Genomic DNA, 129,331 nt, shown 5'->3' on the forward strand with positions numbered 1-129,331 from the left:
AATATGATAAATATTGTAAATTTATGTACAATACTATACCAAAAGTCCTTGGCAACTAAAAAAATTGTTTAAAAGTAGTTATCTCAGTAGTAAATGTGGTTTTGCTGGTGAAAACACAATATAACAATAAAAAAAATCTATAATTACAGTATACTGTTAAAAAATTAAATGTATCTTATTAGGCTGTGTTAAAGTTTTGAGTTATTTAAACTTCAAATAATAACCAATTTTTTTTGTTAGCTTACTATTTAAAGTTTAATTAACTAAAATTTTAAGGCAGCCTGATAACTACCTTTCCAAAATCACCCCCCCTCCTTTTTTAAGTAAAAAACGTAATAGGACTTGTTTTACAAAGTGTTGATTAGAAGAACACAAAAGAAAACAGGTTTAGTTCCTGACTTCTTGTTGCACTTCAGCTATTAGATGCATTTGTAAATTTATATCAGCATCACACCTGATTTCATTTGATTAAGAATTAATGGCAGGAGTTGAAGGGCAACTGTAAATACTGCGCTTCCACAAAGAGCGGTTCAAAATCACAATGAGTTGTTTATTTGTTTATTTTTATTTATTTGAGTGGACGTTAATGCTCCCTGCCCAGATAAACAGCATCCCGTTTTCTCATTTACCTGAGTCTTTTGCACAGTACTATATAGTATCTTCTAAAATTACACACAAACTGGTGCTTTAACAAAAACTTGCACACACTATCCCCACTTATTTCTTTGGCCTTAGCCAAACACATATCATTCCTGTGCCCAAAAAAAAAAAAACTCCATTTTTTCGTATTTCTATATCACAACAGTGTCCTTTACATTGTGTGAAAATTTCATGATGAATGGACCAATAGAAATGCTCCAAATTAGCATTCAGTTTTGGGTACTAGGAGTATCTTCCCCAACATTACTTTCATTCACGTGGATGATTGATATACAAAAATGTTTCCCTTTCTTTTTCTCTCTCTTTCTGTCTCTTTCTCACCCATTTCCAGCTTATCATGCGAAAGACATCACACTGCAGGTCACATTAGTTCAGCTGACTTCATGCTGAGAGCAATAAGGTGGTGCCGTAGGCCCGTGTCTAGGCCCACAGAGTGCACTGACTTAACAGACACCCTCAAGCCGTAGAATTACCCTTCACAAGAGAGCAATTTCTCATACACGAGTCTAATCTGCATGTACTGTGTGTCCTCTATCACAGTTAACAAAGAAAACAAACAGAATTGTACAAGCACTCACCTTAGCTGTGTTTTATGTGGCACATCGTTCCGAGTGTGTGATGAGAATGATGGTCTTCCCTCGTTTCTTTTCTCCTCTTTTCTTCTTCTTCCTGCAGTTCAGGCTTGTATCTCCCCCTCAACTGTCTGTTAAAGCCATTTCCCCCAGTGCTGCCTTTTATTTCCTCTCTCTCACGGGCAGAACAGGCCTCAGTCCCTTTGCTGTGGCCGGGTGATGCTGTCAATGGGGGATGCCACTGTATGCTATTAAGACACTTTGTGTTTAGGGACACATGCAGAATTATTGCCATATGGTCATGTGGAATGACTCTGATGACGACATTTATTTCAAATCATAAAATAAATCAAACAAATCTAAGAAGAAAAAAATGACAAATGCAGTACTGTGCAAAAGTCAGAGATCACCCTTCATTTATGTAATTTCCAGCCTCAGTGGCTTAATGTAAGTTATTTATTTTTCAGGACATGTTTCTAAGGGGAATAGATATTAAATGATCCACTTGCACAAGTGAAAAAACAGGACTTTCCAAACCTGGAGTTCAAAAAAATGATTAAAAGATATAGAGAAAATGGGACTCTTAATAACCATGCAAGACCTGGTAGACCACCAAAACTCCCACCATCAGATAAACAGTACATTCATCTTTGAGAGTGAGGAGAAAATCAGACTCCACTTTTTTCCTTCAGATCAGAAAATATCCACAGGTGTTTCTGTCCATCCTTCCACTGTGAGAAGACAAAGACGTTTGGAAATCATTGGCCTGGCCAGACCTCAACATCAATAAATATGTTTGGGATTCCTTGGATCATAAGAAGCAGAAAATGCAACCAAAGACTGAACTTTGGAGGCATGAAAAAAACATCCCTGAGGCTTCAGTGTAATTTTCTGTTAAATATGTTTTCTGCATTTTTTCCTGATGCTGATAAATGAAGGGTGGTCTCTGACCTTTGCACAGTGCTGTGCATTAAACAGTACTAGTGCTTTAGGGATACTGATACATGAAAACATCGGTTTGTGAGATCACATTCACCTTCACACTGTCATGTATGTAATCAAACTCTACAGAATTACATTCAGTTACTACATCTTATTATACAGTAATTACTATAAATATTTAGTAATAACAACATGTAAGTGATACAGTTATGTGAGTGAGGAACTGAAGTGTGGGCTCATTTACAGGCCCTTAGTGTTTAGGGGTTAAATTCAGCAGGTTGGTAAACATCCTTGCATTTGTACAAACAGCACGGGTGCCTTGGTTCATTACAAATGGCTTCAGTTCCATTAAAAGTATATATTAATACAGCCAGCTTGGCTCACAGTCATATAACACTAGTTGGTTGTGTAGTTCAGTATCTCACACAAACACTTTACAGTTGCCAATAATTACAGAATAATCAATAATATTTTGATCAGCAATGGCTGAAAATATTCAACAAATGTGTGAAAACTACAGATTAGTGCTATCAACATAAGATCAATTATAGCAATAAACAGTAAAGATTATACACGCATGTAGCTATAAGCTGAGAGACTGTCTCTATATGCTTGTAATAGTGGTAAACGTCACAAAATGTCAGGTTGTTTAGTCATATCCTGCACTAATTTTCCAGTCTTGATAGTTTCAGTAATCATTTTGAATACAAGAAAGGGCTCAGGCCATATCCCTGCCTTCTATTCCCTAAAATGAAGAATAATTCTGAGGAATATTGACTCCTTTGTACCAGATTAAAATATGCATCCATGCCCTCCTTAGCTAATTTCATGTTTTCTTTAAGATCCAAATGACACCAAAAGAATACTATAGTTTTAGAGAAGAAGAAGAAGAAGAAGAAGAAAAAGAAGAAGAAGAAATAATTAGAACAAAAAGAAACAGGTTCCACCTGCAGTGCTTGGACCCCTAAAGGGGAAAAAATAGCAAAAAAAAAGGCAAAATAAATTAACAGTGTCTCATCTATTGGTACAGATGATGAGAATCAGATCACACAGTCTAGAATGGATCTTTGTCTGAGCTGTGGCCATTCTCATGGCCCACTCTGTAGAGTTGCTCTGAGCCGATGGTGTGTATGTGGTCAGTTAGTAGTAGCATGGGCTCCATGACCCAGCCTCCCTCTCACATTACAGCTCTATTTATAACACCCCCAACACCCCCCCCACCCGTCCATACACTCCCCTCCCAGCGTGCAGCTCTAAGCCACAGCCCATAGCCCATAGCCCCAGCCCCGGGCACTGTGAGGAAGCACCTTCCCCTCCCGTCCTGCTCCGCTCCGCACTCCGCTTCAGCTCGCCAGCCGACATTCTGTTCTCATACAATCCTCAGCTGCTGCTGCTGTTTACCCAGCGCCGCCTCACAGCTCTCACCCGCCGCACGCTCTGGATTATCACATACACACTGGGGCATGCAGACTCACAGGGGCAAACACACACACACACATATGTAGATCCAAACACTTTTTTTCCTTTTTTGTCATATTTTTTATGAAGTCAGAGGAAAACTTTTTTTTGGTTGAAAGTTTTTCTTGTCTGGGATTTGACTTTGAAAGAAGAAAGACTTTGGGTCTGTCTGTGTTTTCAGTGCATTTTTAGGAGTCTACTTTTCAATATCAGTATTTTTTAACATTGTAAATCGTACAAAGTGCACAAAATTTGTTTGATTGCTGAGCAGTCTGTAAGCTTTAGTTTTTTTTTTTGTTTTTTTTTTATTTGAAAAGGCTCTAGTGACAGATTTACCCTGTGCGCTTAATATTCGTGTTACTTTTCAGGACACCTTTTATGAAGTGAGAAGAAGGGAACTTGTTTTGTTTTGGGGAATTTATTTAACTCTTATTTAGGAGGGGCTTTTTTGTGATTTTGCATGAAGAAATAAAGTCTGGTTTTGCATGCAATGGATCACAGTCTGTTCGGCTGCCTGCGCGGCCCTCATGCCCCTCCTCAGGCCCTGCACCCGGCCTTTGCTCTGCATGGACGCTCCGAGCACCTCTCTTACTCCGACCTTTCCTCTTCCTCCTCCTCATCCTCCTGCATTGTGAGCGGTTATCCAGGTCAGGATGGCCTGTTCGGGGCTCACGGGCACCAGCGTGGACCTCCAGTCACCCAGCAGCATCACCCTCCGCCACAGCAGACCGGCTGGCACATCCCGCAAATGCCCAGTGTATCGTCGGCCAGCGCACGCCTGGGCCTGGGTATGGCGGCCCCTGATTCTGGCTCCTCAGACATGGCCCCTGGAGGCCCCAGCCTGTGTGCCAGCACACCCAGCCTGGTCGGAGCCGTGCCTTCCGGGGCCTCCTGCCTGCCCGGTGGAGATTTCGGGCGTCAGACACTTTCTCCAGCTGAGGCAGAAAAGAGAAACGGCAAGCGGAGGAGTGATAGCTCAGGTAAGGGGTGGAGAAATACCTGATTTTAACCGACTTTCTAAAAATTGTAATGAAAGGTTTTTAAAGAAAGACTTGTTTATGCATTGCATTTTTTAGGTGGATACATAATCAACATTATGGGCCAGGTTAAGGAACATGAATTAAGCCTAGTCTTGGACTAAACTGCAGGTGACAATGGTGACTCACCATTGGAAATCCTTTCATCTAGGAATAGGCTTAATCTGAATCTGTGGTTTTCATTTTTTTTATTATTTGTTTATTTAATAAGCTGTAAGAGATTTTTTTAAATTTATTTTTACTCAAATAAGCACCAATAAATGCATCTTTATATTAATATTAATATTAATCTTAATCTTATTATAATTATTATTGCTTTACTTATTTTACAAATTAAATTGCCTATCATTGAAGAAACTGCCTGAAAGACAAGCATTACGGAATGTTACTTTTCCATTCAGTGTTAAACAAATAGTAATAAATTCTCCCAGACTGCAGGGTTTTCAGTCTGGTTTGTAGTAGCGTTTTTGGAAAATTAGTCTCCCACTGCTCGGAAATGTGGAGCAGTGTTTTTGCGCGAGAGACTTTTGTAGGTGTTGGCTGACACGCACAGAAGCAATTATTTTGACTAGAGCCGGGAGCAAAGGCCAGACTATAACTCTGTGTGGGCATCTTACTGTTCGCATGTTTCACTTTACAAACCATCTGTTTCATCTCTGCACTTTTTAGAGAGCAGAAAATGAGGCTTACTGTAAAAAATAATGACAAGGACTGTAAAGGAGAACACCACACCAATGCAGCACCTATGAAGATGCTGAGAGAAAACAGTCTTAAAATAATGTAAAGTCTTAATGCAACACATTTTAATTCAGTGTATTTTTTAATGAAGTAGGTTTAACTGCAGAGAGAACGTAATCTCTATAAAAAAGAACAGAAGTACTCTAATAGGCTTCTGTACCACATGTGTTCTTTCACGTTTTTATGTTTCTCTGACTGTGGAAGCTGTTCCTAAAATGGAAAACTGATGGCAATAGTTTTGCATTTAATTCTAAATACTGAGTAATTATATTAATAGACAATCAAGAGTGTACATGATATAACAACACCTGTTATCAGAAAAAAATAATATATCTTCAAGTGTTTAATATAGGTTTGTTTATCAGCAGTTATATATGGCAGATTCTAAAAGCTTGATAAACCATAATTATCTTGTTTGATGACATACTGCAATATTGTTAATTTTATAATTTATATACTTTTATTTAAAAATCTATAATTTCAAAATTGACCTTGGTCATTTTTCTCTCTGCCGTCCTTTTGTGCTGTACATTTGTAAATCTGGTTGAGGCATACACTTGGAATGTCAGGGAAAAGGTTCAAGTCACTCAGTGAGAGCTGTAATGTTTTCTTTGTGTGGAGAGTGCATGTAGCAGCTCATTTTTGGTGTTTGTGGAACTTGGCTTCTAGGCCTCTGTCAGTTTAACTGGCCGGCATGCGCATAAACTAACAGTAGTTGTGAGGACACCACTTGAACGCTGATTGAGATTTCCCCTCCACAATCACTGCCACTGCTCTCCTGTATGTCGGTATAGAGTGCAGCACTGAAGAATTACTTCTGACGAATGAGCTGTTCAAATCATTTCTGCTGTGCTGCTGACTTTAGGAGAACTGTAGGGAATATAGGGTGGATTATACAGCCTTTAATACGCATTGTAGAGCCCATAGATGTGAACTGAAGAACACTAAACGGAGATATTTTCCAGATTTTTTAAATATACACATTTTAAGAAATGCTTTATGTTTGTGTTAAATGCTCTAACTTAAGGAATCCTACAAATGTAGAACTACCACAACTGATGTTGCATCAGTCTGTCCCATAAATAACAACCCAATGTCTTGAAAAGCATTACTCCCTTCCAGGCCCTGATTCAGTATATAAATGCATAAGTATAAGTGCATAAATTATTATGCAATGTTTCTTCCTCTATATGTGCATTAATAACAAACTGCATAGTCCAAACAGCATGAGTCCTATAATAATGATCAATAAAAATGGTGAAATTTACCTTGTACACAAATATCTGACTAATCACAATAGTAGACCGTCTGGTTCATTCAATAACAATAACAACACTGAACTAAACGCTTATTTTATGAAGTAGGCCTTTGACCTCACCCTGCGTACATTCACACACACACATTTATTCACGCTTACTAAATATGGTGCTGATGAAGGCCTCCTCACACAGCTGAGGCAACAAGCTATTTAAACAGGACTGTTGATTGATTCCACTGAGATGATGATGTTTCTCTTCTGGTCATGCAGAAGAGCGGAGACGAGTCCAGCACAGTTTAGTCCAGCACAGCAGAGAAATCATCAAACTGTAGAGGACTTCATCTCGCTAGAACCTGAATTGGTCACTGCTGGTGTTCTGGAAACTATATTCTTCAGTTTGATGCCTTTCAAATGCATAGCGATGTATGCATCAGACTTCCACGTGTTAGCCTGCGGTTTACTGCCTTTATTAGCCTTAGTAGGTGCACTTAAGAACCTGCATTTTCCTCTAAAGTGTGGATGGATGCTTTGAGTGACAGGTTAACATTTTTTTTCTGGAAACAGGCCCATATTTGTACAGTTACTTTTTCAGTCTTGTGCAACAACGCAAAACTTATACACTCTAAAAAGTAATGTATTAAATAACAACACATTTACTTGTGTTACCTGTTTTAACATTTTTTGTCATATCGTTTTCTGATTTAACGCATTCTGTGTTAAAAATAATACAAAATGTGTCATCTCCAAATGAACACAGTGATGTGTCTAGGTAGAGACAGAATGTGTTGTTTTTAACACATCTGTTTTACGAGTGTAGCCTATGTTATCACAATACAGAGATTTAAGAAATGATTTAAAGGAAAAGAAAAAAATGAGATTTTTCATTTCTTTCAGGCGATCACACTGTAAAGTAATTATAATGCACCGTGGCTGGGGAACAAATAAAATGGAACACTTATTTTACTGTTAAGGCCAGATAAAACATATTCACATTAGGACATCTGGAGATACAACACTGTGTGTCAGATGTGCATTTCTTTAATAAATCTTCTTCAAAGTAGACTTAAGGGCAAATTAAAACCTTCTGCAAAACCAACAGTGGAACAAGTGAAAAACAAATTACTATTAGACTCATCAGCTGTTTTTTAACTTAACTTCTTCTGCTGCCTAAAATCAGCAGCGTTACTTGATGATGTAATAACTTCAAAATAATCTACAGAATTTTAAAAATCATCTACAGACACACAAAGGCAAAGAGGCAAAGTGTGGCACTTTTTTCCAGTGGTGCTTTTGAAGTGAGATGAAAGTTAAGGCGCAGGCCTAATTGCTGCGGTGTAGCCGCTGCGTCGTAAAGCTGAGAAAAAGTCGTTTTAACTTGTGGCAGCGCTGTTCGCAAACAGCTGCTCGTGTTAGTCTTTCTTCTTCCACAATGGCCGTGTTTAACCCGCAGTAACTGTGTCTCTCAATGCCTGTTTCAATCAGACCAAAACGCAGCTAGACACAGCGGCCAGAAAAGGCCTGCTAAAATTACAGACTGCTCCTACCTCTGGAGGTCAGAGAGAAACGTGACTGGTGAAATGGACCATGCAGCGTACAGGCCATGGAAGAAATCAGTACATCTATAATACGCTGCACCTGACAAAATCATCAATTTAATGAAAGCATCATAGCCTAAAGTGCACATTTGGCATGATTTCTTTATTTCAGTAATCTAGGCTGTCCTACATTACTCCAACACTCCTTAGCTTTTTTTAGTTGCTGGAAGAAATGTACTTTTAAGAAATATTTTGTAAGAATTATTCTTTAGAAGAAGTGCTCATATGCAAATATGAAAAAGCTGAGGGTTTTTTTTTGCCATTCCGTATGTTTCTGACCAAGTGCACATTACATCCACATAGTTATGAAGTGCTTCTAAAACCTTAATGGTCTCTTTCTGAAATCCGTCACTTTTGGAAATGTCTCTGTGTGTTGAAATAGCAGAGTTGTTCCCATGACTTGTGGATGGGGCCTTGTTAAAGTGGGCTCTATTTACAGCTGGGTTTAGGATTGCCAGTTGGATTAGCACAGTCTCTACAGCCACATATGAATCAGAGAGCAGAGGTTTTGTTGCCTTGATGTGCAATTTGCAACTGAGGCATGGCCTTAAAAAACATACCGCAAGATCTAGTCATGTGAAGGGCATGCATTTCTTCTTTTCTTGCAATAATAAAAAAAGACAAAGAACTGATTTTCTTCCTTGCAGTTTCAAAACAGCAGAAGCCACTTTCTTAGTTTCTTAATTTGACTTTTCGGCTTTCTCTTTGGCTTTCTGAGTCCACTGTTTGACATCTGTACTAACTCATTTCACTCTTTAGAGCAGCTTATGGCTCAAACTTAAACAGTAGTATCACATATGTGTATGTGTGAGCATTATGTCATCCATAGAAAATTCAGAAAAACAGAGAAAATGCAGTGAAACAGAGAGCGAGGTGGGGGGCTGAGAAAAAGAGAAGGGAGAGAAAGGGAGTGAGAGAGAAAGAAAAGACAGAGAAAGAGAGTGACAGAGAGAGAGAGACAGAGGGAGATAGACAGGAGAGAGAGAGAAGATTGAGGAAAAAGGAAAGAGAGATAGATGAGATCAAGAAAAGGGGAGAGAGAAAGAGGGAGAAAAAGGAGGAGAGAAACACGATAGACAGTGAGATGACATTGAGAAAGATAGAATAGATTGGGTAGAGAAATAGTGAAACAGAGAGAGAAGAGATCAAGAGAAGAGACAGAGTGAGGTAGAAAGAGAGAGGGACAACAGAGAGAGAGGAAGAAAAACAGAAAGAGATAAGACGGAGGTGAGATCGAGAGAAAGGTAGGGAGAGAGAGAGATGGGGAGACAGGAGAGAAAGAAAGGGAGAGAGGAGATCAAGAGAGTGGTAGAGAGAGACAGACGATAAAGAAAAACATAATGAGAGAGAGAGAGAGAGACTATGAGTGAGTTGGCAGTTTGCGATCACACAGTGAAGACGCTTGTAAAACATTGAGGTAAATAAACTAAGGAAACATATTTTTACACTTTCTCCAGAGCTGTTTTGTTCCATATTAAAACTATGAGGGTAACAGATTCCATTAACAGTAAGGCAAATTAACTCCACACTGGAAAATGCTTTGTCGAAAGCCAGCCCATTATGAGAACTCAGTGACCAGCAGCAAGCATATGACCCCTCATTGCTGGACACGGCAACATTCAGCTGGCATTAAGAAAGCTGATATCATAGAAGAGCACAGTATTTTCCCTACTTTTATTTTCCTTTCTTTTTTTAATAATGTTTTATCAGTTAACACAGCCTCTTTCTACATCTCTATTTATATATTTATATACTTACATATGGTGGTTAATTACTGTCTTGTGAATGCAAAAGTATTAAGATGGAAATGTCATAAAAGATTGCTGAATTTTCTTTTAAAAATGTGTTTTTTATTATTTTTATTTTTACTATTTATTAATTGTATTAACCATCTTTCTGTCAAAGACATTCTGTATTTACACCCTTTTAAACAAACATTTCAGAGAAATCCTTTTGTAACTGTCCTCTTGATGTGACCATGACAGATATATTATCATGTATAATCTATGAGGAATTTTGTTCTTTGCAATTCCAAATAACTGGAAAAATTGTTTTTTTTTCTTCCCTTAATCGCTAAGATTGCGTCAAGAGAGGACTTCAGTATTTGCTGTTCTTCTTTTTTATTAATTTATAGCAGTTGTTTTATGCTGAACACAATCTTTTTGTCATATTAAAGTGACAGACAAGTCATTTTATTTGCTTTTAGATGAAAACATGGCAATCGTTTAGAATGATTCAAAAAGTCTGCTCTTTATGTGTCATAATACATGGAAATATTTTCCTCCTTTTTTCATGCCCAGAATCCCAAGATGGGAATTACAAATCAGACGCGAGTAGCAAGCCCCGGAAGGAGCGGACAGCGTTTACGAAGGAACAGATCCGCGAGCTGGAGGCGGAGTTTGCTCATCACAACTATTTGACCAGACTGAGGCGTTATGAAATAGCAGTAAACTTGGATCTCACTGAAAGGCAGGTATGACAACACCATGCAACTTCATACCTGGCCATCCATCATTATGTCTAAAGCTACTGTGACTCTTTTTTATGGTTCAGTCTGTGTGCTGTTCTATGCTGCTGTGGCGATGTAGAGGGACTATCATATTCCAGATGTTTCTGCAAGCTCCCTCAGTCAGGCTATAGAGAAGAAATGGAGACAGGCAAAGCATATGCTGTCCAGCTAGACACTTCCTCTACAATCTTACAAATTGGCCTCAGCGTAGGAAGTCCCTTTGGGTAGCCATATGTGAAATAAATAACTCAGGACACTTTATTTGGCTAGAAGGATACATGGAATGCTGTAATCTTCAAATTGCATTGTAACACATCTTTAACCATGAAATAACTGTAGATCATTGACTCCTAAAGAACTAACCAAAGTCTTACTAGATACATGTACACTGATTTATTGTTTTGGATCACTTAGGTGGCTTATCTCTACAGTTCTAGGATCCAACCTACTGTCCAAGTACCTCAATTTGGAGAACTTGTTTCTGTCTGTATAATTCATTATTCTTTATCCAAGTTATATATAATAATAATATGGTTACTTATATCAGTAACATGAGAATTACAGGGTTTTCAAGATACCAGAATTTTGATTTTGATATTGATACCAAGTTTAGTAAGACAATTCTCCATACAAAAACAATAATATAAGAAAAAAATTAAATCTGAAAAAATGAATTGCCTGAACACCCAGTATTTATAGAATTGAGCAAAAACAATATTAAGACTGTTAAAGTCTAATAATAACTCATTTTCAAATTCAATTTCTTTATCAATAAAAAAATTCTAATTTTAAAGAAATAAAATATGCAACTAAGTACTATATCCTAAGACATTTTAACATGTTGTGAAGGAATGTTAACAGTGCGATGAGGAAATAAAATATAGCCTAATATTAATCTAAAATAGCAGAAGAACAGATTTACAATAAAAAAGAGAAAGTAACAAACAGTGACAGATTATTTCAAAACTTATATTAAATAGATTATAGCTTATGTCTATTGTTTTAGGAGCAGAAAGGCCATATGTTATGAATAAATCTCCTCACCTGTATGTTTCAGATGTCCATCTGAGTCAGTTTGATGCGCTTATAGGCCGAATACAGTGTCAACATAGCGTTAGCCCAAGTGTTGAAAGTTGTGGTTACCATGTAGTCGCACTGAAAAAGCATGTAACGTTTGATAAATCATGCAACAGGGGACTTCCAGGCCTCGGTATTTCACGTAGCTCACAGCTCACACGGTGGGTTTGACATGTGAAGTCTCTGATTTGGAGACTTTTTTCTGGGGTCACATTCTGTCAGCATAACATTAACCTTGCCACACGACGGAGTAAGTGAACCCCATCTTGCTACGTGATCCCTGTGTGAACCAGTTCCCAGCGAACGAGGCCGTGCAACCTCTGGAGAATTATGGCTTTACTGGGGCCACCAACGCTGAAGCTACTAATCACATCATAATAATTACAGGAACAATAATACCTTGTAGTAGTCATAATAACATCTGTAAGCCTAATTATAATAGCCAGCCTTCTGGCTCACTCTGACCATTTTTTTTTGAGGAACCAACTGCTTAATCACCCACCAAGAGGACATAATAAGTACTCTTAACTTGTCAGGAGTGGCATGGAGAACTCTCCATGCTGTGGGCAAAACTGCAGAGCTGGCAGATATATTTTAAGGTCAGTCGTCTTACCGTGCTGACAGCAAGGGCCCCAGGTGGCACATCATATGACAATATTCAAAAGTACAAAATACTTTTAAACACAATTAACCTCAATATTGCTTTAAAACATTCTTTTAATTCCTTATTTTTTTTCGGACAAAACTTGCATTTGTGGTAGCATAACTACTTTTTAAAAATACAATTAAAACATTCTTTTAGTTCTTTAAATGTTTAATAAAAACAAGTGGTCTTGTTAACTTTGCATTTAGCCAAAACATGCAGTTGAGATGACATGGCTAAAGCAAGGCATCAACAAGTGAGAATATAGCTGTTGCTGCTTTTGAATACTGAAAAAACATTGCTCTCATTTGGCTTAGCAAGATGGATAAAGTTTGAAAAAATCCGTACTGATTGATGGCACTGCATGCACATGCCCAAGACCAAACACTAACATTTGTGCTGTTAGCTGACTTCCGCATCACATGATCCTCGTCTGCGTCCCACCAAAAATAAATTTTAGAGGAGGGAGATCCAGTCCCCTGCACGCTGACGCTCATGGCCATCGAAGCCTCGCTCACACTGCACTGACCATTTAAGAAACAGCTTCATCATCATTCTGGGAAACGTAAATACTGGACCCGACTTGACGAGTAAGGGGAAGTGTTTGATATCACAGAACAGATGTGCTCTGTCAGTTAATTACTGCTAATATGGAAATGCCTATATTAGACCACCTTCTGTTACTATGTTATGCTATGTTTATCAAACACCTTTAACACATAACACTTCAAAAATTTGTGTATGAAACTGCATACATGGACTGCACTCATTCGATCACGTCATTTAAGCATTTGTTCACCCACTAAGGGATATTAGCTTACTTGAGGTTAGTGAGTCATGCACACTGCATGTTTAGCTCAAACGCTAACTGTGCCAAAAGTAAAGCCCATCAGGGTACAGTGTGGTGAGGCATACTGTACAACCTTTACTCCTATTAGTTAGTTAATGTGTTGTGCATTTTCAGGGCAAGATAACTGCACTTTGCTACTCTTTTTCACTCTCCAGGTGAAAGTGTGGTTTCAGAACAGACGAATGAAGTGGAAGAGAGTGAAGGGTGGACAGCAGGGGGCAGTGGCAAGGGAAAAAGAACTAGTCAATGTGAAAAAGGGGACCTTGCTGCCCTCCGAGTTTTCGGGCATCGTTGGACTTCACCACACAGTGGACTCCTTGGTCAACGAAGACAGTCATGACAGCGACCAGAGCTCTGAGCATGCTCAGTTATGATACAAAGAAGCAACAGTTGCCCCTGAGATGCTGCTTTGGGGTCACGTTGTGCCCTAGTGCCACGGTGGTCAAGGCTGCTCTTTATGAAGAAGAGCCTGATAATAGATCAGCAGTTCCCCCAGGGCTGCAGAACAAACCACGCCTGCCAAAAGAAGACTATGCCCTTGTTTTCTCTCAGGAACGTCCCTGTTAGGACTGCTGGTAGCTGATAGCTGAGTGACAACATGTATGTGCACATGTACAAAGAACTGGTGTGTCATAAGTGACCTATGGTAGGACTGTGCCATATACTTTGACATTAGGACGCTAAGAGAAAATTTATGATTATCAGGGTCAAAGGTCCTTGCCATAAATTGATAACCATAGTTTACAAGCTGAGAGTGGGCATTATAAGTGTGTTTCAATACATTGCACTCTCATAAGGTTTAAAGAAATGGCTCATAGAAACTTCAAATATTCCCAATTTACTCCTTACCCCAAACATACATATCTACCTCTGTCCCAGCACAGATTCTGAGAGTTCTTTGTTTATCCTAAAGTAGAATTTAAAACTCTACAATCTTGCAAACTTGCAAAAGATGACTGCAGACTTCAGAATCATCCATCTCAGAGCTCTCACTCGTCTCCTCTTTTCTTAGTATTATTTCTCAAACAGCAGTATCTTCACATACATTAAAGCAGCTTACACATGATCGTATAGCTTTGTTCTGCATTTTAAATAATCCAAAATTAGGGACAGAAAGCTGCTTATGAACTATAAAAAATGACAACAAAAGAAGATGAAAAATGCTCAACGTTGCATGACTTTAGCAAGCAAAATGCCTTGTAATGGTACACTTTAAAAGTTAACGAGGGAGAAATGTGCATTGACAGTTATGATGTTATGAAGATGCCCTTATCCAGAGTGACTTACAGTTTTGTTTTGTTTTTTACAGAGGTAGGTGAAGTTAATAACTTAGTAACTTAATTTATTTTTTTTATTTTTTTCTCCCAATATATTAAAATCAATACAGAAGTAGTAATTGTGCATTAAAATGTGTAGAAGTGTGTTCACTGTAGAGGATGTGCAATTTTTTTTATTTAGAAATTCAACAAAACATGCCATTTGACCAGGTGTGCACAAACGTTTGCATACAAACAATTCCCTTGGTTAGGAAGAGCATAACAACCTGGTAAGATATTAAACCTAGAAGAAGAGGGATGTATGCGTAAAGGGCTTCCTATAACTTATTTCAACTGTTAAAATGAACATTTTACAAAAGTAACTGGCATTTTAACAGTAATAATATAATTTTGTAATCGCTTATTGTATGATATGTCTAATTCTAACTGTTACACATAAACTTGTCTTGGCTGATCAAATATGCTTGGGGTAAATGGAAATGTTCTGCGCTGAAACCTAAGACTAATGTAGCCTTGTAATGGGTGTAATGGAGGTCTGTGTCACACAAAATCTTTACAAAACTAAAGAAAACCAAATAGGTTTTGGCTGATCAAGTATGTTTGGAGTAAGGATAAATTGTGTAAATTAGATTTTTTCTTGTGTCATTTCTTTAAAATGAATTGTTAAAAAAAATTAAAATGTCATCTGTAATTTGGTCAAAAAGTTGAACATTCCACAAAACGTACCTTTCATTGAAACAATGAGAAGAGGCCAGGTCTGTGCTTTGGTTTGCACTGTTAAATCGTGCCTTCATTGGTTTTTACTGTACGTTCTGAAACTCTCAGTGTAAACAAAGCAAAGATGCTACCAAGCCTGTGGGAGAATCGAAACGTTTTCCAGTGTGTAAATATCAGTATCAGTATTTTCTTATCACCCATCAGCTGTCAGTTTCTTATACAGACTTATACGACTTACATCATAAATAAAAATGCCTTATGTTGCTGCCTTTATTTTTTTCCCATCTGTAGTTATTTTCTGCAAACTGGGTTTAAAGATATCCTGCTGAACATCATCTGAATACAGTTTTAACACTTGCTGCACATGCACTTCGGACTGCTTTGCCTTATCCTGTCTGTGACTCATCATGGCTAATGTATGCCAGAACTCAGAGTGCGACTAACATGAATAAACCATTGGAAGGAATAGCACGTTAGCATTGGAGAGAATGCTAAACTCGACTTCTCCTCTAGGCTGGGTCAAGACTTCTGCCAGAGACCTAGAAAAGGGCGTGCAAATAGATCATATTCTATTACAAAAGTCTGTTTGAAATTTTGTTATATGATACACCCCCTGTCACCACAGTGTGAGTACGCATCCTAATTGGTAAAGAAAATTTGAGTGTCTAAACACAGGTTTTCCCACCACCATGTGACTCAGGGTCTCAATCAAAAGAACCATATGAAAAGTTATGTTGTTATTCTTAATTAGAAAGAAGAGAAAAAAAATAAACAGAAAAAGAAAATTGTGAAGGAAGCACCGCATGAAACGTTGTATGAATAAAAACCCACCAAAATTAACGCATGGCCAGATCTGACATATGGGTGACCTTTGCTGACTACCCTGGGGCACCCATTGTCCGGGGGCAACAAAATGTTGCTAATTAATTTTTTACTTAAACATTTTGAAACTTTCAATTTGCTTTAAATCTATTCAAACACCGGACTAGTCAGTCAGGCATAAATATCCAATAATTATCATCGTTATGTGTGCCTTAAATTTGGTTTATGGTGGCTTCTACATGTAAAACTTGAACAAAATACAAACCTAAATTCCAAGTTGGGACAGTATGTGAAATGCTACTAAAAAAAAAGAAGGTAGTGATTGGTTAACTATGTTTGACCCGTGTTAAATTGAAACAGTACAAAAACAAAATGTTCTGATGTTTTACTTTCTGAACTGTATTTAATGATTAATTTATTTTAATATATGCTGATTTCAAATTTAATGGCTGCAACAAGTTCATAAAAAGTTCGAAAAGTTCTAAAAAGTTCCAAAAAAGTTATAAAAAAGTGGTAAACATGTTTACATTACCTTTTAACAATGCTTAACAATCTTTAGCAGACTGAAGACACCAATTAATTAATTATGTTACACAAGTCTTCAGTTATGCAACCACATGGGTCTTTGCTGCATTCCAGTCTATCACCTGCACTCTCTAATCGCCCAACCATGCTTTTGTTTCATGTGCAGAACGTGGTGTTGTCCTGTTGAAATAGGCATGGACTTCCATGAAAAAGACATTGTCTTGAAGGCAGCGTATGTTGCTACTAAATGCATATTTATACTTTCAGTGTTAATCGTGCCTACTTAGGTGTGCATATTACCCATTCCATTAATGCTATTACACCCTTACACCATGACAGGTCTTAGCTTTTGGTTTTTATGCTGGTAACAGTCTGGATGGCCATTATCTTCTTTGGCGTGGAGAACAAGAAGTCTATTGTTTCCATAGACAGTCTGAAAGGTTGACTTGTCCGACCACAGTACATGTTTTCACTGTGCATCAGTCTATTTTCAATGAGCTTGAGTACAAACAAGTTGGTGGCAATTCTGGACATTGTAGACATTTTATTTCAGATGTGCATAGTACAGTCTTAACTTGCATTTCTGAATGCAGTGTTTATTGACAATGGTTTCTCAAAGTGTTCTCATGCCTGTGTGGTGAAATCCATCACAGAGGCATGCTGGTCATGCTGAGAGGTCGAAGGTCACGTGCATTCAGTTGTGGTTTTTGGCCTTGCCCTTTACTCACAGAGATTTCTGTGGATTCTCTGAATGCTTTGATGATATTATGCACTGTAGAGGGTGAAATGCTTAAAATTCTCGTAATCACTCATTGAGGAACATTCTTCTTAAAACAGCTATTTTTTGGCTAAGTAGTGAGCCTCGGCCCATCTTTGCTTATAAAGGACTAGGCCTTTCCTGGATGCTCTTTAATCCTAAAGCATGAGTGCATCACCTGTTTAAGATGTTTTTGAAACATTTCACCATGTTTATAAAAGATCATTTTAGCATCTTACCCACCGTGCATTGTGTACACGTGTTATGTCTGCAGACTTTGTGGGGATGAGATACCATAACTCCTAAATCTTAATCTGACCTTGACTAAATGGCTCTATAACGCATAGGGTGTCAGCATGTTGTTCAAAACGTAATCACTAAAGTTTGTCTAATTCAGAAGCAAAGGCTTATTCAGAGTTGTGTTGGTCTGTAAATTTATATGACACAATCACAATCTTAGTCAATCCCTTCACTGTAACTCATTTGGTTTCATTCTGAGAAACTGTTTCTTCATCAGGACGTGTAAAAAACAGCACTGTCCACTGAATACTACTCCAAACTGTGCCTCTTCATAGTTGTGATAGTAGTTATTCAGTAAATGCTTTTGTATAAATGTTAACTGAACAGTACACAATATACACCATTGTTTAATTGATAGAGCCAGAGGCCAACTACAAGCCGAACCTGACCCTTAACTTGAATAACGACAAACTGATTTTTATAGCTCAAAATAATTTCAATTATGAAATTATTTTTATTCATGTCCAATTCATCTCTCATCTTATCTTAGATGCATCTTACTCATATAACTAGTTACCTACTGAAAGTAATACATTTAACTTAACCTACCTGTTTTGCTGAAAGCAGGTAACTGATCCTGCCATGTTTAAAGGATTAAGTGTAATTTGTCAAATATGCTACAGGTCACAGTTTCTAAGAACAGATGAACAAACAGGTGTGTTTTATCAGCATGCTGTGTGCACTATGAGCTAATATATGGATAGGAATATTTGTATTAAGAGAAGTAAATATGATACCACATGCACTAATAGATAATAATGATGATTAATCTGTTACACGTAAGTATTTGATCAAATTATTATTCCCTGTTTTCCAAAACGTGAACACTACACTACAAAAAATGGTATCCTGGCAAATGAAAACATCTTAAATCTAGTCAAGAGAAGCTGACTTATTCTGCTGGCAGATTGTTTTTCCTTTTTCAAAACATAATGGAGAAACTTTAGCTGAAATGCTTGAAACACACAAAATTATGCCTATTTTTTTTCCCCAAAATATTTGCAAGCAAACAGTAATTGTGTATTAAAAAGTAATCGTAAATTGGCTGGATTGCAGATGATTTCACTTGCAAGATATAATATTTACAAAATAATAATTTAACTTAAAAAGTAAGTAACATGGGGACCTTACAATTTTACAATTCAATTTATGTGTTCAATACATTTTCTTAATATTATTAATTAACAAAATAAGATGTTAGCAAAATGTACGGCATAGATTATTCCTCTGTTAGCGTACTACTTGAGGTTCAAATCAAAATGTTAAGGCAACAAGTTTACTTAATTTTTAAGAGCAATTTTTATTGCAGTATGTAAATTTGCATCATACTAAGCAGAAAGTTTATAGCAAGTGTGTCATATTATGGGCCAGTTTACTATTGCAGTATGTATATCTGCTTTTTTCCCTTATTCTCTGTTACCAGCAGAGGAGCTCACACTCACTTGTTTACTTGTTTATGTGGCCAGTGTGAAAGCCCATTCCTGCCAGATAGAGATTATTTCAAGAGACTAAGTCATTATTTCGACATTATAAAAAAATATAATTGATGCAGTAAGTCAGCATTTTGAGAAAGTCATTATTTTGACATAAGAAGTCAACCTTTTTTGAAAAAATAAGTTTCAAGATAATTAGTCAAACTTACTGCTTCCAGAAACAGAGACGGGAAAAACGTCGTAGCTGATTTTTTTCCCTCCTCTGCCTGGCTGGACTGCAGGCCACACAGTCTGTGTGTAGTTATCACTGCAGAAATCTGATGCAGTAGGAGAACTTCTGGTTGAGCTGCTCTGCAGCGCGTCTGTGGCCTGTGTGGTGTCTGGGCCAGACTCGCTCTGCTGCGTCATGCAGGCCATCCCACAGAGCCCGAGCACCACGGTAAACATTCACCATACAAAAGTACAAAAGTCAGGGCGGCTGTGTTGAGAATATAGCTCAGTGCACAACAGCAGGTTGAGAACGCGTTGTGGGAGCCGGTGATCAACAGCACTTCACAGCTCAGCATGGCCCGAGTGGAGAGCAGCGACGTTACCTTCTCACAAGGTACACGCATGCTGTTTTATCTGATGACGCCGAATGAAACTTCATTCTCAGACGTGGACGACGTGCCGCGGTACGTTCAGAAGGTACGTTCGGGTTTTAAGTGACAACGTTAATCTGCGGGACAATCCCTGTTTAATACACACTGCGCTGCGTGCGCCTGTTTACGCAACTTCAGCGCCACAAAGCAGTCATGGCAGCGTAGCGTGGAGGCTCCTGGCTCGCCGTGTCTCAGCAGGCGCGGTCTGCTCTGCACACTGCGAGAAGCGCCTGCAGCCTGTTCTGTGAACATGAAGGCACTTCTCTGTTTACATGTCATCTGAGAGTAGGAAGTAGTTTTCGACAAGCCAGCAGATCGTCTGTGGTACGACTCAAGACGTGGGGTGTGTCTTAAATCGACCCCTAGTTCCATACGTAGTGCACTACGGTCTAGGGGACTAGATTTACTGAAACACTGGCACCCGCCACACCTCCTGAAACCCTTAACGTCGCGTAAACAAACTACATGCTGGACTTCAGCTTTTACAATGTTTGGTCAGATACTTGTCAGTTGTCAGGAAGGGCCTACAATAACGTTCATTAATATGCAAATGTATCTGGCCACCATTGAAGGCAATGCACTGATAAACATGTGAGAAGTAACCTAACGACTGGTTTGCTGCATTATATATAGATGCATACAGTTATATGCAAAAGAGCACCTCACTCAATTTACGTTTTGTTCAATTTCTAACTGAAAATAAGTTAACACATCCTCACAGAGAACACACATCTGCACATTTTATTACACAATGTGGGGGGATAAAACATAAAATATAGCCTGTGCAAAAGTTATAGTGAATTTTATATTTTGTTTAATTTTTTTGTTCATAGTATGTTGAAGAAATCGTGCAGTGAAATTTTCAGAAAAATGTCATATTCAGATTCGTTTTTTAACTTTCCAAATCAACAAAACGTGTAATTTGACCAGGGTATAACTTTTAAATGCAAACGTGTCTGAATACTTGAATCCATAGTACCTATAGAAGTTCTATGGCAGTTTTATGGTTTTCATTTGTGAAAGAACCTGTGCATAAACAGCCTCAGCATGATGAGCAGGCTGAAATGTAGTGTGGAAGAGCTGTAGGTACCTCACGTAGCTTTACTGCTTTACATTTAGTCATTTGTTGCATTAGGCTGGTTGCAGGAAATGTATTTTCTGGATCTTAAGACATATCAATGTGCTTGTACTTGGATGTAATTGAAATAGAATATTGTGCACTGTAAACTACATACTAGTCATACAGTCTAGAGCCAGAGGTCTAACAACACTGCAGAGTTTTATGGTCTTCTTGAATCACATCATTAGCTTATGATAAAGCCTTGAATCATGAATCATGTGCAATTAAAGGATAGAAATCTTGAAGCTATGGGTGGCTGGGACTCCAGCACTGGAGTTGGGAAACACTGCTTTAGGCCAGAGTTTCTCAGTCTTGCTTTTGGGTGGGTTCCGCTGCACTGATTCAGCGATTTTCCACACCTGATCTAGTTCAAAAAGCTTTGATAATCAATTGATGAGCTGGATTGGGTGTGTTGGTACAGGGAAGATTTTGGCAGTGGGTCCAAAAGGGTCTAGCCAAAAAAGTATTTTCATGTTCCTGCTGCGGAAAATGTAGAATCCAAATCATCTAATAGTGTACTGAGGGACTGTCTTGCACTGTTTAGCTTTGTCCAAGGCCCAGAATTAATTGCTCTCAGTGGGAGCACTTTTCTCCAGAGAGGAGTAAACTGAAGAGTGCTGATAAGACTATGAGACTGCTGTTGCATGGTCTCTGAATAATTCTGTGCAGCATGTTTACATGTTGGAGTAATGTGGCAGGAAATCTGACTGTGGAAATATATATATATATATATATATATATATGTGTGTGTGTGTGTGTGTGTAGTTCTCCCCTACATTTTGTCCATTCAAACTAGTTTGCAAACCTCAGAAAAAAAACAAATATTGTGTATAGTGAAAGTATCAAGATGTCATGTTGATACATTCTCATCCACTTTTTCATTTTGTTGGTCACTCTAAGACTGCATTTGCTAAAAGAAGGCCAGTATCTTGCTGAGCTGAAGAATACGTGCTAACAAATTAGTATTTCATCCATATAGTGTTGTTGACATGCTTTTAACATATACTTTCAATCTTCACTTTCACTGTATTTTCTCTTACAACGCAGTTCTACATGACTGTATCACTGTGAGAAAGTTATGAGAGCAGTTTGCAAGGCATTTACTGAAGGATTTCTATTTTATCTTTCAGTTTCAACACACCATAGAAATCATATAAAAGAAATATAACAGAGCAGTCAACAGAGTCACCTGGGGCACCTACATTAGAAAATATTTGAAATGAATTCCTTCCCCTCAGAAATAATTGCTGGCTGTCTTGACCAGTCATAAATCATGACACCGCATTTGGCCAATGTGAATATGGGTTTTGAATTTAAACAGTTGTAGACTGTCAGGACATGAGCAGGGGATTCCAGAGGTCCAAAGGTTGGGCTATATTTGTAGACATATATCCGGTAGGATAGATGCGGTTGCTTTGCCTAGTATGAGCATCTATGTTCAATAGTTATAGTTCAATCTTAATCTGCTTGTTTAACAGTTTAACAGACATTGAGACTTTTGTGTGGAACTGTAGCTGTTGAATGAGAAACCAGTCTTCGTGCCCAGACTGTAAACTCCTGTACCTGTTTACGTTTTAAATGGCTGTGTGTTTTTGGTTTGGTTATAACCGAATCAACACATGTTTGTTATTTGAGGTAAAAGGCTGATTTTTAAATAGACACATATAAACACATAAATAAAGAAGAGACAGTTAACCGCACAGCAGGACTCCTAATTGTTGTAATTTTGTCACAAACATGCAGTCATTAACTTATGTAGTTCACTATTGTTGCACAACTTTATTTGGTGGCTGCATATATACACACACAGCCACTGATAGAAATGCTTATGTTTTGCATTCTAATACTAATTCTTATTTAATACAAAGATTTTGTATTATGAGTGTAACACTATAACTGAAAAGTAGAAGCTTTGGATGTTTACACGAACTTCAGAGTTTCTTAGTATTTGGTATGTTCCCTCTTTTTCTTTAAAGACAGCATGTGCTGAAATGGGCAGGGGCTCCATAAGTTTGTGCAAAAGCCTCTGATGAGTTGATCAGATTCACTTGAGAATCTTCTTAACATGAGCTTCAATAGAAGAGATAGGACAAAAACAAAAATTATGACCATTTGTACAAAGTCCTTAACATGGTCAGTTTCACAGATTTGCTCCAATTTGAATAGTGATCTAAAAATTACTATTCAAATAGCATATTTTTTTTGTTTTATTGTGTGATCTGATTCAATTTACCACCAGATTTACTTGAAATCAGCTTGTTGTGACTCAGCTGTGTTTGTATTTTCACTGCAAAAACCAGTTATATGAAGCTCTCCACAATCTAACCAAAAAAACAGAGAGCAAGAGAGAGAGAGAGAGAAAGAGAGCGAGACTAAAACACTAACATCTGTTTCACAAATGTAATTTTGCTGATGAGATCTGAGTTCACAGACACAGCTTTCTATAAAACCATTAAGAATCCCTCAACAATTTTCACAAGCCCAGAATATGTTACTGCTCGAATAATAGCTGTTTTCATTTATCCTTTTTTGTTTTCAAAAAAATATACCACTAAAACTGCATGATCTATGGGATCAAATAAGTCTTTATGAGAAAGAAATGAAAAACATTATGAAGATGCCAAAAGGGTTGTTTGGAGTGATGCTATAGGCAAATCCATAGCCTCTTTCTGCAGGAAACACACACACACACACACACACACACTTCCCCTTCCACCTGTGTGTATCTGCCGTGCCTTGTCCCACGCTCCTCTTAGCTCCAGCCAAACACTGTGTGTGCATGTGTCTCACATTCCACAGTGCGAAGGGGGACCTGACGCTTATTGTTGAGTTTAACCAGTTTGGTTTTACAGTGGGTTACATTACAGCATTATAGACAGGTTATAGAGAGTGATCAAGGACACTTCCTTATCATTTTTCCCAGGTTTTGGCTTTTGCTCATGGAAATACTGATTTACTGATTTTAGTCTTTTGCAGTATTTATAAATAACAAAAACCTAGTTAAAGGCCCAGAAAACCTAAATCTGTATTTTCTTTCTGAGAAGGTTAATCTTAGAAAAAAATACAGATTTAGGTAAACAGATATACAAAGAATGTCCAGTGAATAATTTTCCAATGACTAGCAAATGTGTGATGTATTTTGCGAACATGTCCTCACCAATCACAAGGCTGGTGTGGCTTGTCCTGACCACACATCTTGAGAACACTGTGTTCCCCCACAGTCGGAGAACTTAGCCCAACTCTGAGAAACTTACCACAAGAAAGTTAATGATACACAAAAGCTAAACTAGCAAGCATAAGCTAGCAAGAACACCCATTGTCCATTTGTTCAGGTGGCCTCACCAGTATTCCCTGAATGCACAAACAGCTGTAAAGTGAATAATAACCTTTTATAAGATGCCACCATATAAAAGCTGATGAAGTTTTTAGTGAGGTGTGGACACTGTGGAGACAGTCTACTACACCTTCATATGTTTCACTCTTTTCTCCTCACCCTTGCTGTGGTGTTCAGTTGTGATTTAGTGCTGTAGCAGGCTGGGACATTGAGGGATGTCAATCACGTGCATTCATCAAAATATTAGGACCACACCCAGACAGGTCTGATCAAGGTTTTTAAACTTTGTTTTCTTAAATTTTATTACATTTTAAAATTTTCATTTGAACATTGCTGGATATCAAAAATATATCTTATTACTTATGAAATATGTACATTTTAGAATCCTACAAACATTTTTAATAATTACACTGTGTTTCCTGGGACCGTAACTGTAGAGATGCACCGATACAGGAACTGGGGGCCAATATCATAACATTTTTTACATACATATCTGTTGTTGCTGATTTTGAAGCAGATAAATATAAATAAATATAGACCACTTTTGATTATTTTTCATGATATACAGGTTGTGGAGGGCTTTAAACATACAAGAAATATAAATTTTAGAATTAATGTTATATTAGGATTAATCACATTACATATCATTACATATCAACTGCAAAGAACACACTTCTGCACGTGTTTATATACAGTTGCTGTTTATTTGCTGGATTTAACATATTGGTTAAAAAAATTAAAAATAAAATATGGCCTATTATGGCACCTTTTGTACTGTATGTTTTATTTTTTTTACTAATATGTTAAATAGGAATTGTGTACTAAAATTAGCCGAACATTCTTTGTAAAAGATGCAGTAACTTATTTACACGAAACATGTAATTTGACTGAGGATGTTCAAACTACAATTAAAAGGAGACTTATTTTTACTCCCCGTCATTATCTAAGACAAACAGTACATACTGTTACATACACTGACCAGCCACTTCAATAAGGATACCTCCTTGTTATTGCACTCTTTGTCCTTTTCATCGGCTCCGCTTACCATATAGGAACACTTAGTTCCTACAATTACAGACTGTATTCCAAATATAGAATCAATTCTAGGCTTGAGTTTTTTTTATTTAACTTCATCTTACTGACTTGTTCTTATGTTTGAGGGTAGTTTTCTAATCCAAAACATGCAATGATGTATACATGTGGCTGTATTTTAGGATACTACACTCTCCAAAAAATATTTCTATTGTTCAGCTTTAAAACATTGCAAAAAGTACAAATACATATTTTTCACCTGAGAAAACGTAAGATCCACAATTGGACCTTAAAATTACCATTGTACCTGTAAGGTTACATTTACATTGTTTGTACCTTGATGAATGAAAAATGTACCTGCACAGGACCATCATTTCTAACAGTGTACAGTTAAACAGTGAAATTACAGAAACACACTTGATTCACTTGTGTGTTGTGTAGGCTACTCCTTTCTTCATTGGTCTGGTCTTGTTAGAGGTGTTTGTGGGTTGGCTGAAGACTGGAGAGCTGCTCGTCAAAATCAACGATGGAACCACATCTCTCTCAGCAGGAATGACCTCCAGACTGCCCCAGTGAGTTAGCCAAAGCTTTGGTTTGACATGATGTTTATTTTTAACATAGCTTTGTGCCAGAGTGCTTACTCACCTTGCACAAGCAGAATACCAAATGCATTTTGACCTCTACTAATATCAGTTCTAACCTGAAATATCACTTTTTATAACTTGTATGTAAATGTAAACAGCTATTACACTCTAAATTGCTGTGATTTTGTTTTTCCCATTGCTGGTTAATCTTTGCATTTGAATTGCACATTCTGCTTCTCTCAGTGTCTTTGTGAGGAGTCTGGAGGTGTCCAGCTACATCTATGTTTGGAATAACTATCACATGCTGGAGCTACCCTGGGACTCTGCTTGGACGTGGTGGCTGGCATTTCTTGGTGTAGACTTTGGATATTATTGGGTTCATCGATGCTGCCATGGTATGTCATTACTCACCAAAAGTTGCCTTTAAAAGGCCATACAACTAAAATACTGTGATGGCTGTTGCATTTATATATATCAGTGGTTTTTCCAGAGTACTGCGTTTAACACATACCCAATTAAGCCAACAAGCACAGTACAAACGGGATGAGTTGTTGTGAAGTTATAGGTTAAGTTACTTCAGGACTAATATCTGTTGTAATCTCTTACATTTTTGTGCTTATCATTAAAACTAAAATATCCAGGAACTGCTGACAGGTCCACTATTTTATTACATGTATAATGTAAGAATAACTCAGCCAGTTTGCATTGTAGCCCATGTACACATTAAATAACAAGCCTTATAATGTAATAAGCCCAAGACATCTTCTGTTTCTAAATATGAAGCAAGCTAGCAGTGCTTTGGCACAGATTGCACAGTTGTTATTCTGAAAAGCTGAGTAAATTTGCTGATCAATTTGCCAAATTTCCCAAAACTCATAGTGTTTTAGGCTCATGGTGTCATAAGGTACAGTCCAAAAGTCAGGAAGCACCCTTTGTTTATTTAATTTATAGAGTCAAAACTGCCAATTCAGGATATATTTCTGAGGAGATTGGATATAAGATAATCCACTGCATAAGGAAGGGGGAAGTCAAAGGAAAATCAGTGAAAGAAGGAGTTTTCACACTTGGAAAACATTTTTTTAAAAAGATTTTTAATAAAGAAAGGGTACTTTCTAACAACTGTGCAAGACGTGGTAGACCACCAAAGCTGTCACCATCAGATACACAGTATTTAAAGCTTTCATCCTTGAGAGAGAGGTGAAAATTAAGCTCCACTCTTGCTAAAGATAAAAAGAAAAATGCTGTGGGTCTGAAAGTATGTGTAACTGTCAAGAAGCTGTTGCTGAGAAAAGGAAATACACAAAAACAGACAAACATTTACACCACATAGAACACCAGTCTAGGCATCTGAAATGTGGAAGCAGCTTCCAAGACTGGACGTTGGAGGTTTAGAAGAATATCTCTACAAGTTTCCTTGAGTCTTTTATACAGGACAAAGGCAAAGATGGGACACACACACACACACACACACACACACACACACACACACACACACAAATATTATATTTAGTTGTTGAGGCTTCTGTGTAATTTTATGTTAAATGCATGTTTTTTTGCCTTTTCCCCTGACACTTTTCCCCTGAATGAGTAGCTTGTAGTAAATGGCTGTTTTGACTGGAAATTAAATAACCGAAGGGTGACTTTTGGATACTACTGCACTTTACTGTATGTTAAAAAACATTTAACGTATCTGATGAATTTCAGGCATTACATTCACTGAATTTCATAATTCCAAGCATCAATTTTAAAACCATACAAAGAAAATACAATTGGCTGGCTTTTTCACCCATGTCGGTATGACACAAGTACTGACATTTTTGCTGTCCTGGATGCCATGCTTGAAAACAATAGGAGGAATTAGGTCCATACAATGACTTCAGTAATGTCGAGGAATGCTGAGGATGTTAGGTGTTGGCATTTACAAATTCAACACATGCATTTTTTAGAGCATCACCGCCTGACCCACCCATAAAGCTATTTTAAGTTAACATTTCCTGTACACGTGTGATCTACGTTGAGCGCTGTGTTTGGCTGGACAAAGCTCTTTAGGCCACCTTTCAAAGTAGACAACGAACTGTATTCTTATACCCATTCTGGACCCAATAATTTTGATTGGCCATTGGTCCCATAGAGCTTTCTGTTAAGAAGAAATATAGCCTGTGTGTCAAAGGCTAGTTTACTGACCTCATTTCTTACCGCAGTAGTTTATAGGGGTCATTGCCCTTTTCCTTCTAAGGTTAAGTACATGTTTACCATATGTTACATCTATTCCAGCCATTTAGGATTTCATTTTGATAGGGCAACAGGACGTTTTTCAAATTGTGCCTCTGCAGACTTCAGTGGGATGGAGTGGAGTGATGAGGTGCTTGTGGTTGTCATGTTATGTTTTCCATTGTCCAGAGCCTGTTCAAGTAGTAGGAAATGTCATTTATGCCGGCGGTCTGCTGCGTCCAATTTGTAGGTTTTTTTTTGAAGTTGGCGGAAATTATTTGTCGAACTTTCCTGTTCCATCATTGCTCAGGATGGCTTCTCCTACACATCATAGGGGTAGACATAGCTTCCAGTAAAGACATAAAGCCATGGCCTCTGCCTTTTTCCCCTTTAATATCTGTGTAATATCTGTGCAGAGGGTTATAGTGGAATGCGACCATATTAAAGCCATATGTTTGTGATTGCAGAATGCAGATGGGGAGGTTTGTCTGCTATAAAGTGTACAGTGACCTCCTCACCCCTAATGTTCTGTCTTTTGAATAAAGATAGAAAATTATAATTTAAAAAATGCCGGTTTAGAAAAAAATCCTGTAGTAAATGAATTGACCCTTTTACAAAGATTAGCAGTCACAGAAAAAATATCTTTTTTTTCCAGCACAAAACTATGAGACTGACATTGTCACAACCATTTTTGATTAATCCATGAAATATTTAGGAATAAATTATTCAATAACACTTAACTATAGGGCAGTGTTCATAAGGCTACACAACACCAATGTAAGCCCTTTATGGCAACTGACAGAAACCCACATAGACATATGTAGACCTACGCAATCACTTATTCCAGCAAGTGTCATTTGTCATTAAGTTCACACAACATCTAAGTCAGGTGACATTCATATTTCCAGACATTAGGCTATTATGAAACCTACTGGAGTGAATTAATAGACTTTATAGCACAATGTAGGTCACAGTGACACTTCTTCAGTATTATGTCACTGTAATGTACACTACGCTACAAAGCCAGTTGTTATATTGTACTATGAAACATTGGCATGATGAGTTTATGCAGGTATCATAATCATGTAGGCTTATTAATACTGCCCTGCAGTAAAGTGTTACCAAATATTCCTATCATAAAATAACATGGCAAGTCAAAATTCCATAACAAATGCTTAGGGGCTTTTAGGGCATTACAGTAAGACATCAAGTAAAGCTCTTTATTGCATGTTGAGATCATGAAACTGCAGTGATCTTACACAAGTGTATGTCAGGTTGCCAGTTTCTTTTCTAAATTTGTTACTGACCTTCAACCTTCCTAAAAGGAATGCTAACAATTTAGCCGTCTTTGTAGTTTCCGAGTTTCACAGTAATGGCTTCAAACTGGTTTTCATACTCAATTTAGCCTCCATTGGTGCATGGGAATATTTATCTATAATCCTACTTTTTTGGGACCTGTAAGCAGTAAATCTTTATTTTGAGCAATATAAGCTGAAAAAGGGCAGAAATATGACCATCATAAAAGCACACAGACCCTAATTAGTGCCATTGTAAAATATGAACACTTATTTTATTTATTTTTTATGGGCATTTCATATTTCTCCCCTTTATGTAAAACACTTAAAAGAGGTTGTTATTTGTTTCAAGCTGGAAAAGAATGAATGGAAGCACTTGCATGTTACAACTTCTCTTTTCCAATGCCATCCTTATTGAGAAGACATTACTGTAATTTGGGCAGTAGTCTAGGTTTACAGTCATATAACTTAAGCCTTTCAACCTTTTTGCTAGTCAGGTATTAATAATAATACTAATCTAATGTAGAATATGTAAACAAACTGCAGATTTAGTTTGCAGGTTTAGGAATCTGTAATGTAAATGTCAAATATCTGTATAATTGTTATGCAATACCGTTAAAACTCTATGATCATTCAAACATTGGTATTTTATTGTCTTCCTTTGAGTTTTTTAATCCACTTTCTTTGAAGTGTCTGTAAAAGCTGTTTGCATGCATTCTGGCCTCTTGCGTTTTTTCCTATTAGTTGCATTATTTTCCAGCTGCAGCTCCTGACTGGTCTTTCCCTACTGTCATCCACCAGAGCAGAGCAGTGCTGTCTTTCCGACCGTGCACTGCCTCTCGCTCCTCGTTAGCCTCTGGCTGCACTTAGAAGAGACGACGTTTATGGCTGTTTATGTCTGTTTCTGGACTCAGGGGAAACTAGCGTATCTTTCCTCAGTGTAGGAAGGAGTTATAGTGGTAGCAGTTTTCCATTATTGGTTAATTCCTTTAACCCTAGACTCGTTCTTCAGTTATTAATCTTAAGATTTATTATTTAGTACCTGCTATGTAGGTAATATGTAATTTATGTAGGTGTTGGAGTGAGCAACTGAAATTTAGGCCTGCACACTGTGCAAGACCTTGGGTTCATTGGTTTAAATTAAACAACCATTTCACTTTTTTAGCCTTAAAAACGTTTAGCCCAATAAACATTGCTGTTGGTACACTGCTGGGTTGCTGCAGTTTGTTCACCAGTTGCTTATGACTGGGCTATAAGTTTTGCTTTGTTGCGCTTCAGTTTTGTTGATTTCATGATGAACCTGTTTTAGCATTAGAATTTAGTCAAATTTAATGCATTTTCAAAAGATCTGAGGGCTCTGAACTATTTACTGTTTACTCTGAAGCAGGTCAGGGACAATATATAGACGTAGTCGAGTCAGTGACAGTCATCGTGGTTCTGTTTGCTTTCTCTCTTATGTGGGCCGACAAACAGCCGCTCTGCTCTCCATGTGACGCTATTTCCAGAAGGTTCTCTGTAAACCTCAACACAACAGCCTGTTCACAGGCTTTGCACCAGTGTTGTTGATCAGTGAGGAGGATGCCTCATGGACACTTTTAAGATTTTAAGAGGTTAAAAAATGACCAAGAAAGGAAGATAAAGTGAAAATGTGGGGAAGACGTTCAAACAGCTATCTAGACAATGTTCTCCTTCAAAGCTGGTGCCATCAGTGGACGGTTTGCATTATTCATTGATCATCTTCTATAATTTTATGCTCATTTTTCAGTCTTATGAGTTTTCAGGTCTGTGGATCAGAGTTAAGGGCCTGTTATAACGTGTACCTCAATATCACTTCAAGTGGAAGTGCCATTCTGTTTGTCTTTATAGTTTCCTCTCTGGCTTAGGCATTTAAGTGAGATGTGCTGTGTTTTCATGCTGGGTAGATCAGGGATTGTAAAGCTGAAGAGCGAAGAAAAACTAGTCACAGGAGATAGTACATCCTTCACCACCTCACCTTTGAAAATGGTTTACAGTTGGAGAGGTGTTTACGGTGCCTTGGCCACTGGGCTCTCCAAATAAAGACTTTGATCACATCAACACAGGCTTTTCTGCCTGTCATCATTCAGGATATTGAGGGTGGGTGGACTTCTGTGTCCCAGAGCCATTTTTTCTTTTTTTGCATGCTCTGCATTTGAGGACATGCTCATGCTCCAGTGTTTCCTAGTAAATATTAGTAGTTAAATAATTTGTTGTCAATAATAGTTAGTTAAGGCTGCACAATCTGACTGAAAAGGATCCTAGCAGCGTTTTTAATCTGATAACAGCACTTTTTTTCCACCATACACTCTAAAAGGTCCCTAAACTCTTCTTGGATATATGGTTCTTGGAAAGCCTTTAATTGATTCTTCTTCTTCTTCTTAAAAGGCTTCTTTACATTCACACATCTTATTTAGAAACATGGTTCTTTAAAGAACTGTCCATTAAAATGTTCTTCAAAAGTGGTTCCTCTGTGGCATCACTTTAAACCCTTTTTGTCACCTTTATTTTTAAAAATGTATTATTATCATTCCACTGACCACTAGTTGCTAAATAACAATGCTGGTCGTTATTCTCAGATGCTTGAAGTAGTTTACCGGGCAGAAGAAATCTCCAATATTAAAAACACACATGTGAAACAATGTCCGGGGCATTTGCATTTTTCTCTATGCTTTTCAAAACTGTTGCGCAAAACCAGTAAAACTTGAAATCATGTGTTATCATGAATAACATCACAGCTGTGATGATCTATTACGTCGTAATGCTTTTCACGACAAACTCCCTGTTGTGTTCAGAATCTTGTTGAAGTAGGTAATGATGGCTTATACGTTTTATGGTTGTCGGCTTTTCTATTTCTGTATGCTTTTCTGAAGGAATCATTCCTGAAAAGCTTGATTAAAACCTTGCCACCATGTGACAACAGCGAGTGCTTTTGTCAGTGTAGAACGTTCTCCTGCCTGATGCTGTGGAAGCAGCGAGGTGTTAGCAACTGCAGACAGCCGCAGTCGCTAAGACAAACAGATCGCGTCAGTGCCACTGCGGGACGTCCCAGAGGCAGCTGGGTCTGGATGTTATTGTTTTCAGAAGGAATCCTCACGGTGGAAGGTGGCGGGGGTTAACCCCGGGCCACGGGGGCTTCATAAATCTTCTCCCGCCACTGGAAGTCCCCGGCCGCTCAGGTTGGAGGGCGTACAAAAGAATCAAACCGGTCAGGATGTGGAGCCAGGGCTCTGGACGAGTGAGGTGTGCCCCCGGGATGCTGAAATAATATCAACAATAGCCAACGAATCAGCCTCTCTTCTGCAGAAGTGTGTGTGTGTGTCAGGGCCAGGCCAGTGCAGTATATGGTGTGTATCTTGCTGTGTTGAAGGTTTAATGTCTCTGTAGACGTAGTCAGCCTTTCCACAGTTACTTATATATCCATAGTTCCTGTTGATGCTATACAAATCACCCAGTTCTCCTCTTCTTCATAGCCTAACCAAGAACCCCCCCCCACCCCTTTTTTTTTGCTAAAATGATCTTTTCAAAGCTAAAAAACGTCAGATGACCTTTAAAACATGAGCACACAGGAGGTGTCAGGTGGAAATTGCCACTGGGGGGGATAACTGTGGTGATGGGCACATCCATTCTGGAAAAAGATGAACATGCTGGAAACGTTGGGCAAAGTTTAGCTTGTAAAGTGGTGCTGGTCAGATAAACTCTTTAAAATGAAAGATGTCTTAGATGTACAAGTTGAAAAAAATGGTATGGAACCTTTAAATTATGTGTAACATTGTGTGTTATTCAAACACACGTCTCATTCATAAAAACTCTTCTTTACAGGTTGTTTAGGGAACGAGTAGTTTACTGCTTATTGAGAACAAAAGGAATACAGTGACATTTGGAGAATATGAGTCCTGGTCTCTCACTGTCATCACTATTGATTCTGTTTGTAACTGAATGATTTATGATTAATCGGGTAATCAGAGTTTCAACAAAGGCGAAACAATAAAAAGGGGTGTAACTAAACCGTAACTAACCATGCAGTTTTTTACACATACCAGAATACTTTATGACACAAAATGCGTAATAAGGTCTTATAAAAGACTTCATTAAAAATATGAACCATTGTGTGACAAAGGGGGATATAAATGGGTGTGTCCTTCAGCCTCTGTTTATTACTGTAAAAAGAAGCAGTAGCTAAATTTAAAATATGTACTATCGTCATGCAACTGATCAGTGCTTATTACTTTATATTTATAAGCATTACTTATTTTATTTCATTTATTCATTTTAATTTACAGAGTAATTGAGTTTAATTGTCACAGCCCTTGTAGTGCCATAGTACTCAAACTCGATCTTGTGATGTCTTTTCTGTTGTCTTGAATTAGTCTCGGACTTGAAGGTATTTGTTGTCAGGCATGTCTTGGTCTCAGGCGCTGGTGTCGCCAAGGTGAATCTCTGTATTACTGTTGTTACGTATATCTGTGGTCAGACCAAGTCTAATTATTAACTGTCACAAAAGTGCACTAACTTGTACTCAAGCAACTCAAAATCAAATCACGGCATCTGCTTGAGTTTAATTTGCTAATTGACATCTGCATTGGTTGGATTCATTGACAGCAGACACTGAACACCAAGAAACTCAGAGCACTGATGCACTGTTGTCTTCTGACAAACTGAACAAAGCTTCCCCACATCTGACTGCATTTAGAAATGGACCCTTACAGCCGTTTTCTAGACTTTCCATCCGTACCACATTTGTGAGGGATTTTATTATGATTTCAACTTAATAAAGAGTTATTTTTATATGTACAGTTATGGTTTGTGTGGGGGGGGGGCACACTGCATTTTTGCCAATGAGCGTGACTCAAAGTGCAGACTTTGAACCTGTCAATACGAAATACAAATTGCATGTCAGTGTATTTCATTATGTAAAGTGTGCAATTCTACAATGAAAATTTGTCACAGGAGATGGTTACATAGCTCTGATTACATAGCTTTTCTTCAGTAAACTCAACTTTTGGACACTTGACTTCAACTCAACCCAACTCAAAATTCTTAGTTAAGCCAAAAGTTTTCACAACCCTCTTTTCAAGTTCTGCTTCTCAGACATGTAAACAATATTGAATTAGTTTTTTTCACTTAATGTCCCGATCAGCTGTCACTCCTTCCATCACACAATCCCATCAGGCATTTTCTCCTCATGGGCTTCCAGATATTGACAGCTGTGGCATTGCTGGACCTTGAACTCACAACCTCCTAATGTTGGGATTATTTATTAGACAGTTACACCTCACGTGACCATACTACTTTTCAAAGTTAAAACATCAAACATTTTCTACAGTGTATTAAATATTTAAGAACACAGAAATCTGAATAAGTTCAGGTGTTTCCAAGTAGTGCAACAGACTAAACCGTTGCTCCAACAGTGAGTTTGAACCCGAGCGATGCCATAGCCATCCATAAGTAATCACCCAAGAGCAGAAATGTTTGATGGTATTATGTGATATAAAGAGTCTCATGTGAAAAAAACTGAGTAAAAACTAATTTTATATTATTTAGGTAACTGAGATGCAGAACTAAAATGTGAGTTAGGAGAACTTTTGACTAAACTAAGAAGTTTGAGTTGGGTCTACTCTGTTGTCCTCATGTTAACTCGAGAAAAGCTGAGTAATCAGTTACTATATGATTTTAAGTTGAGCTGACTTTCATTTTTAATAGTATATTTAAACATATAGCAAAATGAAAGTAAGTTTAAAAAGGCCAAAAAATCTAGACTGGAAGTAGATAAACACTAATTAAGGCTTAGTCTTGATCCTGACTCAATCTTGCTCTTATTTATTCTCATTTTAGACTCGATCTCAACTAGTTACCGTCAGTGGTTTTGGCTACAGCCCTAAACCCTAAATTCATGCCTAGTAGTATTAGAAATCATAACTAAAGGAAGACCTAAGTAAGCAAGTTTAAAATTTCTTCATGACCCACCATAAATATTTTGTTAAGCTGTAAAATAATGGGATGGCAGTATTAGTTTTAAATGCTTTGAGTTGGCCTAGCTGCCTGGAAAAAATCACAGAGAATCTCATCATCTTTCTTCTGGAAAATATTAGAAAATGGGGAGGAGACTTGGATATCCTCTTTATTTAGAGGGTGCAGGAAGCGTGATAACTAACTCCCATGTCCTCGGAACTTTATTTTTAGTTAAAAGCAAACTTTCAGTGATTCCTTTGGCAGCTCTGGCGTTGGAGACAGGAATTCACTATAGTGTATGTGAGGGATGCTTGCTATCACTTAATGTAATCCCACAAATCTCTCCTGGTAGGTCCTTCACCTTAAAGTGTGTAATGGTGGCAGTTTGACATTTATCACACCTTTTAAAGGCGTCTTTAATATTTAACAGTTTTGCTCAGCAAGTGAAGACAGTGTAAAGTATTGCGGTGACACAGGAGGGATTGGTTGGCGCTGCTGTGTGTTTGTGTTGGCATTTCTTATTAGCAGTCGGCCTGTCCGCTCAGGCTGGGCCTTCACAGCCCATTGCTAGCGTGAGTGACGTGGCATGCAGCCTCCTGCCACTCTGTAGCACACTACCTCATTTACAGCACTGCTGCTGTACAGGAGAAGCACTGAGGGTGGTACTGGGGCGGACATGCTGGTGGGTTCTCACTGAACGTTCACAGTGGGCTTCCTCATGTAAAGTGGAATGGTGACCCATAATAAACTGAGTATGAAAAATATTTGTGAAACTTTGGCTTTATTTGGGACATAAACCCTGGGGGGTGGGTTTAAATAGCGTTATTAAGCGTCCTATAGGGGTGCGCAGTATATTGTTTGTAAATCATAATCACCATATTTACCTTATTAGTGATTTTGAGGAGGCTGTATATGCAAACGAGACCTCTAACGAATCACTTTTTTTGTGTGTATGCTGTGAGCATCTTGACCATTTCTAGTTCCAGATGAGTTTCTGTGGGTTTCTTAAATATATTGCATTGCAGGTGCATTGCATTTGCAATAGGTAGGAAGACAATAAACACAATACTACTGTTTTATCCATATTGTGCAGCTGTAGTATAGTGTTAGGCTAGAAATGATGTTCAGAGATGAATCTGAGTACAGTGATGTAGTCAGTAGTGGACAGTAACTAAGTACACTGGTGTGTGTTAGTACATTTTCAAGTAGCTGTACTTTATTAAAGTATTTCCATTTTTACAGACATTTTTTATACTTTTTAATCCATTACTTTCTGCACAAATGTATCATTAATTGTTGCTCTAAAGTGGATGAAAACTGAATAATTATCAGAAAAAATAACCAGTCAAATCACACTTTTCATTTAATCACTTCCCTAAATATCAGTTGCCCAATCATAGCTAAGCAACTACAACCAATGACCGGCTTTCATAATTAAATACTATACCATACCGTGTGTGTAGAGTATTTTTAAATTGGTATCCCAAGAGTTGATATTTAAAAACAAGCATTTTAGTATTTTATCACAAGTATAAATATAAATAGATGACTGCTGCTTTTACTTGAGTAGTGTTTCATTCAACTACATGATTTGTACTTTCTTCAAAACTGGATTTATTTTCATATAACAAAGAAATACACATAGTAATGCTTGCTTATTATTCAGTATTGGTTAACACCACCCGTCAAAAGTTTGGACGTGTGGACATGAAAGATTTGTCTTTGTTATCATTAAGAGTAGTTAAGATAACCAAACTATGAAATATTAAATGAAATCATGCAGTGATCAGCCCTCTTTGCTTTCATGCAGGTTTAGACTCCACTGACACTAAAGTGGACACAGGATCAAACACAGTGATAGCATGTGAATTGAGGCTTAATCTTTGTGAAATAAAGGAAAAATAAATATGCAGTTTAGTAAAAGTTGTGGTTATAGTATAGAATCATCTTTAAGTTGGCCATAACACTGTAGTTAATCTAGTAATAAAGAACAGAACTGTGAATGTAATATAAAGGCTGATGCTGCTTTGCTTAGCTTGGTGCTGCTTTGCTTAGCTTGAGGCCCTTTCACCTGATGTATGTGAAAGGAGACATGGTTTTACTCATGTTTTTCCTAAAAGCTCAAGCTGTTTTATCTAAAACCTGTCACTGTAATCTAAGAATGACCTAAAACTGTACCATACAGGTGGCTTCTTGTACAGACATGATATCCACCTGCAGCACTGAGTGTGTTCAACCAGTGCTGCTCAACAGCCACATTTCTAGAACAATCACACCTGTGTTAGGTACAGTAAATGTAGAATTAACATACCAACCCACCCAACATATTTAAAACTTCAGTTATGTCCATGTGTGGGAATACTAGTGTCTTCCAATGGTTTGCATGTAATGAATCAATAGATGAAATAAATGTTAAATGAGTTTTGCCCATTCATTTTGAAGAGCACTGAAAAATAATCTTAGTTTCCTCTTCAGCTTACAAGTTGTATCTGAGTTTACTGTACTGTTCTCAGAAAGACTCTTCAATTTTTTGATTATTCTGATTATTTCTTAGAAAAATCTCTGATGCAATAATTACATCAGTACTGCATGGTACAAACACAGCTGTGCCAGTTATATGGTTCAAGGTATCAGTATATAGATAATTTCCCTGATCTGCTCCATTTCTGTTATCTAATCGTTACATATGTTACAAAAACAAGTCATTGAGACTGTGGCCTTTACCATCGTGTGTTTACCTTTGATCCTTACCAGAGTTTATGTCCAAGGCTATATGTTATATAAGCCTTACATTAAGCACAGTGAGGGACAGGGACTCAGCAGTGATTATACATTTACAGTCTTGAAAACTACATTCAGTAGAATCATGTACAGATTAAATGAATGAAAATGCAGATTAAAGTAATCATTAGCAGTCACAGTTATTGGAAGCAAAACTTTAAAAATTTGCTGTTAATTATTTCTTACGTGTAGCTTATTGAACAAGTGGAGGGATTCTGGCAGATTTAAAACTTTCAATTCGTACCACACTTGAGTTTGTAATTAGAAGAGGAGATCAATTATTATGATTTGAACCTGATGACAAGTTTTTGTACTACGTTGGGCCTTTTTTGCCGAAAGGAAAATAACCTCTACGTTTTTTGACACATTTCTGTTTTTGGCATCAAAATAATTGGAATAAAATCAGAACTGCAGACTTGAACTTGCTGATACAGAATGTAAATTAAATGTAAATGTAATACAGTTAGGATTGTCAAACAACTTAAATATAAACTTAAATATTTTTTTACACTTACTGCTATATAAGGGGACAAAATGAGCTTCATCAGAAAGAAGCTATTACTTTCAGTAATTCAGTAACATTATTTTCGTCGAGTTCACATGCACTGAGCATGGAAATCACATGATTGCTTTTGTTAGTTACTTGTTGATTTATTCATAGTTCTCCTATGGGCACTGTCCAGTGTAGTCTCCTAAAAGTGTTGAAGGTGTTGCTTTAAAAGCGCTTATAAAGCTATATTTGGCTAAAGATCTACAATCACAGATCCTATCATGGGAACATGTAGTGCATCAGCAGCTGGGCGTCAGTCTGCATTACTATGATTGCTTTGAAAGGGTCAAACTAGGAAAATACATCAACAGTAGGGATGCACTGATATTTCAGCCACCAAAGCATTTCAGCTGAAAATGGACAAAATTGGCAAAAGTGGAAAAGTAGTTTTCAACTGAAAAAAAAGACAAAAATTATGACTGAAAAAAAAGATTAAATAGGACTATAACAAATTTAACACTTAACACCTCATTTGAATGATAATGAAATCCTTTGCTCTCCTGCACCGGCCAGGCCAATAACAACAGTGTTATTGATATATAACAGAGAGAGAGAGACAGAGAGAGAGAGAGAGAGAGAGAGTGAGAGTGCAAGGCTTGAAATGAACTTTTAATTTTCACTTTTAGTTTCTAAAATCTGCTACATTGGTAGAAACTGAAAAAGAAAAAGATTAGAAAACTCACTGACTCAAAATTCATTTGTAATACAAGCCAATGTTCAGATGCTAACTTCCATTAACTGGCCACTTTACTAGAAACACCTACCTTGTACTTCCACTAACTGGCCACTTTATTAGAAACACCCACCTTGTGCTTCCACCAACCGGCCACTTTATTGAAAACACCAACCTTGTACTTCCACTAATTGGTCACTTTATTAGAAACAGTCACAAATATATATATATATATATATATATATATATATATATAATGGTCAGTTTATTAGAAAATCAGTCACATGGAATTATTTTGCACTTTCTATGACAAGCCATTTGTAATTTCTGTTCAGGCCAAGTATCAGAAAAAGGTACAATGCTTAAGAACTTCACTACTTAAAAATGCCAACAGAATACAGCAAAACAACGGAAGTGGATATGAAAGTCCCCACTAGCACAACAATGGCATCTGAAAAAATTCACAAACAACAGACAGTGCAAAGTGCAAAAATATTAATGGAATTCATTGCCTTGAATGACCAACTGTACTCTATTGTTGAGGATGTTGGATTTTGTGGTACATACTGTAGCCAACATACTGTAATCGTTTCAATAAATATATTTTATGTATTTATTTTTTATTTTTATTAATAATAATAAAAGTGCATTTTCTTTATTACCTCAGAGGTTTTATGTTTAGTACGTATTTTCAAAAAACATAAATAAAGCACCAACCTTTCTTTCAGTTTTCAGTTTTTGGCTTGAATTTTAGTTTTGACTTCAGCCAGGAATTTTTATTTCAGTGCATTACTGATGTAATGGTGTTAATTTATCATGTGAAAGTGTTATTAACATGATAACTTTTACAGCCCTATATACTGCTCATAATTACTCATATTATTATGTAATATAGTGCATATAATGCATTTAGTATAGAAAAATGACAGTGATAACTTCTAGTGATTACTAATGCAAATGCAGCACTTATGCTTTACTAAAGCCTATTGTTATCTTTATAACATGTGTGAATGTGTTTATTCCTCTGAAGAGATTCTTAATAAGAGTATATTCAGCAGAAAAGGCTCAGCATTTTCTGACCACACCAGAACTCTTTTTTGTCCATTGAGTAGTCCACATGAGTTGCCGTGCTGCCTAAGTGCAGCTTGCCCTCATCTGTACAGAAAAGCTCTGGGTCTGTGTGCAGGCCTGACTGCTCAGGCTTGGTGGGAAAGGCTTTCTATGGCATCGGTTCTCATCATTAAAGCGCTTCCCCTCTGAATACAGGCTGCCAAACTATGCAGCGTCCAGCCGAGCCCAGCGCGCAAGGACATGGATTGCAATGAGGCCTAGCTGTACATACTTCCTACCAGTGACACCCCGCATCAATCTTCCTCTCTTCCACTCTGAGTAGGGAAAGCACCGGCTCATGCGCACTATCAAACAATGGCCAGTGTGTGCTTCTCTGATAGAACTTTCATCCGATAGCCTCTTACTGTGATAGACTCAGTGGTTGGAAAGTGTAATGGAATGGTTTTTGCCTATGCAGACACTTTGTTAATGACTTGCATGGTAGACGACTGTGGAATGTATCCATCAACCTGACCGGGGCCAGGTGTAATGATCGCTCTGCTGACAAAACTTTGTTGGAAAGTTTTAGGAGGAAATCAACTCAATCGATCAAAACCTTTCGGACAGCTTAGCTATAACTCAACACTTTCAACGGTGCCAAAATTTTAGCAATAACCAACAGTAAAAAAAAGTTCTTTTTTGTTTTTTTTTTTTGCATCAACTGACCTAGCTCTGCTCCATTCTTTCATAGCAGCTGTTCTGAGGATGGACAAGCTTTATTGAACGTTTCTCAAAATATGGAAAGGTCTTGTTTTTTTTGCTGTGTAATCAAGCTAACATTAGCACTGTGGCAAATTCTTTGTGGTTTTGATCAGCTACAACAACATAGTCCAGGTTGGTAGCTTAATGCTTTAAATTGGAGACTCAGTATAGTGTGTTGAATATAATGAAGCCTGAACTCATTAGATTGAATGGGATTGAATGGGGCTTTTAGCAGTGTTCTGTAAATCCTGTTCAGCCTCGCAGTCATAGCTATAAAAACACTAGTGCAAAATTGGGTGGGGTGGGGTGGGAGCAATGTCCTCTCCACTGTCTGACTTTAAGCAAGTTCATTTTGGCTGGTATAGTTGTGGAAAAATAGTACAAAGCTTATATTACTGATAACATATTTTTGAGAAACACTTCTTTGTGAAAGTCTCATAAACGGGTGATACAGCCTCATCATCGCAAGCTAAAACAGAACGCCTGTTGGAGTGAATAAGCACATCTACGTTCTTTCGTCTAAGGCAGAGCCTTCGCTTACCTCATATGAGAATACATTTCTGCCTGTTATCAACATTCAGTTTATACCCATATCCCCTCATCCAGAATGGCTGAGCTGCAAAAGAGCTCCCAGATTTCTTTCTATGATTCTCATACATTTTATGACTCTAATTAACCCCCAAACAGATAGTTATTTAGTTGCAGTGATGCAGTGATGACAAAAAAGAAAGAACCCCTAACCCTGCCTGTATGCTATGCAGTCATTTTCAACATCCATTTACTGAATGATGACCATTTGTTGACTGTGCCTTAACAGTTAATAAATAGCAAGTTAATAATTAATTAGCATCACTTCTATTGCCATTGAAGTATTTTTGCTAAAATATTTGACCCCCCCCCAGGGTCACTTTAAATGTTTTGTTGATTTTCTAAATGAAAATAAATTAACACATCCTCTACAGAGAACACTTTTCTGCACATTTTAATGCAGTTGTTTAACATATTGGTAAAAACATAATACATAAAATGTAGTGTTTGCCAAGTTATGGCACATTTTATATTTTATGTTTTATTTCTTTCCAGTAAAAACAAAATTGTACGGTATTTTTTAATGAAAATGCAATATTTGAATTAGTTCCCATTAAAGGATGTGCTAACATATTTAAGAGTATCATCTGATTGTGTAGAAGCATGCAGCACTTTTTAGACCAATTTTGTTAAAACACATTTGTAGGTTGGTGAATTATTAAACAAATAAAAAAGCATGTCGTTCCAATGACAGTGTCGTATAATATCAATGAAGCGCACACACACCAGAGACCCATCCAAACTGGAACTGAGGCATGTATCCTTGACTATAAGTCTAGCTGCTCAGCATGCTGTCAGTGGTGTGGCTGATGAAATTTTCTGAATGGAAATTGTGCGGTGCTCTCCCCTGAGCTTGGCTCTAGCCAGGTAATTTTGACATCTTGGCCTGGTGCCGCTGGCTGCTGGAGGGCAGAGAGAGAGAGGATAGAGAGCCGTTCTTACACTCTCAGCTCTCTCTGTTTGTTCAGCTGGTGAGAGACTACTCGCTGGGCTATCCGTTTCAATGGAGCTCACGTTGAAGCAGCACTCATTGAAGCAGGCACTGAAGCAGCAGGTCCTATTTGGACAAAGAAATAACTGAAAGGGACATGTGAAATTTATCTGTATTAGACATCTATACAAATATTAACCCCTTTTTTTCAGACAACAGCCACCAGCGGGCCACTTTATTTGAAACCTCTGCTTTGCTGGTGTGCAGTCAGCTGTAGCTCATCTGTTGTTTCACGGTTTGTGTTATTTATCATCAGGCCTTCATCAGGGGTCAATTTCTGACCACAGAGCTGTTCTTGGCTTTTAGCGTTGTTGGCTTTTTAACCACCACTTAACCAAGCAGTGACACTGATATATGTAAAAACACCAGCAGCACCAGCACCATACACACTACCACGTCACTACTGTGTCAGTGTCGCTGCTGTAACAGTGGATCTCCACTCAAACAATGTCTGGTCAGAAGGCGTTTCCTGTGGTCAGAAACTGACAAAAAATGCATGGAGTAGAGAGTGTGTAATTGTACACTAATATAGGGGACATACGATCTTATAAGGTATCCATTCAGTGAGAAAACATTGTGTTTCTAATATTGTTTCATTGATAGCACGTGTATTGTGCAATGATAAAGCAGTAATATTGATCCAGCAGAATCAGATATGCCTAAAATGCTCTGCTTCATTTCTTAATTTCCTGTCAATCCAGTAATGTGAGCTTCACCAAAAAACACCATATGGACAAGGTGGAACAAGAATAGTTCAGAGTCCCTTGAAACTTAGCAGGCATGGTTCTGTGGATGTGCACAAGGGCCAACACAAAGATTAATGTTCCAGAAATCACAACAAAACAGAAGAGCATAAACTGTTGTAATGCAACCAGGAGATTGCTCAACAGGCCATGTTCTTTTACTGTGGTTTATTACATCAGTGGCAGGCCCAAACTTCGCTCATCTTTGTCATTCATCCAAGTCACATTTAAGGTACCGGCAATGCTGTCCAGGCAGTACAAACACATTCATTTGTTGTCTGAAAGTGGACATACTCAGAGGTTTCTGTGGTTCACAGTTAAACCAATAGCTAAAAAAATCTCTATTTGCCCGTTGCCACAAATGCAGTCAATCAGCCAAGATATGTTTAGTGTTAAATGTTGCACTGTAAGTTATTAAATATGCTGAAAATACCAGTTAGCATTGTGCAAACTGCATCTTGTCACAAACCATGGTGAGTTGTTAGGTGTTCTCAATTAGACTTGCTTATACAAATTGACAGAGGTACTTTGCATAGAAAAAAGCAGAATCTGCAGTCATTTTAAAGTCTGAATTTTGTCTTCTTTTGTCTTTTTTTACAGTGTGTTATACAGTGTCAGAAAGCATATATTCTAGTAACTTAACAATACATTATGATACTGTGATTTCACAAAAAAATGCACAACTATGACAACATGCATTGTGGAGAATGGAAATTCTATTAATCATAAAATCTAATGCATTGTTTGAAAAGTGCAAACTGTCAGCACCAGTCAACACCCTCACTCCAGCACTCCTTCTGCCCCCCCAACTCTTGTTAGTAAGATGTGCAACAACATGATTATTCTTCATTTGAATTTCATCCAGAATATCACAAGAATATTGAATCATGAACCCAGTATGATGAATCGAATCAAAATTACTTAACGACTCTATGCAGCTGGCGAAAAGTGTGGGATTTTGGCATGCACAATTTGCACAGTGCTAATGAGAAATGATTAAGTGTCCATTAATTCTTACTAACAATAATAGCTAGTAGCTACATTAGCCTCATCTAAAACTAAAGAAGCTTCATACACCAAACATGCCTAGACTAATTGTCTACAATTGGAAAATGGGGAAAATGTTTTTTTTTACCATTGAAAAATCACATTAAGAGAGAACTAAAGGAACTGTGCACTGAAGAACTCAGTGTTCAGCAAAGGAACTGTGTAAAGTTAAACTGTAATAGTTCCTTGTCTGTGTGTGTTTTAGAGCTGAATATTCTGTGGGCCGCTCATCAAGTTCACCACAGCTCAGAGTACTACAACTTGACCACAGCGCTGCGGCAGTCTGTCACCCAGCAGTGTGCTTCCTGGGTAAGAGTTCCAGTTCCTGAGTGAGGCTCTCCCTAACTAACCCTGATTAACATGACCGCACTGCATGTGCACTGAAGTCAAAACAAGTCTTCTCCTCCTGTCGGTCTCAAGTCTTCTCCTCCTGCCGGTCTCATGAAATGTCTTTTGACCTGAAGTGCCGCTTACCTTTGCATAACTAGACCAGTGAAGAAGGTTTGGAAAGCTTAACAGGGCTTGAAAGGTTTTAAGAGTAATAATAATATTAAAAAAAGTTTCTAATCAATAATTAAAGCAGCCTTAAAATTATTTAAATTAGTATTTTAGAATGGTCATGCATTCATGATCCTTGCATTTATTACCTAATGTAGATGTAGTTGAATTTTGACAATCTGCTGGTTGAAAGTTTAAAAAATGAGTTTAATCTGTAAGCACGTTTACTGGTGTTACATGATGAGGGTGCTTTGTTCCTACTATAACCTTACTCATGCACTGTGTATTTTTCATTGTTAGTGTGAGAAGTGACCCAGGTTGGTTCTCTGTAGGTTTTCTACCTTCCAATGGCATTAGTAGTTCCGCCATCTGTCTTTGCTGTGCACATTCAGTTTAACCTGCTCTACCAGTTTTGGATCCACACTGAGGTAAGCCAATAATCTGTTAATGAACCCCCTTAATATTTTCAGGCTTGAGATATTTGCAGCATGCGGTACCTTGATACAGCTGGTATGCTAAGAGTGTTACACTTCTAAACACTAAAAATATTTTTTTATAATGGCATTGCTTTCTCTGGTTTTCTGCTGTCAAGACAAATGAGACTAATTCTCTCCTTTCCCACAACATTAATTCCTTATTGGATCTTAATTGGTTCTTTTGTATACTTCAAACAACTCCAAATGCTTATATTCCATATCACTTTCCAGCCCACTCCCAAACCTGTGTTCCATAAGAAATAATGAGCTTTTGTGAAATATTCCAAACAGAAGCATAAGCGTACTCTTGCCATTTGAGCAAAAGCTGGGCTATCAGTTTTACAGTTTGGGGAGTCGTTTAGGGGAACGGCTTTGGAATCACTTCCATCTTTTAGAGCACTATTAGTGAAAATGGTCTTCACATCCACGAGTTTCTGAAGGATATAATTTATGCCTATTTTACTGGCTTTTTTGATGTCATGTAATTTATTGGCATGGAATTCCCAGACATAATCCAACTTTAAAACACAAACTAAGCAGAGAGCAACCTTGTTTCATTCAAGATAAAATTCAGCTGCAGCCAGGCTGCTCATTACATGGAAATAATGGCCCATTGAAAAATCATGTTCACTTGTGCACAGTTCCCAGTTGCCTTCGGAGGTTTAGATTCAGACATCAGAATCATTACTCAAGTCAAACACCTAAGGGTAAACTGAACACCTGTGCAACATATAACTGTATGTACAGTTAAAATGGCTTGTTGTGTGGTGGGAAATGTAGTGGTGTGCTTGTGCATGTTCGTGTTCGTTAAAGTGAATGGGAGGGAAAAGTATCAGCCTTTTTGGCTTCTTTAAAGCTCTTGTATTTCTCTCCAACTTTGTGTTTGCTTTACTTCTAATCTGTATTGTTGTTTCCATCTGGAAATCTGACCACCACTCTCTTTCCATAGATAGCCTAGCTTCGAGCAAGCTCATCAGACAAGAAAACACTTGAAATTAATGATGTTTCATGTCAGACTACATTAGCGAACACGTGAACCATACAAGCTTTTGGGTCCTGCACAATTCCTCCTTAGCCTTGTTGGCCAAAGCAAAGACAAGGCAATCAATAGAAAAGATTAATGACATGTGTGAGGCTAACGCTACGACTCCGTTTACATCTCTGTTTAGCAGCGTAACGATTGGCACTGCAGGAGCCTCACAGTCGAAACGTTGTTTCTTTTCATTCACTTGTATACATGACACTAAACAGTCAAATCAACTCTGTTGATTAACACATGACACAAATTCTTTCTTTCACCAGATCATCAGAGATCTTGGTCCTCTCGAATGGATCCTAAACACTCCCAGCCATCACAGAGTTCATCATGGTATGGGATATCCATGTGAAAACTTTTTGCATGCACTTCTTCGATTTACAGCTCAAAACAATCAGTACCAACCATGTGTCAGCATTTGAATTCTGTTTGTCTTTTTTTTTTTCAGGACGAAACCTTTACTGTATTGACAGGAATTATGGAGGAACTCTCATTATTTGGGACCGACTCTTTGGTATGATGGGTAGTATACATACATAAACACAGAAACCTCCAGTACTCAATGTGATATCCAATCTAGCAGTATTTAATTTGTCTACTCTTTACTTTTGGGCACCCTACTGTCACTTTAACTCTTCCATCCCTCCAATCGTAAAATCAAGTTACAGCTGTGTCCTCCTAACAAAAGCTGCTCCCAAAGGACTCGGCAACATTATGTTCCCCTTCAAACCTTCAAAGACTCTAACATTCACGCAAGCAACTACCCAAACCACCTCAGCTGAATTTTTTTCTTATGTGCATCCAACATGGCTAAAGGAAATGTTACTGAGATTAGATATATGATATTCCACTTGTCTAAGGAATAAGTAAAAAAAAAACAAACAGAATTTCTGGCTCAAAAAATGATTAAAACATGTAGATGAAATGGGACTTTTGATAACCATGCAAGACTCAGTAGACCACCATCAGATAAACAATACATAAAGCTTTCATCTTTGAGAAAAAAATCAAGCTCCACTCTTGCCTCAGTTCAGATGTCTCTGTCCATTTTTCCATTGTGAGGAGACAACTCAACACTATCAGTCTGAAAGCATGTGTAGCTCTCAAGGAGCAATTGCTGAGAAAAGGAAATAGACAAAAAATAAGGTTTTATAGACTGATGAGTAAATTTGAGATCCTTAAAAGTGACAGAACACAGTATTATGACAAACTGTTTGACCATTTTTGGTCTATATGCAAATAAAATTTAATACATCATGCAGTGCTTGCAGAAAATACAGAAAAACCTTAGCAGGAAATTCATGCAGAAAAACCTCAGCAGGAAATTAACTATACAGCAAGATAATAGCCCCAAGCATACTGCTGAGAATGTCAAGAAGCCCTAATTAAGCAAAGAAGCTGTTCATGTTTTCAGAACAATGGACGGACGTGGAGTTAAATTTGTTCCAAAAGTTTAAAATAAAACAACAAAATCCTCAAGAAAAATGTTAAGTATCAAAATGTCCAAGATATGTTGCAAATACAATGATAGTTAAATCAAACCTAATTTTTTAAAAAGATTATTACTCATTTTCACTGATTTTTATATAAAAATAGTACTCATTTGCAAGTTACTGCTCTCTATTTTTTCTATTTTTCCAGTTTTGCTGTAACACTGTCAGGGTCCAGTGCCACCCCTGTTTAAAATATATAGTTTGGAAATTGAAGTATATTGGATACACTCAGCTGTTGAATAAAACTGTACCATCTTTCTGTTTTGCAGATGCTAACACTAACTACCCTAGCAGTGCCTGCTAAAGGGCTAACTAGGCGAGCTTTGTAGCTGTTTAAATCAGTATTTCTTAGCCCTGCTTCTGGCAACCAAACAGCTCCAGAAGGTTTCAACTATTCCTTGCCTTGTAACACCTAATTCAACTCATTATCAAGCCCCTTCATGAGTTGATCAGGTGTGTTGGGTAAGGAAATCACTGAATCTGTGGTACTTTGGGTCGAGGGAAATAACATAGCACAGCCATAAACATGGTAAAGAGTGGAACATACCACTGATTACTGCCAGCTATGTCTTACTGCTGCTGTGAGATAGCTGCTAGAAATTCAATATTTAATACTACAAACAACAAGTACAGACAACAAGTTGACCTGTGGCTGGTATAGTGTAGTGGGTAACACCTTTGCCTTCTACACTGTAGACTGAGGTTCAATCCCCACCTGGGTAAGCTCCCTACCCTATACCAATAAGAGTCCTTGGGCAAGACTTCTAACACTACCTTCACCTACCTGTGTAAAACGATCAAATTGTAAGTTGCTCTGGATAAGAGCGTCTGCCAAATGCCGTAAATGACCTGTCCTGGTTGGCCGTTATGATCTGGGGGTTAGGGAGGCTGTTGTCAGTCTTTTCTTTTTTCTACCCACAGAATCTCTCCAGTGTCAGTCACTGCGACAAGCTTTCTATTTTAGCCTACAACTATACTACGTACTGCATTAGGATATACTGTATACTGCATGCTTCTCTTCATAGTAGTACACAGTACAGTATCAAGTATAAGATGTAAGCCCTGTGTTGTGCTACAGGAAAGGAGCACAATTAGACTGCCTACATCAGAAACTGAACCAATCAAACTGATTTCACCCTGTTTTCCTTAGCCCTCCAAACACTGCTTAGCGACTGTTGCTCGCCACTTTTCAGCTTTTTTTCAGGTCAGGTCTTTTGCAAGACATGTGGATGTATTTTGGTCAAGAAAAGGGCCTGCTGAGTTTTGCAAGGAGGCGTGACACAATGGGGTGGGGGTTTTGTTTTCTACCCATCTCCAAAGCCAAAAGTCTTAAAATCTTAAAAAAAAATGTCAGCTTTGGATTTGTCTGTGTGACAAGCCTGTGTGGTTTCCAGACATACCTGCTTTCTTCCATTTGTGAGTCAGTTCATTTTCATTACATTTGTAGTTGTTAATAAGAGCTAAATTGACTGAATAATAAGCAGCGTAACTCCATACATAAGCCTGAAAAACTGATGCTGGGCATATTGTTTGGTTGAGACCAACTTTATTAAGTTACTGGCACATTATCTATGCAGTAAGTTGACTTTATTAAATAGACAAAGTAAGCAAACTCACCTCAAGACCAGCAGAGAGAACTGATGGTGCTTCAACATTGCACAGAGCACAGCAGGAGAAATGATTTCCTTTCATTCATGTATCCATATAAGATTGTAACAGGGCCCATTAAACTGTTCAAAGGAAAGTGGTTACATCCTCCAGAAACGGCCGTGTTGCATTGTGGGATGCAGTATATGGCTCTGGCTGTGTGCTGGAATATTTGGCTGGAGTGGTACGTCATCTGGGTATCATTGGTGTACTGGGAAAATAAATATAAGTTACATGCTGCATACTACTTACTACTTAATTAAAGCATGCAGGGAGGGTAGCACAAACATAGATGTAATTTATTAAATAGTTAAAGTAAACAAATTCACTTGACATTTTTAAGCAAAAAAAGTTTTGTTTTTCTGTGGGCCTTTATGCTTTCTGATCATAAATAGGTGGGCAATGAGGTAAAAAAGGTTTGATTCAGTATTGATTCAACAGTACAGACAGACTACTAAGTAAACATAGCTAGCAAGTAAGGTGGCTAAATAGCCAATTTGGCCACTTTAAGCTTGTATTTCAGCAGCTGCAAACAATGAAACAAGAATTAAATTAAATTAAATTAAACAAGATAAATTGCCGATGGCAATTATTAAAATGACAATTAATTGTCAGCTAAAATTTCATGATCATGACAGCACCTAGTCAAAAGCAAAAAAAAGATTCCAAAAGCAAAATTGTATCAGTAAAATCATCAAAAAAAAACATGCAAGCAAAGACTAGCAAAATAAGTAATACATTTATATGTATGAGTGACAAAATGAGTTATAATCTTTTTGAAAATTTTTATTTAACTGTCATTATTTGTAACTGCAACATATTTTGAACATTTTGTTTCCTAATATTCTGCTTGTGGAATTTATTATTTTATTTGAAACATTTGGCACAAAATTAACCCCATAGACTGGCCACCTCAGAGCCTAGAACTCAACATCTTTGAGTGTGTTTGGGATTACTTGGATTGTGAGAAACCAACTTGGATTGTGCAACCAAACTGATATCAAGTCTCCCGAAAAGAAAGGAATAATAATATTAATAGTAATAAAGGCAAAGAGTGGGCGCACTGAAAAATGATTTTATATTTAGTTGTTGAGGCTGCTGTGTTAAATATATGTTTTCTGTCTTTTTCCCTGACCCTGAAAAATAATTATCTTGTACTTAATGGTTTTCTTGACTCTAATGGCTTTCTCTTTCATTTCTCTTGAAGGAACCTTTACTCCAGAAGGTGATAAAGTTGTGTATGGACTCACACACCCTATTAACACTTTTGATATCCTCTCTGTTCAGGTTGGTTCAGTTTTATGCATATTACTTGAATACAAATTGTTTGCTTGGTCTAATTCACGTGCTGTTTTCTATGAGCCACATAGACGTCTGAATAACTTTTTATTTGCTTTGTTACAGTTGCTTGCTGCAATAAATCCACCAAACACTGCAGTACCCACAATAAAGTGATTACTCTCTCTCTGTATTGTATTGAAACCTCTATAAATGTAAAAGAAAAGTCCCTCTGTTTAAATATGAACATTGTAGTAAATGAGTAGATCATTTATAATGACTTGCAGCAAAGCGTACAGCCCCAATCTCAGAATGTCAGGATAAATGTAAATATGTGCTCTGAGTTCTCCGCTGCCTTTGCTCTCCTTACGTTTCCCCACCAGTGGAAAAGCTACACTGTAACCATAACATTATTACTCGACTTTAAACAAACCACTCCGGAGAGGTGAAAGAGTCGGGCAGAGACAAAATGGAAGTTGCGTTTGATTATTTTCTCTGCACTCACCTCTGGAAACGGACTGCGAGTGCAGTCTAATCTGTGAAAAGAAACATTTCAAATCTGGATTCAGTGTCACAAGCAATAAGAATAATGTTTGTCTTTTACTTTACCTTTTTTACTTCTTTGAAACAATTTTCAATCTGATTTTTTGTCACTTTGTTTTGTTTTTTCTCTAAAAGTTTCATTACTACTCTTACCTGTGGGATCAGTTCCTCAAAGCTGACGGCATTGGACACAAATTGTCCATCATCTTTAAAGGACCAAGCTGGGCTCCAGGGAAGCCTAGACTGGGGGACCATGCAGAAGTGCCAATAGTAAGAAAAATCTGTGCTTTCATAAAAGCTTGGTTCCTAGCAACATTGCAACTTTACAACCAAGGCATTTAAGCGACACCAGATGCTGAATCTGCATGTTCTGTGTTGTTATTTATACAACGGTTTGTTCAGACTACACTATCTGATTGGTTAAAAAATGCTCTACTCGTGTTGTTAGATCTGATAACAGTACGTTTGGTTACCATACCTTACAGAGCTAACTGCCAGTTGCTACTTAGTAGTGGTTGTTAATACCCACAACTGCTGGAACTACTTTTTTTGGCCAGTAATTAAAAACCAGGGATGCACCAAAATTTCAGCCACCGCGACATTTCAGACAAAAACAATACTTTCTGTTTTCAGCCGAAAGAGAAAAAGGCTGAAAGTTTTGGCCAAAAAATGAAGCCAGAAGTTTAAATAGGTCTACAATAAAGTACCGTAATCCAACATTTTAATGTTAACATTTTAATGTTAATAAAGATGAGAAGTAGTGAATAAAGTTTTTTTTTCCTTCACTCTCCTACAGCGATGACCATGTAGAACTATTTCACAGCTTCTTTAAGGGATATTGGTAGTTGGTAATCTCTGATCAACACTTCAGTACAACACTGAAGAACTTCTCCACTACAGCTTTGATAGCACTTAAAAACATGACACCCTTTACAATATGCAGAATAAACCAAAACAACAGAAAAAAAAAAAAAGATCATTAGCATGCTGCTGATATCTGTAGCCACATTTTTAAATAATGAAAAATTCATAAATGGCAGTGCCAAATGCAGAGCAAAGTAACAGTAAAAATGAATGGAATTCATTGTCTTGAATAATCAACCATTCTGTGTTGTCTGGACATGGATTTCACGGGTACATTCTTTGTTTCACTTTTTTAGTTTTCGGCCACATTTGTCCTGAATATTGATTTCGGTTTTGACCAAAATTTTAATTTTGGTACATAAACATAATACATGATATGAAAAATAAAATATATATATATTTTTTTTCAAATTTATTTAAAGTGAAAATAATCCAACGCATCCTCTACGTAGGACACACTCCTTTACATTTTAATGCAAAATTACTGTCATTAATAATTTTACCCTAACATATTAGGGAACATAAAAAAACATAAAATGTAGCATTTTCTAATATGTTACACTTAGTGAATAGTTGTGAGAGTAGAGAATAATTGTGCTAAAAAACTGCAGAAAAATGTCAAATTTAAGTGTGTTCTGAGTAGAGGACGTGTTATTGTCACAAAAAAAAAAAAAGTAATTTTACCAGGGATTTCATATGAAAAAATGTTCAGGCCTTCTTTGCTTTACTTTTTTCTTTACTTTGCACTCAAAATTTTGATCAGTGTTTGTGAGAACACAATCCCTTTTGTTCCGCTGCTTAAATGTTTAAGTAATGCTTGAAACAAACACAATTATCTGCTAATAGAGTGCAATAATTTCACTAGATTTAATTACTTATAAGGAACAATATCTAGAAATAAGTTGAATAATTTTCAAATATTATTGCAACAATTTGGTTTGTCTTGATTTATCTTGCCAAGTAATCATTTTTTGCAGTGTGCAGTTCTTTCTCAGCAGCAAAGTCCTGAACATGACCTCCTCCCAACATGAAAAAGGCAGGCTTTACAACTCTGTGCCAAAATAAGTTTTAAATGCCTTTGTGAAGTGAAGCACAATAGGCTCAATTTTCACTTGTTTTTAAAAAGCAAGGGTTTGTGGGCTACATCAAATGCCAGGCCCACTTCTTGGGCGACAGGGGTTTGAAGTCTCCTCATCAGGAGCAGCAGTGGTCTGCTTTGAAATGGGGAGTGTGGTTCATATTTAGCCATTCACACTGCAAGCAACAGAAAGCCTCTCACTCCGCGTTGCAATTAAAGCAGCCCTAAAAAGGGCCCTGGTGATCCTGAGCATGTGGCAGTGCTGGAATTTCACCGAAATACCTTTGAAAGGTGCGGGACGAGGAGAGCTGGGCCGTGCCTGTTCATACTCCTGTAGAGAATGGAGGTCAGGTTGGATGAGTTGAGTTTTGAGGTAAAGCAGAACAGTGCACACTGCTGGAGCTGCTGGGGCTAACCAACATGTGGCTGCACATGAGAGAACCTCAAGAATGCTTGAGAAACCACAATGACTTTATGGTATGACACATCGCAAGTAAATAAATAAATATATATTCACTATACTATAACTTTTTTTTGAAAGCGCCAGCTGCCTTTTACACTGTGTCAAATTTTCATGATGAATGGACCAACAGAAATGGTCTAACATGACTTACACTGAAAGTTAAAACCATTTTTTTTTAAGACAATTATCTTTGTAATTTTTAATGTAAATAACATGTATACGTTTTTATAATAAATATCGAAACAAAATAATTAAATAACATATAATAGGTATACTACATATAAGATATAAGACTGATTTTGAACATATTGGAAAAAGGAATCTTTTGCACAGGCCATGTTTTATTTGTACTTTTTTCAGTACATTAAATTCAGCAAATAAACAGTAATTGCATTAAATGTGCAGAAGTGAAGACAAAATCAACAAAGCATATCATTTAATCGGTTCACCTTTGCATGAGTCACTTATCTCCATTATCTCCATATATCCGTACAGTATACCATATAAACCACTTTTAAACATGTATAATAGAGACATAAGCATACTAAATTTAGTTTCCACTGAATTTAAGTGTTACTAACTGGACTGTATAAACGATAAATACAGTTTACTGTCTAGACATTGAATCTCTCGTCTGTCTGAATGTGTAACTAGGCTTCCAGTGAGTAAGTCAGATGAGGGGTCAGTTGAGATGCTACGTGCAAGTCTTTTCATGCTCTTTTGGTAAGCTGCCAGAAAGCACTGTTCTATGGCTGGCCCGCAATCTTAAAGCAACAGCCACACTTTAATTTGACTGAAATACCGCTATACAAAGTATAACATGGTACTGCATGGCAATCTAAACAAGTAATATCAGTTAGCAAGCCTCGGTCTTTATCATTTTAACACAAAGCCTTTGCAGTTCCTCTGTGCATTGCTTTCATTGGGAGGCAAGTGTTTACATCAGTGTTTTGATCATAATCTTGTATATAAGCAGACTAAACTTTAATGGAGCATTATTCATTTTTATAGGTCACAGGAGAGGAAGTGCCACACAATCCAGTCTGGTCACTTGGACTGCAAGCCTATGTGCACATACAGTTCCTGCTTGTGCTGGGTGTTTACAATGACTTGTTTGCAACACAGTGTGTAAGTATCAAAGGCTTATGTAATATACCCCATCACATCACTTTGATTTACCTTAAATGTTGATGGTAGAACAACAAAGATTAAACCTTTGCTTATGTTAAGGCTTTCATGCCTATGCTAATCTCTCATTGTCTTTACTGGTTCATTTGAAGCTTTTAATTTGCTCTGTGCTTAATACTAGTACACACGGTCTATTATCAAAGCTCAGTCAGACTCAGGCTCTCCCTCTCATTATCTCAATTATAATTAGGCCTTTCACTAGAATATAGAGACAGCCTGCTTTTAAATAACCTTTGTCTATTATTTTCCATCTCACTTCCAACCCCCCACCCCCCCCAACAAAAACACAGAGACCCTGTGTCCTCCTATTGGTATCATTGGAAGTGTGTGTTCCCCAGGCATAGTTTTGGTTAGCCAAAATGTGTGGACCCACCCTGCTTCCCTGCTGAAATGAAACGTCCTGTCTTCCTGTGATTCCTACCTCTGTGGCGTTCTCTCAGTTGTGGCTCACTGAGAAGTATCCTCTCCCGCTGTCCCTCCCTTTTACCAACCAATAAAGCAGCCATAGGTGGTCCAACAACCAATACAAACGGTCTGAGAGCCAAGTCAGCCATTTCCCATCACCCGAAAACCCTTCCTGTTGCATCAATCATCCTTTCCAGGAAAAATAGCAAAATAAAGCCTTCAGGCTAAGCAATAAATAACGTCAAAGTGTGTATTTATACCTCCATGTTCGGTACACATTTATTTGCAGTGACAAGTGATGCTACAGCACAGCTTAGTGGCACATCAAAGCAAAGAAAACATTTAGTTTTCGGGCCAGCTGAGTTACCTCTCAATTGCATCACCCATACTGGACCATAAATCTTGCTAGTTGTTTGACTAGCTGTTAATTATGGAGGCTGCATGAACTGACCGCTGTTGAAATGCTAATTGCTCAACTCAGCAGAACCAAGGTTCTAGATTACCAGCCACTTTGCGGTGTTGAAAGTAATAGTAGTAATGACAATAATGTGAACGACTTAATCTTGGCGGCCTTGGGAGGCGTAGAAACAATAACACAGTTCAACCGTGACTACAGTTACTAATGAACAGACAGATGGGTTAATTTTTTTCTACACTGTTGCTTTGTGTTATTCTTGAAATGGGATACCGGGACAAATTAAAAATTAGCATGCTGAAAGGATATTTAAAATGTGAGTCAGACCCCAGAGACTTGACTCGCTATGTTTTCACAGAGTTCCCACTGAGACCTGGTCTGTGTCACATATAGGTAATGCAAGGAATATTAGAGACTTTATAATGCCTCCTGTCTCATTTACCCTGCACTACTGTGAGATATATAAATGCTAAACCAGACAAAACCCCATTTAAAGTCCTCTTATGCTATTGTCAAATTACCACCCAATTATCATTATTAAACAATTACAAGCAGAGGGTAGTTTTAAATACACTTTAATTAGCCTGACTTTTTCCAAACTGACATCGTGTAGAAGACCACAGTGGAATTACACGTTGGTCCTTTATTGTGTTTATGGCCCTGTATGCAAGCAGTCTAATATGTACAGTCCTGATCTTAGTGCACAATTTCTGCTTCTTAGCACACGAAAAACTGTTATTACTTCAACAAAATGTTATTTGACCAGGAGAGCCAAAACTTTTGTATATGACTGTATGTTATGTTCTGAACTCTGTTTAATTTAAATTTCTTCAAATTATATGAATCAACAACAAAATCTGTACCACTGCAAACTGGCATTTTCTCCTGGAAGGATTCAGTGAAATATCATGTCTCAACTTTCTACACAAAAGGTGTGAAACTGTCACTGGGCAGTACCCCTCTTGTCACTGGGGTGGTACCCTCAAGGTACCTTTCAGTACCTTTAGTCAGGGACCGTAATTGAACCGTAATCCATTGAAACTCCACGCACCCCATCCACACTCGTCTCTAGACTTTTTATTTTATTGTTCTGTTTTAAAACACTAGGTTATAAAAAAGGTACAAATACATACTTTTCATCTAGGAAAAAACTTATTTTAGGGTACACAGTTGGACCTTAAACCCACTGTTGTACCTTTGAGGGCACATTTACATTGTTTGTACCTTGATGAATGAAAAATGGACCTGCACAGAATCTTTATTTCTAACAATGTAGGAACTCCAGTCAAGATTTATGCTGACACTTTTGCGACTTTTGGAAGTTCTAATCTATTGTATTGTCCTCATGTCCCATGTGTGTGTTCTGTAGCCTTTCCCACAAGATCCAAGAGCATGCAGGCTTTTAACTAGGGAATAAGAGTCCCTATTAGTACATGCTAGTATGACACAAGCTAAAGATACAATGTACAGCATTTCGCTAGCTCAGCTGCAGTGCATATGGTCACTTCTGAGTAATAGAGTTTGAACTTTGAGGAACTGCACGGTACTCAGGGGAGAAATATGTCCAAGGCCCCTTACATGAGTTGAAGGCAGTGATCTACAAACATCAGCTATGCATCTATAGCCGTTCTCATGTATATCAGGGGGCCAGTTTGTAAGTATAGAGGTCAGCCAGTGTTAGCTATTAGTAGCTTGTGTGCTCATGCCGGCTGATCGTGTAGCATTCATATTGTTTTATGATACACATTATTAGTGTAATGGGTTTTTCACAGGCTAGTTTAGAGGAGGTTAGGTGGGTTGAATTTAAAGAGAAGCTGAGCAAAGACACTTGCCCTGTACAGAAAGATACATTTCTTGCCTTTTTGTTTCTGTTATCTAGTTGCTGTCTCAGACGACCATCCTGCTCATAACTGGCTACATATTACTTACACTTACCTCCCTGGGTTACATCATAGAGCAAAGGTACTCTTCATTATTTTATACATATAACATAGATGGTAACATTAGTTTTCAGTTCTGAGTTTAGTAAAATGATGAATGAAAACTGTGCTTATATAATATAATAAGGCAATAAGCCAAAAGAGGTCATGCAATATAGAATTTTCCATGGTTAAGGGGTGTTACTAAACATGAAGCGGAGTAAAATGTGTGGTAAAATAACACAGTGTAACACTCAACCTCACATAGCATATTGCATTTACAAAACTGTGACAAAATACAATATAATAAAATACACGAAGAACTAAATGTTCAATATTTTTAATTTCAATAACCATTTTCTGTCAAGCCATGTAAATTGTTAAGAGTAGACTGTGGTTGCCTAGCAACATAATGAGCAAAGATTATTGAACATGTATTTTTTTAATAACATTAATGCAGAATATTGTAAATGTATGTAGTCATACTCTTAAAAATAAAGGTTCCACAAAGGGTTATTTGCAACAGTGCCATAGAACAGTGGTTACCAATCCTCCTCCTGGAGATCTACCTACCTGCAGATTTAATCTCTGACCCAAATCTAACACACCCCATTCAGCTGATCAAGGATTTCTGAAGGCAGTAATTAGATGGATTGAAGGTCACTGTTACGGTTAAACACACTGTTTATTCCGATTAGCCAGACCATAAAGAAAGCATGCTAGGCTTCAGCAGGTCCACAGAATTAAGATGTATGTCGTCCTCTTTTACAGGCCTAATGCTGCTGTGTGGGAGGCGCTGCGTTGTCTGATCATGATGGCCCTCTATAGGTTTGGCTATGTCAGCCCTGTGGTGTCTCAACTGGCTCTGGCCACTGAGGTAACTTCAACTTACATGTCTGCGACACACAGCAATACAGATGGCTGTATGGCTTTTTATATGAATATGGCACAGTTTTATACATATAACATAGATCAGCAGGAGTAAAACACAAGTTGCTGTTACAGAAAATTGCTTTAATTAGTGTTGGTGAAAGTGAGTAGAGGTTGCTTGAAGGGTAAGCACAGGCGACTGTTTTGTGAGTGTGCGGTTCTGTTGTAAAGCAGTGTAGATGGAGCGTATCAGCGCACAGGTGTGACAGCGGCCTATTATGGCCGAGCGTGTTTCTCTGTGTGTGTATATGTGTGTGAACTGGCACCAGGTTCCACTACACAGCACAGTGATGTATGAGTCCAGATGCATGGCCCAATTGACCATAAAATTGCCATGTGTTTCTGGCTCTTGTGATGGGGCTGTAGATCGCGACTGACCCCTCATTACTATACCACCTCCAACCCTCCTTCTCTCCTTCCCTTCATCCCTCCTTTTCTCCCCACCCCTGCTTAAAGTAAAGGCAACACTTCTGGAATCAATTAGCCCTGTCTGCGGCTAACTGGGAAGGGCTGATGAGATTTACACGTGAGACTTGAATTGTTCCTTTTACTTTGTGACCACGCATCTGTAGACTTAGGTGCTAAAACACCCACTGAATACGTTTATTTCCTGCAGATCTGTAAGGAAAAAGGGTATAGCTCTGAGAAAGTTTCCCACATGCAGTATAGGGGGCAAGTGAATTCATATGTGCAGTGACCAGAGATTTTTAACAAAAATTCAGCCAGGTCTGAGATGGACAATGTGTTGATTCAGCTTATGGTGTGCTTGATCTGACAGTTTAGATTTAGTTATTCTCCTTACATATACCTACTTAAATGTTGAAAGAGGTGTTTTCCCACATGAAACAAGTACCATGGAGTTTACCTGAATATATAGATATCTCAATTAATCATAGCATTTGTGTACTTTTTCGGGTATTCGCATAAAACAAAACAAATGAATATTAAACCTCCCATATTTATCATTTTTTAAATGTAAAGCACCTCATGAACTTGGCTAAAGTGAATGTTTAGGTTATGGAAATGACCACAGGTACATCATTGACACTGTGTGTCATTGTTTATTCATAAAAATATACTATATTTTCCCATTGGAATTTCTTAAAAAATAGCAAGAATTGCAAAATATACATGGGTAACTGTGAATTCACTTTGTGCAGGTGTCCAGGTATAACTCATGTGTACACTGGTTTAAAGATTATGTTTGTTTCCAACTGTCTTATGCTTTTGGTTTTATATGAGGAATAAATTAAGTTCAGTTTAATACATTAAATCAAACTTGCCTATGCTGACAGTTTAGCCTTTTGAGAACAATTAAAAAAGTTTCAGTAACAGTAAAATGAAAGTACACCTTTGATTTCCCGCAAAATCATTTGGGAAACCCTAAAAAACAGAGCCAGTACAGTAGAAGTCCTTTTTTAAGACATATTACAGCATTAAAACCACATGCTGGTATTTACTATTGAGAGAGTTCCCTATTAAAGCAGCAGGGCTAGCCCATAAACTCAGGTGGCAAGGTCACACACCCCCCAAACGCAGGCACACCCATCTCTTAAGCACAATCTTTCTCACTTGTTTACACATACATGTGTGCATTTTGATGAGCCATGTGGTCCTAATGGAACTGCAGATAAATGATGTCACACATGGCCCACAGTTCAGGATATGGGACGTCCCAGACGTTGCATGTCTCACAGTAATTAAGGGAGCTTCTCTGCAGACTAGGAGTGGTGAGCTCATACCAATTTAAGTGGAGTGCTAGAAAAAAATACACCTGTCTCTTGGATGAACCTCAACTGCTCTCAGCAAGATCACTTTCCACTCTGGGTTCCACTCTCTCAGTTAGTCTTTCAGGATTCTTGATTAAATAAGAATCATGATTTTTTTTTTTTTAGAATTCAAATTTCAGTTCTCACTTACCATTTTTTGACACACCGATTTTGTACAGATTATTTTATTTATTTATTTATTTTTTTGCTTATTCAGTTTAAAGATTATTCGTTTTAGATATACAGGCACAATGCACATTAATAATATATATGTGCCAGTTTAGCCAGTTTGACTAGTTTTCAACTATAGTCCATAATTAGTCCTTTTAACTTCAACATGAACTTATAGGGCAAACTACTATAGGCTGAGTAGGAAAGTTTGTGACATCATAATTTCATGAAATTATGGTCTTGCATACCTTGCAGTGTGTGCATAATAGCACATTACGAATAAACCTTGTTAATAAAAGAGACAAAATAGCTTGAAACAAACTAACTAATTGACATGTGGTACAGCTTCTGACACAAAACATGTAATAGACCTAGCTTGTGACTCACTTACTCACTTCTAGCAGGCTGAAGATTCTGCACATGCAGCACTGAAATATCTTATGTGTCTATTATTTAAAAGGGAGGAAACTGACATGAAACCACACCACAGCGTTCTTGAGGTCACATGGCACAATATGTATAGACATTGGTCACAGCGAATAAGGGGAATGGGGCACTCATACTCTGAGTGTAAATGCTGCAAAATCAATGATTTCTTTTGCATTAAGAAAATAGTTGCTCAATTGGTCACAATTTTTATGTTATTAATTGTCCAACCTTATTCTCAGTAGGGGTGATATAATAATAGTGGCCCACAGTTTGATTCAAAATAAAAGAGTGTGTCCTGCATCAAATCTACTTCTTCTCTAAGTGAATCTGAGACTCATGGAGTGCAGACTTCACATAGAAAAAAGCTTCGCATAAAGAAAGCTGTACACTATGCTGAAAACATCAGGATCACAGGATCGTGCCGAGCTGAAAATCTTTCATGGGAGTTTAGGTAGGTGAGCATATGTTCCTTCCTGAGTTCTTTCCATCCTCTGCTTTATCAGCGATTAAAGATAATATTTGTGCACCTCCTTTCTCAAGGGGGAAACATAACTACACTGCTACAAAGAACATTTAAAGGAAAAGGTTAACATAATATTATGAAGGTCGCCTCATGCTTATCTTTCCATAGCACCTGACACACTCAGAGAGGGCACCACAAAAGTGGAATCTGTTCTTTTCTAATTTGTTCCACCTTTTGCAGTAATTTGAATTTAGAATTAGGGCTGTCACTGTCAATTCTATCAGTATCCAAGCAATCTAAAACTGATTATTTTGATGATTAATTGACAAATCAGAGCTTTTTTTCTGACCAAACAATAAAAATGGACTGAACGAAACACAAAGTAGCATAGACTTCATAAAAAGCAAAAATACATTTTTGGAAAAAATAACTAGAAGTCCTTCTGATAATTTTGTTTATTATCTGATTAATTTGAATAGCCTAGCAGTAAGAGAGGTGTGCCAGCAACCAGAGAGTGGTGGGTTCAAACCCCAAAACTGACTGGGTATACTTACTTTACACTGAAGGTGTTTGGATAAGCGCATACGCTTCAATGTTATCAGGGCACAGGTTCAGGTGTCCAGGCCTTCCATTACAAGTCCCACAGGAGCCATCCGTCTTTGTCATTCTCTCAGGAATCCTATTGAAGGGATTTACAGAGTGTCCACAGAGGCCTCCACACCATAGTGGAGGCTGCCTTCATTATTACATCAAAGTGCAGTGGGGCTGATTTGGCGCAGTGCAGGTCCTTTGGCTTCGTTTAGCCCATACAGCCGCTCCTGTACCTCATGGAGCTACCTGAACCAGCAGTCGTGGCCCACTATGAGAGTTAGTGGGCCACGACTGCTGGTTCAGCAGTCTGTCAACTGTGCTGTCCCTCTAAGACACTTTCCAGTGTCTTAGAGGGACAGCACAGTTTGCTGGCTCATGATTCCACTCATCACTTACTTAGTAAGTGTGTTAGAACAGGGAAATCACCAAGCTGTTCTGGACTCTGCCGTTCAGGACTGGAATTGGGCCCTTGAGAGATTCACTGGAGTTGGCGCTCACTGAAGATCCTTCAAAACTGAAACCAGTACAGCAAAATTTAGTGTCTAACACCACCAAAACATTCTCCTGTGTATTCCACATCTACAGCGCAAAAGCTGCCAAATAAGGGCTCAGCTGAGTGTAACTATACTGAAGCACACCACCAACTCTACATACTTGGGAATGATCCTAGATAGGACTTTTATCCCTTAAGGCACATTTGACAGGAGTGGCAGCTAAGGGGAAATCCAGAAACAGCCTATTCCATGAGTAGATTTTAAATGTTTTGCAGAGCTGCTGTCTGGTCCAGGATGGTCCAAAGGGCCAGAGACTTTCCTCACTAATCAATCTATGCAGGTATTTTTGATCCATTTGTTGTCTGTCTCTCAAAAAAGATACTCAATTTGGAAAAATCCTCCTCCAGTAGACTTCACCACTCACCACTCAGTCTGTCTGGAAAAGGGAATGGGTGCCCAAAGATGTCTAACTGTCACCTGGTGCCAGGCCCTACTCAACAAGTCCCTGACACTGAGGAGAGTGGTCAGTACTGAATAGATTCAGGATTAGCCATAACCCTTGTCTGGCCATGGCACAGTACAATTACTACAAGGACTAACTATGGGGCAGCAGTTCAAGCCCACTGTGTGCTTGAGGAGCAAACAGTGGAACACACTGATAGGACTGTGTGCTTGAGGAGCAAACAGTGGAACACACTGATAGGACTTGAATGTTCTAGCAAATTCCAACTTTGCCTCTCCAAAGACTAAAAGGATTAGTCATTTTCCATGGAGCAAATCCAGAAAGGACATTGCATTCGTAAATAAATAAATAAATACTGGAACTGGACAATATAGATGCTGCAGACAACATGTACTTATTTTACTTATCCAGCCAGCTCACTCAAAAATATGGGGTTTTCCATGCAAGATAGCTACTTCCTGTCCCTCATCAACATGATATCACCCGATGCTGATTTACTTCTGGGATTCATGATTGGTTTTAACCATCCAGATACTTAATCAGTAGTAATGTTAGTGAGAATAGGTTATGGCCATAGATTTACATTTTATCCATGGCTGTGACTCATTGTGAATGTGCTGTTGTAGCCAGATGTTAAATGCTTGCTCATGGGCTAGTGCTGATAGCTAGTTCATTTTGTGATGATATGGGCAGCTGATCTAATGGAAATGGAAATCTGTATCTTCATATCTTCACTTTAAAAAGACACGCTTACCTATGTTATCTGTTTGAGCACATTGTATGTGTTATTGTTTTCTGTTTTAACATATTTTGTGTTAAAAGTAACACAGAATGTGCTGTCCTTAACTGAACACATCAATATGTCGGACTGTGTTGTTTTCAACACATCTGCTTTAAGAGTGTGCTTGGGAATAAGAATGTGGTGAGACTGAATCCAGCAGAGGGCTCTGCATTTCCGTGAGTGTGTGGGACTCAAATGCCTATGTAAGCAGTGCATGTTTCTCATGTGTTGGCAGTTCATATGGACAGTATAGTTTGGAAAACTTCCCATTATGTGCTCTACATCACAGAGCTGACAGCACAGCTTCAGTGCTGTTTTCATTTCTGACTGCAGCTGCTCTAGAGAGGTCGGTTTAACCCTCCTCTCTCTGTGTACTGCCGCTGTTGCAGGTGTATTATATTTGGTTTTGTAAGTGTTTCTACTGGCATGAAGATAATGCAAGTGTCTTTTATTTGGGAATGAGTGTTTTTGGATGGACAGCATCATTATGAATGTTTGAGCGCATGGCTATGAGAAGCTATTCTAACATGGTTGTGCATAAAAGAACAGGCCAAACAGCTGCAACACTCAATTAAACTGGTGCACTGATACAATGAATTAGTACAAGGACAAGGCATAACTTTGGGGTGAACACTGGAGAAGTTCAACAGGACCTTCTTTGGGGGTCCGGGAGAATGCAGCCAATTAAAAAAGCTGCTACACATCTTGGTACAACTTTACAACAAGACTACTCTTATAAAGTGTTGTGTGTTTGTGTATTAAAATTTGTGTATTAATGGTTATACCTTACAAATATATGTTAATATGCAGTTATACATAAATAATAAAGGCAACACTGACCTGTTATATCTGTTGAATATGAATTATTGAATCTGACAAAGCTGACAGAAAGAATAAGACAGAGTAACATCAGGAACCATTAAGATCTGAGGTTTCATAGAATAGAGTAATGGCTCAGTATTTGGCAAGCAACAGTTTACTGTTGCCCTTACTGTTTTTTACCTGTTAGAATTGCTTATTAATACTTTTTAGGGTGTTTATGACCTTATTAATAATAATTGATAAATTACTTTCAAAACATACATACACATTTTAAAAGGATAGTCTTAATGTAAAATGGTACCAACAGCCCTTGTAAATATGCATAAATATAAACAAGAATTCCAACCTGAATATGCAGTAGTTTTAATGATTGGTCTAACAAAGTTAGAGAACACTCCCAGTTCTCAAGTAGTAGAAGAGGGTAAATTAACACTTGTTAGACAAGTCCAACTATAGTCAGTTATTCAGTTCTTATTCTGTGAGTTTTTAAAAAGAACTCTTCACATATGTAAACACTGTATAATACAACCTCGTTTCCAAAAAAGTTGGGACACTGTGCAAAATGTGAATAAAAACTGAATGCAATGATTTTCCCTATAGTGAAAATAGTACAAAGATAACATATCAAATGTTGAGAATTTTTATTGTTTTTTTGAAAAATATCTGCCCATTTTGAATTTGATGCGAGCAAAAAAGTTGGGACAGGAACAACAAAAGACTGGTAAAGTTGTGTAATGGTAAAAAAAGGACCTGGTGAAATATGTTACAACTAATCAGGTTAGTTGATAATAAGTCAGTAAGATTATTGAGGATAAAACAAGCATCCCAGAGAGGCTGAGTCTTTCAGAATTAAAGATGGGGAGGGGATCACCACTCTGTGAAAGACTATGTGGGCAAATAGTGCAATAAAAATAGTGCCAGCAAGAAGACGTAAAATAGCAAAGAACTTGTGGATTTTATCATCTACAGTACATAATATTAGTGCACATGTCCATTAATGCTGAACGATATTGTGGCGTGCGCACGTCCACCAGGCCCCAATGGCGGCTGCGAGAGCCGCGGCAGGAAGGCGGGGCCCAGCTCTGAGCGGGGACGAAGCCTGACGAGAACAGTGGAGAGAGGAACACTCCGAGTGTCTTGCACCGAGGCCACGTTAATTAGCCTCACGTTCGATCCGGGCGGACGCCACAGATATATATAGGTTTTGGAGCAACATATTTCTTATTTCAGCAAGACAATACCAAGCCACATTCTGCATTTATTACAATAACATGGCTCTGCAGTAGAAGAGTCTGGGGGCACAGTAAAAGAGTCTGGGTGTTAAACTGGCCTGCCTGCTGTCCAGACCTGTCACTCACTGAAAACATTTGATGCATTATGAAATTGTTGAGCAGCTGAAATCTTATATCAAGCAAGAACAGGAAAATATTTCACTTTCAAAACTACAGCAATTGGTCTCCTCAGTTCCCAAATGCTTATAAAGTGTTGTTAAAAGAAGAGATGATGCAACACAGTGGTAAACATGCCCCGTCCCAACTTTTTTGGAATGTGTTGTTGGCATCAAATTCAAAACGGGAATACATTTTTCTGTTTGCATTTTATTTACATTTTGCACAGCATCCCATTTTTTAGGGAAACAGGGAAAACAGATCAAAATACTTACTGAAAATACTTACAATACCCCACTTATTGCTGTTCTCCCAGCCTATAATATAGCAATATTCTCACCTCATGTCTGTCTGTCACCATCTGCATCTTGCATTTCTCTCCTTTATTTTTCTGTATGCCTACCACAAGAAAACAAACTGACATAAATTTAACATTAATGCAGATCCAACATCACCCTTCTTCCCCCAGAAGTTTAGTACCTTTAGTAAGCATAGTATTAGCTAGTAGCAAGTGGATCATAGGTGCAGTCTTAACTAACACAATAATAAGCTCATTTAGGCCACTAGCCATATGGCAAATACTTGTGCCCTCAAAATAAAACCTGTTATCTTCCTTTAGCACCTCTTCTGATTGCTCTATAATAGGTAGAGTTGAGGAAATAATATTACAGCCAGTCAGGTATACTAGTTTTAAAGGTACTTCAACTATTAGCACCATCACAACCACATGCACTGCTGATAAAATGCTAACTAATGTTAGTCTCAGACTAAGATTTAGTGATATTTACTGATCAAAGTCTATGCAGTCTCTTATGGTGTAGGCTACTGCACACCAAACTCTTTTAATTGAATGTATTATTTATATAGTAATGTGAAAATATATGCTAAACACATCAAAAGGCAAACTGTTACACATAGCAGCCCCATAACTTAGTATGACGTGCCAGATGGTTGAACTTCAGTCTGAAATTTCAGTTGTAACCCCCTACTCCTTACAGAACTTACACCTATGTACAAGTCCTATTTTTGGTGATAGGCATAATGAGCACCACTTCATTTAGCTGCAACACGAAATACAGTGTTTAAAGCAATTGCGATCATTTTTGTCTTTAACCATAAAAACTAGGTTTTCAATTTGGCTAACATTTGTAAAGTCATTTTATACTAGATAACAGACCCACTGGGGAAAGTAGTTTGAAACTATTTTTTCTCACTCTAAATCTGAGGTGGCTTTTCAAAAATCATTTTAATCTTAAGGCAGCGATGGGCGGTTTCAGGTAGCGAGGGGTCAGGGATCACAGGGACATTCCAGGTCCTGCGTCTCTGTCTCTCATTCTCTCAGAGGGAAACAGCTGTGGAGCTCTTGAGGAAACTCATTCTTTCCCATCAGAGAAAGGGCTGTGATGGACAGGGCTCGCTCTTGGCCAGAGTTAAGAACGCGGATGCAGTTTATGGTCCAGAACACTGGGGAGGAGCAGCGGTTCCGCCCGGGAACACTTTTTGGCAGAACCTCTTGGCTCCATTCCTCAGCGACCAGTGCCGTTAACCCCCTGACACAGAGCTAGTGCATCATGGGAGATTCTTTGGCCTGGAGCTTAACCTTTTGTAATGTTTTTTCCCCTTTCAATAGCCTCCTTTAGCATGCGATTGTAACGCTGTGGTTTAATAGATTTGTGGTCAAGCCCACACTTTACACCTATAGTACTTATTCCTCTGACCAAGTTTTGAACTTTAATGTCTAAGATAAAGTTCACAGATTTGACAAAAGTATATTTTAGGCTTCTTCCTTTTATTCCCAACAGGTTTACTGTTGTGTTCGTCTTACATCACTCTTTTACTGCAGAAATATGAAGACGTGATTGTAATAGCATTGTGGTATGTTTTATATAAAGATATAACATCATTTTTTTTTTCCATCCAGGTTTTTGTGTCTCTCTCTGCTCTCTACTGGGGCGTGCAGTGTTTCACCCAGCTGACAGGCAAGGAGAAGCACCACTGAATGTGTTAAATGAACAGACTAAAAGTGTTGCTGTTATGCTACATCCTGACTATGCAGTCTTTAATTATATGCATTAATTACTCTGTATATGGTATTTTTCATTCTGGGATCAGTGTTGGAGGTGCAGTTTTACTGTGTTTCCTGATCATAACAATGCACACAATTATTCAAACATAAGTGCTAAATAATCAGCATTTGGTACAATATGTTAGGTAGATTATAAGTGAGGTACTAACAATGATTTAGCTTTGCTAGCATGGCAGTGTACCAATAGGCTATTAGCATTACATTGCAACCAGTGAGTACAAAAAATGAAATGTCTTTTGCCGGCGTTTGTGCTCTCTTTGTGAAAAAACTGGACTAACATAAATTTAATAAAAAAGAAGTTATCTTATTCTATGCACATTCAATGCAACTCACACTGGTCTGCTCTACTATTTCACTGTGTCTCATAACAGCATATCATACTGTACTGCCATCTATTTTTTTACGTTTGCTGATTTAAGTCATAAAAAAGTAATTATAATTTCGTGCACAATATGTGGGACTTCTACATCATGAAAACCTAAATATGTCTTTAATAATACATGCAATAAAATGTATATTTAGGACACACTAATGTTGAGAGATATAAGATTTTCAACATGACTTTGTATCAGAAGTATCAAAACATACAAGTATATGGGTTTAAAGGGGAATTTCACAGATTTTTCAAAATTTCTACATAAATCAGTGATTAAGATGTAAACAAAGTCATTCAGAGTGGTTTGATGTAAAATGGTACGTTTAAGAGAAAGTTACAGACTTTTTACAGATATTTTGTTTACAGTAGTGGTGATAGGAGTGTCTACAGAACAAATATAGCCATTTTATTTACAATCCATGAGTTTTTATTTGTAAGCTTGATGAAAAAATATGTTTTTCTGGGGAATATTTTGCCTTACAATGCCCCACCACCATGCCATGAATGGATTAAAATAAATGGGTAAATAAGACGTTTAAGGCTGAAACGGCACAAAACTATCGTAAAACAATGCATCAGGCATCAGGCAGCGTATTCATAGCCATTTTGTGTAATAACTTTCTGTGAGGGAGCTTTATAGGCATTAAACTCTTCAGATGTCTGGTTCCTATCACTACCACTGTGAAAAATTCTAACTCAATAAGTTACTTTAGAATGCAGCATTTCACATCAAACCACTCTGAATGACTGTTCACATCTCAATTGTTTGCTCCCCTTTAAGAGTGAGTTTCCTAAAGGATTTATTATTAAACGGTTATCATAAAATCATACAGAGAATCATAGAAAACTGTAGTGTGATCTTAACTCTGTGATGCTTTCTGTAAACTAGGCTACTAACCCGCACACTTTAACACTTACTCTTTAACTGTAAATAGTTAAGAAATATAACATTATACCTCTTGATTCCAGCCCCTGAGCTTTCTGGGATAGCAGCAATATTGCTCCAAAGAGAAGCAGCTGCAGTAGGGCAGTTTTTTCACATCCAACACTCATGTACCATTTCTCATCACAATAATGGCTTCCATATTTGATATTTACTGCAGTGTTAAATGATATATGAACCCTGGTGCACACCTACTTTATATACTCTGTATGATGATGTTGATTTGTATGATGTTTGTTAAATATTCCTTTAAAAATAAACAAATTGCTTAACCTTCTTTAGTTTTTGACCATTTTGTATGAACCTGCAACTGTATAACAGGCCACAAGGTGGCACCAAAAGTGCTACACATTCACTAGAGACGGGTATCTCCGTCCTGGTCCGGGAGTACCTCTGCCCTGTATAGTTCAGCTTGAAAGTCTTGTTGATTTGCTGGTGAGTTGAGTCTTGGAACAAGAAAAATGCTAAAATGTGCAAAAGATTTTGTCCCAGTTGGGTTAGTTCACTAAATACTGCTTAAGAATGCATCAGAAAAACAATAACAATAGACAAAGGTCCATTCAGATCTAAGGCCAGCATCCAAAATTTGTCTTTCCAGGTTATAACTGTGCACCTACAAGGTGTACCAACAAGGTGGGTGTAAGGACACATCTAGAGTGCACCACCATAACAAAGGTTTATTAAGGCAATTGATCTCTTACAAGGTAGATATAAGAACTCTAAGCAAGAAGGCCTTTACTTACATACTTGTTATACATGCAGAAGTGCATACCCAATACTATATATAAATGCATGAAACATTCTATATATTACATGCTAAATACTAAATCTAAATGTATCATATATTCTATAGCTGAATACTAAATATAATTGCATATTACATGGAATAGGTGTAAGTACTACATGATCAGTAGTGACAGTAGCTGAAAAAAAAATAATCTAATGACTCCAATTAACTACTGTATATTGAGAAGGTACTACATGATATTAGTACAGGGAATTGAACTGGAAAGGAGTGGAAAGATACCTATGGGTAGTGAACAGGTGGGTTAATATTGTTCAAGAGAGACATCACTTGTCACTGTCCCCATCAGAGTACTGGTTACCATGGTCACCATCAGAGAAATTCTTAAATTGTTTTGTCCTCTTATAAAAAGTAGGTAAACCTTAACTTTATCTCACACATAATTTAGTTTGTTAGAGGGTTGCCTCTTTTTCCTCAGGCAAAACTGTACACAGGTGGGCCTCCAGGACTGGAGTTGGGAAACATTAGTTTAGGCAACAGGAAGACAATCTAATACCCGAATGCTAACTCAACCTCCTTAGATCAACAACTTGCTGCAGTATTGAGTGAATCCTCTGAGTAGACAGAGCGAGAGAAAGAGACACAGGGAGGGGAGATGGAGAAAGAGAGGGAGGGAGAAGCAGACTGTGCATGTGTGGTGGAGGAATGATCACTGCAGATGACTAGTGGATAGCTAGCACACACAGGTCTCCGCAGAGTATGCACAAGCACACAGTTACTGAATGACTTTGAGACCACAGGAGGAGGGCTACTGCAGGCTTCAGTGTGACATCACTGGGTACAGACTTTGATACACAGTGGCAGCAATTCATTAGGGGAGGAGCAGCTGTAAACATCTGGCTATTAACATGCTGATGTAGCGCGTGGCTTCCTGTACAGAATCTGAAGAGCAGCAGGTGAGTGGAATTCTGAGTGTGTGCGCGCGTATGTATGTGTTGTGTGTGTGTGTGTGTGTGTGTGTGTGTGTGTGTGTGTGTGTCCCGAGGACTTGATTACATCTTGTTACTAGGAACTTATAGAAGTCTTTGCTGTAGCAAGCTCAGCATACTTATTAGCCAAATGTGATTCAGTCCATACATTCACGAATGATGTAGTGTTATACAGTTTACTTGAGAATAGCATAAAAAATATATCATGACAAAATTAAAATTTATATGAAGATTGTTGTCTTCCGCCCAATGACAGCTGGGATAGGCTCCAGCACCCCACCGCGACCCAGAAGGATAAGCGGTTTAGATGAAGTTTGTTGACAAGCAGGCCAAGATTTAAAATTTTTAAGAAAAATGACATGACAGTAGAGTTGGCGATTGCATTTATTGCATATTGACACAAGTACAATAATTAAAAATCTATAGGTGCCACAATTGTTGGCACCACTTCATTCAATACCTTGCTCAGTCTCCCTTTGCAACGATAACAACTCAGAGTCTTCTCCTATAATACTTTATGAGACTGGAGAACACACCACATGGAATCTGAGATCATTTCTCCATACAGAACTTCTCCAGATCCTTCAGATTCCCAGGTCAATGCTTGTGGACCATTTTTGTGTTGCCTTTGAGGTGTGCTTTCAATTGTCCTACTGGAATATCCAAATATGGCAGAGTTTAAGCTTCCTGGCTGAGGCGGTCAGGTTTGGAAATTAATATCTGCTTGTACTTTATGGACTCCATGAAGCCATGTATCTGAACAAGTTGTTCAGGGCCTTTGGAAAAAAAACAGCCTCACAACACCACAGTTCCACCTCCAGACCTTACAGTGGGGATGAGGTGCTTTTCTATATGGCTATCTTAGTGTCTATGCCAAACTCACCACTGGTGTTTGCAGAAAAAAAAACGCTCTATTTTGGTGTCATCTTACCATAGAAACCGGTCCCACTGAAAGTTCCAGTAATGTCTGTATAGGTGCTATAGGAGTTTGTTGATCATCGACAGCAGAAACTTTCTTCTGGCAACGCCCCCCAAACAACTTGTGGTTATATTAGTGCTGTATGATTGTAATTTGGGAAACATTCTGACCCTAAGACATAACTACTGTCTGTGATTCCCCAGCTGTGATCCTTTAAGATTCTGTGTCCACTCGAACCATCCTCCTCACTGTGTGTGGGGTCAAGATAGATATTATATAAGATAAGATAACATCTCCAGATAACATTAGATAACATCTCTAGTTGCTTTAAACTTCTTAATTATTGCCCTGATAGTGGAAATGGGCATGTTTAACTGTTTAGATATTTTCTTGTAACCACTTTCTGATTTGTTCAACTCCTTTTGTTGTACATCATTGCTGTGTTCTCTGGTCTTTCTCATAGTGACGGATGACTAGAGGAATTTAGCCTGTGTGTCACCTCATATTTATACCCCTGTGAAACAGGAAGTAATAGCTAACCATTTAAGTGTTCCTTATTGCTCAGGTGAACTTTAAAACACAAAAAAGGAATGAGAAGATACTTCAGGTACATATAAGAATTTGTAGGGGTGCCAACAATTGTGGCACACACAGATTTGAGAAAAACAATAATTTCATGATGAATTTCTCAATTATTGTACTTCAAAGGTTAGATTTTTGTTGATAGTTTGAGTGAAATATCAAAGGGATAAGCAAGAACAATTGTTTTTACAGTCTGTTTTACTCCTGTTTACCCGGGTGGACAATATTTGTGAAGGACACTGTGGTATAATATGATGTAATTGCTCCTGTGTGCATATAATATATATATATATATAAGTATGTCCTGTGAATAACTTTCCAATGTCCATTAAATGGCCAATTACCAAAACCTCTTTCATTGTATAGTGGGTAGTCCTGATCCTAGGTAGTACTTATGTAAGCTCTACTCTCACCAATCACAAGGCATATGTAGCTCCTCCCCCACACACTTTAACAAAAACATCTTTCCCTATGGTCTCTCTGTTCGAGTCAGAAAAATTTACAGAGAAAAAGCAAAGACCAAGCAAAAGCTAACTTAACTAGCATAACTGTCAGACTGTCTCTTCTGTCTATCAACCTTTTTTTCAGTTTGTTTGCTCGTTTGTTCATTGTTTGTCTGTTCATTTCTTTGTCTGTTCATCCGTTCATCTGTTCATTAGTTCCTGCTTTTCTTTGTTCATTCAGCTGGTCACTGCAGCATTCCCTGGATCCACATCCAGCAGTAAAGTGAAGAAGAACCTTCTTTATGGATCATTAATATAATTAGTCTTCTATCTAGCACTAATCATACATTTCCTGTAGATTACCCATGCAACCCATAACAAACAGCTGTCTGGCTGATGGATGTAAACTATACCCTGACATTGTATAATCCTAATTGTGTCATTGCGATAAGGAATAAAAGCTAGGTGCTTTACACCTTACAAGTTTGTCCCACCATCAGTTCTCCATTTGCAGCAGTTTCATTTATACATGAAGGACACATTGACTCTACCAGTGAAAGACACACACAGTCCTCAATCAGCCCACCACAGTCAACAGTTACTAAAAGCCAATCAATACAAATATGTTTTAAGCTTGGATATAAAATCAGCCACAGATGTTTGGATGATGTCAGCTGGTAGACTATTCTGAAGTCTTACCACCACAAAGGCATAACAATAATCTCCTTTAAGCCAAGAGCATGTTAACTGGTAATTGGAAAGCTGACCTTAGAGATCTTGCAAGAGCATGTAGACAAAGCTTATGGACAATATATGTAGGTGTGAGTCTTTTTAATACTTTAAAAAGAATCAAAGTCAACTTATATTGGGTTCAGTAATGGACTGGGAGCCAAGGTAGGGATGCTAAAGCTGGAGAAATCTCTTTTCTTCATAATAAGCAGACTGCAGCATTTCCCCCTGACACTGTAGGAGTCTAAAGCTAATTTGTGAACTTTCACAGCCAGTCTACTTGGAAAACTTCTGTGATATAGAACCATCATAACTACTAAAGACAGGATACTGAGTTTTCAACTTGAAGTTAAAGGCAGCCCAATTTGTTTTTTTTACCTTAGAGGGACAAAAAAAGAAATGAAAAGCAGCAAATTCAGATATTTCCTTGTGTATTTACCATTGTTTATCTTAGCCATGAGACAGAGCCTGTTCCTTTTCCATATTTTTCTTTTCTCAAGGAGCTTTCAAACCATGGTCAGTAGAAGCAAAACGGAGACTAGGGCCACCTGTTTACAATTAAATTATGGCTTAATTTCAGCACATTGTGTCTTTAGCAATTGTCCATTATCTATTAGTAGTAAGCCACCTGCACTGGTATTGCTACACACTTTACTACTGAACTGCTCACAAATCACCCTGACTTTGGAAACTACTACCACAAAAAAAAAAAATTGGAAAACATAGAAACTTCTACAAATTAGTGAGGAATGCATCTAAATTAGCAGTTTATTTATTTGTTGCTTATACAGTCCTTGAAACCAGAGCATGTTTTTCGCTTTTGTGGTACAGTGTCTAGTTCATCAGTCTGCTTATAAACTTCCTTCTTCATGTTTGTAGCCTCTGTTCTGTTTACTCTTCAGTCCACATGGGACACATGAACAACCGAATCAGCTAGTCAGCAGGCTCTGATCTCTGTGTAGTCTGTAATTAAGGGACAATGACACTCTGCACTCCAGCATATTGAATTCAAAATGAAAAATAAATAAATAAAACTATCATTAGTAAAAATAACATTAGTTAAATTGTACTTGTAACATCTTTTCCGAAACTGTAATCATAAAAATGCCAAAGACTCAAAAGAAATTTATTTTAGCATGTTAGTCAATTCATGCTCATTTGCATTTCAACTTTAATGGCTCCTTAAACCAAACATGTCATGTCGTATATCACTGACCGGCTTGTTTCCTGTAGAGTCAATATAGAATATCCAAAAATGTAAATTTCCCTTGTACTATTAACAACATGTACAATAATAGTGCATGCTTTCTGAGATCTCACTTGGTAAACCAGTTCTGAGGCCCATTCTTAAAACTGTTCTTCTGTATAGTCAGAACCAAAATGTTCAGTTTTTAGAATATCTGGGTTCATGAAATTTTGCCTGTCCATTTCTAACCATATTCTGCTGTATACTACAGAAGGAAAAGTGTCACAAAGAAATCTTTCTACCATAGTCCTATCATCCATGTGCAACATTATTTGCATATCGAAATATAATTTTCATGCAAAACTACCAATACAAAAAATATAAGTAATATATCAGTAATTAACTGACAGAGATTCATTGTTATTTCTGTTATTTTAAAAAATTACCCTTTTAACCTGTAATGTTTCATCTCTGATGTCTGTGAGCAGATGCTGGTTGTAGCCTGTCAGGCCTTCACTTTCTGGCAATGATAAACTATGCACATGTTAATTTTTTACTATGCCTCTTGTTGTTATGATTATGTTGCAGAACAATACTGTTTGTGAACTTATTGCAATTTTTTTGCTACACAATATTTATAAAATATTATATTGCTACTATATTGCTATTATTATTACTATTGTCACAGTTATGACAGTACTAATAGCTGAGCACATTATTCCCCATGAGCCAAGATCATTTTAACAGGATAGAATGTTAAGAAAATTTACTTGACCTGAGAGATAATCTATGATAGATAGATTACTACATTAATGCTTTTAGAAGATTTCGACTTGTTTTCAAGCCAGTTATCAGTGCTGCCATTCTGATTCTGAACTGCTAAAGATAGACTTACATCCTGCACTGAAGAGATTACCAGGGAAAACACCTCAAGGAATGAAAATAATTTGGGGAAACACCTTCAGGAAGCAAAATAATACTGTTTTTCTTGTGACAAAATGACACGGTGACACAAGATATGATCTCATTTCCTGTCTGATACTCAGTTCATGCTTTTTGCTGTATATCTTTGTAAAGTTAGAGAATATTCCATCTCATAGTTATAAATCACATTTAAACCTTTTTTTCCATAATGAACCTAGATGGTTGAGTACATCATGCACGTACTGTCATGAAGCTTTGGAGAAACTGATTTTAAAAATCAACTATGATACACAATAGCTCCAAGCTTTATCAAGAAATAAGAAAAATAATAATAACAATAAGAAGATTAGAAAAATTAATAATAATAAAAACTGCTGTGCTGTGTATGATTTCAAACCAAAATAATAAGCATTAGTCATCATAAAGGCATCCAGTAATGTTGCTAAAATAATCCTGGAGAAGCTCAGGGTCAAACTATGGTTCTTCTTGTATTCAGAATCATTCCTCTCAAAGTGAAGAAACAGTGAAAAATAAAACACACCTCTCCTTTAGCTAAGCTGCATGGCTCACAATTAATTGGAGAGCCTTTCATTACATATGCAGAGAGCAGAGAGATAATGTGAATTATTAATAATTCTGAGCCTGCTTCAGTCTCTGCTTGGCCATGACATCCTTCATGCTAGAACAGTGTGACAGTATAGAATCACTGCTGCGTCTTACTATCTATCTATCTATCTATCTATCTATCTATCTATCTATCTATCTAACAAAAACGTTGACAGCTGGTTACATTTCCTTTGAAGCATACAATCAGTACTGTTGCAGCCATTGCTTATATTCTGTTATGTTCGCTGTGTGGTAATGTGGTCTACTTTGTGAATGTACAGCTAAATAATTAATAGTGCATTAACAAGGTCATATTATAGGCCATAATTGCTCATATGGAACCACAACCTACCCCGCTATAGGTGCCATCCTTAAACCTGTAACCCTGAGACACAGGCTAGTTAAAGGACATCATCATGGAGGCTGGGCCATCAGAGGACAAGCTAGATACTTGCTATATACATGCTGATTACAGCTTCTTCATTTTATTACTATTTATTTACATGTTTTTTGTTAAAACATGTCATAGTTTTCATTTGTGGTTCATAGCCAGGGAAAACCTGGATAATGCTTGAACAGCTCTAGTAGAACAGACCTCTGTTGCCACCTGCTGGACTGCTGGCATTGTGTTGCTGTTTGCTATCTGTTTTCTTGAACAAGGGTAGATTTGACTATTTAGGTCAAGTTATAGTGTGCAGACTCAAAACAGTAAAATTTCATGTAAATCTGCTTGAATGTGTTTGATGTGGAGCAGCGCTGGAAAATACTTGAGTGACTGTACTTTGTTCCGATGCTGAAGTGTTATTTTGGAAGATCTGCACTTTACTCAAGTGTTATTGAGATTGAACACCTATGCTCTTACTCAATTACATTTCCAAGACAAAAACATGCTTTTTACTCCTTGCATTTTATTTAGACCTTCAGAGTGCTCGCAACAAATTTCAAAGGCTGTGAGATTTTTTCTTTTGCAGTTGAATACCAAGGTCCATACCATACCCTAGCTGATTTACTAGTCAGCTTTAAAGTAATTTGAAATTACTTCACTGAAAAATAGACAAACAAATACATAAATAAATAAATGCTCCACCTCTTATTTTCATTTGTTAAAGCATTTACTTTTTATTTTTGTATAGTTAATATTGTGTAGATATTACGACTTTTTGAATTTCACTTAGGTATATTTTTGGTTTTATACTTCCACTTTTGATTAGAGATTTTGACCTGTATGACTGTCCATTACACTTAAATATAGTGTCTCTGCACATATTCTACCTCATGATTCATTTGTTCATTATTTCACTATATATGCACTTTGTAGTTCTACAATTACAGACTGTAGTCCATCTGTTTCTCTGCATACTTTGTTAGCCCCCTTTTAGCCTGTTCTTCAGTGGTCAGGACCCCCATGGAGCCTCACAGAGCAGGTACTATTTGGGTGGTGGATCATTCTCAGCACTGCAGTAACACTGACGTGGTGGTGGTGTGTTAGTGTGTGTTGTGCTGGTACAAGTGGATCAGGCACAGCAGTGCTGCTGAAGTTTTTAAACACTGTGTCCACTCACTGGCCACTCTATTAGACACTCCTACCTTGTCAGTCCACCTTGTAGATGTAAAGTCAGAGACGATAGCTCATCTGCTGCTGCACAGTTTGTGTTGGTCATCCTCTAGTCCTCCATCAGTGGTCACAGAACGCTGCCCACAGGACGCTGTTGGCTGGATATTTTTGGTTGGTGGACTATTCTCAGTCCAGCAGTGACACTTAGGTGTTTAAAAACTCTAGCAACACTGCTGTGTCTGATCCACTCAGACCAGTGCAACACACAATAACACACCACCACCCCGTCAGTGTTACTGCAGTGCTGAGAATGATCCACCACCCAAATAGTACCTGCTCTGTGAGGGTCCATGGGGTCCTGACCACTGAAGAACAGGGTAAAAGGTATGCAGAGAAACAGATGGACTACAAAGTGCACCTATATAGTAAGTGGAGCTGATAAAATAGACAATGAGCAAAAACCTAAGGAAGCCAGTGTAAACTGAATGAGACCAGAGTAATACGCTGGGCTGTATTTTCCTGGTGAGCACATGGGGCGCTGCATTCTGAACTATTTGGGGCCACTTTTGAGAGACAGCAGTGCAATCAGCCTGTGACACATTACGATAGTCTAATCTAATACTTGAAAAAACATGAAGTAACTTCTCAGAATCTTGTGGGGACAGCATGTGTCTTTTTGGACACGTTTCTCAAGTAATAAACAATGTAACAGTAATAGAAACAAAACAGAATATATGTATAATAATAGAATACGACAGTTGCTAAAGTGCTTACATTATTATATAACATTATTGGAAGCACTTGTTACACGGAATCATTAAAATGTCTTAAAGCATCTGTACCATGAAAAAAAATGATGTACTATGTATCATTCGCTCTCCAGTCTGTGCAGTTCATATATGGAAATTAAGCTGCACAAAAGCCTGTTTTTAATTGAGTGTATTTGTAATGTCACAAAAACCAGTGCATTTTTATATCTTCACCTATTCAGCCTGCAGCATTCATGGTAAGCTCATAAGCAATGTTTTAGCCTGGACTGCTTTTTGAATGAGACACAATGGAGGATCCAAATAGAAGTCATTACCCTATATCAGTCTTACAGGCACAGTAATATAAACAGCTTGTTTAATTGTAAGTGATCAAGAGAGGTTGGGAAATGTGTAAAAATGAAGGAGGACTGCTTTTGATACACAAACCTACAAAATAGCATATGTGGACCTCACAGAAAAAGAATTAAATACAACCAAAATGCAGGATGTAGGCCTTTTAAAAATAAGGGTTCTGAATGGTTCTTGGCTTAAATGTACAGTTCTAGGGAAACAATTTAAATTGGTATATAACCTTTACATTATGTGGAACCAAAATGGTTCTGGCATTGCTCCAAAGAACCCTTTCAGACATGTTATTTTAAAAAAGTTTTCATGCAAACTCACTCCACAAACACTGTCCTGCAAAATATGAAGTGTCTGCCACACTGGGGCAGTAGTGCTCTTCTATAGCTCAACACGTTTTGCTGTGTGACCTCTAGATGGAGTAGCAGCTTTAGAAATGTAGTTTCTATATCTAAAGACACTCCAGCAAAACCTATATCTCTCCAGCTGCAGTAGGTCTACTTTTTTTTTCTTCAAATTTTCGAACATAACCAGGCTCCATTTAAACACAAGTGATAATTTTTAATAAAGTTAATATGAGCCCTCTTTCATAGGAGACATCTTGCTTTTTTTCTGTAAAGTCTCAGTAGTTCTTTAGCACTGCCTGTCTACACTGAATATATCACAGCTTGAGGCCATTTGACTTAAATAAATCACACAGTTGAGTACTGTGTGCCCACCAACATATGGCAAAAAATTAATGGACATATATATAAAAAAAGATAAATAAAAAAAAAGAGTAAACGCCCGTTAGTCTTCTCTCAACAGAATGTGAGGGATGATGGACAGCATGCGTGGAAACTGAAGAACGTCAGTGAGCCTGTCTGAACGAGCTGATTGGACTGAGCTAAAAGGCCTTTGCTGCTCCTGTTAGTCCACTAACTTACACCAGTGCTTAAAACTCATACAGTGATTCACTGACTTGTTAATTGATTAAATTAATGAGTCCTTATAATATCATATCCATCAGATGATTTTCACGCTTCCATAAGTAATCCTGAATTTATACTCTTGTCATTTGAATGGGTGACTTTATATGTTCTCTTTTAGAAGCTTATATTCTAAACACAACTTTATAGGTTTCATTTGGAACATTTTATTGATAATATAACAATAAATCATTTTTCTTTATGTCACATTTACTATTACAATTATTATTTACTGTTAGATCTACTATTATATTAGTACTTATGAAAAATTTTTAAATAATAGTCTTAATATTCTTATTAGTAACCACACAGATTTGATGTGAACTCCCCTTTTGCTTTATGACAATTCTAAGAAATCATAAATGAGTACAATGAACAAAAAGAACAAGATATGAGAGTCTATGTGCAAATAAATTCATAGGCGTCTAATCACACATGCTAATAAAAACATGTCCCTGTCTATTAATGGTTTTCTTTGTGCTTGAAAGTGTCCTCTTGCCTTTTCTCCAGTCTGCAAGTGCACTGTGCATGAACGCTGTGTAGCTCGAGCACCATCATCTTGCATCAAAACATGCGTCAAGTCCAAGAAAAACAGTGAGGTGCGTCCAATTGTAGTGTTTAAAAATCGGCACGCTTGGATTAGCAGTGCTCCACGGAGCTTAGGCCGAGGGCTCCTTTCAGCTAATGAAATTACAAACAGATTCTCTTTCTAAGCATTGCTAATTACCAGATTAGCTTTTTTAAAGAGATGCCTAAATACGCCAACAATACGACTTGATCTGACTCAGATCTGCCTTTGTCTGCCTTCTTTCTTTCTTTCTTTCTTTCTTTCTTTCTTTCTTTCTTTCTTTCTTTCCTGTATTTACAGCCTTTCTCTGTTTTCTTTACCTTCCTTCATTCTTTCTGTCCTTTCTGCCTTCCTTTTTTCTTTCATTCCTTCTTTTTTGTCTTTCCTGTCTTTCTTGACTGTCCTTTTTGTTTTCTTTACCTTTCTTCTTCTCATCTTTCCTTTTTACCCTGTTTTTCTTTCTTTCTTTCTTTCTTTCTTTCTTTCTTTCTTTCTTTCTCTGTCCTGACCTTCTTGGCTGTCTTTTTTGTTTTCTTTACCTTCCCTCATTCTTTCTTTCTTTCTTTCTTTCTTTCTTTCTTTCTTTCTTTCTTTCTTTCTTTCTTTCTTTCTTTTCTTTCTTTCTATCTTTCCTGACTGCCAGTTTTCTTTAACTTCCTTAATTCTTTCTTTTCTTCCTGCCTTCCTTTGTTCTTTCTTTCTTTGTCTTTCCTATTTTTCTTGACTGTCTTTTTTGTTGTCTTTACCTTCCTTCATTCTTTCTTTTATTCTTTCTTTCTTTCTTTCTTTCTTTCTTTCTTTCTTTCTTTCTTTCTTTCTCTCTTTCTTTCTTTCTTTTAGCCCTAGTATTTGTACTGAACAATTCATGAATGCTGTTTCTTTTTTAACAGCTTTGCTTTTATCATTTTTGGACTGAAACACAAATGCCAAAAAACCATCACGTGCTGCAAAGATCTGACAGGACTTCACATGACAGTAAGTGTTAGTCAGTTACATTACATTTTTTAATTATACCAATGATTCATACATGATTGCAGTGCTCATAATGTAATTACAGTAAATATGATGTTTACAGTAAAACGCTGGAATTAGGTAACAAATCATTTGTACAGTTATTCAATCACCTGATAAACAGATTCATGTCCCAGTCTTGAATTACTTCAGCTGTCAGGCTGGTTTTGTGTACAGCAACAACAAGAGACTTTCCAATACGAAGAGTAGCTCAATACAAGAGACAGTAAAAGTCAATTTAACACCTGTACTGCTGCTGCTGGGAGACTGTGTTTACAAAATTCCTGTTGGACCTACAAGACAATTATCTCTACTTTAGTCTGTTTTGGTACAGTTTAATATTAATTGTATTGATCACGTATCTGTTTTATCAGGTATTAAGATGTAATCATTAGACTTGTTTATTGATCTGCATGATAAATGAGATTATTTTAGTCTCTTAAAGGACTGCTGTGCCCTTCAGCTTCACAATAAGTGTGCTGACTCTGGAACACATTCTGCTACAAAAGCTCTACTGCGTAAGACATATATCACACTTTTTGACATTAGAATAGTTCTTACATTTAAGAATTTGTTCTTATGTGCTTGTAACTATTGATCTAAATAGACAAAGGGAAAGAGTCCAAGTTGACCCAGTCAGGATGCCTTGAAAAATGCACAGTGGATGGACGGGGCTTACAGGTGAGTGCTACATGTTTTGCAGATGTATCACTTTTTCAGTTTTTGTAATCAGTGAGTTCAGAGCCTAAAGCTGGAAATCAGTGTAAGGAAAAAAAAACCTACATTATTAACCTAGATATACCACATGGTCAGCGTACATCTGTTGTTACATACAATGTAAATCTATTCTGCTTATTTTATGGTAATCAAAAGCTTCAAATGTGATCAATCCTGTTTTGACAATAGAACACTTTGTGGTTAGCGTGTACAACAGTTTACGCCAAAGTGGCCTCCTGCCAGAATGACTGGATGTCTGCACGAAGTGTTGGCAGAAAGTAAAAAAAAAATGATGAATCATGTCCTGGGTCATCCATCTCGGCTGGTGGCGGTTAACCAGCGTAATAATCAGGATTATTATTTATAATTAGAGGAAGTAATGGATCACTCCTCGCCGGACGGGGGGGCCTCATTAATTCACCTGGGCCTGCTGGGATTGTTTCGACGGGTCTCACTTTAAGCGCTTCATCTGTGTCACCGTCCGCCGGAAGGCGGCTCAGAGGCTCAGGATTAGCCTCGTTCGTGCCCCTCTCCCTGCTTCATCCTCCTCTTCCTCCCTCAGAACGTTCTACCAGAGCCATGCAGAAAACCAACCCCGAAATTCCAGACCTGTCATCAATGACAAAGTGTAATCCTGTTTAGTGATGATGCCTATTGTAATGAAATTTAGTGCCTATTGTAGCAGTAGTAGAGTGGACAGTAAGTAATGCTGTTGGCAAGTCTGCACTGAACTTTATAGGCTGCTATGTTGGGACTCTTACAAAAAAAGATTTTCTACACGATTCCAAAAAGAATTTTAGAGTAAGTTCTAAGAGTAAATACTGAAATTTGGGTACTATTGGGTACAATATAGGACTATGGTACTATCTAGTACTATAGCATTATAGATAACTATAAGACAGTACTGCAAGAATGTTACCCAGATCTATATATTATTAACTACGTATTGTTATAGAAGTATTATACAGCTACATAGACATAGATCTTACAGTTCCTTATATTTCTTATAATATTACTTTGTTACTTTTTTGTAAAGAAAATAATTTTTCAATGTAGATCTGACATTTAGTGCAGGTCTTTTATATCTGGATTGTAGGTGCACTTGCATTTATTTATTTATTTATTTATTATTTTTGCAAACCTGACAATTCTCAGTGATTTTAAGACAGCCTTCAATGTATTTTCTTCTCAGACAACTTTTTAATTACAGATGCTACAAGCAAGGTAAAGTATGTCAACAGTATTTAAATCACAGCTACATATACTTCAACAATTCTAATCCTGTTTGATTCCCATCATGCACCCCCATTGAAAATGATATTGTTTTTCATTTAACCCAGACTATGGATTCAATGTGCACTGCTCATTTTTATCACCCCTAGAAGTAGTAAGAAGTAAGGCCAAGTACAGTGACCATATTGTCAGATTCGTGCCTTTTTGTCATTAGTTGTATTTGCACAGCTGTTATGCTTTGCAACTCATGAGAAAAGGGGCCGATTCATCTAAATAGCACACTCTTTTGTTTCCATGATGATTCCATTATCATGAATAATTACCATGAGAAAGCCACCAGGGTTCTTTTTCTGAACTAGTGGTATACAGTTACTGATCATATTAGGCCAGCTCCTTAAATATGACTTGACCAAGTTGATGAAATGGAAATTAAAAGAAATGGTCTCTCTCTGCAATAATGACTTCTCCTAAGACAACTGCAATCTGTGCCACACCCACAAGTCAGCCAAGTGAGAGACATTTTCCAAATGTTTTAAACAAATCATCATTTATTACTCTGTTTATTTCTTCTCATATTAATTATCAATCAAAGTTTTCAGTGCCTTCTGAACCACCAGCAAGTATATAAACTGCCTGAGTGAATCACAGGCTTCATAACACCATATAAATATATATATATATATATACACACATATATATATATATGTGTTAGGGGTTTGGCAGGTGAGCAGCATACATAAAATCACTACTCATGTATTAATATTATCTGTATTTATACTAATATTATGGTTTTAAAGCAAATAAATGCTTACTGCCCAGATAAATAGCTTTAGGCCCACATTTTACTTTTTGTGTGTGTGTTTTATGATTTTATATTGTTTGTTTGGTTTTATGTACCAAAAGCAATTCTAATTCATTTCTACCTAACCATTTTAACCTCTCTTTATCCCTTAGAATTAAACAGGGTGCTTTTGTTACTATGCTTTTAACACTGATCTATGTAAATTAGCTCCCTATTGATTGGCTGCTCTGTATTGTGTCCTGTTCAGAAAGCAATCTGGGCTAAAAAACTTCTTATAACCTTAGTGTAAATGGGCTGGGCTAAACTGCTGTAGACTGAATAAGTGGATAATTGTAAATGGTCAGGCCACATATGGTTAGTATGGATTGGGCAGTGAATTGCACATTTTGAAACATTAACAATGTTGACATACTACATCGAATTTATTTTAGAAAATCAAGGACAATTTGGTTTTCAATCATATGGGTGCTTTAAATTTTTTTCTCAAAGTCAACATCTACTGGAAACAAACTATGGCATTTTCTTCGTATTTTTGTACAAGTGGATCAGCCACGGCAGTGCTGCGGGAGTTTTTAAGCACTGTGTCCACTCACTGTCCACTCTTTTACATACACCTACCTTGTTGGTCCACCTTTTAGATGTAAACTCAGAAACAGTAGCTCATCTGTTGCTGCGCAGTTTGTGTTGGTCATCCTCTAGTCCTTCATCGGGGTCACAGAATGTTGCCCACAGGACGCTGCCGGCTGGATATTTTTGGTTGGTGGACTATTCTCTGTCCAGCAGTGACACTGAGCTGTTTAAAAACTCCAGCGGTACTGCTGTGTCTGATCCACTCATACCAGCGCAACACACATTAACATGCCACCACCCCGTTAGTGTCACTGCAGTGCTGAGAATGATCCGCCACACAAATAATACCTGCTTTGTGGTGGTCCTGTGGGGGTCCTGACCATTGAAGAACAGGGTGAAAGGGGGGCTAACAAAGTATGCAGAGAAACAGATGGACTACAGTCTGTAATTGTAGAACTGCAAAGTGCGCCTATATGGGGGGTTGAGCTGATAAAATAGGCAATGAGTGCAGATATAAGGAGGTGGTTTTAATGAAGTGTACATATACATATATACATATACATTTACATATACATATACATATACATATATTTCCACTATCATTATTCCTAAGAGTTTCAGCCTTGAGCCAGTTGTTAGTGCCTCTTCATTTATGATCGTTTGCCACTGTTTAACCGTTTAGATGAATGTCCACATGGGTTTTTGTTCAAGTCCAGCTCAATGTTTACTATAGATTGTGTTTTCTGATGCTGCAGAGCATTAATATTGAATAACTCATGCAAGGGAGGCTCTTGCTCTCTCTGGCCTTGCCTTAACGACAGCCTTTATTAGAGGGTTAGTTCCGACATCACAGCCACTGGAGAAAACAAAGTAAGGCGAGGATGTTTTGGGGCTGACAGGCGGCCCGTAATACCAGGCTCATGTTAGTGAAAGCATTGGGCCACTCTTTGCATATCAACAATGGTGTCACGCAAACACAGACAGCCAAGCACCTCTGTGGTTGAAGGGCTGAATTTGGCATTAGTATGCGCAGGACATGGTCGCTTTTAAGTGCACCGCCGCCACAAGTGTGAGAATATTTGATGCTAATCTGTTGTGAGTATGCAATTCATATGACCAAGAAGAAGATGGAAACAAAGGGTTATTGAAAAGAATGATAGACTGAATGGTACAATGGAAGTCAAACACGAATTTGACCCTTCTTCTATATTCCAACTTGGCCATGGAAAGAACCCATTTTAGGCAAATTCTAAGTTCGAATAACTGTGGCAAAGTCTTTTCATGATACTGATTTTATGAATATGTCCTGTATTTCAATGTGGGATATACAAAAGGTACTGTGTAGTTGACCTTTTGAGCCATTTTCATTGTGAACTATTGATTTAGTCCTGCTTTATGGGTTGTGAAGCTTTCACAGCTAAGAGGGGCACGTATTGACTTCTACTGCCGCAGAAAAAGACAAAAGACTTGTACTCAAATGAACCTTTTTTCTGCATTGATATTCCAGATGACCTTGGCCTGGCATAACCTTGTTAATATTTGGCGAAGTGTACATAATACACCATGCATTAACAAGGTGACTGGCTGTTATGGGCTTGAAACATGCGGCCAGCCCTGCCCTGTCCTGTCAATTACAGGCCTTGCTAACACAATTATGGCAAATTAAGTGTTTGTTTCTTCATATTCAAACATCCCCAAAGTTGCCTTTCATGTGAACAGTCGTCTGTTTGCAGTCTAATGTGGTTTTCCATGCCTGCGTGTCCCAGTAGGAAAGTAATTGAGAGGCCTATTTTGTGCGCCATTCTACCATAGAAGGCCTCTTCATTCAGTTAGAACGTTATTATTGTGAAGGAACGGAAGACACTGGACTAAGCAACGTCTCAGCAGATCTGATTAGCGTCTCAGCAGGCTTTGCTCTTACAGTAAGAGCGATGTGTTTTACGTTGCCAGATGTTTGGGTCTTCCAAAGACAGGTTAGTAAAACATTGTCAAAATGTTTGAAAACTGTAACTAAGTTTAAAAATGGCTATATCATAGAAAATCAAATCCCCCTTACCTTTTAATGAAATAAAAAAGATGATGTTGATGACGTTTCAAAGTGTACCTTTCACTTCTCAGCCCATTCAGTCCATATATAGAAACAGCCCATTTTGAATTGTTGTTTTTGTGACATTTACATACATATCTGCCTATTCAATCTACAAGACATGTACATCTGCTTTATGAATGAGGCCCAATACAAAACAACCAATCAGAGCAGAGGTCCTTTACCTATTTCCGTTTTAAAGTTGTCGGAAAACAGTCATGTTAAAAAATTTGATTGTTTTTGTTACATAAACTCACACAGTGGGGTGGATTCTCCACTTTGTCTGTGAGTTCAGGTACAGTCACTTGAAATGAACAGAAGGAAAAAGAAGGTTTTCATTTGCCCAGCAGGCTGAAAATGAACATGTAATTTTTGTTGTCAGCACCAGTTTATCTGTTTTATCTTCAACTAGAAACTTTCAGACATTGTTCCCATTCACCTGAAATATAATTTTTTCTTTTAAGCTTGCAAGCCCTGAAGTTCTTTTCTCCCACCACCAGGCTATTAGTGGTGTTCCCCATTAAATCTCATTTTTACTTTAAAACCAGGCTTTATATTTGTTTGGGTACAAGTTTTTCCTCCCAAGTTACCTATAAAATACTTTTTTTTAGTTGCTTATATGTTGTCACTTTTCCAAAGGAGTCATTTTGTTATGTTTGGAGAAAAAGTGAAATATTTATGATTTACAGAAACATAGCTATTAAATGCGTGCCTGTATTTTCCAACCAGCAAATAGGATGATTATGCTTCTTCAGAAATGGTACATTAGTGGTTATATCATCTGAAAAAATAGTCTGTTAAGATTATTTTTTAGATGACTTGTTCCTTGTTTAGTTCACCAAAAATTGCCTCAATTTTTTATCAATCAAAACAAAGGCGAGTAATAGAAAGGGAAGGTGTGTAAATGCCCTCGTATGATAGGGACAGAGAATACGCTGTGGGGCATTGGTGCAGTTGAGGGGATGAAAATAGGAGCTGTTTTTTTTTGTTGCTATTACCTGTGTTCAGGGGTCAGTTTGACATTTTGTTGGCACTAAGGGTAAGAAAAAAATATCAAAAAAGGCATTTAATTGCAGCAATATTAATGGAGTCGAGTTTTTTGAGTTTCATCTGCATGTGAGCTGCAACCCATCTTCTGTTTCCTTGGCTCTGATTTTCTGCCTTTCTTCTTCAGATAAAACAACCTGGACTGTAACCCTTCAGTTTGATACTTGATCCTGGCCCAGATAATAAGCTGGTGAGGTTCCGAGGTGAAGTGGAGGTAATGACCTGCATTTCAAAATAACACAATTAAATTGAGTTAAAAAAGCATTTTAATACAAAGGTAGATTGTGTAACAAGAACATGTTTGTACATTTTTGTGATTAGTGGATTTTATGGTATAAATTATCATAAAAAGGCATAAAACAAAATTGAAAATATACAGAAGAACAAAAGCAAAATATAGATAATGTGTTTAAAAACAGAAGGCCAAAATATAGTAATTAAAAAAAAATAATTAAAGAGCCCATATCATGGAAAAATGAAATGAATTTAAAAATTAACTGAATTAATTGTCTTTGTGATGTCACAAAAACCCATGCATTTACATATGTATGTCTGTTCAGCCTACAGCAGTTTAGCCTGCTCATTCATGTTAAAGTTATAAGGAGTGTTTCAGTCTGAACTGCTTTTTGAATGAGGCAAAATGCAGCACAGCCAATCGGAAAAGAGATCATTTACATATTTTAGTCTTTAAGGCACAGTAGCAAAAACAGCATGGAAGAAAGAAAGGTTTAAATAGGTCATGGAAAAATGAATTTTGGTACATAAAATCACACAAACATATTAAATGGACCTCAAGGAACAAAAATAAAAGACAAGGAAGAAATGTTGTGTATGGGCTCTTACAGTTCACTGACAGAGCAGTGCATGCTCACAGTTCCTGGACAGAAATGCATGTTGAAACCTATTTGTTAACATGTATGAATGTTATGTGGGCCTAAATATGAGATCCATTTCTTGTTCCTTGCCTCACTCTCCCTCTCTCACTTTGTCTCAATTTCTCATACCACCATTTTCTTGCACACACTCAAAGACACAGGCAGACTATGTCTGAATACCAATCTACTCCATTAACTATGTGGGACTACACTTTATGAATGGAGAAGTAAATAAGACCCCTAAGTAATAAGACTAAATGAGGTAATCAAGAGAGCTGAGTGCTTTTTGAAATGCCAAGCGCGTCCATTACATTAACAAAGCTGTTTCTCATCATTGTGGCATAGTGCAAAGCTTTTCAAATTGACAATGAAATATGCTGTAGACATAACAAGGCTCTCGTGTTACAGAACGCTTCTCGAGCATTTGTATGTTGATGTGTCTTGAGCCATCTAAAATGTAATGATGCTTATTACACCTGCCGCATGTCAGCTATTAGCCTGAAATGTCAAGGGAAATATGGTAATTGACATTTGCAGCTTTGGCGACTCGACATTCATACATGTCGCAAAAAAGGTAACGAGGGATGCATGCCTGGACAAATGTTAGTCAAATAACGCAAATGCCTGATGCCAGGTTGAGACGCCTGGCCGTCTTATTAGCCAAAAGGCACTGCTGCCTTAAAAGGGAAATTCCTCACATTTTTCAAAATTTCTAAATAATTCAGTGGTTGATATGTGAAGAAAGTCATTCAGAGTGTTTGATGTGAAAAGATTCATTGCAGATAAACTTAGTGACTTGGAGTTTCTTTACAAAGGTGGTGATAGGAACCACGGATTGCAATATAGCCATTTTGTTTGCTATTAAAAATTACCAGCGAACCTAAACATGCCTTCTGAGTTTTTCATTTATATGTAATCTTGATGAAGGTAAAATAGTAGTGAACCCCCTTAAAAAGGTTTTTATGGAGTGCTAGTTTTCCTCACAATGCCCAATATGTCTCTCTGTCATGAAAGGCTTAAAAATACTTTTTTAACCCCTGTGTGGTGTTCGGGTCTGTGGGACTCATTTTCAGTGTTTACCGAAAGAAAAAATGATGCAATGTATTATTATTTCAGCCTCCGATCCCTTGGCCTTTGCTCACTTTCTGTGAAGAACATATAAAATAACACATTTTCAGTGCCTTCACACTGTTCACCCCCTACACATTTATATTACACATAGGGTGTTGGGGTGAACCTGTGGGGAATAAAAGTGTGGAGGTGCTGTGTCAATTCACTCTGTTCTCCTCCTACATGGCCTGCTGTTAGTGTGTGTGTGTCTGTGTGTATGTGTTTGTATATGTGTGTGTGAGGGTGGACAACATGGACAGGCTGCTGACTGGCTACAGCTGCTAAAAGAGAACCCTATGCTGGCCACTTGTGATATTTTAAACATCTGGTATTAAATCACTACAGCCATAAATTGCTATGGCTGTAGTGATTTAATAAAACAATAATGTGGTGGGTCCACCAGACCACTGAGTAACAAAAACACCAACACCACACAAGGGTTAAACTAAGAACATTCTGTAAGGTAGCTTTTAGAGGCATTAAATGCTTTGGATGTCTGGTTCCTATCACCATCATTGTGAACCATCAGTGAGGTTCAGTAGAATAGCTCATTTCACATCAAAATACTCTGACTTAGTTCAAATCTATGTAGACATTTTAAAAAAATAGGTATCGTTCCTTGTTTAGAGCTGATACTGATTTGCACTGGCAATGGCATATCTAAGATACAACACTATTATAATCATATACATGATATGAACTAGATAATTGGTTAAAAAGCAAACCTTGTTTCTCCATTCCCACATTGGCCATTTGGAGGTTGTAATTAACTGATTATGTTTAATTTGCAATCTTTAATTCAGTCATTACAGATTTACTTCAATGCTATTTCATAATGGTACCTTTGCACTAAATAATAAAAACTGGAATGTTTTGAAAGCTGTAGGCACAAAAATGCCCAAATGCTGTGTAGTATCAGCATGGGCCCCACAGTGGCTCAGCGTGTGTTCCATATTCATCATTCATATATTCATCGTTATGCATTACCTTAGTGCAATCTGAGTTTCAGAGTGTTGACAAATGTAGCTGTTTGTTGGAGAATTAAGGGAACGTGAAAACCTCTGCGGATTTGAGTGTCATATTTTCTTAGCACATTTGACGTCAAAATATGCATTCCTTCTGAAAAAAAAAGAAACTGAGACAGATTACAGAACAAGTCAAGCTCATAATTACTTTAGAGATTATGCAAATGTGCAGAGATCTTTTCAGTAATGATCTGTCTGAACTCTGATCGCAAGTATGTAACAACCAACACATGGAAAACATGTTGATAACAAGTAGGAACGTGTAATAAACACCTTAATTTGCAGCAATAAAAATTCACAGCTTCTATTTTAGAATAGTTATGTATGTGATGTCATATGGATGCCATCTTCGCAGTGTTTATCGTGTCAAAAACTTGAATAAATGAATTACTTTGGGTAAACGGATACGGTCTGAGGTTCATAGAACTTTTTTGGGAGGAAGGCCTTTGTGTCAAATCAAGGCTAAAGAAAAAAAGAAACCTCGATCAAAGCTGTTCCATATAATAAGCCCTGTCTCATCTGAGTGATCATCCTGTCCAGTGGTATTTTGGGTAATTAGGTACCATTTAAATACCAAATTTGAGTGATCTCTTTGTGGGAGAGGGGCTGTTGTCATTTCAATCAGGAGCAGGAGCTGTGGACAGAGGCTAATCACACAGGAGCTCCTAAGATAATGTAGTCCGTTTCCTAATGACTCTGCGCTCATGTCAAAGTCATTACTCTCCCAGAGACGGAACATCATCTGCCTGGACAAGCCGTAATTGGACTAACTGTTGAGCTATGAGGGCACATTACACATGTCCTTTTATTACGAGTTTTGCAGTGGTAATTATTGGGGTGGAGTAGTCGTTAGTGAATGGAGATGGTGAATGACTAACTAGACTCACTTCTACTGCAGTCAGTTAAAGAACGCTCTCACTCTTCAGCTGCCTGGCCAGTGCAGATGGGATTTAGCTAAGGTGCTGCAAGTTTTTTTTTTTCTTCTTTTGTTAGGTGCTGCCATCAAATTGAGACTGAAATCAAAGGGCAGACAATACCTTTGCTCTCTTGTTTTTATTTATTGTGCAGTTTGTAAGAGGAGCGCGATACAAACCTGAAGATATACCTGTCATTTCACCTTTTTTGTGCTGTAGAGAAGAGAGCCTTGTGGGATCAGAGGCATCCCTTTGCTCTTCCACCAGCAGCAACTTTCAAAGCCATCAGAAGGAAAGGAATTGATTTCTTTGGCTTTCTCCTAAATTTTGCGCCGCAGGCTAGCAGGGGGTCCTCTTCACGGCGGCTCTTTCAATCGAGGGCCTGGAGAAAAAAAAAAAAACTGGCCATAGCAGCTTGTTTTAGCTTATGGAGGAGGAGGAGGGGGTGGGGGGTGTGTGGGTGAGTTGCTTGACGAAACCTCAAATGTTTTCCCAACTTTTTTTTTCTCTTTCTCTCTGTTTTTCTCTTGGCATCTACCCAAGTTTGTCACTCTCATACACTTTTCTTTCAAGAATGCTCTTGACTGTGGAAACCAAAAATAGAATCCCACCTTATTTGTTGGCAAGTTCTAATCTCAGTGGTCTATACTCCAATTTGTTTCAACTTGCCTTCTTCATTTTTTATGCGTAATTAACAGTTTTTTGCTGTTATCTAAACTCGTGTTAAAATTCGTAAAAATTAAAATTTCTATGGTCAAGAAAAGCCAATTTCCCATTCATAAAGACTTTGGCATTGTCTAATCTGTATATGTCAAATCTGTAGCATATAATTATTATAATAATTTTGATAAGTTTCTCGAAAATTACGAGAAGAATAGAAAACCCATTAACTCAAATACTTATAATAGAAGCCAATGGGCAGGTCCTGAAGCTCCATACTCCCTCATCCTTCAGCATTTTTCAACATAATCTCTATATACCGAATCTATAGTATATGATCAATTACCACACACAGTAATTTTGACACATTTTCCCAAAATTAGGCTATTTGCTTGTTTTATATGTGTATTTCGTGTTGCTTTCTTCAAATGCATCAATGTTGTTATCCATGGACCATGATTTGACAGATGCATATTAGTCTGAAAATGCATGATTTTTCCTTTAAATGTATAGAAAAGCAGCATTGTGACACATTCCCTTCAGCAGATGGTGGCAATAGCAGTCATAAGTCTTTTCCTACAAACATTTAAATCAAATTGCCCAATAATTATGGTCCCTTATTCTACATGAGCTTCAAGTAGAATAAAAGTAGTAAGCTAGAGACTGTGTATCTCCAACTGTGAAATATTTGTGAAAATAAGCTAATTTATAAGCTCATTTGAATCTGGCAACATACATACAGTATGCAGAAACACATATGTGCAGTAGTCTAGCATTTGCCTTGTCTGAACCTCTAGCCTGGAGGGTCAGGGGAAGAGAGCAGCACGGTTGCCAGGAGAGCCGCGAGCATCCTGTATAGGGTTGGAGCTGTGATTACACGCGATGTGTGCTTGATTAATTAGCCTGTGCGGAGATGCTGCACTGTGTGTTTAGTCCTCTTGTCAATACTCATCATCGCTGGCTGGCTGTAGCCCCAGCAAAGAATCACAAACACCCTATCTGTTAACACATACATATGCATGGAGCTAGAGCTGTTTTTCTCTATAGTGGAACATATATTGGAGCTAGCATTGTTGGTGTGGGTGTAGTTGATGTATCACAGGTTTTCTTCTTGTGTCCTTATGTTTGTTTTCTTCTTGTTGATTTACTCTCAAAATTGGATGAATATTGGTGATTTTTCCACTAACATTTTTAACTAACATTGTTAAGGCATTAAGATTCAACTTGCATAATGAATGGAGTTGTCATTTTTCAAAAGCACTCTTTTGAGTTGAAATGTCTTGTTCCATGAAGGGAAATCATGATGCTCTGTATTGTAACAAACAAAATAAATAAATAATAGTTTTTTTTTTTAAATAAGCAATGAAAAAACAACTATATAGTATAGATTTGTGGTAACTAAAATGATAGACAAGAAATTATGAGACTGATAATAAATAACATTATTTTCCCCATGAATCTATGTTTTACAATATTTTTAATAAAAAAAAAATCCATAGTACATCTGCGCCATACTATGCAGTAGAAACACCTTGGATGGTTTTACAGCAGGTAAAGCATTCCTATATTTTCTTCTTCTTCTCTCTCTCTCTCTTTCTTTCTCTCTCTCTCTCTCTCTCTCTCTCTTTTTAACACCAAACACTTCACCAACACTGCATCTTAACTCCTCCCACTGTTTCGGCTGCCAGCTAAATCTGTGAAGGTGCCAGCATGTTTACAGGGTTTTCACTGAGTTAATGCCACACCGGCTCTCTCTCGGGTGCCTCAGCAGCCTCTTCCATGTCTTCATTTGTTCACTCACACACAGTAAGGTTGCTCTTAGGCATCCTAAAATGTTAGTCAAGGGATCAAATGAACTGGCTTGGTAAATCACATCATATTACAACATTAATATATTGATAGAAAATTATTGCTGTAACATGAAATTACTTGGATGAAAACACATTTGATACCCATCAGCCATGCCAATGATTCTGTCAGTGTCTATATAGACATATGCACTGCACAAAAGTCAGAGAACACCCTTCATTTGTTTACAGTCAAAGTTGCCATTGAGTGCCAGCTGTTCATTTTTCATGTCAAAGAAAAAGCAGAAAGCATATTTAACATAAATTATACATTAAATATTTTGAATGTATATTCTGTGAGAGACTTGCTTTCAGGTATTTTAAAGAAATCTGCAAGGATATTTTTCAGTTCAGTCCTAGAAGTTGTTTGTATTCCTGCAAGTAACACATTAATTGATGCTGGGGTGCCCTGTCCATGGTTCTGAGAACACTGGCAGCTTCTTTGTTTGGTTTGCATTTAGGGGCAGGCAACGTTATGTTTTTAATTGTTATCATGATTCACAATATGCATTTTTAAGCATATCGTGGATTCTGTCAGCACTGACCAATTGCATACCTTATTACAAAGAGAGCATAATTAGTCCTGTTTAATTGGATTTATTTCAGTGCAGTGTGTAATATGTTCAAAAATAATCATAGTATTTATAGTTTTGATAGCAATTTTTAAATGTGACACTATGAGTGTGTTTTGTCTGTGTCAAAATATCTGGACATGTATTGTGTATCCTAAAAATTTCTCTAAGTATCATGATATACCATTTTTTCAAAATTGTCCACCCTATTTGCATATGTTCTTTTTTTGTCTATTTCTTTTTCTCAGTAACATCTCTATAGCTACACATCGTTTCACACCCAGAGCGCTGAGTTGTCTTCTTATAGTGGATGTTTCAGATCTGAAGCAAGAGTGAAGCTTGATCTCTCAAAGATGAAAGCATTAAATACTTTTTAACTGATGGTGACACTTTTGATGGTCTTCCAGGTCTGGCACGGTTGTTAGGGCTCCTTTTTCCCTTAATAATTGAACTCCAGTTTCGGAAATTACTGTTTTGTCACTTATTTTCATTTGACTCTCACCTATAGAGTTTTAGATCTTGTCTCCTCAAAAATATCTCCAAAAATTTTATAACTTGCACTTAATGGCAATTTTGACTAGAAATTAAATATATTATGGGTGGTCTCTGACTTTTGCGCAGTACTGTATGTGTGAAAAGTATTGTTGCTGTCATTTATAAATCTCAGTTTTTCTGCTGTTTATTAATGCTAGTGGGCCTGAAATCTTTAACCATTTCATGAATAGAACATAAAATTTTCACTCCTTAATGTTAAAAGTTAACATTTTCTAGACATAAGGTTCTGTTAGGACTGTGACGATACTGTCTGTCTTCTGTGAGGGCCAGCTTCTGTTTTTGAGTGGGTGTGCAGTAGTGAAACAAATGTTGTGTCCCTTTTTTGCTTTGCAGCAGAAGTGCTTGACTGAGGCGTAACATCTGTGATTAGCTCAAGATGTGTTCACCTTCTAATAATGTACAAATTTGGTATCTATTCCGCCATTAACATTTCATGTCCCAATAAGTCAGCACCAGCGATGGGGAGTAATTGCTGAGGTAATTGAATTTGCTTGGGTAGTTTAACATCATTTGTCCATCATGGTGATGGCACAAGACCATTCAGGAGAGTCTCCTAATAATCAAATTATAATTACAGTCACATATTCATATGTCTCAGCCTAGTCTATTGTGCAAAAGGCAACAGAATGGTGATGCCTACAGTCTTAGGATGTTGGATGGATAGATAACAACAATGTGATTTTGTAGAATTTTATTTGGATGGTAGTATTTTGCTGAAAATACAATAGGACTGGTGAGAAATGTATATGTATACCATTAGGAAGCATAAAGATATTGTTTTACACCACTGTGTCTTTGAAAAATGATTGAGATATTTTAAGAAAATTATACCATTTGTTATTTGAATTTAATAAATAATTCACAGGAGGGAATGGGTTTAGGATCTCTCTATTACATACTTTCCTTTCTCTCTCAATAATGCATGAATGTAGTTTGGAAGGTATTGAGGATTTTGTAGAATTTTGTAGGATTTATCTAGGTATTCACATCAGCTCTAATGTTACCTGATATATCGTTTTGTTACGAAAGCAAAGCACATATGGAATCCTCACATACTGGAGGCTGCTGAGAGAAGGTGCTACATATAGATTTGGCTGTGGTTGGTGTGTACTGGTGTATGGTTCCACACTGGTGGAGCAACATTATAGGTTTTTTACAAAGGACGTCATATTTACACCAATAAACTGACCATTTCGAATTCAGGCCCACAAGCTACAGTCTGTTGAACCAATTTTCTCATGTTCATAGTAGTATACTGTAGGGGAGGACAAGTCATGACCTAACACAGTTTGATTTTTGCTAAATCATTTTAAAAGTATTTGAGGAAGATTAATAGTTTTTAGACAAGCAACCTGCAAATCATTGCTGCAAATGAAAGCATAAACTTTCCAGCATCATTTATGAATAATTCAGCCGAAAGTAAATTGCTACAATGTTACAATGGACTCAATAGGTAGAGCTAATTGTAAAAGATGGAGGGGCTAGTTATAACAGTCACTAAAAAGTCTCGTAAAATGATGTAAAACAATTAATTCAATACGTAGTAGAAGAGCAAATACCAGCACAAGAAAATTGAAAAAATATGTTATTTACACTACTTCTGTAGTACATTGTAGTACATCTATGCATAAAAACATACAAAACATTAACTGTTTTGAAATTATATGAGAGGATATGGGCTGAGTTTCCAAAAAACATCTTAGCACACAGATGATAAGCATTACATTGAACACTCTTTTAATTAAGATTATCTTAACACTAAGATGTTTTAGGGAAACACTCACGGTTTATTTTAGAAAGCTTAATTACAACTAACAACTAACCCTGTACTTTAGCCTGGCTTACTTTCACTGAGAGTTGCTTTCATGTTTCATGTTTTAAAATGGTGCTATATTACAGCCAACAAGACGCTGATTAAAATAACATCAGTGCGAATTCTGACTTACACAAATGATCAACTAGGCGATCAAAGAACCTGTTTAACTACATAAAATATCCATGCTGCATTTACACTGTGTTAGTTTATGCCATGCTCTCACCCCATTGTTTAGCTAATGATGACATGTCTTGAAGGTGTCAAGCTCAGTGACATTTAGGGTTGTCATTTATTGGGTCGCCAGTAAGAATTTGGGCTTAATTGACTTTGTCCTACATCTCACTTGTTTCTGTTTTTAGCCTTCCAGGACTTCTTAGTCCACCCTAAACACTTTATCATTTGTTATTATAGTACAATCATTGCATTCGCCAGGCAGATGACCTTAACAAAGACATAAATATTTGATCTGCTTAATGAGTAACCAAATAATGGACGATTGGTTTTTAATTATGATGCTGGAGGATCTTGTTGATGAGGGATGTAGGCCCTGAGTCAGCCTGGCTCCCTGGTTTTATTTGCACCTCGGGTGATTACCAGGAAGAAGGTGAGAAGATTTGACACTTTGCAGATAGATTAATTTACTGCTGCAGCCGGACCAGGGGGTGATAATGAGGTCGAGGATTAAAAGCAGGCGATCAGTCCGCCGGTGGCAATGTGAAGCCTCGTTAAAGTACACTGTTCCTCTTGTCACTGATCTCCCGTGTAATTATAGGCTAATCTCTACCTCCGAGATGTGTCAAGGAAGGAAAAAAAAACACTCTGTGAAAAGGACTTTCAGTTGTCTTTGTTTGTTCAAACTCTGCTGCTGCGCTTGCTATCCTTTATGAGCTTAAGTCTGGTGATGGATATTGGTGTGGATTCACAGGTGTAGCTGTTGACATGCATTCACACCTCCTTCAATGCTGCTCTGCTGATACTGTGAAATGTTACAGTGTCCATTAGCCAATAACATTTCCGTGACTTTTATATGCGTGAATATTATGCTATAGGCATTTAAAGCCAATGAAGCTTTAAAATTTTTAAATTTTTATTTTATATTTTTATAAAACAGGTTTAACTGTCCTGTGAGCTCTTCATATTGATTCATATTTGCTTATGTACAATCTTGAGGATGAAATAAAACATAAATTGTGGCCTGTGCAAAAATTATGGCACATTTAATATTTTAGGTTTTTTTTCCCTTTATGTGAAACTCAGCAAATAATTAGAAACTGTGCAGACAGATTTGAATAAAAATGCCATATTTAAGTTTGTTCCCTGTAGAGGATGCATTAACTTATTTTTACTTAGAAAATCAAAAAATAATAGTGATAATTGGAGGTATTTAAATTTTTGCACACCACTGTATGTTATGTTAATTTTTGCTAAGTGTACTCTAGTTAGTGTCATGACATTAAGCGTTATGGCATCTGTCATGATAATTAGCGGTAATGGTAACTATGTCACTGGACATAATCTGTCATGACAGCATTTGGCATCTCATCTTCCATAACAGGTTTATAGCATGGTTATATCACTGTTATGTAGCAGGATTCAAACAAAGTTCTTTATAGTGATGCCACTGAGTTTTTTTTCAAGAATTGTGTCTAAGCCAAGAACCATTGAGGAACATCCATTCTTAAGTTATTTAATCCCTAAAATGGATTATTCTCACTTGTACATCTCATTTACAAAAATAGCCTTTTAACTAAGCATTCACTGAAAGGTTCCTCAGGGACTCAGAGGTGATTCTTCTAAGGCAACGCTCCAAAGAACCCTTTTTTGGCACCTTTATATTTAAGAGAGTGGCCTTAACTGCTGTCTGTTTTCCTAATCATCACGTCAGTCGTGGTTAAATTCAAGTATATGTTGCTAGATTCAGTGATATGATGCTGACAAAAGGGTAATACTTAAATTCTCTCAGGCTATCTTTGAAGCAGTTAAGCACCGAGCACAGTCACCACTTAATGGCGACACGCGCAGCCCGAGGCGTTCCCCCTTAAATTATTCCCTATTTAACCTTTCCCTGAGTCGCAGGGTGGCTGAGCTGGAGCAGTGCGTTTAGCATAATGAGGGTGCTCATCAAAAGGCCATTGCACAAGCAGAGTCCATTTGACCCACTGCTTACACATTGTACACTCATACATACACACACACACAGCCACACACTCTCACATGCAAGCTCTTCCACGGGAGCCCTGGGCACAACCGGCACGCACACTGCTTCTCATTTCAGATGAAATCGTTGGTCTAACCAGCATGTCATCTATAATTAATGGCCACTTCTAAGTGTAATTTATTGAGATCTCACCTGTGGCCCTGTTCCCCCTTCCCTCTCTCCCCCACCTCTTCACATTTACACCCCATTCAGGCCTCAACGCTCAATGCCTCCTCATGCTTTACACAACTGTAAATGGATAACAAGACACATTTAGTGCTACAGCACACGTATGTGTGGTGATTTATTTAATCAGTGTTATTATCTAGGTGTTCTAAAGTTCCATTAATTTGAACTGATCATTAAAAACTAATGGAGTACTAAGAAAAAGTGAATTCCTTAATGGTATGCGTAAAATGAGCGACACTAATAAGAAGCAATAGCTCCCTGCAGCCGGTATGCTGGGCAAATGTTCAGACCAGATTGGAATTTCTACTGCTTCTTCAGTGCCATGTGACCAAACATGTGACTAGCAATTATGTACAGTTTGCATGTGTACAGGGCAGGTAAAGCTAAAACAAAGCCAGCAACTGTCTGATCAGTGGCACTGCTTTCATTTACCGTTTGATTTAAAATTACACAGGAGATTGCCGTATGTTTTACTTTTATCCTTGAATAGTTACCTTAGTTACTGTTGCTATGTTCATCACACTTTCAGCTGCAGCTACCTGGTAGCATCTTTGCCATTTGTGTTAACAGACCAGAAATTTCTAAAAGAAATTTGAAGCAAATGTTTTGCATTATTATTTAAATATTAACCTGGTATAACAAGATGTTCAATGAAGACAAATATTTGAGGACTGGCAATATGAATGTAGGTCAACCCTTACATTAATCAACCAGGGAATTCTTTTAGCTACTGGACATCATTTGGTTGCTTTTTGTATCCAATAAGGAGGAGGTTTGAGCTAACACTAAAGCTCACACTAAAGGAACAAGGAGGAGGACCCATCAACTTGTAAAATTATACAAATGATGGCTTGTGTAGGAGTGCATAAAATGTTTTTAATCACCATTGTAAGCATCATATGTCCTGTTTAATCTAATTAGGCTAAGCTGTCAGCGGCTAACTAAGCTAACTACAGTGTTCTGCTGCGTTATTTATCTTTAGACATTATATTAAAGCAAGTGTTAGCAAATGCAGTAACCCATATAAAGTTTAGCTTACCTTAGAGCCAGCATAAGTGGGAGATCACACTACGTTTTCTTTTTTTTAATGCTGTCTGGCTGTGGGTCTCCCTGTTGCTAAGTGACAGTAGTGTCATAACTATCCATCAGCTGACTATCATTTTGATATGTACAGAAAATTCTGTCACTCACTCTTTTAGAAAGTGGTCTACTGTTAACTAGCAAAAACAAGTGCTAGTAAAACAACATTTGTTTATGTCTTGCTTATTTGATCTGTGAAATAATACAGTTGAGGGTACTTGACAACTGCAACTACCCCAGCTTCCTTCCATCTGAAGGTTCAGTACAGAAAAAACGGTTAGGACATAGGTTACTTGACCGCTAAACTTTTTTTTTAGACTGTGGCACTCTGCACAAAAGAGAGCCGCACAAAGGCGCAGCCACCCAGCATGCACAAAACACATCTCTGGTTTTGAAAACAATAGAAAAAAGGTGTCTCGATCTGCAAAATCACATCCGGTGTGGACCCCTTAATCTGCTTTTTTCCACTGAGCTGTGAGTTTGCTCTTCCATATAGTTTAATCTAAAACTTTTTCAGCTTCAGGAATGAAATAAAAATGACACAAGGGTTTTTAAACATAAACTGCCCGTTTATGGTCTTGCTACAGCATCTCCATGAGATTCAAGGCAGGACTTTGACTGGGCCACTCCAAAACGTGGATTTAGTTGTTTTTTTTTTAGCCATTTGGAGGTGGACTTGCTTGTGTGCTTTAGATCATTGTCCTGCTGCATAACACAACTGTATTTGTGCTTTAGGTCACAAACTGATGGGCGGACATTCTCCTTCAGGATTTTCTGATAGAGAGCAGAATTCATGTGTCCATCAATTAAGACAGGTTGTCCAGGTCCTGAAGAAGCAAAGCAGCCATTGCACTGTCACCACCATGTTTGACTGTTGGTATGATGTTCTTATGGTGGAATACAGTGTTAGCTTTGTGCCAGATGTAATGGCATCCATATCCTCCAAAAAGTTCCACTTTTGACTCATCAGTTCACAGAATATTATCCCAAAAGTCTTGGGGCATATCTCGATGTTTTTTGGCAAATGCGAGATGAGATTTTGTGTTCTTTTTGGTCAACAGTGGTTTGCACTTTGCAAATCTCCCATTGGATGCCATTTTTGCCCAGTGTCTCTCCTATTGTGGAATTATGTACACTGACCTTAACTGAGGCAAATGAGGCCTGTAGCTCATTAGATGTTTGTCTGGGTTCTTTTGTGACCTCCTGGATGAGTCGTCAGTGCGCTCTTGGTAGATTTCAGTGACTTTGTTTCGCATGTGGCGCAGTGGGTAGCGCTGTCGCCTCACAGCAAGAATGGCCTGGGTTCGATTCCCGGCTGGGCGACCAGGGTCATTTCTGTGTGGAGTTTGCCTGTTCTCCCCGTGTCTGTGTGGGTTTCCTCCAGGTGCTCTGGTTTCCTCCCACAGTCCAAAAACATACAGTCAGGCTGATTGGACACTAAATTGCCCCTAGGTGTGACTGTGTATGTCTGTCTGCTCTGCGATGGACTGGCGACCTGTCCAGGGTGTATCCTGCCTTCCGCCCAATGACAGCTGGGATAGGCTCTAGCACCCCACCGCGACCCAGAAGGATATATGGTTTAGATGATGTATGTATGTATGTTTTGCATCTGTATTTGGATCTCTTTATAATGTGGTATCATGTGTTGCTTTTTGACACCTTCTAGTCTGCTTCACAGTGCCACACAGGTTCTATTTAAGTGATGTTTAGATTCAGCAGGTCTGGCAGTAATCATGCCTCAGTATAGCTGGTGAAATTGAACCCAATAGTCAATTGAATTTGGTTAACTGGTTGGTAGCTGAGGGGCAATTTTTCACATAGGGCCAGGTAGGGCTGAATAGCATTTTTCTTTCAATAAAGGAAATCATCATTTAAAAACAGCATTTTGTGTTTACCTGGGTTGTCTTTGTCTAGCATTAAAAGTAATTTGATAACCTGAAACATTCAAGTGTGACAAATAAAAAAATAGAAGAAACTGGGGCAAATACTTGTTCACAACACTTGTCTGAATTACAATGTCAATCGTTATTTTTCAGATGGTTCATCACACAGTTAGTTACATACTAAATTACAACTGATTTACATATCATATATAAAATGTATTACATTTTATATCATCATATAACAGGCTTGAGTGATTTCTCATTTTTTCTGTTTGTTTTGATATCATCACATTATAATTATAATAAAATATTTCCTCTTCTAGTTACAGAAAGTTTAGAATCTGTACTTTCAACAGGATTTCTTTGCGTGTTTCAATAAGCGAGTATGAATATAGGGCACTACACAAGTACAGGTAATTTGGGCTGTATATTAGACTCCACATTCTACCAGATCAAACCATAACACTATTAAGTGGTATGACAGCAATGATCTACCAATAGTTGACTCTTGACAAGCAAAGATACTGCAGCATAATCTGAGTGAAGTCTTTACGCAGGCCTGTCCCTTGGTATGGCCTGTGCTGAGTTAGAGACATCCAGCAGCTCCAGTTGAGGCCTCTATCCCCTGTTGAGCTTCAGCTCCTGCTGCGTGCTCCCCCCTCCTTCCCTGCTGCCTCTTTGGTAGCAGTAGCCCCATGTGGAGCCAGTGGCTCCTGCAGGGCTGCCAGCTGTCAGCGAGCCTATCCTTTACACTCTCCAGCCATCAATACTCTCCCTGTGCTGGGAGGTGCTGCTGTACACCTTCAGCACTTTCCCTGCAAAATGATTTAGTTTGAAGTGTCTGTTACAGTTGTAAAGTGTTGGGGGTAGTCGAGTACTGTAGTGCTTGAACGCATAAGTACTCCATACATTGTCAGAGTAAAACCTTGTATTTCCATTATTTCTTTGCACCGTTTGAAAATGCCACATCCTTTACATTGTGTGAATGTTTCATGATGACTGGACAAATAGAAATGGTCCAAAAATCACTTGGAATAAAATCTTATTACATTAACTTACATTTGAAGTTAAGAATGCATTCACTTTCTTAAAAGCTAGGTTTTACTGCACTGGATGTGTATAGAGGAAAAAAAATAATGACTTTGTTTTACTTCAGGGTATTTCTTCACTTTACACCCCACTATCTCTCTTCACTCTGCTTGTAGTCCTGCCGTGTTGTACAAAGCGGTGCACTGGAGCATTGTGGAAAGAAGTGCTTATGTCAATGTGGTATTTATCACCTTTGATAAAGAAGAAATTAGTGTGAAAATAAGGTCGTAGATCAAGGAGGGTTAGATGAGGTGTCAAAGAAAAAAATCAATGACTGGAGCGCCACTTGCTGTCCTCAGACATGGAGCAAGCCAGCGAAAGGCAAAGTTGCCTCAGGTTGACAACGCTACCGTGAAACTTTTACCTCAAACCCATTATTAAATGCCACTTCGACTATGTGAATAGACTGTCAAACTCATCCAGTGATGAAAAGCTGCTTACTAGCACTACCGTTCTGCAGTGCATTATGGTGTGTAAATTATTATATCGTTGCAGCTGTAAGAAACTCGTTTCTCCAAGATGATAACGCTAAAGGGACCACAATTCATTTATTCCCAGTCAAAATGACCATTAAGAACAAGTTATTCATTTTGTGATAGTGATAATAGATGTGATAATCCACTTGCATAAGGAAGTAGAAGGAAAATAAATGAAGAAACAGGAATATTCAAAACTGGAGTTAAAAAAAAAATATTAAAAGATACAGAGAAAATTGGACTCACCATCAGATAATTGACACTTAAAGCTTTAATCTTTGATATATAAGCCATATCTAAAATACACAACCCCTTCCAATGCATTATGCCATACACATGGTCCATCACTGCAAGTACTAGAGGAGGGTAATTGTGAAGAACATACTGTACCTTTATTTTTTCAATTTACAGCAAAAATGGCCCTTAAGTGTAAGGTATTTATTTTCAAGAGATATTTCTGAGGAGATTAGATGTAAAATAATCTACTTGCATACAAAGCTGAAAGCCAAATGACAGTAAGTAAACAAAACAGGAGTTTCCAAAACTGCTGTCCAAAAAATTAATTAGAAGATCATTCAATTCAATCGGTAACTACTGTGCAAGACCTGGTAGACCACTAAAACTGTCACAACCAGATCAACAGCACTTAAAGCTTTCATTTGAGAGAGAGCAGAAAATCAAGCTCCATTCATGGTTCAGAACTCTCTTCTCACTACTCGCTATGGATCTGAAATGATGTGTAGCTGTCAAGAAGCCGTTACTGAGAAAAGAAAATAGAAAGAAGAAAATTTGCAAATCAAACAGAGAAGCTGGAGTTCTCAGAACAATGGAGTGACCACCCCAAAGTCCAGACCTTAACATCATTGAATGTGCTTGGGATTAATTGGATTGTGAGAAGCAGAAAATGCAACCAACCAAGGAGTATAAAACATAAAAATTGAGAAATAATGACATGAATGTGACAATATCTTTCATATAGTTGTGGGTGATGTGGCAAAAAGTATTACATAACTATACCTCAGGACATTTTCATGATGCACAATATGCATCATAATACTTCGTTTTTTTGAGATTTTGAATTTGAAACAAACAAAGTACAACCTAGAGTGCCACACATCTATATTCTTTAAGTACTGATGATATCCACAATGTAATCATAAAAGCGTATTGTGACATAATTTATCACGGTAACAATAAAATACTGTCGTATTGTCCACTCCTACTTTCAAATACTGTGGTGTTTACTAATTGCTGTCTATTCATCATGATATGCTCCCACAATGTAAAAGAGGTGCTGTTTTCAAATGGTTTGAGCAAAAGCAAAAAAGAAACAACAGTGACAATATGTTCACTTTCTTCTGGGCCAGCTGTATTACTATCACTGAACTGACTGCTGTCCCACCTTATCAGTCTACGATCCATTCTTGTGCATGTACATGAGATTGTATTTAGCTCCAGGGCTCTTGTGTGGATCTGAGCTGTTACCCTGTCCATCACTCCCCGTGTGTGTGGAGCATGGTAGGGGAAGGGAACAGATGGGAATCCGATTGAAGAGATGGGTCGCTTCTAATTACCTAATGAGTAAAAGGATCAGCTTGATTTGTCTCTTTGGTGCTCTTGTTAGGTTAAGTGGAGAGAATCGACTGAAGGGCCAGACTGCCATCTTGGCTTACTTTCTCCTCCTCTCTCATTTTTATATCTGTAACTCTGCAGCTTTACAGCCAAATGTGCATGCAGTGGTGCAAAATCCAACACATGATTCTCTATATTCCCCTGCAGCACTGGTTTGGTATCATTGGTTCTGTAGTTCACCAAGGACAACATAGGAAGATGATCTTAAAGCTGCACTATGTAAGTTTTTTTGTTAAAATTGAAAGAAGTACCATTAATGAGAAAGAAAAACATTCATATATGGTGTCTGTGCAATGCCGTGAAATGCTCTGTAAAGCCTGAAAACATAATTTAAGAGTCAGAGGTGTCGAGTTGGATTACATGGGAGTTTTTCAGAACACATCATTCATCTTTATGTGTTAATGTGACTCAGAAAGATGGTCCAGCTAAATGTTTAGGTCTCAAATGCACAATCGACATGATAGTAGTAGATTATTTACTTAGATCCTTAGAACATGCATGCTTTGCCAAGTTTTAACTGAGGTCTCTTTGAATAATCTTTTAACACGCTTGCAGTCAACAGATTCATCCGCTTGGGGAAGAAGTCCAAAGCACAGCCAATGTTACAAAATGTTCTTCCACATGTTGCATGCAATTACACATTTACACCAGAGAGGTCTCCAAATCCCCAAAACTTACAAAGTGCAGCATTAAGTTAGATGTTGCAGTTATCATTGATGATAATGAAAGTGTGCTGTTATTTGGGGTTAATTTCTCACACTTTCACTTGTGCTTTTTGAAACAAGCAGTTGGAAGTGCAGATTCTAAACTTTCAAACAATATCACATTTGTGTGCATAAGTAGAAGAGATACTTTATCATGATTTGAATTGGAGGAAAGGCTATTGTTACGTGTAATGTCCATAGTCGTGTCATTTATGCCACATTTTTTGACATACAAAAAACATCAGACACGTAGACTCAAAGCTGCTGATACATAATGTAAATTGAATTTAAATGTAATTAACTGCATAAACCATGTCAATAAATGTCAACCTCAACTACACGATTAAAAATGAATTTATGTAATTATATCTAAATAGTCATCACAGCTCTTGGTTTAACATGCAAAGTCTGTTGTTTTGAAGCCACAGTCATTTAATTTTACAGACGAAAATAAAAAATCTCAGGTAACATCTAGGGTAACTCCATAATTAATAATTCTGAAAATATCTGCATGCTTTTCTTTGCATATTTACATTTAGGTCACTGTTGCTGTCGACTCAATGCATCAATCATTGTGAAAACACCAGTGTTAGCAGATAAGGCAGGGAAAGTGCATATGAATGAAAGTTTTCATGCCACACATCAGGCAGCTGTACATAGATTAAGCCTAGTGGTTGACTATTAGTGGCCTATTACACTATTAGTGGAGGTTCTTCATGGAAAACTCTTTTCAGTTTACCGTTAGGTATGGTGTATGTCCCAAGGCCCAATATTTGAGATTCAAGTCTTGTCAACTCAAGTTTTGTGCCCCAGTGTGATGAACAGGGTACCCAAACAAGCACCAATACACACAAGCAAGCAAAAAGGGGTGTAAGTCTAGGAATGAATCTCTTGGTGGCTTTTTTATTTCTTGCTCCTAGTGCTGTAGAGAGGACAGATTGAGAGGAGGGTCTCTGAGGCTACCCCCAGCAGCTGTTCTAATTCATGTTTGTGAGATGTGTGTTCATGTAATTCGTGTCTGAGAGTGTGTTGATGTGCATAGACGCTACTCCCAGCGTGAGGGCTGAGTTTTTCGTCGTCTCAGTGTGACCCCCCCTACCTATTGACCATGTTGCACATTATAAATCAAAGGCAGCCATGGCGCTCCTGCAAGTGGCTAATGAAGGCTCATTTTTAACATCGCTAAATGGTCCTGACAAAAACTCTAATGAGGAAATCAATAATTTAGCGATTGTTGCTCTGCTTATACTAATACATCCCACTTGTTGGCTTGGAATCCAGCAAAGGGCAGGCTATTTTTTACTGTTCCGTTTCTGCACATCAGCATGTTTTTTTTCCCTTCTCAGGGACTTTTGATTAATTTTCTGCAGTAGTTTGTGACTGATGGTTAGGTTTTTGCCCGTTTTTAAATCATTTTCAGTTTGAGATTACATATACTAAAAAAAGTAATTGGCTTATGAACACAGCTGATCCACTAAAAAAAAAATCAGATTCTAAATGAAACCTTTTTTGCAGCATAAGCTGTTGCTAATATAATATAAGCATGTTTTGGGTCAAGCATCAGCGATGTGATTGATTACATTTAAACTGACAAACTAATCAGTCATAAAGAAGCAGAGATCCACGGAGGTTTTTATTCCTTTGATTGTGATACATGTGGATGTTAAGCATCTATATTTTCATGCATATTTCAATGTACTCATGTACTCAGTGTACTCAATATTATTGGTAGGAAAATACATTTATATCAAGAATATATGAGAGGAATAGATCTGGATTTTTACAGTGATAGGCTAGTTAAAGTAAGGAAAAAGATAAGTTTTTGGCACTAGTCAAATTCCTGCCCAATAAACAAATACTCATGTGTACAATTTGGTGCATGTTAGCTCTTGCAATGTAAATCCAACCAAATCAAATGAAAAAGATGCAATGTCACAAAAAACAAACACTGGTATGGATTTCAGCAAACAAGCTAGATGTGAAAACAGCCTTTATCTTGGGTTTTCTTTTAATTTGTCAAGCATAGACTGAATATAAAATCTTTTTAGCGTAGTTTCCTGAAATATGAGTTTCTGAAATACTTTTATTCTTTCCTCTAAGAATTCAAATACACCACACAATGATTCATGAGCATTTCTCCTAGTCCCTGTGAAGCCTGTAAAGCAGCCATGAGGGAATCCCCCCTGGCTTAAAGCTATTACACATCTAAACTCTTAAAAATAAAGGCACCAAAAAGTGTTCTTTAGAGCAATGCCCTAAAAGAACCACTTTGTTTCCCTAATCAACTTTTCAATGGATGGTTCTGTAAAGAACCATGTATTTATTAAATAAATGAAGAAGTTGTTTAAGGAAACTTAATAATTTTCTACATCAATATCATATAATAAAAGTTCTATGTCAATTAAAGGTCCTAGAACCATATATCCAAGCCAAGAACATTCAGAAACCTTCATTTGAAAGAGTGCGTCTACAGCTTTTTCTTTTGGTTTTGAGTCTTTAGTGCTTGCATTAAATGCTGAACCTCTAAGTGGTGTAGATGTACATTACAGAAATGCAAACAGATGGTGGCTTTGCGCTATGAAGGTCACTGTCCATGATCCTGGCCCCAGAGAGGGCACGTGCTGGGTGAAGATGGGGGTCCAGCTCCACAGCCTATCTTTAATTGAAGGGGCAGTTACATTACCCTCTTTAGCCCCTAGCTGGGCTCAGGAGCAGGAGGGGTCTGCCACATGCTTTAGTCAGCCTCTTTGAATCTTACTGGCTGTCTGCCATATTTATGCTTCCATAAGGTATAGTGGGAAGCTCAGAGAAAGGCAAAGCATGACGGATCACTGCTGAGGTTAAGTGCTGCTTATAAGCAACAATTTGAATTTAATTAACTTAATATGTTTAGTGTAGTTTTTGTAATAATCATATGTCGACCTGCTGGGTATTATATGACATGATTATGCAAATGTGCAGCATAGTACTTTCTAAGCTGTAAGTGTGGTCAGTGAACGTTTTACACATTCAAAGATTTTTTTTTATTTCTGGCTGTCTTTCGGCACCACCTTGGTGAGTTTGAGACCATCACAGTAACATGGAAAAAGTTTTTTTGATACATCCAGCACTATGTGTGTGTGTGTGTGTGTGCAGGGACATGGAAAGTGGGGGTACTGAGGGGGCTTTTTAGGATTGCAACTGCATTGCTCCATTGTTTAAACGCAGACCATATTTTCATTACAGTGAGCCAAAACTGTGGGCCACTTTAGGGGCGTCGCTAAAACACTCGCAGGTTGAGATGCAAAAAGATAAAGTCTATGCAGTGCTGAGTCCCAAAGCAGCCCAATAATGTTTTTCAAACACCATCTGTCATCTAATATAATAATGAAGTTTTTATTAACTGTTATCTGTGGCTCTGTGTAAGTTCCAATCTCACCGTGTGAGTGTGGGCATCACATAATCAGTTACTGTGCCACACATCAACAATCTGATTGGTCGCCACTCAGTTAATTTGCATTAAGTTCATCCACAACCAGAGAGCGATGATGTGTCAGGGGTTTGATGTGTCAGCTAGATGTATATAGTGTCATCATTAAAGTACTATATGACACATTCTGGTTGATTGATTAATAGAAATCAACTAAAAAATAGGTCACGTTACATGTCACTGTTGTCGGAAGGAAATCTCCATTTTTGACGTTTTTCAGTTTTTCACATAATTTGAAAGGACCTGTTGCCCTTTACATTGTGTGTAAATTCCATGATGATGAACTACAGGAAATGACCCAAAATGACTTGGAAAAAGGTCTGGTTCCATTGACTTACATTAAAAGCAAAGTAGGTTTTTTCCTTCTCCTGTAAAGTCATCATTTTGGAGGTTTTCTTCTGACAACAGTGATGTGCTCTGTTTAAAACCCCAACTTAAAACACCTTCCCATGTCCCTGGGTGTGCATTTAACTCATAACAGTGGTCACATGGTTTGTACTGTTTGGCCTGCGTCTCAGGTTTTCAAAGTGTGCAAATTATCCATTAACTGTCAAATGTAAATTTTGCTTGAGTAGAAAGGAAATAATGCCCTGTAAATTAAAAGCATGCTATAGGACGACAGGCTGCAACTTCAGGATTTGTAAATAATTACACCAGCAAACACTTTGAATAATTTAATGCATGCTTAACAAAAGTAGAGAATGTGCTAGAACCTCCAATATTCCAGGATTGTTCTAGTTTATTGTTGTGAACACTGGCATATGTATTTTAGATAATATTGCTTTTCATAAGTTTCATTAAAGCTTAATTTTCTGGATAAGTTCCACTGCGTCTGCACAAGTTAGACTACTGTTCATAGAAATTTTGACAGGTTGTTCACTGCAATGCTATTAAAGACAAAGTTCAAACCACCACCCATAGTGGTACGACTGAGTTGGATAGTTTTGGGATACAGTCGTGAAATGTTTGTTCATTTAATGATACATATCGCTGTTGTCGGAACAAAACTTTACAGGAGAAGGAAAAAACATTCTTTACTTTTAATGTAAGTCAATGGAACCAGACTTTTTTCCAAGTCATTTTGGACTGTTTCTTTTGATCCATTCATCATGAAATTTACACACAATGTAAAGTACAACAGTCATTTTTAAATTATGTCAAAAACTGAAAAACGACAAAAATGGAGATACGAGGTTTTGTTCTGATAACAGCGATATGTTGTTTCAGCAGTGACTTGTTTTGCTATAGGGAAATAAACCCTTGATTTGCGGGGTCAAGTGCCTAGACCTGTCCAGACCTCCAATCTCTTCAAAAGTGTTGGGACTAAAGAGTAGAAGGAGGTGACTAAGCGATCAAGGTCTCAAATAATAGGAGCAATATCCAAAAATACATAAACACTAAAACAGTGAAGTCTTCAAGCAATGGTGTAACAGGAAGTTAGCAGTGACAAAAACTACTGGAAAAAGATTAGAATGGAAAAGATATGAGTTGTTTTGATTTTAGCAGAGGAGGTAAAGTACTGTCTGAAAATCATAATCACATGTTGCTAGATATCTCACAGCATTTTAACTGTATCTCTTCAGTCAACTGTTTCAGGCTCAGGGCAGCACATGTCCTTTGTATTGGTAATAATATATGCTCTCCTTCCTGGAGAACAATATCAAAGTGGATTAAGTCTCTCTTTTGTTACCAAGTCTTGATGCAGAGCCTCAGGTAATTATGTGTGAATGACCCGCTGGGTGTGATATTGAGTGATAATGAAGATGGGCCTTCATCCATCCATCTCTGCCTCCTCCTCATGTCTGAGAGGTCTGCACACTCCGGACCTCCATTACTTAACAGTTGGGGGCTTGCAGGACTCTGGCTGCGAGCAGGCATCCAAGCTGACCTTTCTGACCTTTGGAGCTCAGTTTACATTAGCGACTGATCAAAGATCAGAATTCTCCAGTGAGGATCATTAATCATTTGGAGAGAATGCTTTTTGTGGGGACGTAACCCAAAGGTTATACATTATCATGCTTCTCTTTGAGTTGATGTTTTACTTTATCATATTTTCCATTCATGTATTAATCTTATTATCTTTTCATTAATTTCTTCATTCATGTAGGCAGTTTATAATTACTAGCATTATTGATTTCTAGCTTATTAGTAGCGTTTATGAATAATACTTAGCTATGCTCATGAACTAAAAAGTGTGCAGTTGTAGATGTGACGCAGTCTTAGTGGAGGATATAAGCTTACATGAACTGTTAGCAATATTAGCTTTATAGTTTCAGTGCTAAACTGTAGATAAGACATGGAGGTATTCAGGTGACACCTTTTCAAACTCTCTCATGAACGCTTGTTTACACTGTCGTCTGTGGAGTAACATGCAGCATGTCTGAAAGCACTCCTCTAGCCTGCTTCACAGTTTTAAACTGTGTGTTTAAAGCATCACGTTTACTGCTGGGCACCACAAAAAAAGTGGCATTTATCATCACAGCTAACCAATCAGTATTGAAGATGGCTTCCCTCCAGTCATCAACATTTGACACAAAGATTAACACACACTGAAATAAAGAGTTTTTAATTCTTTTTTTTTTTTAAGTCAGTTTCCAAATGTCTTTCATGTTTTCTTAATTCGCTTTCTTGCGTTTCCTCTTATCAATCACATGCCTTTACTACCCCTTTAACAAGTGCATCCTGATTCTTTTTTTTCATTTAAAAAGGCATTACATGTATGCATATGTGATGGTTTAGGTATGTAGCTTGCACAACGCAGATTGGTGGATATAAACTTCCTTTGCATGCTAGCGCAAACATACACAATTTTTGGTCTCACTTTATTTGGATAGTCCACTATAGTCCCCCATAGATTATATACAGGTATTTAATTATTAATACACTATCTGTTGAAACTCAGTTGATTCTAAACAGTGGTAGGGCTAGGGTTAGGATTTGGACCAGGGTTGGGTTTAGGTTTTGGGTTGAGTTTAAAGAAAAGTTAAAGAAAATAATGGTCTATTTAGTAGATATTTAGATGAACGTAACTTGAAAGTAAAATAAATATCTACACAGCATCTAAAGTGGACTTTTCAAAAAACAGTGTGACTCAATTTTTTTTCTGTTTTACACCACTAGAAATCTGGGAAAATTGACATAATTCAGGATAAAAATCAGGAGGCTGCAAGTGTTTTAAGTTATCCAACATGCTTTATGTAATATTATAGATAACAGGATGTGATATAGTGTTAAAACCACATAAGTGATCATCTATTTCTGATTACTTGTGATTGTTAAATGGACAAATGTATGATGTTGTATTATTTGAGGATATAAACTTCCATTAGCCACATTAGCATCATAGCTTCAGTGCTAAACTACGGAAGCAAAGTTGACACAAACTAGAGCTTAACCAGGTAAGAAGACCCACACAATAGACACTGAAGAGCTCAAGTTTGCTATCTAAGATTAAAAAATACCATGTAACATCAACTGTATAAAATATGAATTTATATATTTATTGATGTCAAGTTCCATTCATAATTGGATCCTGATGAAGCCATATCCAATGAGATCTCAGCTGTTTTAAAGGAAAGTTTTTGTCTCTGTGTACGATTAGGCAAAGGCACCTTTAAAGAAACTTTTCTTTTGGGATTAATATTTCACCAATGACACGTTGAATCAGGGCACAGGCCTTTTGTTTGGAATGAGGGCCCAGCTTCATGTCAGTGTTTGGCATTGTCATTCGTGCTTTAATGGCCTGTGCAGACACCAGTAGACAGCAGTGTCTAACGCAAGCAGACTGAGACGCTGCACTCCTTACACTGTGTGACTTCATCAGCTGCAAAGCTCCAGCACGCATGAATTGCAGATCCCTAGAAACGACCTTATTTTAAAGCAACTGTTAACTGAATTTTGAATTTGGTTATGTTTCTTATTAAATTTCATGAAATCAGAACTAACCTTATTTGTCATTCATCATGTACATGTTTTATGTTATTTATTTATTTGTTTATTTTTATTTAAAGGACTAGCTTGGTAAGAACAAAACTCAGAATCCAGTTTTCAAGACAGCTGCATCTACTGTTTTTAGCTAAGCTTTTTCATTCGTATACATAATAGCATGTCATAAAGTGTCAGAAACCATATAAGCAAGTCTGTTTGAGATTATTTAACAACTCAAGGTGGTTTGGGGCAGTTATACAAAACTACTAAAAAAAGTAATCTTAATACTCATTACTTTATTTCTGCAGCACTCTCTAAAACCAATACAAATCTCAGATTTGTACTAGATTAGATTACTCATATTTGTACTAGATTAAAATTGCATATCTCACCAGTAAGAACTGACATTACAGCACTTCCCCAGATAAAACTAATCCAGCTCGAATAGGGCTTTAGAGACATATGAGTAACACAAAAAGGTAATTCTTATTATATCAGTAACTGGAACTGAGCTGCGAAAACATTCTGTTCTAAATTTACTGTTTTTGCAATGACACACAAACCTTATTTGCATATATCCACCTATTCAGCCTACAGCTGTTTAGCCCCACCCATCCACATAAAGTGTTTCAACCCAGAGTGTTTTTTTAAGGGCCAATCAGAACAAAGCTCATTTACATATATCACTCTTAAAGGCACCATCCTAAAACAGCCAGTAGAATTCTAAGCGATAAAGAGTGGTTGGAAAATGGTCATTTAGAAATGAAAAGGAAAACAAAATTACGTTACTGGATGTCAAACATATTTGGCCTATTGTCAATATTTATGGTAAGGGATACATTTGATTTTTTGCAGAGCTCCTTTCCTTTAAATAGTTCTTAGATAGAAACAACATCACAACATAAGAGCGCAGGGGTAGACTCCAATGATATGTGTCTGAAACTCATGATAATCAAATAAGTTGTCTTGTAGACAGATGTCTTATGTCATTAACCCAAATCTGTCAAGCAGCAGACCTCTGAAGTGATCCCAATTGTTATTCCTTTTCCAGTAAACACATCATCTTAACTCTCACATTGTGTTCTCGCTGTTTGGCACAGTCTCCAAAGAATCATTAATGAAGGACTCTGTTTGATGACCTATGAACATGTTAGTGTGTTGTCGTTTTGTGGTGGAAAAGTGAGGAACTCTTCAGGGCTATACCAGGGGAGTGCTTTGACTGGAGAGGGAGAAGACATGGCTGAGCCAGGTAAAGCTCCTCAGAACATCAGCGCCAGAGTGCCTCATGAGAAATCACCTGCTTTAAAGGGACTGTCAGAGAAAATGGGCTTTCTTAAGCCTTCAGAAGTGAAACTATTGTATTTTTCAGTGCAAGGCTTCTACTGTGTTGTTTTCCCAGATGCAGTTTTTATTTGGTTAAAGACGGAATGTGTTTAACCTTTGAAGCTGTTGTGCATGTAGTTATTGTTGTGTTTACAGTCCTGATAACCATATTTTGCCTTTTTTCCATTTTTTTGTCATTGCATCATATTAAAATGAACAGAAGTTCGAAGTTGGAAGAAGCTGGAAGTGTTTGCATTGTCAAAATAAAATGTAAACTGAGTGCAAATGCAGTTCATTGTGCAGCTCACAATGTATTTAAATGTAAATACATAAGAACGTTTGAACAGTAAGCCTAATGAAAGTGATACTAACACCTAATTGTGATATTTCTACATGTTTTGGAATCATATTGTCTCTGTCAAAAATAGTTACTTTACAGGAGAAAGTAAAAAAACATTCTCAACTTTTAATGCTACAGCAATAAAATTCTATTAAAAATATTTTTGGAGTCTTTGTATTTGTCTATTTTTCATTAAATAGTCACACAGTGTAAAGGACAACTGGTATGTTCAAATAATGTAGAAAGGTAAAAAAATGGACATACATAGTTTTTTTATGTAAAATGAAGTATTTCTTGGAGAAAGATATTTTATGACAGCTGAAAATGCTGTCCTTGCAGGTGTGAATTCTCTGTGGAACCCTGTGAGTGTTCTAGCAGCGTCCCAGTCTATTAAACTCAGTACACTTACCCATTTGATCATTTGTATAGTGTACCGAGATCGATACATTACAGGTTCTAACTCCATAGTAGCCCATTCATTAAACTCTCTGCACTGTCCTCCTCAGTTTAAAAGTACCAAATCCATTATCCTCCGGCTCTCAGGCAGTATAATCTGCGGGCATCCCCGCAGTTCGGCCAGCCCCTCGGCCCAGCACTCTTTAATTTCAGTCAATACAAGTCAAGTGCTGATGAATGCACCCATTTGTATCATGCATGTTCACTATAATATCCTGCTGCATCTTCCATCTCTGTGCCGTATGAGCCGAGGCAAAAACGTTAGCAGAATCAGCCGCCTGAACTGCTAACCCTCAAAAAGCTCGCAAATAAATCAAATAAAAGCAGCACTTGCTGACCAATCTAGTTTCAAGGTAGCTCCTTGTTCCCTTCCATTCATTCCACAAAAATGAAAATCGGATCAATTGATTTGGCATGAAAACGTAAATAGGACTCCACATTCGGATCACAGAAGGCACTTAGGGTTTGTCGTTGAAGACTTCTGGTTGAAGGTGCCCTGAAGGTGAGAGGCCTGGTCTTGTCAGATCAGAGGATGGGGTATTAGCAGGCAGTAAAGAGGGAGTGCATTAGCCCCCAAGGCCCTGCTCTCGGCCGGGGTAGAACCTGACCTTTCGGGAGCTGTTGAGTGGCCCCACTGGTGACGCTAGGAGACAGGCCTCCTCAGGTGGAAGGGAATGGCGGCGGGTTGAATTATTCAACATGGACGCCGCGTGCACTGGGGGGACTGATGTCCCCTGACACACTGTGCGAAAGCCCCCTCGCTTCCCACCTCCTCTTTCTGCCTCTGCACCACGTCATCCACCCTCCAGGCTGTCGCTCCGGGTGTGTCAAAAACACGGTTGGTCGGTTCGATAACACCTTCACCGCCACTGCACCCATTTAAAAACAGGCACGGTGACAAGAAAAGACTATTATCAGCACCATGCATGTGAAGTGGGCAGCTTTTGTTGGCCTGGTTTGTAAAGTTGTTTTCAAAGAGAGGCGTTACTGTTGAAGAGTGTATGTGTCTGTGTGCGTGATGGAGGGCAGTTATGTGGATGTGTCACAGTGTATCTGGGGAAAACTATATAACCTATATAAACTCCTATATCAATTAAAGATTTTACCTTGACCCGTATGGGTTATGCTAAGGTTTGGGCATCCCTAGTGATACATTGGATAATTTCTTGAAGATAATATTTGACCTGCAGCCCATTTGTCCAGATTTTCAGGACTACATCAAAATCTGAACCTGTTGTTGCTCCTAATCAAACTTTAGTAACACTTTACTTAAATCTTGCTACATAATATTGACATAACCATCCCATCAACATGTTATGGCAGCTGTCATGTGCTAATTTTTACTGTGTACTCTATAGAACTTGATATTGTAACATTAGAAGAACGGTTTTGGGTGCAATATAGATCTCTTTTCAAAAAGGTTCCATAAAGAACCATCTTCAGCACATTCTCCATCAATCTGAAGAACGCTTTCACGTTCTTTGAGTGTTCATTGTTCTATATAGACACATTTTCTTTTCTAAAGAACCCTTGAAGAACCATCTTTTTAAAGGTAGCCATCATGACATCAAAAATTATTATATCTGCCATGACAATTAACAGTAATAGTGATACGGCACTGTTATAATACTGGACAAAATCTGTCATGACAACTCATGACAACATCTGGGATCTGCCATGACATGTTTAATATGGTTTTGTCAATATCCAGTAGCAGATTTTAGGTAAAGTGTTACCTAAACTTTTCAGTCAGCAGCTGTGATGGTGGAACACCTAAACAAGCCGTAATTCACGAGAAACAAACAGAATAAAGTTTGGCAAAAAAGATGGCTTCTGAGATGCTTTACAGACTGGCTGGAACAAAACGTCATTCAGGTTAATCTGGGAAATATTGAAAAAGTTGAGCTAAAAAACTGTTCTATGACTCTATCTATAGCTCAAAAAGCTACTTCTTGACAAAAGGAATTACAAATATTCAAGCATATTAACCCCTTAAATGACCAGGGCCCATCAGCGGGTCCAGAGTTTTATTACACACTTTTATAACCTAAGAATAGCTCAGCTAGTTTGCATTGAAGTCCCTATAGTTACTGAATAATAAGCCTAGTAAGTAATAAGCTTCGGACTTTATAGTGTTAAATCATGTTTGATCCAGTGTTCAGGGCTTCTTTCATTTTCTTTGCAGAACTGTTGTGTAATAACAATACAACACTCCAGTTTATGTGTTATTGCTGAGATAATGTGAGATGATCTTTCATTCCACACTCATTGTATTCTGTCGCTTAAATATAATAGGGAGATGGAACAACTAACTAACTAATTAACTAACTAAATAAATAAAGAAAGAAACAAGTAAATAAAATGAACAAATATCAACCAATTTCAGGGCTCTAAGCGACTGTATATAGTGTTTTCTGGCAAGAAATGGCCCTGTTAAGGAGTCCTAGGCTTTGTTCAGACAGGAAAAGATTTTTGGCATAGCTTTTTTGAGCAGGACAGATGTTCTGCAGTCTGAAGAGCAAAAAACTACATTAAATCTGAATTTTTGGTAACTGTATTCAAGTCACATTTATATTGCCTGTTCAAATCTGACTCAAATTGGAGCCTGACTCAGGATCTCACATGCTGCTCATCATTCTGTGCGTGGTACTTCTTGACAGCAGAAGATGCGAAAAGAAAATCATACAATTGCCTGCCCTGTCTTATTTTTTCACTATGCCCATAACTACACCATAGTGGTGTTATCCACTATGGTGTACAACCATCAGCTGATACCTGTACAGCTAGAGGATAGAGGAAAAGGGCCAGTTCCCTGTTGCAGGACAGTGTGGAATCCCCTCTAGCTTGTGCTGACATTGTCCATCACTGCTGCCAGGCCTGAGCTTGGGAGCTCTTAGCACTTATGTGAAGAGGCCTTCAAGTCTGACCCTTTTAAAGTGCTCAGGCACAGAAGCCACACCACTGTGTACACACACATACACACACAAACTCACCCTAGCAAGGGCTCCATTCACAACCTGTCTCCATGACGACAGGTGAATATGAATTTGCCAACGGTGGTATTGCGTTGTTGACTGTAGTTGCTTGACAACAGTAGCTAAGAAACATTTGGAGCATTTCTTATGTAAATTATATAGAGCTTTACATACAGTATGAACAGTCAGGTTCTGAATACACTTAATGTGACTTAATATAGTGTAACTACAGCAGGATTATATCAAACTTACACTGTAACTCCATTAAGTCTACATGGTATGCTTAAATTGATCATTAATGGACAATAGCCCCTTATTTTCCCAGGCTTATTAGATTCTAATGCTAATTATTTGGGTTATGACATGGATGCCTGCCATTTAAGGGATTAATCATAGATACTGAAATATCCTCCATATGGAATATTATTGGACACTATTTATTTTGATGTTTCATTTGTTATTGTAAGATACACGTACATATTTCAACATATTACAATAGTAACATCCATAAACAGCTCTAGGTGTTATTTCTGGTTTATTTGTGTTTGTGGTTGTCTTATTTGTGACTGTTGCTTGGCTGTGGATTGAATGAGGTGTGTGTGAGTGTGTCTCTTTGTGTGTGTGTGTGTGTACGGAGGAGTGGAAGACTCAGAGGAGCTGTACGGAACAGATGGTCCCAGCGCGACACTGGACCTCCGACAGAGGAAAAATCAATGCTCATAACTTCAAAACAAAAAAGAAATTAATAATTATATAGGAACACAAGATTGCTTTGCATCAGTGTCGCAATCTAATTAATAGGTGTTTTGTTTGTGGCTTGTTGGTGTTTTTTTTTTTTCTCCCCTCCTTTTCTCCAACGGTGACAATTTATGCTTTTTAAGAGCGGAAGGCAGACTGTGAATGTTCCAAATCAAGGCTGTCTGCTTTTTTTCCCTCCCTCTAACACTCTTGTCTCCCTCTACACCTCTCATCTCTGCTCTCCTGCCTCAGTGTTGGTGTTTTACCCTCGTTCTTGTCCTCTATATCACTTATTTTCATTTTTGATTCTGGAGAACATGCAGCCATCTGCAAAAGTTTCAACACCCATGATCAAATTACATCAAGTGAAAATACATGATCACATCCTAAACAGAGGAGAAACTTACATCTGACATTTTCTGCAAATTTTAGTGCACAATTTCTATTTATTTGCTAAGTTTAACTGGAAAAAATGTTTTATTTTTTCTCAATATGTTAAAGTCAGCAAATAAACAGTGACTGTGCATCAAAATGTGTTCTCTATAGAGAGTGAGTTAACTTATTTTCACTTAAAAAAACAACAAAACATGTAATTTGACCATAGGTGCCCATGCATACGACAATACAGGGTCCTCCACAAACACTGGCAACTTTGGTAATCAATATTCTTAATTACTTATCCTTTCAATGTTTCATTCAAAATATTAGCAAAAATCTAACCTTTATTTAAGGTGTAATGATTGAAAGAAAAAAAAAAACTTCTGAAATATTATTATTATTAATATCTTATGAAATATTTTTATTATTATCTTATGAAATATATATTTTTCTTGTGTGACACAATTGTTGGCACCCCTAGAAATTCTTAAGAGTGACTTCTAACCGAAGTATCTTCCCATTCATATTTTTTGTTTCCAAGTTCACCTGCACGATTAGGAACCCTAAATAATCAGCCGTGACTTCACTGGGGAATATATGAGATATGAGCCAAACATATACGACATATAAGCCAGATTCCCTCAGTCATCCATCACGATGAAAAAGAGCAGAGAATACAGCAATAATGTGTGACAAAAGTTTGTTTAGCTGCACAAATCTTGAAACGGCTACAAGAAAATAGCTAAACGCTTGTACCTGTCGCTTTCCACAATCAGTGCAATAATTAAGAAGTTTAAAGCAACTGGAGATGTTAAGAATCTGCCGGGAGGACAACGTACGTCTATACTGGCGTATGTCTATACAGAAATTAATATTCACATTAACATTTAGAAAGACTTACTCCAAGAACCATCAGTTGTCATAAAGAATGCATCAGTCAGTTTTACCCCATAAAGTGTCTGACACCACTGACACTGTCAGAATAAGGCTTTATAAATGTTTATATAGACACATCAGTTGTTATGAAAAGTTTAGGTGCAGTTGTATACAAAAGTTTGAACTCTCCCAGTCAAATTAAGTTTTGTTGATTTTCTCTATGAAATGAATGCATCTTTTACAGGAAACAAACTTACCTATGGCCTGCAGTTTAGTCTTTATGTTTGGTGACACTTTATTTTCAGTGGTCCTTTTTAGATGAAACAAACACTCAACAGACTCTCAGTAACCTGTCAAAAACATATAAGGGTTAGGGTTAGCCCAAACTTTTGCATACAACTGTAGGTGTCATGTAGCCTTATTAAAGCTGCCCTACAGTAGTTACAGAATATTTTGTTATTCATTCCCAGCTAGACATTCTCTTAGTTTAGACTTCAAAACATTATGCACATTTTTATAATCTGAAGAGGTTTAAAATGCATTAAAAATAATAACAATACCAGGATAGAACTACAATATTGTGTTTGTTGTTGTCCTGCATGGCTCCTGTAAGGGATACTGAATAATCATCTGTTAATAAATTGGAACATATTTTATTAAATTTGGTTAATACTGACATTGAAGAATGTATGCATATTAAGACAATATGAATGCTGATATTGATGTGTAGTGTTTTTATATCTGTCACATTTATAATTTAGTTAATTCTGATTTGGCTATAAAGTTACAGTTAAAGACATCACAGTGGCTAATAAATATGCTTAATATGCTTGTTTTTGGCTGAAGTCATGAATAAACTGCAAATAGTCAACAACTGTGTGAGAAATATGTACTTACCCACTTTTAACACTCAGATGTCACTGAATATTTCAGTCCACAGATTTACACTCTCTCCATAAATAAGCACGTCACTCTTTACAGTTCCTATAACATCTATACCAGCTGCTTATCAGCTGTTTGGATGGAGGTGCTGTCCTTGTTTACCGATTTTTTTTTCTCAAATCGCATCACCTCATTTGCAAGAGTTAAAGCTGTGTTTGATTTTAATTAAAGTTTTGCTTCTCTGAAAGCATCTTCGCTGAAGTGCAGTGTTCATTTACATACGCTTCATTCCGTTGATGTTTGGGGATCTGAAAAGCATAACAACACGAGTAATTGGAAGGAGCACTTGGACCTGTTGATGAAAACTCTCGCTAAAGTTAGGCACTGACAATACTGTAATTGTGGTAGGTGATCTCCATAGCAACACATGGCTTTATTGACACTTCATTTGTATCAGTAGACCTACGAAATACTTACAAGGCACTGTTGTCAGAATTTGGATCTTTTCCAATATTTTCTTTGCAGAACTGATTATGCTAATTCTTTTGCAGATGTTGAGCTGATTTCTGTTGTTTGTAAACATTGTTGTAAAGTAACAGTTGGGCTTGTTTAGGAACTTTTAATTATAGTAATGTGTGGTATTAGATTTTTTTATTATGGTTTGTTAGAGGTATGAGTCATTACTCAGGCAGAATCAAGAGTTCAAGAAGAACTGTTTTGGAGTTGTTTAGTCTGTTGCTCTGGACATTAAATCTGCCATAAAATTAACCAAATTGTTTTGCATTCACTATAGGGCTGTAGTCAAGAGCACTACAGAACAAGACCAAGCCAAGACCCAGTCCAAGTGAGAATGAGATCAGATCAAGACAGAGTCCACATGTGAACTAGACCAAGACAAGACCAAGTCTAAATGAGAATGAGACCAATTCAAGGCCAAGTCCAAATAAGAACAAGACCAAGTAAAGACCGTGCCCAAATTAGAACAAGACCAACTCAAGGCCATGTCCAAATGAGAGCAAGACCATGTCAAGACTATGTCCAAATGAGAACGAGACCATGTCAAGACTAAATCCAAATGAGAACAAGACCAAGTCAAGACCGTGTTCAAATGAGAATAAGACCAAGTCAAGACTGAGTCCAAATGAGAGCAGGAATGAGTCAAGACAGAGTCCAAATGAGAGAGAGGCCAAATCAAGACCAAGCCCAAACAAGGATGAGACCAAATGAGAGGGAGACCAAATGAGACTGAAGTCCTCTTCCAGGCCTTAATTAGTTTTAACTACTTCCAGTCTAGATTTGTTGTTGTTTTTTTAATAGTTTGGTGAGTCTTTTAAAAGAAAGCTACACTGATTCAGTTAGAGCAACAGACATAATGCTTTGAATTCCAGAGTCATTACTTTAATTTTGCCATATGTTTGAATATCTGTATATGTATATATAATTACAAAATTTACTACAGTTATGTAATTAATTCCATTGGCACACAATTTTTGTACTGCGTTATAAGTTTCGAGTCTGCAATCTCTTTTCTTTGTTTTAAAGTCAAAATCTGACACAAACATGGCAAAAATGTAAAATTCACAAAACAAAGCTGTATGCACAAAAAATAACTTTTCAGCAAATTCAAATCTTAATAAAATATTTTCTTTTCTGCTTACAATCACGAATGTAGTACGGGTTAAAAGTTTAGAAAATTACTCCAACAGTCTAAATTTAGTCAGATATCAGTGAGTCTTCTCAGTTTTTCACTGTGTTAGTGCATAGGGAATATCTCAGGGTCCAGAATCTTTATTTTTGTCTGTTTACTCTGTTGATTTGGTTCATTAAGCTCATGGAGACTACTGATGACCCCTTCAGGAGTCAAAAAAGCTATGGCATAACATCACATTATCAAAAACATTGTTTACCAATACTCTAATGAGTAAACTTGCAGCTATGCTTCATTATTGAACTACTAAACCATCAACGCCGTATATTTACATTTACATACAGCCTGAATACACTGTAAGATTTGGTTAACAACTGTTTACTGTACTTTAACACAAAGAGAATATGAAAACGTCAACTGGGACTAAATATGCCCCAGTTTAGGTGTGTTGCTCTACATACTGCCTGGAAATACATCACTAACTGTTCATCTTGATGGCTGTCATATTATATCTTTTTTCCTTTGGCATAAGAAACAAATGTCATCTTAGCGTTCTCTCTGAAGAGAAGATCTGAAAACGCCTCTGTTTGAGGAATCAAGTACCATTTACCTTCTTATTATCTTTATAAATGCCTGTGTGCTTTCATCCGCAAAGCTTGAGAGTAAGTTGAAAGAAGGATGGCTGATATTTACAGCTCTCTTGATGTTGATGTTGAATTTTAACAGATACTTAGCTGGTGAACATAGCTCCTAATTGCATATTGCACTATAGAGTTAACAAGCATTGGCTGAGAAAAAAATAAAACATAAAAATAACTCATTTACAGCTTCAGTTGGCAGTTTATTAGTTTTAATGGAACACTTCTTTTTGATAATTGCCAATGTCTTGCGAATAAACTTTATGGCATGTTTATCACACATCGAGCAAGCATCTATATATGGCATGTTAAAACACAAAATCAAAGGGATTCAGTCATTATACAATTTATACTTGCACAATCTGAACCTCTCTTGCAGCACGTAGGCAAGGCATGACAACCCACAGCAGCAGGGAGAAAGCCTATGTACATACGATATGACTTGCAGGTGATATTGCACTTGAAATATACCACAAGCCCAAATGAGAATGAGATCAAATAAAGACCAAGTCCAAATGAGAGTGATACCAAATGAGACCAAAATCAAGGTACAGAACCAAAAAAGTCTTCCAGGTCAAGCCTTAACTAGTCTTTAACTACTTCTGGTCTAGATTTTCCTCTTAAATAGTTTGGTAAGTCATTTAAAAATAAGCTATACAGATTGACTTAGGGCAACAGATTTAGGCCCAATCCCATGCCACCTTGGCCCTTAGAAGTGAGTTTCAAGGGGTAGTGCTTGAAATCTTCCCCTATGAAATGGGACAACCTCAAATAAACAAGATCATTACTTCATTTACAGTCTACTAGTGGTGCTCTGTAGGCGACCCTGCCAGTCTGAAGTGATAACAGAGGAGCGGTAAAGTTCAGCGACCTCGCTGCTGGGCTTTAGTTAATTTAGGGAATCAAATGCCTTCAAAGATGGGGATGCGACAATCGTTATCACCTATCCATAATTCTTCAGTGATATGAAGCTAAAGTCGGCTATTCGCCAGCTTCTTGATGGAATTGTCCCATTCTAGCTTAAATGATGCAGCAGTTCTGCCACCTGAGGCACCAGAATGTATGGTGCACCATTTAAGGTGGAACAGAAAATCTAGCTAGCTACCGAGATATCAGCATACTACTACCAGCGTACTAGTGATTTTCATGCTTGTTATGAAGAAAAAGACCCAAACACATTGAAATGACATTAAACTAAAATAATACAATAGTTATCGTATTGTTTTTAACTAAAAGCTTAAAATTCTAGTTATTACTTTCACTTTTCTATATGTTTGAATATACGTATATGCATGTTTAAATGAAATGAAATAATTACATAAATTATTACATAGTTATGTAATAAATTCCACTGGTATACAATTTATGCTCTGCTTCGAGAGCTTTGAGTCTGTACTTTTGACTCTTTTCTATTTGTCTCGATGTCAGACACAAACATAACAAAAATGCAAAACTGCACACAAAACTGTATGCACAAAAATAACTTTTTAGCAAATTCAATCATAATATAAAATCTCTTCTACTTACAAACACAAATGTAGTATGGGTTAAAAGTTTAAAATATGTCTAAAACAGTCTAACTTTAGTCAGATGTGAGTAAATCTTCTCAGTTTTTCACATTCTTGCTACAACTACTGGCCTACTTAAACCCAGTCCAGCTTGAAAACACCTTCTATGTTTTCCGAATTCTTTACCAAGAATGAGATTGTTCAACCCAAATAACATTTAAGGAGAACTAGACAAAAATAAGTGAGGTTGGGATCAAGAGGACTCTTTTTGGACAGCAAACATTTTTGACATAAGATGAGTAAACAATACTTCTTCATCCAATTTCAAGATTCCATTGTTTCTCTACAGGGGGTTGATGCATGCAATGCCCTCACATTAAACCTGATAGCCGACACAATGAGGATAAACTTTGCAATGTATAAAAAAAGGTTTTGGCGATGGTCTAAATTTATCCGTCACACAGGTGTCACACAAAATGTAGATATCTACCTGTATTGTCAGTGTGAATGGTAAAGTAGACCTTATGATTTAGTACTCTTCCAATATCATTTTTAGCATGAGTTATACATTTGGTGGTCCATGTAGCACTGTGTGCAGAGTGTCTGAGGCTGAAACCAACTGCAATTCAATGAAATACCACTACAATGACACTGTCTGAACTTTTAGGTCCTTCCTTGTCCTCCTTGGGCTGTGACTCACTTTGGATTATTAGCTGACCAGTACCTTCTGATGTTACTGCTGCATTCCACAGATTATCTCCCTTACTCATGGCTAATTAGTATGGCTGCTACCACTGGTTTCCCCACAGGAGCGGCATTACTCATGACTGGTTACCAGCTTAACCCTTGTGTGGTGTTCATGTTTTTGTTACTCAGTGGTCTGGTGGACCCACCACATTCTTATTATTATTTTTCTTAAATTAATACAGCCACAACACTTGATGTAAAAACACCAGATGTTTCAAATATCACAAGTGGCCAACATAAAAAAGGATTCTCGTCTAGCAGCTGTAGCCAGTCAGCAGCCTGTCCATGTTGTTCACCCTCATACATCCGCACACATATACAAACACATGCACATAGACACACACTGACAGCAGGCCATGTAGGAGGAGAACAGAGTGAAGGGACACAGCACCTCCACACTTATTCCCCGCAAGTTTGCCCCAACACCACATGTGTAATATAAATGTGTAGGGGGTGAACAGTGTGAAGTCACTGAAAATGTGTTATTTTGTATGTTCCTTACAGAGCAAAGGCCAAGGAATCTGAGGGTGAAATAATAATAATCTTTTGGTAAACACTGAAAATGGGGCCCACAGACCTGAACACCACACAAGGGTTAAAGTACTATCACTAGTTGCCAAGGCTAGTTCCTCCCCTATAACTCCAACTGGGGTCAATTGAGTGAATTATCACCAATGCTACTCAATGCTACTTATCTGCTACAGCGGAAGCTGCTTTGTCTGAATGACTTCAAGTGGAGCACTGGCTATTCTCTCCACCTCATATGCCATGATTTGGACCCTAACCAAATGCTCAAATTTAGTGCTAGCCATTACATCTTATGAGTTTTTATAACTCTCCTAGATGTTGAAGCTAACTTACCCAGTGATCAGCTCAGAAACTAAGACCTACTTTTCAGCCGTAACAGAGGCAACAAGGATTTTCTGCACCTAATAGAGCTTCTGTTGGCCAATTTAAGTCATCACAAACTTATATAATGGCCACAAGCTCTGCCTCGGGAAGGCTTTGACCAACCAGTGCATGGATTACAGCATGATTTTCCTGAAGGAGAAGCAGCTTCAGTCAAGTTCAGAAGTGAACCCTTCTGACGGATGTTGTACTGAGAAGTGTACAGTGCCAATGAAGATGAAGAAATCTTTGTCACTGCCTTAGTGCATAAGGCGAATGATTTACCATCATAGTGCTACAAATAGGCTCCAACCCTGTCACCTACCATACCTGCCTAAGAGTTCTCTGAATTACTATGCTAGCATGTTCTGACAACAATGCCTTGCTGGATTCACTTTTTAGATGTGTTTTTAGTCCTGCTAGGTTTACTTGTTTTCATTATACCTGACTATATGACTCTATGTGTTCTAAAGATTAGGTTGTTTGTACCTGTTTTGGCTTAGCAGAGCACAGATGTCTGTGCTGAGCCTGTTAAACTGGTGCTACACTGTTTAGACCAGGATCCCCTTTTATTCCCAACCTCCAAGGCAGGCTCAGCTCTTGCTTTTTCACATATTGCATATGACCAGTGTTCTTGGGCTTTTCTTCCAGGCAAGTGGTACCCTTTGGTCGATGGCTAGCTCTGAGGGTATTCACCAAATTTGGTTAGGCTGTATTGGAGCCACTGAGAGCACTGGGTGTGAAGATTCTCCCCTACCTGGAAAATCAGCTTGTATCTGTCTCTACAGAGAGCCAAGCTGTGACATACAGACATACTCACTTTCCTACACCATGTGTCAGTACTGGGGCTGACCTTGAACCCCTTATGGCAGCTCAGATCATTCAGTTCATCTGGACTCACACTCTGTGAAGGACCTCCATACGGCCCTGGGACATTATTGGCCTCCTTTACTACATCAGACTGAGTGGCCACCTGACATTCCTCATTATCCCACACTTGGCATGACGACAACAGCTTCAGTGGCAATCCCTCTGCTGAAACTCAGTTGGTTTCCTGATTCACCTCTAGGGCTGACCCCCTGAACAAGGAGGTGATCACAACCAACAGTCGTTTCTTTGTCAGGTTGGTACACAGTTCAGCATCAGCATGATATCAGTTTAACTATTTTGAACTGCCAGTAGTAGGACACTTACTGCTGCTGTCTGTCCTTACAAGTCCATCCAGAAGCTGGCACTGGGTGTGGTGTCTTGTCATTCTGCTTTTTCTTCAATCTTGGTGAGCCCCATTCTTTGTGATGTTGCAAGTTACAAATAAAAGTTTAGTCTTTTGAGTACCAGACAGAGATGGCGACCTAAAACAGCAACATGGACTCAAGTCGCACTTGAGTCGCATGGTAAGTCACTCGTGACTTGACTTGGATTCAAGACTTATGACTTGTGAAATTTTAGCCTGAGAGAAAAAAGAAACAGAATAAATTAGGACTGCCAACTAATTTGGCAAATGTTTTGAACTGTGCTTCTTAAAGTAAATACGAAAGACAATGATAGACTCATTCAGAACAGGATACTTCATA

The 129,331-nt window shown here is 37.7% G+C and overlaps 2 protein-coding genes across 2 annotated transcripts; both read left to right on the forward strand.

Annotated features, from left to right (window-relative positions):
• The first annotated feature begins 3,393 nt into the window (after positions 1–3,393).
• meox2a (mesenchyme homeobox 2a) lies at positions 3,394–15,606 on the forward strand. Its single transcript, XM_036563968.1, has 3 exons — positions 3,394–4,612; positions 10,561–10,733; positions 13,495–15,606. Exons 1-3 carry the CDS (start codon positions 4,123–4,125, stop codon positions 13,711–13,713), a joined length of 882 nt encoding a protein of 293 aa, XP_036419861.1. The 5' UTR covers positions 3,394–4,122; the 3' UTR covers positions 13,714–15,606.
• Positions 15,607–19,505: 3,899 nt separating this feature from the next.
• Positions 19,506–69,829, forward strand: agmo (alkylglycerol monooxygenase). Its single transcript, XM_036563962.1, has 13 exons — positions 19,506–19,857; positions 25,739–25,869; positions 26,125–26,276; positions 44,745–44,848; positions 45,370–45,465; positions 46,816–46,882; positions 46,998–47,063; positions 50,897–50,976; positions 51,646–51,780; positions 54,927–55,043; positions 57,803–57,885; positions 58,614–58,719; positions 68,065–69,829. Exons 1-13 carry the CDS (start codon positions 19,735–19,737, stop codon positions 68,140–68,142), a joined length of 1,338 nt encoding a protein of 445 aa, XP_036419855.1. The 5' UTR covers positions 19,506–19,734; the 3' UTR covers positions 68,143–69,829.
• Positions 69,830–129,331: the final 59,502 nt, after the last annotated feature.

This window comes from Colossoma macropomum, unplaced genomic scaffold, assembly GCF_904425465.1.
Source record: "Colossoma macropomum unplaced genomic scaffold, Colossoma_macropomum, whole genome shotgun sequence".
In the NCBI taxonomy this organism is placed as follows: Eukaryota; Metazoa; Chordata; class Actinopteri; order Characiformes; family Serrasalmidae; genus Colossoma; species Colossoma macropomum.

Coding starts and splice junctions, on each gene's coding strand:
- meox2a (XM_036563968.1), top strand. CDS start 4,123: ATGGATCACAGTCTGTTCGGCTGCCTGCGCGGCCCTCATGCCCCTCCT. Junction 4,613..10,560: donor GCGGAGGAGTGATAGCTCAG/GTAAGGGGTGGA, acceptor TTTCATGCCCAG/AATCCCAAGATGGGAATTAC. Junction 10,734..13,494: donor TGGATCTCACTGAAAGGCAG/GTATGACAACAC, acceptor TTCACTCTCCAG/GTGAAAGTGTGGTTTCAGAA.
- agmo (XM_036563962.1), top strand. CDS start 19,735: ATGGCCCGAGTGGAGAGCAGCGACGTTACCTTCTCACAAGGTACACGC. Junction 25,870..26,124: donor ATGACCTCCAGACTGCCCCA/GTGAGTTAGCCA, acceptor TGCTTCTCTCAG/TGTCTTTGTGAGGAGTCTGG. Junction 58,720..68,064: donor AACTGGCTCTGGCCACTGAG/GTAACTTCAACT, acceptor TTTTCCATCCAG/GTTTTTGTGTCTCTCTCTGC.